Here is a 144179-nt window from a genome sequence, read left to right as displayed (position 1 = left end):
TCCTTGTGTAAATCATGTCCATTTCTTCCCATGTCTCTGCCTAAGTATAAATAGACCTAAGGAACTCAGATGGGTGCCTGACTACCCTGTATTAGTTGTAAGTATTATATAGTTCTTCATTAAGAATTTTCAAGGAGAAATTTTCTCAATTGCTTCTTGAGAACACTCAAGAAAGAGTTCTTGTACACAGTATGAGAGGTGGGTCATTTTTAAACATCTGTTTCTTGACACAAACATCAGAAACAGCCAAGGAAGGCAGACAAGGAAGGGAAAGATGAACTTGCAGTGGGAAAGGAATGCTTCAGTAAAGCTGTTGATGATTTAATTGCACATTCTGCTCAAATATAAGATTTTCATTCTGGAGAGCCATATTACTTAATTACAAGTTTCTATTGTACTGTGTAACAATTCATAATCCTTAAGATATGCAGACCAACAAAGATGTGGAGGAAGTGATTAAGTAAAGGTACTTTGAAAGAGAAAACTTGTTCTGTGTCATTTTGACTGTGGAAACTCCTTTTACACCACACTTTGGGAAGCTGAGGGAGCACAGCAATGACATGTGAAAGATACTTGTTTCCTTTGTGTATATCTAAACAAGTACTTGTGTAAAGAACAGGAAAGAGTGATGCATGTTCTTCTGCAACTCTATTGATGTATGGGCTTTAAACAAATTTTCGTTGATGTATGGGCTTTAAACATTTTTTTTATGTGTCATTAAACAATTAGTCAAATAAATGGTATGTGGAGCTAATGACTCATGTAAACATTGAATTTAGGAAGGGAATGAGTTAGTGCTAAAACAAACCAACTTCTAAAGTCTCTAGCACTTATAAAAAATCCTCCAAGAAGTAGCAGAAGGTATCTGAAGCAATAAGGTGTCTGATGTCTAGAAGAGGAAAATTAAACCACATTGAATATGTGAGCAGAAATGGTTTTAGATCCTTTGATGCTGTTCATTCCAAAGTGAACAGAAATAACAGTGAGGAAAAACTTTGTGTTCTGAGCACTTTCTTGCACAGATTTGTTCTGAGCAGGGTTATGTGGCGTGGCTGTGTGAACCAAAACTTCTGCCAAGTGACTGTTCAATGAAAAATGAGAGACAAAGGGAACCAAACTAGCAAAGTTGACTGAAATGCAAGGTGTGCTTTGCTCAAGTGCAACTAACATAGGAAACAAGACTACTGAATAAGTAATAATACTTGGCACTTAGTACTTTATGTCCTCAAAGCACATAACTGACATCAGCAGAGTAAATCTTACAATTGCGTTGTGAAATATGAGACAAAGATAATAACAGACAAAGCAAAAGTCAAACTGAGATACTCTGTTTCTGGCTTTCAGTCTCATGGTCAATCCAAAAGTCAAGGGTCTCCCCTCAGTAGCATATGAGTTGTATTATGTGTTGGTTTAATTATAAGTCTACAACTCCAGCTGTAATTTGGTACTAAGTCAGGCAGTTATTAGAGCCCAGAGCATTTGTAATTGAAAGGCAAGCCAAGGAAAGAGGCTTGGTAACACATAAACAAAATTTCACTTTGTGTCTTGTTTTGCTTGTCTGAAATACAACTGTGTTGAGTTTGTGCTCTGTCTGTAAAGGGTATCCTCTACCTGTCAAACATCAATCAGAAATCAGGGATGATGTGTGTCTGTCTTCTCCTAGAAGCAGCTCCTTCCTGTGGGTGTGATCTGTCTCTGAAAGCTCTCCAGGGTGACACATGATGCTCAGCTCTGGTCTGGAGGTCCAGTATGGGGCTGGGGGCAAGTCAGGGTGTCCTTACTCTTAGGGGTGTGTGGGAAGTGTAATTAGCACTGACTGACTGGTGGCTGAGGCTTTCATGGCCACTGTGTTCAATGTAGAGGTGGTTGCAGTTGGCTGCTTAAGGGGCTTCTCAGGATAGTGATTATTTAATCACTGAAAGGTTAGTGCAAAGAACGAGCTCAAAACACACTCTGGAAAACCAAGATGCAGTATGGACAGTCTGCCTCAAAGTTTTGAATGATATCGTGGACTAACAAAGTTTTGGAATTTAAGTGTACGATCAAAAGATGAGGTATCTTTCAATGCAGTCAGCCTAAAAGTGGTTGGAACAGAAAGAAGTGACTTCATTTGTTCTGGTACAGAATAGGGAGAAATAAAAAGAGCCAGCAGTATGAAAATGCAGATAACAGCATGCTCAGTGAGGCACTACAAGGATGCTCCCTTAAATGAGGTAATTGCCTACAAGCTTAACAGTGATACTGCAGCTAATCACTGTAAATAATGTAGGTGTGATAGATAAGCTTGGAGTTGAAAAGTTCCAACAATGCAATCACAATATCCTCGGGTTTGAATTGCTGATGAGAGGCCATACAAAGACTAGTAGCAAAAAAAAAAAAAAAAGAGAATGTGAAATGACTTAAAAATCTGTCTGGAACTCAGTAATATGTGTGTAGGGAATCAGAAGTGAAGGAATGGAAAGTGGTTGAGACAGGCTAGGGCAGGCTCTCATGAAAAGTCTTTCCAGTTGAGTCAACAGAACTCTGCATGGATAAGTAGAGACAAAGATGTTGGGGGAAAAATAAAGATACAAAGAGTCTGTGAAGTAAGAGCAGAGTTAGAGTGCATACAGTGAAGCCTCATTTGTTTGCAGTTTGTTAAAAAGCCAGACGTGCATGCAATGGCACATTTTGTTATGCATTTATTTATGTGCTTACTGAAGTGTGAGCCTGCCTACACAGCCATATCTGAGGGGACATCTTCATTTGGGGCCATTCATATTTGTCAGAGCAAGATGCCTGGCAGCTCTGATAATTTTGTGCAAGGTCTGTTCTACTAATGGTATACTCCTGTAATCAGAAAATAAGAATATAGACTCTCCAATGAAGTCAGAGAAGAAATACCAGTATAAAACTGTGTAAAACTTGTCAAGTCTGTACCTGTTTCTTTCTCCCTCTACCATCTCCACTTACAAATAGAAGCAGTGCTATTTCCATGCACTTCTCACCAGAAGAACACCAAGTCAGGAAACCAGAAGATGGATTTGAGTTGCAGGGGCCGGGAGTGTGGCAGCTCCTTAGAAATCCCAGGCTTGTCCTTCTCTTGTGGTGTTTTGCACCACTTAATTAGTGGTTTGTCTGAAGTTTCTTCTGTCTTCACTCAGAGCCAGGATTAAAAAACATGAAGGAAATGGATTTTCTCATGTTTGGGCTTGGTTGTTTATTAAAGCTTATGTAAAGTACAGAGAGTTCAGCAACACTTCCAGCCACCAGCTAGAAGTGAGCAAAATGGAGAGAGATCCAGCTGCTACAAGGTCTCTTAAAGCTAAACAGTCCAATAGAGAATTAACACCTCTATTTTTTATCCTTTAAACCCAATAACCAAATTCCTGTGACCTGCAGCACTAACTGTCCAACCAGAAACTGCCTGAAACCATGCAGAAAAAGGAAGATGAGCACCCAAAGACACACCACCCAAAATTCTCCATCTAGTCCCATACCTATTACTGTATTATAAACACCTCAAATTCCAAGCCCTTCACCATGTGAAAGCACACACTTCTATTTAACTACACACCCATGACTTTAAGTCCATCACTCAAATTTGGAAGCCTTCTCCAAGGCCTGAGGTCAAAAGCAATGTTTCCCTGTGCCAGAAAGCACAGAAAGCTCAAAACCCCAGCTTTCTGGGATGCAGCATTTTCTCTGAGAAGAAGGGTTTGGAGGCTGATTTCTGCTTTTGACCTTTAAGAAAGGGTCTGTTCTTTCTGCCTCACCCTTTGGAGCTGGTTGTGAGATAGCAGGGTGCAGGGACTGGGCAGGTACTGGCAGAGCAGCACACTGCTGAGAGGGGTCAGCCTTCTATCAGCAAATTATCCTCAGTGCCAGAGCAGCACTTCACTCTTGCTGATACTCAACATCTTTTCCAAAACATGTTAATTAAGGAATATCTAAATGGTATACTTTCAATTTATAACAACTGGTGCAGAGAGGTGAGAAAGCACCCCTGTTGGGTTAATTTTCCCCATGAATGAAACCTTGTTTCCATGTTAAATAACTTGTTAGAATTTGAGTTAAAACTTCTGAAGTTTCATATCACCTCAGACTCAGAAATTGTTGCACAGTGAATAGTTCCAGTCAAACATGCCAGCAAAGTAACAGGGATTCCTGGCAAAACACTTTGCATCTGTGAAACTCTGGTATTGAAGGTAATGGTTTGAGAGAATGCAATTTTAAAACATGGAAATATTATGTAAAATCAGTAGATGTTTTGGGTACTATTTATTTCTCTGATATTTCAGGTTGGCTTTTTTTTTATTCTGTCAGCAGCAGGTGTTAAATTCTACTAAACCAGTGAAAAATAGAAATAAATATTTAATTTACTGTACCTATCAATTATATGAAATTGGCATATGAAATATTAATGTATCTTTTAAGAGATTGAAAGTAAGAACACTAGTTAGAAAATACAGTTCCTTAACAGAAACTTAATATAGATGTGGAAATAAACTAAATTTGATTTTAGGGTTGTAGGTCTTGGATTTTTTGGGGGGTTTTTTTTTGGGTTTTTTTTTTGTTTGTTTGTTTTTGGTTTTTTTGGGTTGCTTTTTAAGGTATCAATTTAAGGTGTTTTTTAAGGTATTAAGGTATAAGGCCTTTCTGTGTTCCTCTTGTTACAACTCAGATTGTGTTGGGGAGATCTTGGAAAGAATGGAAGACATTCACTTCTTTGATACTATACTTTGGAATTTCGTCCTCTGGGAAATGTTCCTGATTTGTTTTTTGGTTTTTTGGGGTTTTTTTGCAACTGCTTTTCAAAAATTGTAGTTTTAAAATCTAGCATCTCTCAGATAAGACAATTTAAGATTTCTGCCTGTACTTCATAGTTACTAAAGACAATAGCTTTCCCAGGGGTGTCATAGTATGGAATAGGGAATTTTTCAAAGACTAAATTGACAGCAAAGGCCATGGTCTTCATGGCAATTCAACAGGGATCTGACATCTGATTGTCTTTTGCACCTTTGATGTTTCTTTCCTGCTATGACTTGGGCTATAAAGTGATTTCCCTGCAGTGTGCAGCTATGGCTGATTTCTAAAGTTGAGTTCTCCCTAAATCTAAGATGCAGAAAAGATTCCTCCTTGGTGATACCAGGAGCTCTTCTTGAGTATGACATCTTCTTTCCATCCCCTTTGCAGTCCTGCTGCCAGTCCAGTGTCCAATTTGCCAGCCTATCCCAAACAGGAGTGAAATATTGTATTTTTTCACAAAGATCTGTTAGTTCATCTCTAATGGACCAGGAAGGAGACAAGGGATGATGTTCCATATTCCATGCATCCCACTGAACTTAAATTATGGAGTACAAAGTTGTGAGTCATACATCTTCTAAAGCTTCCTTCCCACTAGTCCTGGAAAAGGAACCTGTGGAGAACTCAAAGGAAGCACAAAGCCTTACTCACAAATGGATGTGGAAGCAGCTTGGTGGAGTGTGTTGGAGAGGGATGCTGTGTTTCTTGGCAATCCTGGTCCCCAGGGAGAGGTGGCATTTTTCAGCTGGTTCTCTGCTACCTGACAGCAAATAATAAAAGGCAAGAAGAGAGCATGTGAGTAATAAAATGGTACTTTTAGAGAAAGCACAGAAACAGAGTTCATGTGGGACATGATTTGTTGCTATTCACTTGATCCAAAAGTTCTGACAGCTGAAGAGCAGATGGACAGGAACTAGAAAAATTCCTTGGATTCTGTAGGATTCTGGCTGTTACAAAAATTATTTTCATTGTCTGTCTCTACAGAATTTTATAGCAGAACATCTACCTGGACTCCTGATCTGTGCAGAGAGACAGACATGGCAGGAAAACTTTGCCACGAATACAGTAATTTCACAATTATAAGCCACACCATTTTGACTAAGATTTTGGTCCGAACCCAAAGTGTGGCTTATACTCAGTGCGGCTTATAATAGTGAAATTACTGTACTTTGTAGGGACCACTTAGTCCTTCCAGAAATGTCAGGCTACATAATCCAAGGGATATTTTAATTCTGTAATTCTCATAGTTCAATGAATAAAAAGTGATTCATCTGTTCTACTTCTGTAATGTGGTCTATGAAACATTGTCTGGAAATCCAGAAACACTGTTATGAAACTGTTATGTCCTGAAACACAGCAGTTTCATCATTGGTTGTCTTTTCTAGGATGACTCCTCTCATAGGAAATTGAGTGGCTGATGGTAATCCTGATCCCACTTTGTGCTTTCTGTTGACAGCTAACTAACTAGGTTTGTGTTGTAATCGGGCACTGTGTTTGCAACTGCTCTGGATCTCTGCAAATCCAGCTTCTCAGCAGCTTGCTTGGTCACCAGTTGCAGTTTCAAGGCAGAATCCTCCAGGACTCTGGGTGGACCCTGTGCCATTGCCAGTGCCTGGGTTAGAATTATTGCTCAGCCTTAAACTAAGTGTCTCCAGAGAGCACTGCAGAAATGCTTGTTTTTTCCCTCGGAGTAAAACAAAAATATCCTAGTAAAATAAGCAGAGATACTTCATGCCCTTGAACAACTTCTTGGTGAGTCCATTTGCAGACAATTGTTTGTATTACGGAATAAGAACTGAAGCTGGGAAACTCAAGAAGAAAGTAATGTATTTTTCTTCTAAAATGTTGAAGAGATTGAGTGAAAAAAAAAAGTTAGTGAGAGGTAAAGAGAAGCTTTTAGGTTTGAAATGTTCTTGTGCCATTTTTACTGTCTTAAGAACAAATTTTTGGAGTGAAATACAGGAACAGGCAGAGCACTTTGTCATCTAAGGATAAAAGTGCTGCAAATGAGGACAAATAATTATTAATCAGTAACACCACTGTATTTTGTTGATCCTTCCTGTTTAATGAGTGTATTGTTTGTGGAAGACAGAAGCAGGAGAGACCTGAGATTATTTGAGGGGAATTTTTATGTGGTGGAAGGCAAAGGAAAGATAAGAATGGAATCAGTTAAAGTCAGAAGGAGGCAGCTAATGTGGCTTTTGAGGTATCAGTGATGCATTTTGGATTATTCATGGCAGTGACTCCTGTATGGCTTGTGAGTTTTCTATGTTTTCATTTGCTAAATTAGGTGGGACATCACATGAAGAGTAAAGTAGTCAGTGAAATGTAGAAAGATTGAGATCATCACGATCATGCAAAGCTTTTAGATGCCTTTCCACAAAATGTGGTTAGCTACAGCACTGATTTTTCTGTTAATTTACTGGTGAATAATTTAAAAAGACCTGTTTACTTTTTAATAAAAAGGAAAGATATGAATTGGCTGAGTGTTCCTAATGTTACTTACAGCTGCCATTGAGCAGATGTTAGGGATTCTTAGTGGTAGGCTAGACTAAAATAAGTTTTATGAATAAACAAACAATTTCTTTTTACTACCAACTCTTTCTGGCTGATTCTCTCCCAAATTCACTGTGAATGGCTTTTTAAAGTCTTCTCATAAATAATTACCTTTCTTGTGGCACTTTTTCCCAGGCACTTGGATTTTAATTATAGTGATGAACTGTTTTAATAAGTTGTTAAATAATTTTATCTTTTTAGGAGTGAATCCATTTTCTATTTCACTTTGACTTCATTGGTTGCTGGGACTTTAATCCTTTTAATTCTTGCTAATTCACTTTATAAATTCAGGCAGGAGAAGTAAACAGCATGCAGCACTATCACTTTCTTTTGAACTCTGTGCACGTACACCCACCTCAGCTTGCTGGTTATCAATGGTCTCCTGTTACTAGCAACCATTTTGTTTCACTCAGTCATTTGGATCACAGTAAGTATGAAAAGATAGGTAATTAAATGGAGACAATGTGGTTTTGCTTTGGGCTAATGTCTGGGGGCCTTAAAGCCCTCCACAGGAGTGAATACAGTGCTTAGTTCATAGATAAGGGAGATGTAACACTGCTGTACTTCACCCCAGAGCAGCATCTTCCAGTGTAAATACTTATCAGACACCTTTGGGTGCGATTTGATGCTGAGAAATGCTGAACACGGAGTTCCTCCTCCCTTTTTTTGCAGTTGGTGCCAAAAGGAGAGGTGCAGTCAGGGTGGTTGTGTTTCCATCCCTGCCTCTGCAGCTTGGCACTGACAGCTCAGCAGAACACAGAGGATGTTCTGCCTGACCACCTCTGCTTCTCAACATCTGAGTGGAGAAGTCACTGATACCAGGGGGAGGCTCTGAAATATTGCTGCAAATTTACATACAGTTTTGTTGGGGGGTTTATTTGTTGTTTTTTTTTTTTTTTTGGCAAATTTTACAAATGTTTTTTGGTTCCTTTTCCTGTAAGAGAGATGTAAAATGCCTCAATGAATATTAATACATGTAATAATTTGCCATTAAATACTTATGAGGAGATATATATATATATATATATATATACACATCTAGCACAAAGAGAGTTTGATATTCAATTTCTTTGAGTCACAGAATTTCAGTGAAAAGAGCAGAATGCCAAAGTTCAAAATGATAATATATATTTAGTGTAAGTTTTTAAAAATGTAAAGCTTATATATAAAATGCAGATTTGAAGACTGGAATATCACATTTGTTTTTCCAGTTGGCTGGTGAAATCACCATTTCTCTATTGGTTTCAATATATATATTTTTTTTAACCAAAACCAATGCAATTTAATCAGATTGTTGGTTCTTTTGGTTTGGATGCTCACCATAATTGCAGTTTATGTAAGATCAGCACACAAGCTGTTGACAAAGGGAGGTGGAGAAACAATCCCAATGCCTATTAAATACCCTTTTGTGAGTTGTTCCCTGTTTGTGTTAATGCTTACTGGTCCTTTTTATTTCCTTCATTCAAGTAGTGCTCAATAGATGTTATGCCAGAAAAGTCTGACTGAATTTATCAGCATCACACCTTCATAAAGCATCCCTTTGAAATAAAATTGTTAGTTTTGCCATGTAAGCATTGTTAATAATGCAATGGGAGGAAAAAAGGATTTCTTAAAAAACCAGCAGAGAGGTGCCCCCTGCTTGGAGTGTGGCTGCACAGTCAGGGGTTTTGGTTGTTTTTTTCATTGAAGCTAGGTTTTTTGGTATTCAGGCTGCCTGAAGAGTTGGAGACATTGCACAACAACCCCATTGGCAGTAATGAAAATGTCTGTGTGCACCTGGAGGTTCTCACCTACACTGCGGCCTACACACGCGGGCCTTCACAGTTCTGCCCATGCCAAATTATCAAGGTGGAGAAAGAAAAAGAAACACTCTGAGGGGCAAAATGGAAAGTAGGAGCTTTAAGTAACATTGATGCCCTTTAAAAACAAGCATTGGGACGCCTTACGTGTATAGGTAAAGCCATCCAGGGTGTTACCTTTTGGATATTTGTTGTATCAGGAGAATCCAGGGAGCCCATGATAAAATCACTGTGTTTGCAACTTGTTGGTGTTGAAGATGTTCAAATGTCATAAAAATAAAAATGTAATAAAAAGTGCCTCACATTTTCCTGAAAGTGCCTCATATTTTCCTGGTAATCCATGATCACCGTAGTGGAATATTCATCCCTCTACGCAGGCCCTCAGGAAATCTGTTCTACCTGATTTGTAAAAGCCAGGTAGAAACAAGCAGATCCCAGATGAGTCTGGTGAGATCTGGCACCTTATATTCATTTTGGTTTTCAGGCAGAGCTGGAAGCCAAAACATTGCCCTTGTCAATTGTTCAAGGAGAATACCTTTGATGGAAAATCCTGCCCTGGTGCTGAGCCCTTCACTGCCTTGGGCTGCAGGGCACAGTGTGGGCGAGGGGCTCTGCTGCTGTTTGTCCTCTGCACGACAAGGAGCCTGGGTGCTGCACTGCTTCTGCCTGTGGCATTAAGACATGGGCTTTCAAATCTCAAAAATCAATCCTGCCTTTCTCTGGGTTAGCATAGGAACAGAATCTTAAACTGCTTTTAACATCAAGGGTTGAAAAACACTTGGAGTGACATTGAAGTGTCATGATTTTGGCTGTATTATGGATGGTGGGGTTTTAAAAATCTTTAAAATTCATAGCACCTTCTTGATAAAGTAGACTGATTTTCTACTTGCTTGATTCAGTGTGGAGTATTTCCAAATTGATTTTAAACAGCTATTTCTTCAATTTGAGTAATTTTGTTACAAGCTAATAACAATACCTAAGTGTACCTGAGCTTTAATGTTAGCATATTTGTTTCAAAGTTGTTATCAGCGTTAAAAAACACAAAGCCAAGTGTGGTTGCTAAAACATGGAATGCAATATGCCGTGTAGTGCTGTGATTCTAAGCCATCATGCATATTTATTATTTTCTTCCAAATTTCAGTGCTATTACTGGTAGATATATCAGGGTTTTAGCCTCAGTCTGTAATATGTCATGTATAGCACAACATTTTGAGAGGCTGGAATGTATTGATCCAAAACCAAGAATGCCAAGAGGGAAAAAGCCTGACCTAGACCAATGCTGTTTTAATTATATCAAGGTTTAAGCTAGTTTATCATTGTTTAGGTTAATTTAAGTGTGAACAAGGAAGTGATGCAATGAATTTCAGTGTTTATAAGGGAAGCTTAAAGGGGAAGATTTTCAAATCAAGTCCAGTTCTCCCACAGCATTTTGGTTTTTCATCTGTCCTAGCCAGAGCATGTGGCTCAGCTCTGAGAGTGCTTGCATTCAGTCTGAAAGGAGAGGCCAATCTTTATGTTTCTTCATCCCTAATTGCTGGAGGGGGCCACAGATTTGGGAATCTGGAGCCAGAGCTGTGCCACCAGCTCCTGCCCTGGGTGCTGCACTCTGAGGCTGAGCCTGTGCAAATGTCTCCTGTATTTTGAATCTTGCTCAAAATCAGGAGTGTGGCAAAAAATAACTCACAGAATGACTTGTAGAGGAAATCAGCCCTGCAAGTGGGTAAGCTGAAAGAAAGGTCTGGTTTGTCCCAGTGATAGTAAGGTTAGGAATAGGTGTTGGTTTACCTTGATTTATTTCTTCTTTCTGCCTTTGGCTGTCATGTGTCATTAGGCAAACTGCTGCAGCAGTTCCAGTAGTGCCATCTGCAAAAAGAAATAAGGTTAATGTAGGTCATATTCCATAACACCCTTGAGTGCAGTGTGTGGTACACCCTTTTAAAGAGGGAAAATGGGATCCTGGTAAAGAAACATGAGTTTTAACAATACAGGAATTCCTTAAACTTCCTTGTTTTCCCATAACAAGTGTGGCTCCAAGCCAGGTGCCACCAGTGACTGGGATTCCAGCTGTTTTCTTTGGACTCAGAGCACATGTCAATTATTTATCTCCTCCTTCTCCATGTCACACAGGGATTGGATTGGAAGGAACGCTCTGAAAACAGCAAGTGCTTATGCTATGTAGCCAAGCAGCAGAAGGTGGTGTGGTTCTTCCTGCTGAACCTTCTAAAGAAACTTTTAAAATGAACACACAAGAAACTAATGCTAATTAAGTAATAGTATTCTGTGGCAGACACTGCAACGGTGCATTAGCAAGCTATGCATATTGCAGCGTGCTGAATTCTTTCAGACATCATTGACAGGGAATTCTGCCTAAGTATGGACTTGATAATTTGTCCCTTTGTGTGCATGTGTGAGTGTTCCTGAGGACATGGTTTGCAGAACCCCTGTTACTGGAGGTGCTGTTCAGGCAAGGGAGCATCCATTCAGAATGTTGAAAACCAAGCTGGGGTGACAGGATGGGTTTTCAGAAGGTTGCCCTACTTGTAAACAGACTTGATGGAATTTTTTCCCCCCCGCTCTGTGCAGGCACTTTTTTTGAAAAGAGTTGCAAAAAACGGGTAGTTCTCGAGAGACCACGTTATAAACCAGCATTTTTCAATTGTAGCTGAGACACAGGCATGTGAAAACATGCACGCACACCTCCCCAAGTGCTCTGGCAGTGTAGCCTCGCGTCATGGAGCTAAAGCTGCCTGGTGAGCTACTGCTAAAGTGAGTTGTCACAGCTTTGTGTTCTCTTCTCTTGGCTGGCAAAGTTCAGCTAACGGGAAATGTATTTTATCTCACTGCTGGAGCAGGATAAGGATGTGTAAGCAGCACAATTAAGAATGAGGGCATGTAAGTGGGACAATTAAGGATGACTCAACTGACAAGAATTAGCTGCTCCATTAGCCTTTTATATCTTGCCCTGCCTCTTATTTTCAGAGGGTTGTTAACCTGGTCACCCCTAGTAAGGCTAATTGTGTGTGAATCCAAAGACCCTTAGTGTGGGTGCTCATAAAATAGAAAGATGACTTGCTAATGGTACTTCATGCACATTTGATATGGTACTATTTTGTCATTGCTGCCTTGTCAGCGGAAACGGCAGGTGGACTTGCAGTTTCTCTGAGCAGAATGCCACTTTTTGCCACCAGTCCTGGAAGTCTTGGAAGGATGTGCATTCTCCCTGTGTCACTGCATATTGTTATATCTCAGCTGCAGCTATAAAGATCTATTTGTGCTCACTGCAAATACTTACAAAGTAGCACGGCATAATTCTCCCTCTGCAAGCATCTCTCTCTAAACTATTGCTTAAAACTGCCAGCCACATCTTTGTTCTTTATTAAGAGTAAGGCAGCAACACAGAGTCTGTAGGTATCAGGAGATAATCATTCCCCAAGGGCATTTGAAACACTTCACAACCAAAAGGTTGTGATTACTACACGATTGCTGTACTGCTTATTATTCCTTATTGCTTAATTATGGAATCTGAGTGTGTTTCCTGGATGCTGTCATCTGAATGAGATTCTTCGCTTCTCATGCTCTGCTTCAATGTTACATGGACTGGAAATCTCTGTAGATGTACAGAGCAGGCCAGTTCTGGAAGCTCTTCTGACTTCTTGGGAGAGAAGAGCATTCATAAATGAGGCTGTGAATCTAGAAAAGAAAATATATAATGGACTTCCTCTGGAGCAAATGGCTTGTTTGTGTTGAGCCCACAACTTTGGTGTTATTGTACCATATTCTGACCAGCTGAGCTCATCCCATCTCCCTGGTTCACTGAGTCTCACATGACTTGCCTCCTTGAAAAGAAATGTACTCTTGTGGCTTCACATTGGAAAATAAAAGTAGAAAGTGTGGTCTTTTCTAGGCTCATTGGAATTACTGATTTTGTAAAATCGTGGATTTAATGCTTCATTGAGTCATGTAATCTAATCTAAGGAAGGGGAAAGCCATTCAGTGTGTATTTTAGCCTTAGCCTTGACTTTTGGAGTGTATTCATTCACAGGAAGATGACAAGGTGGGTGATGAAACTCAGGTTTCTAAATCATCACCTTAATTTCCAGGTGAAACTCCTTCTGAACTTAATTCCTTCAACTTGTTCTTGGAAACTTGAATAAGAAATAGACTGGGTGAAACTCCCTTTTTATCACAAGGTCGGCATAAAATTTGCTTAATGAGGTGCCTTTTATGGCAGCACTTGATTTTAAATCCCCCTTTTCATTGCTGAAATCCAAACATTAGTAGCACCTTCCATCGTGGCTCTCTGTGCTAGTGTGGATCCTCTGTGTTCTGCAAGAGGCTGCCTGCAGTCCTTGCTAGCAAGCTCTTGTGTCATAAAAAAGAATTTGTTCGGGAAATAAAAATATATTGTTTTCATTGTTAGAGGATGCTACTAAATTGGCTGTATGTTTGTCTAATAATCACATTTAAAGCTTATTATTCTCATAATAGCCTTAAGATATTATTTAAAAATAAATATATAAATGCACAACTTTTGTACTAATACTAGTTTTTAATCTCTTCTTGTTTCTATGAAGTCTGAATGAGATTTTCAAAATTGAATAATAATTTGATCCGTTAATCTTTTGAAGCTAGTAATTTTATTTTCCCCTCTTTGCAGTCTCTGAGGCTCACAAATGAATAGAGCTTCATTACTGGAGTCTGCATTTAATAACCATTATCCATTATCTTGTAATTAAGACTCCCTGTAACGAATCATGAGGACAATGCAAAAATACATAGTACATTTCTTTAATGAACTGGAAAATGTTCATCTTGTTCTATTTAGTAATGAGTTGCTGAATAGTCATTAAATCCACTGGAGAATAGAACTAGATGGATTTTGAAGACTATCTTGAGTTTGTGGTTAATCTATTAGAATTAAAATTTCATCTTCTATTTTTATCAACAGCTGATTAGAAGTCATTCTGTTTGACCAAATTGATTAGAAGACCATATACAAGGGCAGCTGTTGTTTAATGAAAGTTTTTAATGAAACTGTACCATAGAGACTTGTAATTATAAGACTTATAAAAGCTTTGACTTACCTTATAGCAGAAAAAATGAGAAGTATTGCACTGAAGGACTTTAAGTGCTACATTTCGAAAGGGAAATTAAAAATATAATTTGGTGATGTCGAAGTTTCATTTCCACTGCTCCTTGTTTTAATGTGACTATCAGATGTCCGTGGTGTCTCTCTGGAAGGGAGCAACTCTGAAATGTGCAACTCAATTGTCTCTCCTGTGTGCTCTGTTCTTTGCAAAGCCCTATCAACTATTAATTGCCTCTTTTACACATTGCACTTTCCTGTGGAATTAGAATCTGTCTTGCAAATAGCAGTTTCTCCATAGAATGGAAGTTGTCACAGGAGGGTGCAATTGAATCACCACTGGGCTGACATGGTGCCTAGCCAGGAAGCCCACAGAGCAAACCCCAGAGTTCATGGTTTGTGTTTGGTTTGGTTGTGTTTAAAAGCCACAGGAACACGGCTGGCTTTGTGGTGCCTTGCCCTCAGGCTGAGCCAGCTGTGTGCCCATCAGCTGTGCCATCAGGAGGGCACTCTCTGGAGTGTGCTGCAGCTCACAGAATGCAGTGAAGGCAGCTCCTTGCTTGGAACCAAGGCTGAAACTTCCCTTCCCTACTCTAGGGGATGTTGTAGAGGCATCATCATTCACATTAGAGACAAAATGGACCCCAAGCCAAATTTGAAGTGGAAGCAGATGCAGTTCCAATTGACTTAAGTGGATGATGCACTACTACATGATGTTTGAATTATCCCTCTTCTTCTCCCAATTACTTTGATAATTAATGATCCCACAGTACACCTTTTCTAAGAAGTGGTTCCTACGGGTGAAGTGCGTCCTAATGAAATTAAAGAAGTTTTGTCATTGTGTTCTGTCAATGCTGGATCATGCAATGCAAGGCATATTATTTTTTGCTAGTTTCCTACCTTTTTGTTACACTGTGCTTCGGGATTTTTTTTTCAAGCAAGAATACACAAGAATGTCACACAAGTATTAAGACAGGCAGTGGAGAATATTATTCACTAATGAGAAAACAGGAAAAAATAAGCCAAGGTCAACTCTTGTTCTTTAAAGAACACAGATGTTTTGACCTTGTTACTGCATTAAATTAGATAGTGGATTTAAGTATAGTAACTTGCAATGTTACAATTGCAAAACACATAAAAGGGGACTTTTCCCTTGGTTTACAGAATTACACAACTGGTTTAGTAAACACATATGAGGTATCTTTCCCTTCACCTATAAACAACTGCAGGAGATACAATAGCAGACTGTCAGATGTGAGACCAAGTAGATGTGCAGTTAAATTAAAAAAACCTGATGAATATAATTTCTATTCTCAAAGATCCTTGTGGAAATACTAAAACATTGGTTTATGTACACCACAGGGACATATGTGCAAAGGAATGCTTCAGAATTGCTGTGAAGCAGGAGGGCATCTTTGAGGCTGTGAACCTGTGTGTGCAGAGGGACTCTTGTTCTAAAACTGCTATAAAACATTTTACTTCCTTTCAGGTTCTGATTTTATAAAGACATCCACAGGAAAGGAGGTGGAAAATGCGACCTTTCCCGTTGGCATAGTCATGATGCGAGCCATCAAGGAGTACTACTGGCAAACTGGCTACAAGGTAGTTCTCATTCCCTTTCTAAAAATTAACCAATTTTTAGAAGGCTCATTCAGAAAGAAATAAGAATGTAATAGGACTGATTTGCTAATATTCCTTTTTTTTGTACTTTTATATTTTCTCCCTTGAAGAACTGTTACTTCATTCTGTAAAAACTCATGCAATCAAAGTGTTCCCTGCATCTGGATTTGAATTTTGTTTCACCATTTAAGTGGCCATGTCCATTAATAACAGGGCTGATAGTGGCTGAAATGCTCCCATAGACCTCAGCAGAGCTATATAAATGTTGAGCTATGGAGTCTGCCCAGTCTACACTGCATTTCCTGACTGTCCTGGCAACCCAAGGGATATATTTTGCTCTTTCCTCCCTTGCCAGGGAGGCTTTCCAGGGGGACAAGGAGGCAGATCCTGTTGGTATTCTGTTGCCTGGGATGGAAGGAAGGAGAGAAGGGACAGGGGTTGGAAGAACATCATGTCCTGGTACTTATTGTTTATCGATCAGGTCACTGTCAGGTGAGGTCAATGGAGAAAAGGAGAATGTACAGCAAAGCCAGTGATGAACTGTCTGTACATTCATCCTTTTGCTGGAACACTGAGAAAGGAGGAGATTCCCAGCAGGGCTTAAGCCACCTCTCAGTTCCTTTTTCCATGGGCAGGTGGGGGCTGCCAGTGTGTTCAGCAGTGGGCTTTGTGCAGCACCAGGGCAGCAAGCCAAATCTCTAGCTAAGAGCCTGTCTCCATTTCTGGCCACTCTTCCCTCCTCTCCAGCTCCTCCTTCTGTCCCTTCTGCAGGCACACTGCCAGGTAAAGTGTCAGGACACGGGCTGAGCAGTGGGATGGGGCTGAGATGGCTTCTGGGGCTGTGGCACCAGCTTAGAGGTGTGTCCATCCTCTCTCTGCAACCACCTGGATGAAGCCAGCATGGATCCCTGGGCTGTCCCCACTCCTCCTTTCCCCTCGTGCCTGCCTCTCTGCCACCCAATAATTTGAGCAGCTCCAATAGCCCAATAGTCCACCATCAGTGCCCCAGTGTGAGGCAGATCCCTGGGGCCAGCAGCTCCCCTGGGCACCAGAGCTGTGTGCCACAAGCTGCATTAGCACAGCTTTGTCCCCATAATTGGATATAAATGTTGAATTCACCTTTTTCTCTCAAAGGAGGCATTCATGGCATGAAATGTGTTATTAAGAATAAGTGCTCGTGTCTGTGTGCATGTATGTGTCAGTGAATTAGATGTAAACTGACTTTATGTACTTTTATTAACCGAAGACAATATTATCAGTGACAAGAAATTTCTAAATGCTTTCTCTAACAAACTAATTTTGCTGCTGTAGGGATGCTTTCTAGCAAGGAGTTGCCTGGGAAAAACAGGTTAATACAGAAATTAAACTTCTTCAAGGAAAGGAACAAGTTGCAGAGTAACATCTATTGACTGATAAGCTGTGGTGGGGATATGAAAAGTGTGCAATATAATGGGAAATAATCTTTTCCTGTCATTATTGAAGGACATAAATTGGTTTTTCTGTTGGGAAAACCCCCAATCCAGAAAAACTTATTACTTTTAATAATGTAAGGTGAAGAGAAAATTCTTGAGGAGATGAACTTATTAAGCAAAATAATGAAATGCTGTGAAACAGCAGGAAAGTGGTAGCTGGACTTTGTACTGCTCTTGAATTAAATTCCAACCCCCCTTCCTTTTTACGTTTTTATGGCAGTCAGATGTGCTGTTTGGAAAGCTGGTAAATGAAGGAGAGGACAGGCTTGTCTTTGTCAGCTTTTCTTGCAAAGAAAAGAGATTTCAGAATCTGCCAAAAGGGGAAGGAATTCTGAATGATGGTTTTAATACTCTTATTAACTCTTGTTTTTTCCACAGATTATCTCAAAGAGACGTAGTATTTCTAGTAAGAAATCGAAATTCAAATTTCATTAGAATTTCTTTTCCTGAGGGAAAACACATTCCAACTGTTTTTGTTTATTATCTAGAAGATGATTTTCCAGTTGCTGGGCTTTAAATTCTTTTTGGGAATCTAATGTTAACAGATGTATTCATACACTCACACATCTATTTGTCCATCCACAAAAACACAGTCTTCGTGGTTTGGATTTATCAAGCTTTTCCTGCTTTTGTTCCTTTTAATCTTATTGGAAATATGCCATTATCACAATGCTCCAGCATGAGAGAAGGATTTATTCTGTGTTTGTTGGTCCTGAAATCACTATATAAAAAAGATTACCAAACACATTTAAAAACAGATACTTTCTGATTCCACTATTATATCCATAAGGCACAAAGAAATCCTCACTGCAGTGAGGTTTTGGGAGCTTACATACAAAACCAAAATAATTCTTGCAGGATGTAAAGGTTAATGGCAGAAGGAAACATAGGAAGAATCACTGTGTGCTACATGTTGTTCAGAGTTACTTTTTTTTTTTTACAGGAAGAATTTTTCCTGATTCTCCTTGATTTTAAAGAGTTTGGGTAGCTGCTACAGGCCAACATTTTGGCATTTTTGATGAGGGATTTGATAGCTGAGTTTCACAAGCTCTGTCTCAGAACGAGATGTGTTTAAATGGCACATAACCAAAGGACTGGCATTAGGGGTGTATGCCAAGTACACAGCAGGTCCATCACGGGATTCAAGACATGCTTTACCTCAAAGATGAGTTTTCCTTGGTGTTTGTGCCTTTGCAGACGTGGCAGTTCACCTTCACATATGATGTACCTCTCAGAAATTTTACAGTTCCTGTGAAGCACCTTTCAATTTTTGATAGAGACATAATTTAATTCCCTTTTGGAAAATTTTAGTGAAAATTAAACCTCTGAGAGGTTTGAATGTACAGCCAAATCATGTGTAACTGTGCTGCACAGGCTTTTTATAAAACACTCACTGCTGTCCATCAGTCAGCCACCTCATATGCAGCATCTTCAGTGTTATGTTATTGTTGTGTATTTGCTGTTCTGTGTCTGGATTTGGGTTGGCAGTAGGTGATGATGGCATGGGCCCTATGCAGATATCCCAGTCCTGCCTAAATCCCTTGCACTCCCATTAGACCTCAAGCCCAGCTCCTGAGAGCACAGGGGTCAGAAGTATTGCTCCCTCAGGATGAAAATATTGTCTTTGGCAGTGAGGCTGAGGCTTGATAGCTCCCAAAGCTAGTCCAGACCTTGTCCTGTTAGCAGCCATGTCCTTACCAGACATAGCTGTTACATCAAAGGCACTCTGAGACTGCAGCTGTACGAACACTGATTGCTCTTCTAGGCTTGCTGATGGATCAAAATGCGTATAGCACATATTCTTTATTTTTTTCTCTCTCTCTCTAAAGGTTGGATTTAAGCCTGCAGGGGGCATTAGGACAGCCAAAGAAGCTATTACTTGGCTTATGCTGGTGAAGGAGGAGCTGGGAGTGGAGTGGCTGACACCAGAGCTCTTCCGCCTGGGTGCCAGCAGTTTGCTGGGAGACATCGAGCAGCAGGTTGGTTGTTGGCAGCTTGCACCTTGTGGAGAGCAAAAGTAATCTTTCTAAATGTGCTGGCTTACTGCTTCTGCAGAAATGGAACATCCATCTAATTCATTGTTAATGACAGGTTCACTTCCAGCTTAGTATTTCTTTAAGTTGGAGCTGTTGTTACTGACATCTGGGACTCTGATGCTGGGGCAGCTGGCCATGGCCTAGGCCAGGTTTGCAGTGTAAAATTGTACAAAATTTGGGCAAAAAGGGCTCAGTTTGTGTGTGTACAGAGTCTTTTCAAATGGATGGCAGTGCTCTCCCCTTCAATCCCAGCTGTGACCGAGCCTTACAGACCCTTTGTGTCACTGTGCCACAATTCCTCACAGTGTATTTCCATCCTGTGGAGAAAATCACATCTCATCCTGCATATGGGTGCTGCTGACAGAGAATCTTTTAAATGTTAGTTGTTTCCTAAACCCAAAGGATGCAGAGTAATTTGGAACAGTGCAGTGTCATAGGAACTACCAAAACATGAAGGCTTCTGGTCTTGACCTCCATGTTCATTAAGGCCAGGAGAGGAGGTGATATTACCTTTAAGCAAGAAAAATATCTGAGAGTCGTTATCCTGTTGCTGTTGCTGGGAAAATGAGGTATAGGGAATTTGGGGGAGGACAAAAGCACCAGTCCTTTCCCTTTCCTCACCTTTCTTGGAAATTGAAGTACTGACATGTTTTAAGAAATGTTTTAAGAACGGCTGAGAGATGTCAGGTTAATATTCATGACTGCTGAAAACCCCTGGCTCACTCCTGCAATGAGAATGATATTGTCTTGCTCCCTCTGCCTCACTCTTGACCTAAAATTATGTCCCTGGTTCTGACAGAGCAGCATGAGCTTTCTCTTTGCCACTGCATCACTGCTGGGTGTTAGAACACAGCCAGTGATTGTGTTGCGCCATTTGTTCTGATTTCTTAAGGGTTTTGTCTTTTATCTGCCAGGGATTGCACAAATGCCCCAGCCACTACCAAAGCTCTTGCTGTTCTATGTTGTCTAAAAACATGGAAGATAAAATGTCCCTGTCATTATATTCAATAGACAAACATACTGAAATAGTCAAAACCAGATGACAGAGGAAAGCATTGACTTTTACCTGCCTATTTTGAATAGTCTTTGTTTTTTCCTTTTGCTTTCCAAACACAACAGCAAGAGCCCTTAATTCATATCCTACAAACAAATATATTAAGAGATATTACATCATATTTTATGCACACACACAAACAAATATCCTCATCTGGCATGCCTTTAATTTGTTACTCCCTTGACACTTGCAGCTTTACAGTCATATATAATTCCACCATAAATTTTCTTTTTTTCTTGCAGATTTTCTATCATGTGACTGGCACTTATGCACTTCAGCATGAACTGGCAATGGCTTAGACACAAAACCAACTCAGGATTACTTTTACAAAAGAGATCTTTAAGCAAACAGCATTCAGAAGTCCTCTGACAACCAAGTGCAAATGATAGAATTAAAAGCCTAATTCTCCCTTCTTCATAGTTTATGGTATTTAAAAATATGCTCAAGTCTGCTGGTTGTACTTGATCCAAGAGAAGAAAAAAGTGGCATTTCCAAAATAGTCAAATAGTTAATACATACAGATTTGCAAAGTTAATCTTGCAAAGTTCCTCAGGCCAGCCTGAAAAGCTTATTAATGGCAACACTGAAAAACTATGAAAAAGATTTAGGTGGCCTGGTAACACTTCGCAATCACAGAATATGAAATATCTATGGAATGTTTCAGATTGCTAATTAAGAGCTACAAATCTTGGAATAGATTTCCATCCACCTCAGACAAAATTTTCTGGCACAGGTGTGTTGCACTATTAATTGTTCTGTTGATTCAGTTTCAAGCTTTGTGATGGGAAAGAAGAATGAAACTTGGCTATTACTTCTCTTTTATAAAATGTCTTCTTTTATAAAATGTAGCAAAAAAAAAAAAAAAGCAACCAGACCTCTTTTTTATTTTTTGCATTTTCTCCCCCAAACTTGGGCACAGACATCCATATTTAGACCCTTGAATAAAAGTGGCTTGATTTCTAGAACAGCTGAGTATCCACAGTTGCTCCTGAAGTTAATGGGAGCTCTGGGTGATCAGAACAACTGAAAATCAAGCAGTCTCTATATAGGTGCCTAACTATGCATTCAGGGGCCTATTTTTAGGCATTTCACTCTTAAATTTTTAGTCTAACTTGCTTAGAAGCTCCAATTCCTGTCTCCTGTCATTTTAAAACACATTGATGCAAATCTTTCCATTTTAATGTAGGGGGGGGTTTGACTGTCAGTTTGCAGGCGTCACTGCTAGGCTGGCTGAACTTCAACTTTGCCATTCCAAAAGAAATACTTTAATTTAAAAGATGATCTGAATTGTGTCCTATACGGGGTTTCATGCTTAAATGTAAAAAAATGTGCTTTTTTCAGAGCACATAAAGAGCAATACCCAAATCACCATCACCTTCTGAATATCAGACTGGAGCTAGTAGATTCATTATATCAGAACTGCATTCTGCTCACTAACCAGAGTTGTACTAAAAACTTAATTATCTTATCACCATGACTAGTCTCACTGACTTAAGTAGGTCTCATCATGGAAGTAAGAGGAGGAGGAGGATTTTGTTGTAAATCAAACTACAAGGTGCACTTATTACAAAGAGATTTATTGTAAAGATAATAATTTTGTTATTTATCTGGCTATACCACCTGAATCACTAGAGTGCTACAAAACACCCTGGACAGATAGGAAAGCTGATTAGGGGAAAAAAAAAAACCAAACAAGAAAAACAACATATACAGAAAGCAAAATCCTGTACGAAGTGCTCAAGATTAAAAATGGGCCTTAATTTCTCAGGAAATGGTTCATCCAAGGCTTTCAGTCTTTTTCTGCTTTAGGTCCCAGCACAGAAGGTGAGCCTGAGCTGTTACTCTGTTTTCACTTTTTTTTTCCTGAAAATGGTCCATTTTTACCATGACTTTTCCTTCTGGTTTCGTTACCAGTTCCATCAAGGAAAAATCCAAGTGCCTGTGTGCATATGGAGGGGGAAATTCTGCTGCTGAGCTTTCAGAAATACAGAAATACAGAGAAGTCACCTCCCATCAGGTTTTTGCCAGTCTGACCCTCTGCTATGCCCTCCCAGTCTGGAATTTGCTGCTGTTTAGCTTAAGCTCTGTAAATGTTATTAAATGTTATAAATGTCCATACTTTCATAGCAGGAAGTAAACCTCTTGCAAACCACACTTTGTTGTTGGTTTTCTTTCAGACAATTAGGGTGATGATAGAAACTATTTTTCTGGAGGAGCTTTACAGTAATTTCGCGATTATAAGCCGCACTGAGTATAAGCCGCACTTCTGGGTTCCAGCAACTTTTTGTTTTTTTGTCCATATATAAGCCGCACCTGATTATAAGCCCTACATTACAATACAGAGTGTGATAAAAGGTATCTATTCTATCACCATCTGTTGAGGGTGGGGACAATGATCCTTATCTCAATGGCAGATAATCTGCTAATGGGCCATCCATTGAAACCAGGTTGGGCATTGTTCTTTATCTTTTCACAACCCATCCTTCCTCCAGGGAGTCATTGTCTGCTAATAGCCCATTGAGTCCCACTGTGGGACTGATAAAATTACTGCATCCCATTGGAAGTTGCTCCAGCCAGGGGGAAGAGCCCAACATTTCTTACCAAGATAAAAACAGAGGCTTTGGGACACTAAGGTACCCCTTTCTCCACTGGACTCCAGAGGAAAACCGGATTTCTCCACATCACCACTGGACCTCCGGAGGGAAACTGCATCTTCTACAGGAGCACTGCTCCAACTGAATCACATCTGTCACTGCAGGAGGATGCAGCCACCATTTAATGGGACTGCTGCCAACACCCTGCCTGACGGGTGTCAGGTTGTACTCTGACTCAGTCAGGGTTTGGGGTTTGTTCTTTGTAGTACTGTATTTCTATTTTGATTTCCCTAGAAAAGAACTGTTATTCCTAATTTCCATATTTTTGCCTGAAAGCCTCTTGATTTCCAAATTATAATAATTTGGAGAGAGGGGGTTTACATTCTCCATTTCAAAGAGAAGTTCCTGCCTTTCTTAGCAGACACCTGTCCTCCAAACTAAAACAGCAACTTTTCGTTCTTTGTCCATATATAAGCCGCACCTGATTATAAGCCGCACTTCGGGTTCAGACCAAAATTTTAGTCAAAATGGTGCGGCTTATAATCATGAAATTACTGTAGTTTCTAGGTAGAGGACTCTGTGTAGTTCCTTAAAATTAATGGAGGTCCAACTTTGCCACCTCAGTGTGTAAGATGAGTCCCTGAGAACAACCTCTCTGTCTCCATGGAAACCGTGTTGATGAAAGAAGTTGCCAGGAGGAATTCTGTCAACAGTTTTGATGTGCACATGGGCTGCTGGTGGTGACTTCAGGGATGACAGGCTCTGTTTGCAGAGAGAGAGGTTCCTGAAGAGCTGAGGATAGCCACTTCCCTTCTCCATGAACCTTAAAAGCACACCTATGTGAAATATTGTGCAACTCCAAGCCAATCATTGTTTTCAGAGAAGCTGGATTCTAAAATAGTTTATGCATTTTTTTCTGTTGGAACCTTTATATTTTTGTAAAAAAAAAAAAAAAGAAAAAAGTAACAGAGAGCCTGTAAACACATCCAAATAAAGATCATTCTGGTTTGGGGGTTGTTCTTTTTTGAGGAATGAGCAGAAGGCTCAGTGCTGCAGAGCAAAAGTTGTCTCTGTTTGACTCCAGGGTGACCTGAACTCCTGGAAAGTTTGGGGGAGGGGGCAGCGCTCCATTGCTGCACAGACTTTGGGAAAAGTTCAGATTAGGTTCTGTGCTTCAGGCCATTAGAAAAGGAGCAGGCAATTATGCACTCATGTCTAAATATATCTAAGAGCGTAACATATGTTTTGTGCAAGTCAGTCTTGTATACTAATTTATTATTTTTATAACACTTATTCATTTAGGATTTTTAAATAGCTTCATTTTGTAGACCACATTACTTTGCAAAGAAAAGAATAAATTCAAGAAAAAAGTAAAGTAGAAGCTGCAAATCTCGAATATTCTGCATCAGCTTATTTACTAGAAGAGGGAATTGGGTAAGAGGATAGGCTTTTTTCCTGATTTGTAGGAAACAAAGATATTAAATAGTAATTATATGTGAAGTGCACATATCAGCTGGGGCAAGTAATACTTTGATATCTTTATTTCATCAGTCATATAAGTTCATTCTTTCATTTCCTTTGTGAAGCAGGGAACATACATTATATACCACAGCACATGCCACAGAGACAGAAAAAACTGATCTACTTTTAATTTAATTTTGCTCAGTCGGAACTTTGGCTCCCTGCCTCTCTTGGGGAGAAAAAAACCCCACACAACAACAGCAAGTTTTATCCAAGTCTTGGTGAGCTTTTGCTGAAATCACAGCTGATGATATGTATTGTATGGGGTAGGAGTAAAAGGAGGGAACTGCTTTTGTTAGGTGCTACCTGCCCAGGAAAGAAAGAAAATTGTCCTGGTCAGTCCTTATGTAACAAGGCAACCAGAGAGAAGAGAATTCTTATTATGTAAAGACACCATTGGTAAAATTACTGATTGCCTGTTACTATTAAAGTCACTGAAAGTCAGAGCCATGCTGAATTAAGAGGTGCTAAGACTTAGAAAGAATCACCAAGAATGTTTACAGTCCATGCACTCCTTAAAATCAGCAGTAAGTGGATGATGGGTGCAGAAAAATACAGCAAAGCTTTCTTGAGGCATAAAAGTTTCAGATCTCTGAGATCACAGGGAGTGTTTGAAAACACTGAATTGAGGAAGCATAAATTTAAAATTGCTTCTTTAGCTGAGATGAAAACAAAGGGGTTTTTAAACAATGTTAACAAACTGAGGAAGCCATACTGGAAATGACTACACTTGTTTTACCAAGTCTTGCTTTCTGTATGGAAGGAGTAGAGGAATCACAGGGTCACAGAGTGGGTGAGGTTGGAAGGGACCAGAGCTGCTCCAGCCTCCCTGTTCCAGCAGCGCACAGCATAGGATTGTGTCCAGAGGGTTCTGGAATATCCCCAGTGAGGGAGACTCCACAGCTCTAGGCAATCTGTTCAATGCTTGGTCACTGCACAGGAAAATGTTCATGTAGAACTTCCAGAGCATCAGTTTCTGCCTCTTGCCTCTTGTCCTCTTGCTGACACCACCAAGCAGAGCCTGGTCCATCCTCTGGCACTCTCCCTTCAGATATAAATAGACAGTGATGTCTCCTCTCTCCTGAGGTTGAATTCCTAAGCCTTTGCAGGCTTAGCTGGAGGAAATGAGCATCACCTCTACACACCACAGCAAACAGACTCCAAGATGGATGATGGTGTGCCCAGAAAGATTTTCCATATTTTTCCATTTCAGTAATAGCATGAGCTCTGATTTTATTCAAAGTCTTAAAGGAGTTCACTTCTTTACTAGGTAACAAGCAAAGTAGCCAGCCAGTTCCCTCCCTATGCCTGGGCCAAGGTAATCCCATGGGTTAGGGGTCCCTGCCACTGCCACTGTCACAACCTGGGTGAGCATCACCACTGAGCCTGACAGCTGCAGCAGCCAGCTTGAGAGGCTGCCCTGGGGCTAGAAAGTATGGAAAGAATGGAAAACTCCAGTGATTGCTGGTCCATCAAGAACTCTTCTTTTTTCCACCCTAAAGCTCAGAACTGAGCAGCCAGCTCCTTAGGAGAAGGTGAAGAGTGACTATGCTCCATGATTTAATTTAATTACACTTAAGATGATTAGGGATGTTATCTTCATTTCCAGGGGAAATGAAACATTCAGCCAGCACCATGTCAGAAGGCTGGCTGATGGCTGGCGTGTCTCAGTGCTGGTTGCTGCATTCTGCAAGGTCTGGCACTTTATTCAAAGCACAGGCACCACAGCTGACCGAGAGTGGGGTTTCTTGGTGGAACTTTTAAAAAAGTTCTGCTCTGAAACAGAGCAGAGAGTGGCTCTTGAGGCTCTGAACAGGAAGAGCTTTGTGTTCTAGTTAGCACATATCTGTCCAATTCAAAAAAAGCCCCATGGATGCCTCCACCCCGTGTGATAGCAGCTGTAACGAGGCCTCTGGGACAGCAATGATGGGAAGATGTAGATAAAGGAAAAACAGAGGGGCATGAAGAAAAGTTGTGAGAAGTAAGAGAGATCACTGCCACCGCTGTTATTGCTTCACTGAAGTGTAATCTTTTGTGATCTCTTTGGAACGGGAGGTAAATAATAAAACACAAGGGAGGGAAAAAATTAAAATAAATGCAATGTGTGAATGCATGTTAAAACAGATGTCAGATTAAAAATAACTGAAAAAGAAATTCTACTGTAGGGGGAAAAACTGCTTTTTCCTTCAACATTTTATATTCCACCTTCATTAGGCGAAAAGTGAAAGAGCTGTAAAGGAAAAGGGGAACTTTTGTTGTTTCCCTCTGAATGTTAAGAAAAGCCTAATGCAGGCACAGAGGGGAGGCTCTGTGCTTCATGGTGCTGGAGCAATTTTCAGGCTGAAGCCCAGAAGCTGCAAGGATGTTAAGTAGATGCTGTGTGTGCTGAGCCCTGGGACTTGGAGCTTTAAATCTGCAGTGCTGCACATCCAGGTGGTTTCATCCTCTCCATCCTCCCTCCCTTAGTCCCTTCAGGGTTGACAAGTCCTCTAATGTTGTAAAGAAATAAACTCTACAATCTGGTAGGATCACATCATCCAGTAATGCCCCTCTAACTATAGATCCAGGCACCAGGGATTGACTTGTAGTTTCTTCAGCACTTTTAAATGGGTTATTTCAGTGTTTGATGACAGCAGAGTGGGGAACATCTACACAGATAGATATTTTTTCCCCACATGGCAGCCCAGACCGCACCCATCCTTGGAGATAGGAAATACTCACAAAATGCCTGTGCCAGTCTATAAATCAGTGTCATCCTGGGTCTCTTGTGCTAAATGTGCTTCAGAACGGCCTCTAAAAACTCATGATATGAAAAGTGACCTGCCCTGCACCTGTTTAAAGCTCAAGGAGCTTTAAATAAATTCCTGAAGACATACTGAGGCTGGACAGGGAGCCACTACATTTCTTGGAGTACTGGCATGGGTTGCTTGGCTGGTTCAGGTCAGCTAATGAAATGGGAATAATCTTTACATGGTTTCCTTCTTTATTTCTGAGTGCAGAATGCAGGTTTAAATGAAAAAGGCACAGCTCTGTGACTAATGCCTCAGCTTACAGGAAGAGTCAGAAATGACAGATATCTTTGGCTGCTGTTGCAGTGTGGATGTCCAACATATTCAAACAACCTGATGGGATCCAGTGAAAGTATATTCCTACAGTGATTGAGAAAAATATCCTTACTTCTCTCTGTCATTACCCTGAGTAAATTCCCACAGCTCCTATTTCTTTAAGACACTTAAGATGAAGAGGTGAGGAGGAGGCAGCTGAGGCAGAAGACAAAGGTATTCCCAGCAGACTGAAGGCAAAGCTGTTTCATCATTTCTGAAACATCTCTTAAGCTTGCCCTGACAATGCCAAGTAAGATACCAATGCAAGACCCCTGTGAAGAGCTGCTGATGAGCAGGAGGATCTTGGCATTGGATTTGCCAGAGAGAAGGAGTAGATGTGGCCCAAAGCAACTCCACAGGGCCAGTCAGGGTGAAAGAACTGCTTCGATGTGTTCTGCCAGATTGCAGGCAAACCAGGCAGAGCATTTTCAGAGAGGATGGACAAGTGTTCATGGCCACTCACTGCACCACCTCTGCCCACAGACTGTCCTTGCAGACATAGCAGATGTGTCCCCAGTGGCAATGCAATGACCTCCCCATCAAAGTTGTGCAGGCTGAGGTTTCCAGGAGGTCTCACCTGTATTCTTCCCTTTGATCCAATTTCATTCACTTCCCACCCTTGTTTCTCTAAAAAACAATCCACTTGACCTTCTGCTGTGAATAAACAAACAAATGCATAAATAAAAGTCACTTCAACTGCAGAGAAGTATCTATCCACTCCTCATTGAGTATGTGCTCCCTGAGCTGCCTCCTCCAGTGGAAATTTCTTTGTTTAGTGTTAATTCCATTTAATTTTGCTGATCGTGGCTGCCATTGTCTCCATTAGAGGGCCTCAGAGCAGTGTGTTACAGTGTTTTAGGATGGGATTTAAACCTCTATATGTACTTTGGGCCTAATTTCCTGCTGTATAGCTCTGCTGAACTCAATGGGGTGTAAAACTGGTGCAACACACAGAGAGAGCAGAAAAAAGTGCTGTGCCTAAGAATACATCAGTGCTTTGGGTTTTGCTGACGAGATTAAGATGCTAAGAGAGAATTTTAAATATACGTGTGACAGGTGAGGCAGATGAGTAAGTTAATTGCTGCTTGTGTGTTTGAACATAGTGTAATTGGTCAATAGGGTATGTTTCCAGGGAACAGGAGTGAAGTGCATGAGCAAAGCACAAATAGAGCTTTAAATCCTTCCTCAGAAATTACACTTATTCCAGGCAGAAACTGGAGTCTCAAACACTTACAAGAGTCATAAATGTTTTGTTCTCCATTATGCTCCAGTTGTGGCACTGGTGAGCTAATTGCTTGGACTGAAATTTTCCAGGTGGGTATCTTCCTTAACTGAACTTTCTACAAAAAGAGTGTCAGAAGATAAAGCTGAATAAAAATGAGGAGCGGGCTGGAAGTTTTTAGCCCACACCTAGAAACTGGGGCGGTTGAGATCTACGAAATTCCAGTGTTTTGAAGCATGAACCTGTGGCAAGGGGGAGAATGGTCCTGCTGCTCAGAACCTGCCTTTGTGGTGTGACCTGGAACAGAGCTTAAACAGATGAAAAGGAATAAAATAGGTATTTATTGAAAGGTTACACTTTGGGCAGTGCAAGAGTCAAATCAGTTGAACCCATTGGGGTCAATTATCCAACCACAGCCACAGGCTACGAAGTCTCAGCCCCTGCCTTGCCCCCTTTCCCTCAGTGTTGTTTCTGCTTTTTGGATACTGGGTGTCCTTGATTCTCTAGCTAGAAAGGAACTGTTTTGTCCAACCACCCTGTGAAGAGAACTTACTAACACCTGATATGAAGTTTCAGAGTTACACACTAAGCAGCAGAGATTCTGAAATGTATAAAAGCTAAAACCCAAGGCATCAGTGTCAGTGTGGCACATGGTGCCAGCCAGAGTGTAATTCCATCAGCAGGCAGGAGCTAGGTTGGAGAGGGAGAAAGGCACTGGCCTTAAAGGAATGAAGGAAACAGAGAGTGCCTGAGGGAACAGGCAGAGTGGAAGGAAAGGCATTGAAGGGGGAAATAACTCAGAAGCCCAAATGCAGAACAAGAGTGAGGTGATCTAAAAAGAGTGGAAGGGAACCTACCAGAAACATGGATCCTCCTCTGGAGAGGAGTAATGCTTGGATCAAAAGAAAATGGTTCACAATCAATCTCCCACTAGTTTAGTTTTGGGAATGCTGGGAAACATACAGATTGTCACTGACAGTGGCATTTACAAAGGTTGAAAGATGATCGCATGGGCAACTTAGTCCTTTATAACTTTGAAATCCTTTGCCTCCAGACCTCAGTGTTTAGTCCTTGTCTCTTGTCAAGTGCTGTAAATTTAATTTGAGCAATTAACTCACTGAGGCAGGGATTGGTTGTTTGGTCCAGTTCGCACACAGCCCTTGCTGGGAAGTGTTGTGGTTCTTGGCTGGTGCCTTTGCACATCATGGATTTAAAAGTGGAGATGGAGGTAAATGTGAATTCCAGCAGCAGGGAAGAATGATTTGATACAAAGTGCTGGGTTTATATCAGAGGCACCAGGCAAAAATAACCAAGGGGGAGTTTAGGATGAGTACCAACAATTCTTTCAGTAAGTCATTATCTAAGATTGTGTGCAGCCCACTGGGGAGGCAGCAAGAGCTGGGACCCAACGCAACCCAAGAGGGCCACATTCAGAAAGCACAAACCTGCTCAGGGAGGCAGATAGATGGGTTTTGTGGGTCCACTCCGTCTTTAACTTCTCAGATCCTGTGCAGCCTTCCCCAAAAGAGTGCCACAAAGTTCCTCACAAAGGAGTGCCAAAAGACAGAATACATATTCATGGCCATTTCTGAAGCTGCAAACTATGAAAAGAAATCAAGTTGTTCTCATCTGTGGACTGAAATTGAGAGTACACTCTAATCCAAAAGGATCCCAGCTCACAGAGTGCTGTATGAAAATCTTATAAAGCACTGCAACACTCCATAAATAATTTTCAAACAAGGAACTTTTTGTTTCAGTGATGGCAATACTAAAAAGGGAGAATGGCAAATAGCCGTCAAGAAGGATCTGAAACTGTGCTGGTGTTAACTTTAATCACTGCAAGAGTTACACCCAGCATTATCAGTCATTCATTAGGAGCTGCAGATGATCATTGCAGAGGTTTAGATTAACAGGGACTGGAGCTGGTGCTGTGCCAGTGGGGTGCCACGTGATGGGCAGCCCATGGAATAAACATTCTGGCACATCAGAGCACTATAAATCCTCCAAATGAAAGAAATTAAAAAGCCAGGAGCAATTTTGAAAATGATTTGTGATTGAAGGTGCACTTAGGAATGCTTTTATTGTCACAGGAACATCTCCTTTCACATCCTTAAGGTGACAGAGCCACTCTGCTTCCCTCTGGATTTCTTGGGCTGCGCTGGGGAGCACCATGGAGGTGTGCTGGGGGTTGGGGGGCACAGGAGTACTTTAGCAGCATCCCCTGAGCTGTGAGGGCTGGCTCTGCACAGCCTGAGGGTGAGAGAACTGCAAATCCATTCTGACATTTTAAGTATGAGAAAAGACACCAGTTGTGGGGTTTTTCCCCCCCGTTTTTACATCTATACCATAACCACGTTCCTAAGTGCACATATAAACATTTTATAACATGGATTTGGAATAACACTTGAAAAATAAACTTAAGAATAGTTCCTAAGCAGAAGGTATTCTTATCAAAATAGCAGTCTGTTGCAAGTCAGCCCTTTGCTCCATACGTAAAAGATGCAGCACTATCTGTTAGTGTTCTGCTGGTGTAAATATTGCTGAATGTTTCACTAAAATACAATTCTAGTGCTGATATAGATATGTTTTCTTAAACAAAAAGTGCTTTCACTACAAAGTGAAAGGCGAAACACTGGTTTGCAGGCAGAGTGCTCTCTTGCTTACTCAAGGAAGAGCAGTGGCATGGGAATGAAAGCTGGGATATCTGGTACATTCAAGATTTAGGCATGCCATCCTGCCCCAAGCCAGTGATACCCTGGGCCATGGACACCAACCTCCCTGCAGCTTTCCTGCCTGCCTGGCTTCTGCTCTAGGCTTTCCCTGCTTGGCCTCCAGCTTTTGTTCTTCTGGGCTGGCACAGAGGTGTCCCAGCAGAGTGCTGTGCACAGGGACCCAGTGTTAGAATACATTTGGATTAGCAGCCCCACGTGGTCATTACTGTCCCCAGATGGATCAAAACTTCAAGAAAAGTCAGTGTGGGTGATGGTTTCAGGTAAAGGTTTGCACATCTCCCAGTGCTGCCTGCCTTCTTTAGTGATTGTGGATACCTGTATCGACCTATTAACATTTCCTCCACGTGTTCTCACAGCTGACTCCTTAGAAAGGGTTAATTTTGGATCTATCTCCTCATCTTTTTGATGTTCCCGTCCTGGGGCAGTGCAGCAAAACAACTTCTATAACTTGGTTGGAGGTCGGCTCTTCAAAGCCCAGCACTCAGGAGCTGCCTTATAAAACTCTGCATGTGTTTGCTGAGCGTGACTCTTCCTGTGCTGGGCATTAAAGTCCTGAAGCGTCTCTCACCCTTCTGGGGATGCCCCTCACATCCCCAGCCCAGTGAGGCAAGGAGAGCCCCCTCCCTGTAGACTGACAGTCCAGGGAACCTAAATTGCCTGTGCAGCTTTGTGGGGTCCCTCTTCACCCTCATGCAGGGTGAATGTGGTGGGAGCCTTTTGGGGATGGCATGTAGAAGGCTCTTTTTGAATTTACAAGCATTTATTTATGTTTTCAAAGCATCTTGTATTGTGGTTATCTGTTGTTGTGCTGATGTTGACCCTAGATTTATAGTTCACTGATTGCCAGTTAATTACATACTGTTAATAAATCAATAACTTGCTTTGATCCTGATTTGCTCTAAAACATACAAATTGAGCAGCTTTTCCCTGCAACAACACAAATCTTTCTCTGTCCATTTCTGAGAAAAAATGAATGATGTTGTAAAGCAGCTTCTCTCTGCCATCCACCAAATTCAGGTATCTCTTTGCACCTATCAGACCTCATCCACCACGGTGAGCAAAAGGGGCAGAAGAGGAACAAGAGGAGCTGGATACTAAGGGGGAAGAATTTCCATTCCATGGAAATGAAGGGTACAGCTCAGTGTTTCCCAGGGCAGCAGCAACTCAGGGTGGGGGAAAAGACCAGCTAGTTCTTGGAAACAGGGAGAATTGTACAAATGGTGCCAAGGGAAACTGGAGGGAATGCAGTTACCTCAAACCCAGTGAGCACAAAGAGGGCTTTAAGTCATTCAGATTGCTCTGTGAAAAGCCTGAGCTGGGACACTGCACACTCGTTGCTTCCCTGGCTCTGTACAGACCAGGGGTTTGCTCTGTGCATCCAGGCCAGTATTGATCTCTGTTCCCACTGACAAGGCTCCTATGACGTTAACACATCCCTATTTAAGGATAAATAACCTGGGATAAGTGTTCCTCCCTTCTTGGTAATTTGGATTTGATTTAGAAATGCTAAGCCATGATTTTAACAAGGCAGATGCTGCCAGAAATGCAAGGTGCAAGAAAAAAAGTGTTTCAATCCTTGTGTTGCATTTAAAGCTCCAATATGACTAGATGCAGTGAAGGACACTTCAGCATGGATCAGCTCCACAGGACGCTCTCCATCCTAGGTGGAAGAGCATGTCTGAGCCCTGGCCTGGGAGCCAGAGGGGCTGTGATCACACAGCCTCAGTTTGTATTTCAGCACTGGGACCTGAACTGGGAAGTGTCTGTGGATTTGCCCCATGAAATCTGCAGCAAACCTGCACCCAAAATGCCCCGTCTCTGGAGTCAAGGGTGCCTTGTGTTCCCTCCCTGCCTCTCCACACTCCAGCAGGGGCAGGGGATGCCATCAGGCACAGTTATTAGTGCACAATGCAAGTGCCATGTGGGATTGTCTGCCAGTGCTCCAGCGCTTTATGTAACACAGATTTAGAGATTTCATTGTAAAGTAATTTTAAACTCTGAACTAATGGGTAGTTTGGCAACAGCTTCTACATATGAAATCATTATTAATTCCTTTAGTACCATAATAACATTGATTTAGGTGAACTCTTATAACATAGAAATTGTATAGTATTTAGCTGTAATTAACGTCCCCTAATTAGGAAGTGTTGCCAAGTAGTTTTCTCTGCTGGCTCTGTTGTACTTAAGTGCAGCTGGATGAAAATTAACCACAAAGGGAACAGCTTGTGTTTTATGCGAAGTTTGCCTTTGACTGATTAAAAAACTATTCCTTAGTACTTTATTTTATTATCAAAGAGGGTGCACTGGATTATCAGTGTTACAAAGAGCCACGAAGTCCACATGCTGTAAACTAGACACACATTTGGGTAGCATTTAAGCCCAGTGACTTATCTGCACATTCAGAAAATGCACAGATTTATTTTGTCTCAATACGACGAGTCACCATAATAAAAGAGAATTGATTTTAATGTGTGTGTCATTAATATAGTCTCTAGAAATTTGAGCAGAATTAGCACAATTTAATGTCCACTCAGAGGAAAGAGTCATGCACTGCAAGCTGAGAGGCATTTGTTGATGTGAAAAATGCTGACATTTTTGGAAATTCAAATTATAAATGAAATACTGCTGTCAGTTTACTGTGCAGCATTGTAGCATATGGTGCTTCTGCTGGTGGGTGTTATTTCAAAGTTTGCAAATCACACTATGAGAGTGTCCCTCTGGTGAGCTTTTGCAACGCTTAGCAACTGTGAATCAAAAGTGACAGTACAGAGGAAGAGGGACTGACTAAAAAAATGAAATTTATCACTCTCTAAGTCAGTAGAACAAAGTACATAATAAGTACACAATAATACATTTTTACAGGGGAAAGGAAAGGAGGCCAGTGTGCCAAAGCTAAAGGAGACCAGTGCCTCCATTCCTGCAGAGTAATGCACAAAGTCTTCTAAATTGTTAAAATAAAAATATGGTTTGTGTCTCCCAGTGTCTCTGACTTGTTATGACAAGAGAATTAAAACAACTGGCAGGTACAACATATAATGATTCGCTTTTAGAATTAGGAGAGTTGCTGTAAGACATAATGCAATCCCCTCAGACAGTCCAGATGTTTCTTTCATCCATCTCTGAAAAAAGTTCCTATGACCACAGAACATTTGCCATTTGAGAAGCACTGTCCATCTGAGGCTGGCAGCACAGATGAAAAAAGCCAGAAAAAAATTAGGTTCTCTAGTAGCCCAGCAGTGTGGATTCCAGCTAGACTGATAATTCACAGTTAAAGTAAATTTAAATAACAGAAATATGAAGGCATCCTTCATCATGATTTTCAAGAATCTGGCACCCAGTGACCCCTTTAATGTGCTTTTCTACTATCAAGGAGTGAACTTAAAGCTTGGACTCACTGTGGTTTGATCTGACCACAGCTGCTCCTTGCAGTTCTGCTCCAGTTATTGACTTTTGGCACCAAGGTGGAACTGTGGCTGTGAGGTACAGACCTCATCAATTTGCCAATCAAGTTGGCTGAAAATAGAAAGTGATGGGGCTGTCAGTAGCACTTCAATCATAAGCAATTCTAAACTAAGCAATTTGGAAATTTAAATAGTTATAATGACCAAGATTCTCTACGTTGGCCCTTAATTACTGCAATGTCAATTCAGCTGAAAATTGCCTTTCCTAGGTAATGATAATTCTTAGAGAAGTCTTTGCTTATACACCCACCCATAGCACTCATTAAGTCAAGCTCCTTCCTTTTGTCTGAAGAGCTGTCAATTTTACGTGACATCACCAATCATCTGCCATCGGAATATTCTCCAGGCTGTCTAGCTGAAGGCAGGTTTGTTCTGTCTCAGCTGCAGTGCTCTGCACGGTAGCCCAGCCTGCTCTTACAATCATTGGGGCACCAGATCAGTGTGATGAGCTGCTCCACTAAACAACAAGTGACTCAAATTGGGTTGTTGGCACCTGGGGTCCATGAAATAGCAGCGTGTTTTACATTTCTCTGTTCCACCATATTTCTTATCTTTCTTTTGCAGCAATCTGCAATTTCCAGTGCATCACTATCACATTACAACTGTGTTCATCTACACTGGTGGACATCACTACTGGTTTTCTTTCAGCAAGCAAAAAACATAAAAAGGAAGCAAACCCATCTCCATCATCCGAATGTGTTATCAATGGTCCAATGTTATTGTAAGTCATATTAGAATCTTTTATTTTATTTTATTTCCCAGAGTAGGCCAGCAGCACCTTGCAGTTCTGGATGCAGAACAGCAGTGCTTCCTTTCCCTCTTCCAGGTAACCAGGAGCAGGCTTTTGCCTCCTGCCTTCATATGAGTAATATGGAATTCCAGGGAAAGCAGGAAAAAGCACAAACAGCTCCAGCACATAGTGCAGCACTTGGGGTGTCCTGTGCAGGGTCAGGAGTTGGACTTGATGATCTGATAGGTCCCTTTCAACTCAGCATATTCTATTCTATTCTATTCTATTCTATTCTATTCTATTCTATTCTATTCTATTCTATTCTATTCTATTCTATTCTATTCTATTCTATTCTATTCTATTCTATTCTATTCTATTCTATTCTATTCTATTCTATTCTATTCTATTCTATTCTATTCTATTCTATTCTATTCCCCATCCCATCCCATCCCATCCCATCCCATCCCATCCCATCCCATCCCATCCCATCCCATCCCATCCCATCCCATCCCATCCCATCCCATCCCATCCTATCCTATCCTATCCTATCCTATCCTATCCTATCCTATCCTATCCTATCCTATCCTATCCTATCCTATCCTATCCTATCCTATCCTATGAAAAGAAGAAATGGACTCTGTTTTTGATTTTAGAAAGGAAGAGGGTTTCTTACACACTGCTTTGTTGACCACTACTCCTCTCACCAGCCATGCCATTCTGCCACATTCTGCAACAGCAGCATAGGGGTTTCAATCAAACTCTTGCAGTCAGAACAGTTTCTTACTAGTTTTGAGGCAATTTGCTCACTTTTTCACCCTGCCCCCAATTCTTGGCTTGCACACAGTGAAATAGGAGGGGCCTTAGGCACTTTCAAAAAAAACCCCCAGCCCTCAATAAATCCCCTTAAGGGCCCATTTTAATTCTGCTTATGCTCTTGATGTGCAAGTTCTTACCCTGCTATTCCCCTAGAAGCAGTTTATTTCTGTCTGCCAGCCCTGCCAAAGTGACAAAATCCCCTTTCCCACCCACCATGTAATTGCTCTGTTGATGCCCTTCCCACACACGCCTTTAGAAAGCAAGCTCTGGCTCTATTTGCACTGCTGAAGTGAATAGCATCTCTTTCCTCCCTCCCTCCCTCCATGTGGCTTTCAAGCAGTCACACTGTCATTAGTTATTTCTATTCTGGAGCAGCACCCCATCTGAGAAGGGAGCATGTTCCAAGGGAAGGAATGCCAAGGCCTGATCTGCCAGCTCTCATGTGCCCACAGCTCCTGGAGTTGAGGAATCTGGAGGTGGTCAGAAAGGCAGAGGCAAGCATTACAAATAGGGGACATTCAGAGAAAGGGAGTAAAATAAGAAAATCAAAGGTTGCATTTTTGAATTGCTTTTTTCTTACTGCAAAGGCTATGGGATAAAGTAGCTCTCTCTGTTCTGTGCTTGCACAGTGCCATGTTGTTAATTTTAGATTATGACAAGAAAACCATCCAGTGGAATTAGGCTATTTTAACTTTTCCACTGCATCTCACTCTCAGTCTTCTTCATGTAAACTTCTATTGTTTGCAGGAAACAAATGAAGTTCTAGAATCAGTCTACAGTTATGGGTTTTTAAAATTTCCTTTGGGTTTATTTATCCATTTACTCTAAAGGTACACCAGAGATTAATTTCCCCACCTCATTCCAGCTGCCTGGTGTATGATTACAGAAGACCACACCACCATTACTAACTAAATAATCAGAAATAATTTTTTCAGCTTGCCTAAGGAAACTGACCCCAAACTCTTGTTAAAACTTCAAAATTTACTGAAGCATGGTTACATGGAAATGAGAAATAGAGTTTCAGAACCACTTACCTCTAAGGCAAACAATGCTCAATAAATTTATTTCTTAATAAAATTTTAAAATATAATAATATGGCCTGAGATAGAACAAATTTTTGCTTTAGAGATGCTAAGTTTTTTCACATAGTTTTGCTTCTTTGAGGTTTGGCAATCTAAGATTGATAAATAACCATAGTTATATTGTTAATAAATAGGAGAGCACAGCTGTAACATATTGTGCAGACAGCATCCCTTTATATTCAGCTTTCCTATTTTGCAATGTGACAACTCTCTTTGTGGGGAAAAAGTCCCCAACAATAGTCTAAATCACACATTTGCTCTTCCTCTGAGCACTGGTGGTTGTCAAAACCTGTTGCACTCTAGCAGGGGAGCCTTTTAGACATATTCCAGGGCTGGCTTCATGCAGACAAAATGCATTAAAGGCCACTCAAATGCCACGTCTGAAGAATCACAGAAACCTCCTCATGCCCACACATCCCAAGCCGTGTGCTGTGGTCAGCTCTCCTCTTTCTCTGCCAGGCCCAGCAAACACTTGTATTACTTCCTTAGAATGTGTTTAGGATATGAAAGAGGGTGTTACCAAAATAATGCATATAACAAAGTTAGGGAAAAATGGGTAGAATCTCATATTAGTGAGAGCATAATGGACTAACCTGTCCCTCTCTGGGTATCCAGACTTTGCTCTGGATAAAGTGCTGCTTTATCACTTCCCTCTGCTCTAGTTACTTTCTCTTAAAGCAGACTACTTTTATTTGAACTTCTGTTAATTTAGAATTTTTGAAGCAGCCCAAATGTATCTGTGAAGGAGCTGTATTGATCCCCATTCTCTCCCCAGGCTAACTCATCTAAATGTGTTCTGGGGGAGAACATTATCATGCAACTCATAATGCTCATCTGATGGTGCTGCCATGCTAGACACTGGCTGTGCACTTTTAGGTTTGGCTTCCAGTCCTTCACTCTGCTTTTTTATCCCCAAAAGGACCTTCTGTCTCCAGTTCAGGTATTATCATATCTTCATAACTGCACCTGATTACAACATTTTATAATCAGCTCTAAATTTTTCCATTTAAACCACAGCATCATGGATTTGTTATTGGCAGCCTGCAAATAACAGCTTTTGTCATAAAGCCCTGCATTAAAATTTTATCTTTATGGAAATATTTATATTTGGGTTTGCATAAACAGAAACCAGTTCTGCTGTGAGTACAAATCAGTGCTCCTGCTGTGCAAACTGAGGGGATGAAAAACGTGAGTGAAGATGAGACTCTGCAGTGTGCTCCCCAATGATCTGCAGAATGCCCCCAAACCTTCTTATTTATTCCTAGACAGTAATTCCAAAGCTAAAATAAAACCATGTTCCTCAGAGTGGTTTCCCATTGGTTCAAAGGTGATATTTCCATCAGCAGTGATTTATTTTTCTCAGCAGTCCCACTGATGCAGCCCTTCTGAGAAACTTGGAGAGGAAAACTGGGCTCACCCTCACTTTCCACCACCACCCATGGGGTTCTGCATTGCTACAGCACTTCAAGAGACTCAGCACATATAGACATGTCTTTTTTCACTCTGAGAGGACTCCTACCTGCATGTCCTTCCTTCAGCACCAAGGGACAGCCCAGGAAGGACACGATGTTCCTGCTGGTGGGGAGTGTTGTGTGCCAAAACAGCTGTGAGTGGAGATGGGAGCTCTTCTGAAAATTCTGTGTGAGTGGAGCTGGGAAGAGGGGAAAGAGGGTGCATGAGCAAGAAACACACAAACCATGCAAGAGTATTTGGTTCCAGTGCGTGCTCCTAGGGAGTGATCTTTTTTACATTGCATGGATTTTACACAGATAAAACTCAGAAAGAGCTGGGACCTGCACTCAGCATTTTTTAAGCAAAATGCCATAAGCACACAACTGGCTATGGTCTCCCTCCCTCTCACCCACTAAATCTCTCCTGTGCCATGGTACAGCTGCCCAAAGGGACGCTGGAAAATGCAGCTCCATCCTGGCCCACACCTTTAGAGGAGAGGGGAGGAAACAGCCCAGGGCTCCTCCTCTCTAGCCAAATGTCTTAACACCATGCCACTCACAGGACCTGAAAACCCCTAGCTTAAAAAAGAACTTAAAGGAAAGCAAAGAGTTCCATCATATTTTACACAAATTGGTGGTCAGCATTCCCAAAATGTTTAGCTTCATCTAGGGCAAGCAAATGTGTTGTCTGGAGATCTTGATCAGGCTTAGGAGTAAAGATAGGCAAAGAGCTGGTAGCAAACTGATGTCTGTGCATTAAAACCAATCATGAGGTTTTTGGGAAACACACAAAGGGAAAGCTGCCCATAAGAGATTATGAGTCACAAACTGGGGTCCAAATAAATGGTGCTTATTAGGACTGCAGTTTAGGATATACTTGACATTTAATGGAAGTAACACTCAGGCATCCCAGTTTTTTTCCTGGCTCCCCCTTTGGAGGCTGACACACATCCTGAGAGGTCCTGGAACCTTGTTCAGCTGACAAGGCCACCAAGTTTTGATTCCCTCCCGTGTGGAGTAGCCGTATGTGGAATGAAAAACAAGCACACATTTCTCAGGCAGAGGCATTTTAACTTTTGGCTGTGTGACACAGGATGAGAGACGCGCCCAACCTCCCAACTTCTCGCCCGAACTCACGCTTCCTTCGTGGTTGACATTTCTCCTTCTGCCAAGTCAAATCAAGCCCCTCTCTCGCTCACAGCCATCCTGAAAACTGCATTTACAACCAGCCCCAGGCTCCCCAGCCCGTGCCAGCTCTTTGCACGTGTCAGAGTGTTTGGTGGGGAGGGGAAGGGCCTTGTGAAGCACACCTGCTTCGCCTTGCCTTGCTGGGCAAGATCCTATTCTCATTTACGAGCCAGGCACAGGGCTTGGGAAGGCACAGGAATTATTCTAACACTACCTAAAAGAGCAAAATGCATCCCCCTCTACTCATGCAAAATGTAACTCCTTCCTTTTGCCTTTAGGATATGCTAGTGCTGGCTCCAAACTTGCTCTGTTGTGATTTAAATCAGAGTTCTGCAGGGTAAAATTTGGCTCATGATGCCCTGTACTAATTTAGGATGAAAAGAGGGCCCTCCCTCATGAAATATTTCAGGTATAATCAGGAAATTGTGGTTACAGATGCAATCCAGGAGCGTTTTGGGTTGGTAACCAAGGCAACACTTCTTGCTTCAAGACACACTTTTCTGTTGATAATCTATTGTAATGCCAGTAATTGCAGCTGACAAGGCTCTGTTTGTTGTGAGAGATAATTAGCACTTGAAATAAAGTAACAGATTTAAATAAATTGGGGGGAACTGAGTGGTGTGACCTGATCTCTCTAGAAACAAACAAGAGCTTTGGGGGCCTACACACTGTGTGATGTTAGTGGTGGCCTCCACGGAGACTGAACAATACCAACGTTTATTAGCAGTTGTTTAATTGGGAATTGCAGTTGCTTTCATGATGAAAACAATTTTTCTCTTTCTCATCCAGGTTGTATTTACATTATAAAACACATTTAAAAAAACCACAAACACCTCTACCTACCTTACCAAATGAAACTATTGATGTTTTCCCATGCTTGCTATTTTGCCTAGAATTTGATTTAAAGCCAGTGCTTTCAAATACGTGGTTTCTTTGACAGTTGCAGAGTTTAAAGACCCCATGGTGATTGTGCCCAAGGGTGTGGAGGGAGCATTGTTCATTCACCATGTCCCACGTGTGCCCCTAGGGTCACCCTCAGTTTGCTGCCATTTTTTTCCAAACCAGTGTTCATGGCTTGGATTGTTGACATAGCCCCTGTTGTTTTCTTGGTGCTGCATCCAGAGCTGGCCAGGAAAACCAGGGCTGCTGCCTGATGTCAGTGGGATCCTGTGTCCTGCAGAGGATGTGTTTGGTGGGGGTGAAAGCCACAGCAATTCCCTTAGGCTGCACTAGGAAAGCCACCCTAGATACTATATTTTTCTCTCTGTTATTGTGAGACACAGCTACTTTGGCTCAGTGGATAACAAGAAGAGGAATACAGTGCTAATAAACTTTTCTGCCATGAGGAATGGAAGTGTTTTACATAAACTTGTAGCTGTTGAAATGATGATGCTTCTGTGATGGAGTGACACGACTTGTGCCTGCATGCAGCCAAAACTAACCCGGTTATGTGATCCCCTTTTCCACAGTGCCTGAGCATCATTTCCACAGATAAAGAGAAAATGAGATTTCCTAACAATATGAAATCACGTTGTTTACAAGACAGGAATGAAGGCTCAGACTGCACAGCCTTATCCAGGCTCCCAGGCAGACACAAGGCGGGTTTACTGTGAGGGTGGTGAGGCTCTGGCACAGGTTGCCCAGATAAACTGTGGATGTTCCATCCCTGGAAGTGTCCCAGGCCAGGCTGAATGGGGCTTTTGAGCAACCTGATCTATTGAAAGGTGTCCATGCCATGGCAGGGGGGTTGGAACTGGCCAAACTTTAAGGTCCTTCCCAAACCAAACCATTCCAGAATTCTATGCTCAGTGAACTGAGCCCACATCCCACAAGGTCAGCTGAACCTGGAGGCCACATTTGTCTTCTGAAAGCCAGGCTAGTTTTGGGCTGGAATGATTAATCTCCTTGACAGGATCTCACCAAATCTGTGAAATCTTCTGGCCAGGACATGATATCATATGTAGTGTCAAAACAGAGGCTGTCATACAAATGAATTTATCTCAGGGCTGACCAGAAGGCAAAATCAGTCCCCTCTTGAGATTCAGTCATGAAAGGTATTAAATGCCTAACTCTGGCTAGTAATATAATTTCTTTCTCTAATACTTGATGAAGAAGACAGCATCTCTGTTATCCTCAAGACTGCATTATTCCTTCAGCAAACATTAATCAACAATTCACATCAGAATTGCACATCTATTGTACATTACTATTCACAGCCCACGTCAGCAGGATAGTGATATCCTCAGGGGCCTAAAACTGCATTATTACTTTCTTTCTAAAAGTGAGCTATGTGGTTAAAGATACCTGAACTGAATTTCCTGCCATTTGTTAACTTCAGCAGAGGTCCTTCACACTAAAGCCCAAGGGATTTCATGCTTCCAGGGTGGTCAGGCTCTCCCACAGCAGCTCCCCCACTCCCTGTTTTCCACAGAGGTTCTCCAGAAGCAATCAGAGAAAGGTGCTGTGGTAAAACTACAAGCTCAGCCCGTGAATTGCAATCAGGAATTGAGTTGCACCAGGCAATGATTCTGCTTTCTAAATGCTCTGAAACATGCAAAAAATGTTGCATTTAGAAGTTATTTAAAAACCCACAAGAAATAATGAATGCAGTAGTTCCCCAGGAATTCAAAATTGCTTACAATTTGTAATGTGTGCAGGACCTTACCACAAATCCCATCCCAGCCCCGGTTCTAAGTAGCTCATAAAAATGGACTGTTTATTTTCTAAAACGATCTGCATAAAAAAGATTAAGCTTATTTATTGTAAAAATTAACATCTTGCTGGAGCAGTAATGACTATATCATGGAGGAATGCTCTTCCCCTGGATGCCTCCCTCAGCAGTGCTGTGAAGGAGACCTGCATTTATGGTCTCCTGGAATAAAGTTAATGCTCATAAGACTCTGCTCTTGTACACCCACAGCTAAATCCTGGGCTCTAGCAGATGGTGTGTGTGTGTTTCCTAATGCAGTGCCTTGTATGTGTGTAGTTGTCATAATTAAATAATAACTCCCAACACCAGCTCGTGTAACAGGAGAGCCAGGGCCATATTTCCCCTCGGAGGGAAGCCATCAAACCCAGCCTGTGGGTGGATGGAAAGGGAAGGAAATAAGGAAATAATACCCACAGCACCCCATCCCCTCTGCTCAGGGAGGAAACAAGCTCTGCTGTATATGGCCAGCCTGTTTTTAAAGGTAAATATAAATCTCTCTGCCCCCAAACTGGCAGAAAATAGGGTGCCAACACTTCTGAGGTTAAGCAATCTATTATTGTGGGAGAGGAGTCTGACCTTATATATTTGGGGTTTTCCCTGCTTTTCATGGTTGTCCTCTTGATGGCAGAATTGTGGCCATCTGCAGGAGAAATGCCTGTGAGATGAGGCAATTCACAGTTCTTGTCTTCTTAAGATAAATGCAACGGCTGCTTGTTATATTCCTTTATGGATGGAAGACAGAATGATGGGTCTCTGCAGATATTCTTTCTTTCCTTGGCTTAGGGAGAGAATTAAGTTGTTGATTACGCCCAGCAAGAAACATCACTGGATGTGTGGAGGACAAATGTGACTTATTTTAAGGGCACGAATTTAGCAATTCCACTATTATCCTTCACTTTGCTGTAAAAAAAAAAATCCTTTTGCTAGGGATACTATAAATGACTTGAACAGATGAAAGCCTTTCTTTCAGACTAAGAATTAGAATGTGAAATCCAGAAAAGCATCTTTCAAATTTGAGTGTGCAAGTTAAACAGGAAGAAGTTGGAGCTATTTACCTCTTTTATGTGGAAAAAGTACAAGAATGCTTTGGCTCCTGTTTCCTGTGGCCAGGCAGTGCTGTCCCCAGATCAGCCTCCAGCTTCTCCTGCCCCAGCAAGCCACATTTCCAATTAAATAGGCTATTCCTTGGAAGTGTAGGGGCAATTGACAGCACCTCCCTGCACCTTCCTCTTCTGTAAGCTGAGGCAGTAATAGTTGATGTTTCATTCTCTTCTTTCAGCTTCAGTGAACTAAAACTTAAAAACAGGAGTTAGTTCTAAACTTTGCAAAGGGCCTCCACTCCTTAACAAACAAATCACTCCTCCTCTAGCTTCAGGATGCTAATATCTTTTTTATTTGGCTTGAAAAATGGAAGACATAATTTTCTAGAACACATGGATAACTAACTCGGTATTTTATTTCATGCTATGATCATTTTGCTTTACATATGTGAGAAAGAAAGAAAAATTCCACCTTTAAATTTCACATTGTGTCCTCTAATTAAAAGGCAAGGTGAACTATTGCCACAGGAAGCTCATAAAGACAACAAACTGACTTTTTTTTTTTCCCAAAGTTTACATTACTATAAATATTCATGCCATATTCCCTTCACAGTGTAACTGCTAGAGAACACACTATAATCTGTTTAAGAAGAACATGAATCAAACTGATAAAAATAATTGGTTGGATTTTTCTTTTAATTTTTTTTTAATGTTTTAAATAAAGCTGTCAAAGGTTTCTGTGGTAATGAAGAGCTTTGTTGTTATGACAACTGCCTATTCCTTTTCCTTTGAAGAAGTCTGCAATTTGATAGGTAAAAGCATGAGGAATAATTAAAAAAAAAAAGTAAGTGAAGAAAAACATCTGTTAGGACAAATCTCCACCCAAAATCTTAGCAATCATGTCATTAGTGAAGTGACAATCTTCAGGTGGAGTGTCCTCACATCAGCAAGCACAGGGGTGCTCAGCAGCTGCTGAGGGTTTGGGTAACCCCATGTCGAAAGCTCCTCTCTTTGTCAGGGGCACACATGTTATTCATGTGACTCTTCCTCTCCAAAGTCTATTGTTACCAAAAAAAGAGCCTTTTCAGAAGTTAATTCTGCTGCTTCTAATAATTTATTCTGCTGATCCGTTTCAAAAGCAGCCTTCATTTGAAACATGGTCCCCGAGTTTTCAGCAAACAGCAGAACTAGAACCTCCTGCAACACATCCCCCTGTGCCTACACTGGTGGCATTTACGAGGGCAGGAGGCAGGGCTCCCTTTGGGAAGGAAGGAGGATGGTCAGGAGAGCCCTCTGGAGAAGATGGAGTGCTCAGAGCAGTGGCCATGGCCAGAGTGGGGTCTCATGGCTGTGCTGACCCTTGTGACAGCGGCTGGGGCTGTGCCACTGCAGGGAGTGTGAGCAGGCAGCCACACTCACACAGGGGTGTGACACTCACACAGGGCTGGGGACACTCACACAGGGGTGGTGACACACACACACGTAGTAGTCCCTGAGACACATCCACAAAATTGTTCCTGCTGCCTGGGATTTCTGTGAGATGCTAGGGGAAAGCACACTATCAGAACTCCTGAAAACTTGGGAGAGTTTCCCCTAAAGTGATTTCTTCCCCCCTCATTGACATCTCCTGGGCTGTCCTTCCCAGGAGACACGTGACTGTGAGATTTTAGTCATTTCTTATCTATGATAATTAGTCTGCTCCACTGCAAACTGTGAGACTTAACTCCATGCATGCAATGTGGCAGAAGGGATACAAATGCACGCTCCTGGATCTGTAGTGCTAATAAACCAAGAGTTTGGCAATAAGTTATAATGATACACGCTGCTTGGAGGCTGGATTGGGAGTGCCAACATTCCTGCTGTGCTTCTGACTTCATGAGAAATAGGACACTTTGCAGTAATTTCAGTTTCTTTGCATGCCAGCTCACATTGCCAGGCACACCATGGTCTCATTTTGCTGTTCTTTGCGGCACACTCTGCTCTCCATTTCTCCATCCTCCTGGAAATAATCCAGGGCTTTTAAGCAGCAAAAATTTAACCACTGTCTTGCCTGCCACTGACATTGAAGAACATGCATCTTTCACAAAGTCCCTTCTGTATTCCTCATTTATTCAGCCAAGATACCCCTTCTGAAAATGAAAATTTCAACATCCCTGTCAGGAAAGGCTCTTGATCAATGCCCTTTTCTATGCAGAGAGATTTCAGACATTCAAGAGAAGACAACCACACTAAGTAATGACAGGATTTGGAAATAAAAGCATTATTTCAGATGGTACAACTGTAGACTTTCCTGAAGGTGCTGCAGGAGTCTGTGTTAGCTTAAAAAAACCCAAGAAAATCCCCCTGAATTTTCTTCTTTAGGCCACAAATGGCTGGAATTCCCACGTTAAGGATGCCTGAATTGCCAGGCTGGACACTAGGTGGTGCTAGGACAGTGGTTTGTCAGGAAATTAAGCAGGAAAATTCTGTGTGGAAGAGCACAGTAGGTTGCAAATGGTAGGTTGCCAATAAAGCATTTGCTCTGGTACAGCTAATCCATTACTATGTGTCTGTTAGGCTAACCCACCTGACTGGGCACTATTAGCTGGCAGCAGGAACACCTAGCGCTGCCTTTGCCAACCTTGCTTCCTGTGCATCTGCAAGCTGTCAAAGGCACGGTGCTCCTTTCACAAATCTGTCATTCTTGCCCTCCTTCTCCCATCTCCTCATGGGAGGAAAGCAGCCTGGCTGCCTCTGGAATGAAGAGAGAAAGGTGCTCAAGACGTTTTCCTGGGCTCTGAGAGGGAGGCAAGAGAGCTGGATTACTATGTGGCCACCTCCTCAATTCCTGCTCATCCCATTCCCTTTTGGGTGGCTATGCAGCTGGATGTGTCTGTGACCTGATTTGGTTTTAAAACAACAATTTCCCACCATTTTCCAGAGTTTTGGGTGTTTGGTTTTTTGTCGTTGTTGGTTTTTTTTTTTTTTTCCTTTTCATCTGGGCTGGGTTCCCCACCCGATCTAGCACAGGGTCATCCCCATTTACTGCAACTGGCCAGTAATGTGTAGCCAAAGCCACCTTGGCAATGAAGGCACCAGAAACCACAGAATCATAGAACAGTTTGGGCTGGAAAGGATCCTTCAAAGGCACATCTTGTTGATCAGGCAGCTCAGAGGCACATCTGACCTGACCTGGAATGTTTCCAGGGCTGTTTGCTGGGCGTGGGCAGGACTCAGCTCTGCTCTCTGCAGCAAGGCTCAGTGTCCCACAGGCTCCCACTCCCCTGGAGCCCTGATTCCTTCACAGACATGGCACACACCCTCCTGCACCTGCATGGGGGGGTTTGGTGCCCCAGAGCAGCTGCCAGACCCCACAGACTGTGACAGCGTGCGAGGACCCTGACCAAGTCATATTGAGGAGTGCTGTGAGTGAATCTGGTGACAGGAGGAATAAATAGCACTTAGAAACCAATTAGTGGGGAAGGTTTGCTTCCTCTGATCTGGTTTTGACACCCAACTAAATTGTTTCTCTTCACTTACATGGGTGACAGACCTCTCATCACACATCTGCTCACCCCTCTTCCCCTGCCTCCAGGCAAACTTCACCCCCTTATTTACAGACAGCAAGTTCCATTAATTCCCTGGCGTCAGTCATGTGCAAACTGGACATAACTTGGCTGTATAATAAATACAGTCAGAGACAAAGAAGAGTTTGAAAGAATAAATTATGTAGTCATAAGGGATTGGTGGAAGAATTAAGGGACCAAATTGTTGTTCATGTTTAAAGTTACTTCCAAACTACAACAATTATGTTGTCTCTGCTTCAGCCGAAATCCTTTCACCCAAAACACTGTAAAAGTAAATGGGTCCCTGCATTTGGTGCCTTCTATTGTCAGAGAATCTATCTGGAAAATCAGGACCAGTTTAATGCAAATTTAAAAAACCCACAAACCCAAAACACCATCAAAAAAACAAAGCAAGCTTTAAAGAATAAAATGCAATTTCAGAATAATGAAAAACACCCAGTAAATAAACATCCTTGTGAGAAGTGCAGTAAACCTAGAGTTGATACCTGGCTTAAGGTACCAATACAAGGCCTATTCTTCCCATTAACAAGAAATGCATTACAATGTATGATACACAAAGCAAGGAGCTGGTTATCTTTTTTTTTTTTTTTTTTTTAAATTACAAAGAGCACCACTTCATGGCAACCAGAAAGGTTTGGGTAAGAATGCTCCCATTTCTGTGTTTGTCTGCAATGAAATCTCTAGTCTGGAGCAAGCAAGCAAAGATTTGAAAGCACATTTCTAGGTAAGTATACAGGGGTTGTAAACCCAAGATTGCTCTGGACACACTTTTGAGTCCAAGATTTTCCTCAAAACATTTTCTAAGTAGCCTATAGATGTCTTGGGGCAGAGCAAGACCTGAAATCTCAGAATCACAGAATAATCCTGTCACCTAGGAAAGGCAAACAAGAAATTTAGCACTGCTGACCTTTTGGAGCTTGTGTTATGCACAGCATGACACCCATGCCATCCTCATCCATCAGGTACCTGTGGAAAGACAAACATCCTTCAGCAGATGGGGCAGGTTCTGGGATTTGGCATCGGGCTGAGCCCATCCTGTCCCAGTTAATCAGTAACTGAGTGTGGGCTGGGCATTTACAATGGCTCTGTGAGCAGCTTTCCATATATTTCTTGCCTTTCCCTACTCCACTCTTGCTCTGTATTCAGGGATCTTTCAAGACAATAGTTTACAAACATTAAAAGCGAATTAAAAGAAACCAACAAACAACAGTGACGCTGTGGCTATTTTATTATCCAAATAAGCAGTCCCTGATGACCATCTTGTTAATGCACACTTATAAAATTTATCAGCCCTGCTTGGTAGATGTAAAATTAACACAGAGATTTGTGGGTTCTGGCAGTTGCTTCTTGCTCAGCAACGCTCATGCATCTTGTCACAAACAAAATGTAGATTTTTTTTTTTTTCCTATTTTGTAAATATACAAATATTTCTAGCTTGGCAAAGTGATTAAAGACAGAGAATATCCATCTTCAACTATCCAAAGGTATAAAAATGAGAAAGGGAAAATATTAGCAATAATTCACAAGGGGATGGGTCAGAAGACCCAGATATGATTATGATTTTTAACCTTTGGGGGAAAAAAAAGTGTCTAGCTTGAAAAGTACTGGTCACCTGTGAGTTCAGGAACATGCAGTAAAGACCCTGTCCTCTTCTGGGAGGGAACCAGGGTGCTCCAGGTGCACTCACACCCTGCTGCTCAGCCACACAGATTCCAAGGGCTTCCCAAAGTGCTGCAGAAGCACTGATGCCTTCCTGCTGCTCTCCAGAAAAATGTGCTGTGGGACCTACCAAGCCACCATATCACTTTTTAATTTCTTTTTTCTCTTCTGCCAGAGTTGGGATTAAAAACTCAAGAGATGGTATTTCATGTTTGGACTCAGATGTTTATTAATTCTTATCTATATTAAAATAAGTGCTACAGCACTTCTAGCTAACAAACTAAAAATGGTGAAATGATGATTTGTCTCTCTCATTACAAGGTTTTTTAAACCTAAACTGTCCAATTAAGAACTAACACCTAAATTATTTTTACTTTTGACCCAATAACCAACACCTGTGACTCACAGTGTGGCATTTTTTATTTAATTACAAAGGTATCACCTAGACCCATGAAGAAGAAGGTGAAGAAAGAAACCTCCACTCTAAACCCTCCATTTTGCCCTCCATATATTGCTATATTTGAAAACCTCAAATTGTAAAATTTTCACCATGTGACATTACACACTTCTATTCAAACTACACACCAGTGATTCTAGCTCTATCATTCAATTTTGGAAGCCTTCTCCAAGGCCTCAGGTCAAAGGTAGTGTTCTTTTGGGGGTCAGTGCTTGTCAGCACAGAAAGTTCCAAACTCCCATTTTCTAGGTGCCTGATGGAGAAGAGCAGCCCTCAGGTACCAGAGGGAACAGAACACACACCCAGGAGGAGGCTGGTGCTTCTGGCTGGGTGAAATTGCTGCTGTGAGGAGAGAATTGCTGTATAATCCCTCAGATTAGTCCGAGAGAGAGAGGACAAAGATGATGACACAAAATATTAGTAATATTTGAAGACATTTTGGTAACAATCAGTGAAATCAATGCAAGTGCAGCTGATGAACATCAGCGTGGAGATGCTGAGCAAAACTTCAGGATGTGGATCCTGAGGCCCCAAATGAGTCACTGAAAATGGATTTCCTGCTGACACCCAGCCTGCTGCGTGCATTTACTGCAAGGCATGTGCTTGCAGCAGGTGACTCTGGCCTTGGCAGGGAGCGAAAAGTGTCCCTGAACAACTCCTTGGAGAGCCTCTCCTAAATGTCTGCAATTCCTGCTTGTTCTCTGCCTCCCCTTTCAGTGAGAGAGCACAACTGTGCTGTCATTCCAGGGGATATTTATTAGACAACAGACAGCAAATCACTTTCATTACAGCAACCAAAGGCAAAGCCTCGAATGATGCAAAGATCTTTCAAGTTAACTTCCAGAGGAAGAGAAAGCGAGTGTGGATTCAGTTTTGTTCTTGGCATCCTGTCATCCCAAGCATCCAAAGGGCTTCAAGCTTGCTGCAGTCGGACTGTTGAGGACCCCCACAGGTTAACACGAAGCCAGGAAACAGCAAGGCAGCAGAAACAGCTGCTTAAAGGATCTTTTCATTTCTCCAGTGACAGACCCACTATGCTAATTGAAACAATGCCTGTGTCTGCTCCTGCCTTTTCCAACCACCAAAGATTCATTTTTCCATGCAGGCACAACAAAAATAAAGTTCTCTTCAGAAAGGGTGGCAGTGACCTCATTCAGACACATTCATTTTCATGAAAGGTAAATATGGCAGACAAAGCAGGGATGTGAGAGATTTGTTCCTGGGAAGTGGGGAAGGGGGGAAAGAAAAATCATCACAGAGTTTGTCTTTCCACCAGGCTGATTTCCTTTAGCAGCCTGAATAAGCAATTGGCCACTAGCCAGCTGTGGTGAATTTGTCCCATGTTTGCAAGATCAGGCAGTGAGCAAAGCTGTTTTCAGTTAATAAATATTTGATTTACAAGGTACAGTAAGTAATAAAATGGGAAAGGAGTTTAGCTGCTGGGAGATTTGTTTAGCACTTTAGTGGGGATAACTAACAACCAGCTTTGGTTGTTTTTTTCTCTTTCACATGGCCAATAGGCAACCAACTTTATCAGTCTTGATGCATTACAGCTGGTAGTGAGCAGAACTAACACACTGAGCAAAACAAGTGGACTGGGACATACACCATGCCTTGACAGAAAAACAGCTGAAGGGAACACTCTTAGATTCTCCTTTCTTCTTCTCTGCAAGTAACCTGTGATAAATATTGCATTTCTCAGTATCATTGGGAAAAATCAAAACTGTTTGATCCTTTCCATATGATATAGGTAGCTATATATGAGAGGGAGAAGGATATAAAGTAGCAGGTACAGAACAGCCAGCAGCATTTTATCAAAGGAGAAAAGACCCCAGAAGACACCAATCAGCCGACTACACAGTCCTGGGTATTTTGGATAGAGCTGGAAAACAAAGTGGGCACACACACAGAAAATAAGGAGAAGAAAAACATATGAACGGGCTGTGTTTAAAAAAGAACCCCAAAGCAGCTATGATAGAAGAGGTGGAGAGGTAGGGGAGTTTTTTTGTTTGTTAGTTTGGATTTTTTTGTTTGGGTTTTTTTTGTTTTGTTTTTGTTTTGTTGTGTATTTTAATTTCTTTCTAGAGTACTGAACCTCTAGGTGGGGATGTGGTGATGTGGGCAGGGCAGGGAGCATGGGGAGGCCTAAGGGGCAGTGCTGAGCTCTGCGTGCTGGAGCAGCAGACACTTCTGCTCTGTCTGGTGCAGAGCATCCCTCTCTCCCTCTCTCCTGTGTGACAGTGGGCACATCACCGAGTCTGTCAGATCTGCAGTTCCCCCTGGAGAAGCACTGGGAAGACACTGCCTCTCCTTCCCACTGCTCAGGCACGTCAGGGTGTTTCGTGCAGGCTCTGAAAGGGAATTTTGAGTTGAGTTGCAGTAACTGGAGATGTGCAGAATGTTATTGTCAGAGTTGTGGCTGTTCATTGCAGATCAAGGATTACAGCTGAAGAGTAACAGGCTCAGAGCAGCAGAAAGGGTGTCCACACAGCCTTACTAGAAATACCATCAGCTGCTGGTTTCTAGGATGCTCTCAGGAGCTTCTTCCCAGTAACTACCAGTTACCAAAACGAAGCAAAAAATTTCTCTGTCAAGCAAAAAATTCCTGAGAATTCTAACTTCTCAGTCTGCACTGTTTTCTCCTGCTTTGCATTCGACCCCAGAGATATTCCAGGCGTTTGCCTAGCAAGAACACAAAGCCTGGACAGCCTGCAGGGGAGGGACAAGCCACAGGCTCTGGAAAATCAGCCCTTTTGCCATTCCCTGCCACACTGAGAGGTCTCAGCACGTGGAGAGAACAGCAAAAGGCATCCCTGGATATTCCCAGTGGTGCCCTGGCAGGGGCTGAACAGCCCAGCTGAGTGACCCAGGGCCCCTTGCAGCCACAGAGCAAAGTCCGTGCTCACTTTTCTGCCAGCACAGAAAATCTGCCTTTAAATTCAGTCCCACGCTTCAGGAAAACTTCATGCCAGGAGTTTCATCAAAGCATATGCTTCTGCAAAAGAGCTTTAATGAATCAATGTTTCCTGACAAAAAACAGCTTTTGCCAGAAATCCCGTCCAGCTCCCCTATTCAGTTATCTATCTCTAAAGACCACAGTCCTCCATCTGCAAAACAAGGATAAGAATTTTACCTTATTTTTATGAAGCACATTAGGATCTAGGGGTGAGCGGGCTCACAAAATAAAGAGCTATTAAAAACTGCTGCTTTCACAAATGGATCTCAGAGCTGCCTGGCTCTAATATTGGACAATGGTATTCAAATGGGCCAGACAAAGCAGCAATTCTGGCATGAACAAACCCACATTACATTATTTTAAGATATGCAGTCATTCCCCAGCAATTGGAGTCCAAGGGTGATGCCAAGTGCTTTGGGGAAAGGAGAGAGCAGGCAGAGGCTGTATTTCTTTCATATGTGCTTTACTTTTTAATAGCTGTTGGGATACCTGTTAAACTAAACTGCAGTAGCTGTTTATTGTAATAACAGCAACATTATAAAACTGATCAGCTCCATTTTCAGAAGCATGCTGTGCCTCTGTTTGTTTTTCTGTTGAGGAGGGACATGTCCCAGAGGATCTCCCTTTGGGAACCCCTGTCTCTGCATGAAATGAGTAAAAGGATTTATGTAGACACTGCCAGCTTTTTTCCCTCCTCAGATAGAAAATGGCTTTATCTAGTCAGGTAATGTCACAGTAAAGTGGTACAGTAGAAATTTCATCACTGAATGGTCTAAAAGAGACAGATCACCCAATCTATATTTCCACAGGCAAACAACACGCTGAGCTCAAATGGCAACAGGCAGCAAAGAGAGAGGGGGAAAAGCCCCAGACAACCACAAAACCAAACATCTGATGGCAAAATACAGATTTTAAGCCAAATATTTTCATGGGGGATCAATTACAGCATTATTAAAGTTGGATAAATAGGAATGAGGGAATGCAACGTGCCAATCAGATTTAGAGTCTATTAGGCTTGCTTTTGGTGAGTTTTCCCAAGCAATTTTGATTCATCATCTGTTAAACCATGCAGGGTTTGAGTTCAGAGGACAGGGCTGACAAGCCCCAGCTAACAGCACTCAGTAGGATGCTAACACCTCTGCAGCACACCTGCACCCATCCCACCTTTCCTCTCCACGTATATATCCCATGTATTTGTGCACGCAGAGATTATTATGGGGATTATTAATAGCTAACTTTTTAATAGAAAGGGACACAGAGACAAGTGGGGCTTTTTGCTACACTCCTTGCTTTAAGCACATTTTTCCTGAGTCTGAGCCTGGTGGTAGGTACAAAGCTCCCTGCCCTGGCAATGTCCAGCAGTGTCACCAATGGTCACCCCTTGCATCTAAGCTGAAACACCTCTCTCATCTCTGGAATAAATAAAACACTGTCACTTCGATGTCTTTGTGTTTTTGAGTACCTGAATGCAAAACCTTAAAAAAACAACCTACAGCCACTTTAAGTACATAATGCTTTTGTCACATCAGTGTCCTGAAGCCCCACTCATGATTTCAGCATAACAAGGTTTCTCAGCCTAAGAACAGTAGATGAAGTTTTAGAGAAAAGAACACCATGTACACTGCAGTTGGTTTGAGCCACTTTTGCTCTCTCAAGAAAAGACCAATTAGTGCTTCAGAAAATAAGTTCTTTCCAAAAAATCCAGGCTTTTCTTGCAGCTCATATCAGTAACTCTGTACCACATCATCAGTGCCAAAGAGGAATGGGAATGCAGGAACTGGGGATGGGATTTAGTAAAGGAAGGGAAAGAAGGTGTGTCACCACCTACAGAGATTTTTACTTGTTTTCAGAGGTGTGAGTGTTTACAAGCTCCCTGCCCTTGAAAGTAAAAGCAGATATAAAATAAAACTATGTAAGTCACAACTGTCTCAACTGATTTTGGCAGGTCTTGTTGCTGATGGTATTTTTGCATCTCAACATTCATGAATAAATTCCTTCATCTTAAACCTTATCAACATATAAGTTCATGAAAGAAACCCACATGACTTCTTTTATTTTTAGGAGACCAAATAAAATATTTATATCCCTCTGTGTCCCAAATATCAATTACTTCCTTCACCAAAAAAAGTGTACATGCAATGTGATTAAAAATTTACCCTACTACAAAACAATGTACAATTAACTCATACATTTCCAGCTTTCTTGACAGACAAGTACTGCACACATCCACATCCATCCTGTTTAAACCACACACGCCATCAATTCAGCCTTTCAAATCTGACAGGTGAGTAAAAAATACAGCTATTATCAGACAATGCATCCACATGATCTCCTGACAGCTACAAGCACACAGAGCAGCTACCACTAGAAGAAGTCAGCACCCGCTGAAGTGTGTTGGATACCAGCCTGATTTTATTAGATTACAAGATTCCTAAAGTACTTTAGCTTCAGAATTCATCTGAGAGGAATTTAGACAAACAGAGATTCTGAAATGTCCATCTATTTTCTTCTTTCTTATGACAGCATCCCTCTTCCAAAAAAGAACATCCAGCAAAACCCCTTAAAAATTCCTAGTAGAGCTTTCCATTTTTTTCTCTTCTTCTGGAAGAAAGAATGTGAAATTCAATAGCACCATTTGCTTTCATCACTGCAGTTTACATGCGAGAGATGAGGAAATTAAAATTTTACTTAGAAATGGTTTTTAAATGCCTCTGCAATAATCTTACAATAACAGCCATGAAAATCATTGGTATTAAAAAAAATTGCATTAAAAATACCAAGTTAAAAAACCCAATCCAATCAACAAACCTAACCAGGAAATCAATGCTCACAGAGCAGAAGCAGCACTGAAAGGATGTGTTGTCTTTTTGGTCTTTTTTTTTTTTTTTTCAAATTCTGTATCATCCTTAAAATGTTTCTTTTTAGAAAGTGTCCTCAATCTCTCTAAAAATTAACTTTAGTGTTATTTTAATATTCAGACCTTAGGAATCAAGAAAGGCAGAATCAATAATGAAATAATTGCTGAAATGCCATTTGTGAAGACCAGGTCCTGCAGCAAAATACAACAGCTACCAAAATTTTGATTTTCAGACCAGAAAGCTAAGGGGTTATTTCAATTATTTTTAAAAATTAATTTTCTGTGCTACAATCAAGTGTCAACTGGTCACACTTAAATCAGCATAAAACAGTGTAGATCTTTTAGTGTGGAAAAGCTTTTCTTTGTAGCAATAGGAAAGGGACCCTGCTGCATTCACAGGAGATAAATGGAAAGAGCTACGCATTTTTGTCTTCAACAAGTGCTTCAACTTCCTAAAAGTAAAGATTTTGTTGGTTTTGGGTTTTTTTCCCAGATACTTAGTGATATCACCTCACTAAGGAAAGCCCCCATACTGCTTGTCACTTCTACTGCCCCCTAAGGTGTAATTTTTGCAGTTAATGAGGGCTCAGGCCAACATTAGAGGAACCATGGGGTTATCAGAGGAAAGGAGAAAAAAAAAGGGAAAAGGAGGAAAAAGTTTTTGAGAAACTCCCCAAGTCCGTCTGATCTGCATCCCTACAACCACCCACACTAACAGGGTGCTATGGATTTAGTTCCTCACTTGTGGCTCTGCTGTGGCCATCATTTCCAAGGTGAGGAATTGCCTGACCTGTTAGATACTCCCCCACAATGGAGAAAAGAAGCATTAGCAAGCAGATCAAGGCTCACAGTAGAATGACTCTACAGATAAAACTGAGCTGCTGAAGTAAGGCATAAGTAAAACTTCTCAAGTTCTCATGGGAGGTTGATTACATTCCTGTATTCAGTTTTGGAAGATGGCTAGGCTGTCTCCACTTCCCTATTTCTGGCTCCCTACAGCCTCTGCTAATATAAAATAGAAGGACTGCCCATCTGGATGGGTTCTTCTGACAAGCAATAACAACATATGACTCGATGATTTCCAGCAGGAGCATGGAAGAATGCACAGTGGAGAAATGTATCTTTGAATTCAGCATTTTGGAACTTTTTTCCATTCTCATTCTATGAAAAATTCATTTGTGCTATTAAAAACTGTTATGGCGGAAACCCAAAAACCCAAGCCAATTTCATAATGGAAGGCAATTAAGTTGATTGCTGAATGATAAACACCACATCTTTCTTCAATGGGGCACTGTTTTTGAGTAAGCAAACTGCTTTTCTGTTCATGATTTTAAGAGAATGCATCACAAATCTCTCTCTCAAAAGTTCAATGGGAAGCAAACATTGATTAGAGTGTTCTTCAAAATCTCAGCCAATTAAAAAGCTTATATACCAATACAGGAGACAGAAAAAAACCCTCAGTTACTCTCATGCAGAAGTATTGGAAACAGAAAAAGTACCTCTATGAATCCTGACCTATATTTTTGCTTTCCAGGTGTCTGTTCATATTTAGAACATCTTCCTCTGGAATCTGTAGGTTGATTTAAGACTGGAATGAGGGAGTTACTACAAAAGAAATAATTCTTGCTTTGCATATACCTAAATGGCAAAGTTCATTTCTTAAGCAGGACCATAAATGTGCAGTGGAAGCTTATTGATTTATTCCCTTGGTCCAGCCTATGTGAACTGTATAGGTTAAGATACTTTATTCTGAAAACCAAACCAACACCCACCAAGAATTGACTCTACCAACCTAAGAGTTAGTACAGAATGCAGATAAATTTAGTGCTAGGTAAACCTGAAAAGAAAAAGACAAGATTAAATCTGCAGTAGAGATCAGTTTTGAAAATAAGGTCAGGTAAGAGTTGGAGGCAATAGATATCATTTGCAGATTCCTAGACTTGAGCATTTTTCTGCTGCAGTAAAATCATCAATGACAAAGTGACAGACCTTACTTTAGTTTGATCATAAGAATCTAAATTTAGGTCCTATCTTCTGTAAACCATATACATGACAGATAAAATGTAGGAAACATAAAAACCCAAACTCTATAACAATAATAAACAATACCTTATAGCAATGTTAGGACTTTATATGGCTGAAAAATTCCACAGATCACATCACACTATGGAAAAGACCTCTTGGGCCATCAAGTCCAACCTTTAGGCACACCCTGATGCTCACAAATGACCAAGTCAAACCAGGCAGCAGAATGAAACCAGGTATTAAACCTTGAACAAGGGTCCAGAGCAGTCATGATTCCTGTGATCTAAAACAGCATTCACCAACAGCTGGGAGGAAACTCAAATCACATGGAGTGATGTTATCAAATGGCATCAACTGGAGAAAAGTTTTAGTTGTTTGGGATACGTGATATTTCTCTCCTGTTTCTCAGAATTCTGGTTTTATTGTTTCATAAGGCACTGACAGGTTCCTGAGGTTAGATACTCTCCATCTGTTAGATCTGAACGATACACAGAGAAGCCAACCCTACACATAATCTGAATCTTTGGACACACTGAGGAACTAAAAACAAGGCAAATATTCTTAGCAAGCTGCTCCTCCCTTCAGCTCTCTTCTGTATAGGTGAGGCGAAGTGTTGACTAAAAATAGTGCACTATTTCTAAAAAAAAGCATTTTACAGTTTCATTAGGAAGACCCAAGGTTTTGATGCTTTGCAGTGTCAAGAGACGGGAGAAGCTCATTGAATTATGTATTTAAAAATAGACCAAATATGAAATATTTTGTGGAGCCATAAATGTGGCTGGGACATGGAAAACAGTAAACAGTGCAAGCTACAGCAACCACTCTCAAAAAAACTAGTGTGCAGAAATACCAAATGATTAAGCACAGCAGATTGCAAGGAAGGTATTCCAAGTCAGGAGCCCCAAAGCCTGCATGAGGACCGGATCATTTTTAAAGCAATCTGAAAATGTTTTTGTGGGAAATGCTGGCTTATCCTGTGCTGGCAAATGGGGTCTGAGTGCTCGAGACGTTGTTTCACCAGAGCAGGATTTTCATGGGGTGCTGGTGACTCCTCCAGATCACACCCCCTAAAGTGCACCCCCAAGGGGAATTTTGACTGGAAGGTCCTGCCAGAGCCACGGAAGTGATCCTAGACCTTCCCCTCTCATTGCAGCCATCAGCTGGCTGCAGTGAATTTAAGAACAGAATCTTCAGCAGCTCAACTCAATCTTTGAGATCTCTCTTTCCAAAGACCTGCTTCTATTGCACTTACTTCAACCAACTGCAATCCTCTGCAAGCTGCAGCTCTCTCATTAGGTTTCTATTTGGGCAAAGACTGGACTTCAGTAATTTGTGAAGCTCTTAAATGACATACAGTTAGATAATTAAAAAGAAAAAAGAGTGTGGCAGCCTGACATGACTCAGCAGTCAAATATTTTCATTCAGAGCCATTTAGCATTAAAATTCAGTCTCAGGTGCCATTAGTTATTTGTGAGGGAAAGAATCTCAATTAAGTATCCTTGATTTGTTCAGAATTCATGTTACAATGAGGTTTTTATTTCCTTTTAATTGTAAGCAAACAGTTTTATTAGTGCTCAAAGCAGACAAAACAGTAGTATTACAGTTATTCATTCACCATTATTACTAAAAAGTAACAAGAAGCAGCAACTGAAGCCCCTCAACCTCAATCTCTTCCTCCACCCCTCAAGATATCCTTTCTAATCCTATAAAAGCATCTGTCTTTGATTTCAAGGGGAGTACCTGCTGTGCAGGATGCAATGCCAATCCAATTTGTGTGCAACAAAACCAAATGGGTTGAAATGAACTCTGCATTTTAAAGATGTTTTTGTTTAATCATTACCGTCACTCCTCTCTAATGAATACATTAATCAAGCCAAACTTCAAGCGCGAGCGGAAAGGCTCATCTCGGAAAACAAAAAAAAAACAGAAAAAAGCCCCCAACCTTCACCATATCCGCTGCCACTGTCAAACACTGCTGCACTTCCCTTTGGCAGGACTTGAAATGCATATTCCTGAGGGGTGTTGGGAGGCATTAAGTGGGAGCAGCAGAAGGAAGTGGAGGAGGAAGCAGGTGAGCTTCCACTCCGCTCCTGAGCTGATTAATGTCCTGCTGCACAGGATGCACAGCCAGGAGCTTTCCTGACACCCCCTCAAATGTCCACAATCCCACCTCATTTTGAGGAGATAATAACAGCTTCCACTGCAGTGTCAGCAACATGGGAAGGCCACATATATAATCTTTATTCAGACCTTTGAAATGCATTTCTTTCACAACTCTGTGTATCAGTTGCAACAATTCAGATTTCCACCAGACAGTAAAAGGCACAGGTCTTTGGCCTAAAGACAAAGTGGTTTTTAAAAATTAGGTTTTGTAAACTCTCACTTCTGACAAATTGAGTCACACCCATCATTCAACTTATGATGTTCATCCTAGTTTTGAAGTAGGTATTGAAGATGAATTTGGGTGGGAAAATACCAACAGGGGAAACGAGAAAAGGAGGTAACATCACAGCTTTTCCAGGATGGTATTCCCACCATCTCCATCAGCCAGGAAAAATTTAGTACTTGTTGAAATTTAATCATTATGATACACTGGAAAAAGTCAGTTATTTCACAAAGTGGAGATAATTCAATATAATTTGCTTGAATGTCAAATGCATTTTGGGTTTTATTTTTTTTCCTTTTATACGAGTTTGTTGAAATCATGATCCACAGAGGTAAAATTTTAAATCCATTACTTCTTTCTTGTTTCATTTGTGCATCATATTTTATCCTAATGACAGAAGCATTTTGGCTGGTCACTGCCACCATGGTGCCACATGCAAACCTGGGGAAAAGAATTGCTGTACCAAAGTTGCCGAGTTCCTTCAAAAGGCTTTGTTCCAGAGCTAGAGCTTTTCCAGGAGGAATTATCACACTGCACTCCATTAAAGGATCATAAAACTTTTAAAGGTATTTCATGGTTAGGCCAGTGACCTTTACCAGAATTTCTCCTGTGGCTTCCACAAATTTTATCTCAATGGGGAAATGGTAAACAGCAGAGGAACAATCATATTGTTTTAATTAATTTGAAATTTGACAACAAAATAAAGGTAGTCTTTCCACTGTTGGTTGGACTAAGAGAAACTTGTAATATCACACAATATTATAATAAATCAATTTTTAAACAAGTTAAGATTTTTATGTGCTTTCTTAATCCCTGGAGGATTCATACTCTTTTTAAATATTTCAGAAAAAAATGAGGGAGCAGATCTGACCACACTTATGCTGAGCAAAAAGACATTTTGCTGTTCTGATGCTAAGATCAGCTTGTGCCATTTTTGGAATTACTAAGAGAGCAAAGGACAGTTGGATCCTCTGCATTACTAGAGAACAAATATATATATACATTCAATTAATTTAAATCGATTTAACTTAATGTAACAAATAAAATATATATATATATATACATACATATAGTACAAATTTAGCAGGACAGGATAAGAAGCATCTCCCATCCTCTGATGGAAAGGTCTGGAATTCACAGTTATGCTATATTGTGACAACCACAGAACAGGTCTATTTTTATTTGTATATTTTAAAATCTATCTTGTTCAGAATCATTCCAGGAAAAAAAAAAAAAAAAACCTCAGTTGGGAAAATGGGAGGCTCAGCTTCCACGATGAGCAGGGACTGAATCTGATCACTGCCAAGTTCAGAAAAGGGAAGGAGACAGCTCCTCTCAGCCTCATTACAGACGCCAGATGAACCAAGGTGCAGATGCATTATGCATGAGGTAATTTGAAAAAGTTGTATAAAAAGTTAAAGTTGTGATTATTTGTCATCACTTTAAAAAAAAATAATTCCCTGTCACCACTAGCAATAACATTTATTTACCAGTTATTCCAGTGTTATGCATTCAAAAGAATAGCTCATATTTTCTTTACTCTCTCTTCCAAATCCTCAATTTGAAAAGCAATTAAAAGATATCCCCAGATATTTGTCTGCGAGAGACTCAACTTCCTGATTTCTGCTGCTGATAGATACAGAGCAGCATCACATAAGGGGAAGAAAAAGACGAGAGAAAACAAGTCATCCCAACCTTCTGTCAGACACTTTACAGCATAATGAGCTATGATGAAAAACAAGTCAAACGCTGGGAAAACAAGAAAGCTCGGAAATTTGTTCTCCCTGACGGGTTGGGGAGTAATTAATTATAACCCCTGCGACCACTGGATGTCCCCACTGTACCTGCAATGAGGCACAAATTCCCTGGCAGCTCCAAAACCAGGACACCTGAGCATGCAAGGAGACGGGCACTGAGGATTCCTACAGAAACCAAATTGCTCATGCAGAGGCACACGTGGAGCAAAGCAGAGAGCAGGGAGGGGAGCAGCAGGTCACACACACACACACAGAAACACTCCCTGAATGCAGCTTCCACCAGGCTCACTCAGTGTCTACCTAGTGGTTAATAATGCAACACCCAGGGAGGCTGGGTGACAGATCCTCAGAGGGAGCCAGGAGAGCACAGCTGCTTCTGAGGAGATGTGAAGGAAGCCTGGATTAGAGCATTGTGTGCCATGGGGCAGGCAATAAAGACCCTTGTGCCCCAGCAGGTGAAAGAAAAGGTGAGCAGGAGCAGGGATGCCAGCACAAGGCCGCTGAGAGCTGCCTGTCAAAAGCAGCCAAAAGAGCTGAAAAAACAAGGAGAACATCTGTAACACCGTGGGCTGCTCTTCATATCAAAGCTTTGAGGGCACTGGTGGATGAAAGCTGGAGAAGGCAAAGGCAAACAAAAACAAACTCCAAGATACCCAAAAGGAAACTGCTTGCACACATCCTTCTTTGGAGGTCAGGTCACTAAAGGTTTAAGTTCATGTGAAGATAGAGAAGCCAAGGTGTCAGCATCAACTCATTTTTATTATTTTCAAATGTGACAAAAAGCTAGATTTAATTCTTCTATCAAAGAAGACCCAAGTGCCTTGCTTACTAGGATAAAAAAGGAAATATCTCATCCTGTTTTTAAGGTATTTCCTACAAATAGATTCTAAAGATAACTTCAAATCTACCATGTGTCTATTCTGTGAACTTAGAAAACTCAAGCTCTAATAACTGATGACTTATTTCACTCTCGTAATGAGAGGTTACACCACAAAAAGCACCAGATCTGTCCCCAACTCCTGTCATTAGTACAGCTCCCTGACATTAGATGTTGAGCTACAAAGCTATGGGAAGGGCAGGGCTGGCTCAGAGAAAACACGATTTGAAGAGTGTGCACTCTGTAAAGGTGATGTGCAAGTTTATTCTCCCTCCTCCACCCCAAATCCCCTTCCTACCACTCACAGAAACCTGTTCAGGGAAGTGTCTGTCTCACAGCTGGTTTCACCTTGGACTTCAAAAAGCAAGGCATAAAAACCCCATAAGCAAAGATGCCAACAGAAAGATACTAAAATCAAATGTAAGCTGAAAACAAGTGCCTGAAATGAACATTAAACTATATCATGCCAAGCTGGCAATGAGGATTTTGTTTAGATGTTGTTTGTATTCTGATTTGTTACAAAAGCTATTGGGACAGCAGAAACACAGAAGTAAAGGTACCTCCTTCAGTCTGGGTTCCTCAAAGGGACTTTTGTTTTATCCTTTATTCCAACCCCCCCCCGCCCCTACTGTGTAAAAGGATGACTGGTCTGACACACGGTGGATATTCTTTTGTTCAGATTTCAGATGTTCACAAAACAGAGCTGCACTGAAAAGGCAAGGGCTTTTAGGGGGAGAGAGCCCTGAGGGAGGGAAGTACATGAATATATTTGAATAATAAACTAATTTGAGGATTTAATGGTTTGCAATTAAATTAATTAGGCACTCTGACTTACTGGACAATGTCTTCAAGCTTATTTTACTCATTTTGAAGTGATGCATATGTTCAGATGTGCCAGAAAACCTTGATAGCTTTTGTTCCCTCCCCTTGATCTCATCTGTACTTTCAGATCAGTGACTGACCATAATACAGATAATTTGTATGAGGAATAAAATGGATAAAAAGATTTGCTGAGATTTCACAGTAACAATAATAAAAAAAATATTGTTACCTGTTAGGCTGACTTCTGGTAGTCACCACTAGCTTTTGTGTACATCTCAGACTTCCAAAAAGTGGAGTTACTATTGTGGCTCTTCATCAAAAGATCTGAGATTGCTTAAAAATGTCAGGGATGCTTTATGACAGTTTCTCAGATTCTGAGCAGTTCTGATTACTTTCCCAGGTTTGAAAGGAAGGCTGTGCACTCTCATTTTCAGGCTGACTGTTGGAAAGCTGGCTCTCTGGTATGTCCTCCACTCTCAAAACATTACATCTCCACTTGACTCCAAGCTGAAGTCAAGTAAGAAGGCCTGGCACTCTTCAGTGCTCAGGTTTTTTTGCATCTTAATCAGGTGCTACAATTGCATTAGGCGTTATTATGGCTGACTTGTAAATAATAGTAGCAGAAATAATTTCAATCAACAGTTAAAATCCCTTGAGCAAAATATTTTGGACACCAAAGTTCAAGATCCCATCCAGTCTCTTGGGCCTACAGCCCAGAGAAGGAAGAGTTTATTTACACTGTAAGCAAAACAGGGATTACTGAGGCATCGCTAAGGATCCTCTCCAGTGCCTCCACGAGAAAGGTTTCACCCATGCAAGCCAATGACAACTGAATGGAAAAGTCTTAAAAGATGTCCACAGAAGTAAAATAAAGACAAGACTTTGACCACGTTTAGTCATGCCTTTATTATGTGGCATTTTTTCCCTTATCAGTCATTAATTTAGCAGGGAAAAATTTGGTGTGGAGTTGCTGAATTGGTCTGTGATTAATGTTTTAGCTAATCATCTGTGATATAAAATTTGTATCTGAAATGGCTGTGTAGTCCAGCCTCAAACACCCACACTGCCTTCCCAGAGCCCTGAGAAACCAGAACAAGGATGCACAGTAAATCCTGTCTTGCACTAAGGAGTCTCACAAATTCAGTTTTGATTTTTATAAACAGATTGCTTCTTGAGTTGTTATTATTAGTGTGAGCTGGACAGCTTGAATTAGAGAATAATTTATTCCCTGTGCATTTCTAATTACAGAAAAGAGGTTCACTCACTGACACACTTGTCCGTCTTGTTCTTTCCTGTCTTTCAGGCATGGCTGATTGCAGCTAAATAGACAAACCAGCACAAACTGCACGAGAAACACAACTCTGTCAAAAAAGGACTGAAGTGTTACCATTAATTATTCTGGACCATGTGCTCATTTACAACAGATCTAACACGAGAAATATTCTCAGAGGTGTCAAACAGCCTCAGTTCCATAGGTGCATGGGGGTAGCACTGACTCAATGTTTGACTGACTGGTAGGATGTGACCTGCCAGAGACCCCTGAAGCTTGGGGATTTCATGTGCAATTTGTGTTTCAGCATTCAATAGATAATTTAAATTGGGCCACTCTCTCTGAGCATTTCTGAAGGATCTACATGCCTGAGCCTGTGTCAGAACAAGTTTTTGAAAAAACCATCCCAACAACCCCCCCGAAAAGCAAACAAACAAACAAACCCACCCCAAAACACATAGAAACATCTGTGCAAGTGATTGTTTGGAACTAACTGCATCTTAAAAAGGCTTGAATAAAGTGAAAATGCCATTTACTAGAGAATGTAGAAAGGTAGATGTAACAATCACTGCGTGCATAGAAAGAGAGCTTGAAAAGGCTAACTGGGGGAAAAAAACAAACCCCAAATTACCCTGCTTTAGTTAACCCTTGCTACAGCAAAAGTTGTTGGTTTAAATAATTGAGCAGAGAATAGTGCATTCCAGCCATTAATCAGATGAACAAACTTTGCAAAGGTAAGACTCAATTGACTGGTAATTCACACTTAACTTTCAGGAGAAGCAGCACTGGATTTACTAAGTTACACCCTTCAGCTATTTAAGCCAGAAAAACAAAAACAGCCTTTTCTGGTATTTTTTAAAAAATACTATAATAATAAATAGATACTTTAGGTGTACCCTTACTGCCACTGTATTTAATCTTTTTAACACCTGTGCAATCTAACAGACAAGGCCTTCCTCCACTCTCACATATTCTCATAAACATGAATTTCCTATCCCACGGAGCAGCAATCAAAAGCTTCAAGGACTAAAGTAACACCATTTTCAAGTGGCTAATAATCACCTCCCTCCCCTCGTCATACACTTTGCTGTTCTCTGTTCTTGAAACTGTTTTCTTATTTTTGCAAGGCCTGCATAATTTCTGTACTTGTACAAAGTCACAGACATTCCTAGTTTTTTTTTACAGAATGTGTAAGGCTGCATAATATTTTTGCTGTTCAGGTTTTACATAGCATTCTTACCTTTAAAGTTAAGTTTACAAACAGCTTAAGTTTAAAGAACGTTTCCATTAAATGACAGCTCTTTATAACCAGTCACAAAGCTTGCTGAGGGGGTTATCATCTGTCAGCATGATATTAAAATCTCTCAGGTTTTCGTTCTGAGTACTTTAAAAGAGAACAATTTCGAGACAACAGCAAAACTCTGTGAACTAAGGTGATGATAGTCAGAATTGCATGCAATGCTGGATTTGCAGAATCCTCTTGCAACCTTTGGCTTACTACTCAGCATTAGTTTTGAATTAAGGATTTTGTTATCAAAGATTGCTCCATCCTGCCAGCTAAACAGGCAGAATCTTCATATGGTAGCCACTGGCCATGCAAAAAATGGATCTGAGATAACTCACTGTGCCTTTTTATTAAGTGCTACTGTGACAACTATCCCCAACCTCATGGCAATCTTGCTTCTGAAGTTCACACAACATGACAATAAAAGCATTCGGGATCTGCTTTCAAAAGATGCTTTTTACCAGGCTACAAAGCAGGTAGGACAAACATCCACTGCTTTAAGGTTTGTTTTTCTGTTGATGTCCCCACTGACTCCTCCTCAGTGATTGCGTTTTTCGGATTGTTTGCTAAGTTTTTCAGCTTTCAAAATATTGCTTCTGATCTGAAGGAAAAAGAATAGATATATTTGAATAATAAAAGGGGAATCCAGAATAATATGCATTCATAATAATAATAACAATAAATAAGCTGCATTCAGCTCCAAGCAGTCAGCACACTCTGCTGGGTATTCAAGATCCAGTTCCAAAACCTCGGCTCAAAGCCAAGCTGTGACAGTGCAACCACTTGAACAGGAGTTTCCCCTGTTAACAGGAAAGAAGCCCAGCTCTCAAAAACATAGAGCTAATATCTGCAATAGTTTCTTGGGCATTTGAGTGAGTTAGATAGGAATGAGAATATTTTGGCTCTACATAAAATTGTGGGGATGGTAAGGTTGCAGGCTACTCCCCAGTCAATTGTAAATGTACTTATTCCAATTCCTTCATATAAACTGGGGAGAACAAACAAAAATTTAGCCTCAAAATTTAAAAAAAGCAAACAAAATCAAAGTAGGAAAAGATGCTAATCATACAGCATACAGTATTTTAAAAAGAGTTTCTGCCAATTTTACTTTTGAAATAAAAAAAAATCTATAGACTGTATTTACAACTTGGTAGTCAAAGGATGCAATGTCCAGCACTGTCTAGATATGAAATATCTCCAAAACTCTGAAAAAAAAGTGTCAGAACATTTTCTTTCACTCTTATTACCACTGAGCATTAGAACTGATAAAATTTAAAGAGTCATCACCAATACTAGCAGATTTCATAGGATTTAGATGCCTCTGATTCATAGAAATCTACATTTAAAGTTACAGACAGAGATTGAAACTAGAATAATTTAAAGCACTACATCACCAGAATGACTTCTATGGCAAGACTTTCTAGAGTCGAGGTAGACAGACAGGAAAAAGTAATTTTTATTCTATTCAGAACAGAGAAATCATGAGGAGACCTGTGAATTTCCTTTTCTTTTCAGATAAAAAAAAAAAGCAGACTTTCAAAATATCCTCTGGAAGGCAACTGCATTTGCCCTTGCCAAGACAAATCTAACACAAGTTATAGAAAACAGACACCAGGCTTAAGTTAAAAGCTTTAGTTCTGCTCTGCAGTTCTACTTTATAATGCCCCAAGGAAGGGATTCTCCCACCTCACCTTTCCAACTCACAGTTCCCTCAGGAACCGAACAAGACTGATTTTCATGTCTAGTGGATCGTGCACCTCGTTCCTTTCCTCCATCCCTGGCAGAAAACAAGGGACTCTAGAAAACGCAGAAATTTCAAGATGCTTAAAGAATTTTCAAGTAGTGTCCATTGAAAGAAGGGCAAAGAAACCCAACATAGAACAAGACAGTTCAGTTTAGTGCTGTAAAATTGCCTCCAAGGTATTTTGATCAGACATTCTGAGAGCTCTTTACAGATCAAAAAAAAAAAATTACATTATTCTTTCTTGCATACTTAGGGAAACTGATTGAAACAAATTAAGGAACTTGCACAAGGATATTCAAAGCCTGTATAATTGTCTAATCTGGGTTCTACCTTCTGACTACCACTGCTGAGCCTTAACAACTCCCTCTTTCCTCCACAAAGCTGCAGGCTTCAGCAAACAAAGCATTCTTTATAGCTAATTGGTATTACACAGAAACTCAACTGCTCTTATTTACACAACTACAGATTTATGTCAAGCAAAGCCAATTATGCCTAATGTTTAAACTATTGCAGGTGCTCAGTGACATTGTGCTAGGCAGTAGAAGTGAAATTGCTCTTTTAATGCATCTTGTTCCAACTGGGAGCATGTGTTTTATCATCAGTGCAAACTTAACAGATGGAGATCTTAATCCTCTTCATCGAGTTTTCCTCAGCCTCCACCCCCCCAGAATGGTGTCCCATGCATTTAGACTTCACTGAGGTGGTTGATGAACTGTCTGGGACAGAACTTGTCTTTTTCTTTTTAATTATTATTATTTGTGTGTGTGTGTGTATGCATGAATACAGTATAAAACACACACTAAACCATTTAAAAGACACCTCCAAACTATCAGCAGTAATCAGAAATACATCTGGCTATTCAAGGCTAGTAATGACCTCTGATGAACACAGCAGCTTCTCACTTATAACCAGAGCTGCACAAAAGCAATTCCTTCTCAAGTCAAGTCTGAACCTAGAGTCCTTTATACTAATTTCACTCTGTGCTGGGAGAACAGTTAGAAAATTCAGGCAGTAATCAAACAGAAAACTGAACTGGGATGTTTCCGGCGACTCTGCTGTCATCGAGGAGGCAACCTTTTCCACAATGTGTTTCAAAACTATAAACCTTTATGGTGAGGATTTAATTATTTAATTGATTTACTTTGTGCAAAGCAATGCAGAATGGCAACAGGTGACCTCAAAGACAAGCAACCAGGTCTGAGTGCTTTGTTATCTCCCATGAAAACTGCTACAAATCAACAAAAGTTTGAACAAAAGAAGGCTCTCCTGGCATTTTCCAACTGTTTATTGCATCATTTTATATGCACACACACTTCCTTATTTTTTCTGTCCTCTAATTTTTTTAATGTAAAAAGTCACTAAATTTTTAAGAAGGGAAAAGAAGCTTCCTTCAACATAAAGACCAGACCTTTAGAGTCTTTCATACCAGTTTCACTGTGTGCTGGCACTAGATTTATATAATTTAGGGAGTGCCCTGTATGCACAAAGGATCCCATCAGCTTGGAATGGAGTCCTAGAGGCTGCAGTTCAAGAAAATTTCCTGTCTGTTGGTTTTAAGTGCTAAATTGCTCTGTCACAACAGTGAGGGTGATTGATAGATTTTTGCATGTAGATTCCTCTCCTCCACCAACTGAACTATGTCCAAATTCAGCAACCAGTGCCCCTTTTTCTTCTGCCATTAATCTGAAAGGCCAAACTATTAAATCTGATACAAAAAGCATTCCTCCTGTCCATGTGAAGAAGGCAGGGAGTTTTCAATATTCAACTCTTCATCTCAAAACCCATTCTGAGGAAGTCCTACCCAGGGAGTAACTAATCCTCTTTTTCTTGCATAATTATCTTCATCAGACAATTCAACCAAAATGGCTGCATTCTTTTACTTGCTCTCATCTATTCTCACACATCAATTTCTGAGGAGCAAAAAAAAGTATTCTTGGGAAGTTTGAGGCCAATCAGCCTGAGAATGCAGCAGATGAAACATTTTACTTTAAAAATAGAATTACAGTAATTTCACGACTATAAGGCGCACCCTTTAGAATAAAATTTTGGCTCGAACCCAGAAGTGTGCCTTATAGTCCGGCGTGCCTTATATATGGACAAAGTTCAGAAATTTGCCAACCCGGAAGTGCGAGTCGTGCAGGAAGCCAGCAGGGCCACGGCTGCCGGGTGCAGGGGGGCCTGCAGAGTCGCTCCTGCTGGGTACGGGCGAGCCCGGGGTCCCACAGCACCGCTCCTGCCGGGTACAGGCAAGCCCGGGGGCCCGCGGCACTGCGGCTGCCGGGTGGAGGCGGGGCCTCAGCCAGCAATCACGTGGGGGGAGCTGGCGGCGGATCCTCACTACAAAAAAAAAAAAAGTGTGCCTTATGGTCCAGTGCACCTTATATATCGGCTAAAGTTCAGAAATTTGCCAAGAGCCGGAAGTGCGCCTTATATTCCAGTGCACCTTATAGTCATGAAATTACTGTAAGTTTTTTATCCTGTTGTTCTTGACATAAATGGTTCCAAAGCACTGTTACTTTCACAGTGAAAAAAAAAAATATATATATCCTTAGTTAATAAAAACATCTACGGCCCAATCATATTCATCTGACCAAAATTTAAATTTTATCCTTCTATTACATGGTTCTTTTGTGCATAACTCTCAAATGCAATCACATAGCTCCTGTCAGCAGACTCCAGCCAGCATTTTTTGTAGTTTTTCTGTGCAAGGACGAAGGTCAAGTGTTCAAGAATATCTCAGAGAAGAAACTGGTATTTTTCATGGTTTAAACCTGGATCTATTGCAGTACAAATATGACTTTGAAAATAATACCTTACAAGCAAATAACTGTTAGGTCTCATGGATAAATTTACCCAAATATGTGGAAACTAGCCTGTCTCACCCTTCCATGCCCTCAGAGAACAGATCCTTTAGCCTTTTGCTGTCTATTCTCTCACAGCCTCCTCCAGCCCAGCTTCTGTAGTCACTTTTGGAGAAATCAGTCCCTGGCTGGGCAGAGGTGTATTCACTACATTTTTCTCCCACTCCCAGAACACCCAATCTAAAGTTATGGCATTAAGTGTGGTTAATTGTGCAGAAGAGATTGCCTTTACCAGCTCTTCCAGAGTTTCAGTTCACAAACTGTGGCACTTGAGTGAATTGAATTCTTTTAGTGTAGCTTCTCCTGTGGCAGAGCAACGCTCCTCTCTAGCAAGCATTCTGACTTAGTTATCCCTTCTGTTAGAAACATGTTGATATCAAAGTGCTCCTTTTGGTTTTTTGGGTTCAGTACCTTTCCTTATCACATGCAGACCCCACTTCTCTCATCACTCTTCTTAGTTATGACTTTTAAAAAGAAACTTTAAGGGTTAGCTTATCATCTCTCACAATAACAGAATCAGCCAGGTTTGGGAGTGTTTAACACTGTGCAGAAGTTTAAACTGGAAAACATTTTACTAATAATTATTTATCTCCATCCCCAAATCTTCTTTTCCTAATTCCCTTTACCCCCCTTCAGCTGGGCTGCAATTAGTGATTTTGATGCTAATAAATTCCAGTTGCCCATTCTCCTACTAGCAATTTTCTTTATATCATCCTTTAGGAATGGCACATTACACAGTGCTGCTGCCAAGTGAGACTGGATGCCTCAGGCATCAATGTTCCATGGCACACCTGATGGACTGAGGACTGGTATCTTGTTTGTAGTGCATTTTTGGTAGATCTCAAAGCCATTTGCCAAGGAGAGGTTGATAAGCTTGTGTCCATTTCACTGACAGGCAAATAAAGACTCCCACCATTGCAAATATCAACCAGCCAACACCAGATTTCAAAATCACTTGTAAATTATACTGGCACAAAGTAATTAGCTAAACAAATGTCTGCATGTTTATTAATTGTTGACTACTCCTAAATACAAACATATGTGGATACCTATTTTCATATAAAGATTAAAATCCTCTCCAACTATGGCAAGCAGTGAGCTCTCCTTGGGCTCAGTGTCAGTTATGACAGTGCAGCCTCCTTCAAGGCCAAATCCGATGAAGAATGCTGTTTTGTTAACTCATAAACAACATTATTATTCACCAGATAATTCATAAATACCGGGACATAGTTCCACTTAAGTGTGCTGGGTAATTTATCATTAGAGAGCTGGTGGATAACAAAATCAAAATTTAGTCAAATGACAGTGAAATTTTATCAGGTTTTCTCCACAGGAGACAAAATGGGAGAACTTTCCAGGACAGCATTATAATGCTTGATGGCTGTTTCATGCTTCAGAAGTTTTTCTCCAGGAAAACTTCCTCTGAACTCATCGGTGCAATTCTCATGCAGATTGTTGTATCTGGGGGAGATGATACAGAAGGAAAATAACAAAATAATCATCCTGTAAGGTGTTAGCTTCACCCATTGCTTATACACAATACTTAAGTTCCAGTGCCTTGAGAATCCTGGACTTCAAGGCAGCCAAAAAAAATAGGAAAATGCAAATATTTATTGCTCGCATCATCTCTGCTCACCAAGGTTCCTGAAGCATTTCCACAGAACTGCCTCATAATGCCCAAGAGCCACTTTCAAGTTTCAGAGTGACCCCTCACATTTGTGGTGGCACAGCTGCTTCCCTCCCTCTGCTTGACTGCAAGGACTACTTAAAGTGCTGACAACAGAAAATTAACTGGGATTAAACATCCCAGAGTTGTGAGTTACATCACTTTGTTCCAGATTTTTTTCACTTCACCACCTTTTTGCCATGCAATCTCCCTCCACACATGATCTATCACTACCAATTCTTTATTACATGCTAGTCCACAGATTTTTCAAGAATTTCTACCTGCACCTACAAATGGAGCATCAAGTTCTCATTTTCTCATACGTACCTGTGTGCAATGCTCCAGAACCCCAGGGTGTTCACCATCATTAAGGAAGCCAAGAAGAAGAAGAATCTCTCCAATTTACCTTCATGCAGCAAGTGTGGGAACCAGCTGCCTGGTAAAGCAGACATTTGAGGCAGAATTAGTTTGCCTTGCAGCACGAGACGTGGCTCACGTGGAAGACAAGAAGACAACTTGGTGTGAGACACAATCCCTGCAGCTGTTGATACACATTCCATCCTCACAGCATCCCTGGGGGTTTTGGGTCTACTTTGGCTTTGCAGACTGGTAGTACAGATGTAAAGAAACTAAAGAACATCCCTAATAAATCTGAAGTGTACTGGAAAACCTAATCCTGCACAGCTACTGCTGTAATGACTGGACAATCTTCCATTTGTATTATGCTGTGCACACAGCTAAACAAGTCAACTGTGAACATTTTAGGTAGAGCTAGAATTAAGGTGGGCTGTAGAAATCTTTACTGTATCTCTCATGCTTTTAATAGTCTTTTCTTGGTCTCTATAATAAAGAATTTAAAATATTTTAAAAATTCAAAATACAAAAAGCATTCACTCAGTGCCTTGGTGTTTCATTAGCAAGATAGCTCCTGACATTTTCCTTTACAGCTGCCTTTAGCCATGAGCCTATAAGGTGTCCTTTCATTGTTTATTGACACAAATCAGACCTTTTTCAACCAAGGCTTTTGGCAATAATGTCTGGGCCATTTTGGCACTCCATTCAGCAGGGGACACGCACACAGTGACCTCCCTGCCTGTGCATTCCTGTGCACTTCAGTTTGTGGCTGCATTGCTTTCGGCGTGGATCACTGCAAACAAGCTCAGGTGGCAACTAACTGTAGAAATCAAAATGGTTAAAAACAAATCCAGTCCCAGTTAGTCTGCAGCTGAATACTTGTACCTGAAGTGCCATCATCAACTACAGCAAAACCATCAAACCAAGGAGAACAAAAGTTCCAGTAGAAGCTGAAGTTACAGAACATCAGAAACCTATACAGTACTGTAATGACCAAGTACCTGACTGGGAATTAATAAGAAATGCAGAGTGTGAAACAGCTGGTGGTGAGAATGTGATGTTCACACTCCCCGCAGCTCAGGGGGCTCACATCAGAGCAGTTCCCATTAACAGCTGCAACACATCAAACATGACCATATTTTTCTGTTGTTCAGTTCCCTCTAAAAAGAATTCAGTCGTTTCCACACTCCAAGATCATCTGTGATGCAAATCAGAGATTATTAGGAGATATAGATCAAAAGCATCCTCCTGATCTGGACTACACCAGCATCAGTGTGCCCAAAGTCACCTTTCTCTGCTGCATCCAAGTCTAGTATCAAATCCTGCCCATCTAAATTGTGTGCCTACTCCCCCCTTGAATGAGTTCGTGGGGAAAGAAGGAACATCAGCCTTCTTACCATGACTGTATTATAAAAACCTGATGGCCTTAACAGATCTTTTGGCCACCAATGCCACTTGTACACATTGATTGCCATTCTTAGATTGTTAATATTTCTCTAATTAGAGGCAGAGAGCAGTTCCACAGCACAGGAGAGACACCAGTCAAAGGATTACACTCTGCCAAATACATTCATATATTTCCATTTTTCTCTTCCCTCCACATCTTAGAGTTATAAAGACATTTCTTTACAGAGCTCTTGCCTTTAGCTCTCCTGGGACTGACAGAGAACAACTGCCATCAGTTTTCCTAAGCTCCTCCACAGTTCTCTCCATGCCACGTTACCTTTTTTGCTTGTCACAGAGCAGCACCACCACACCCCTGCCTGCTCCCTTTCTCTTGCAGTGTTATCTCAGAGCCAGTTTTAAAAACCTATCATCTTACACTGTAAGTTGACTGAGCTCCTAGATGCTGTAACTTCATTTTAGTAGCTTATAAACTTTTACTGTCATCATTCACAATCAGGTAGTTTTTCATTTTGCACCCCCCAGGGTCCAATAGAAGGCACAGACAGAGCCTGTGGATGTGATGAAAGAGAAATCATGCATGGGGGTCTGCAGTGCAGCTTGTCAAAGCAGAGCTCACACTGTCTGCTGGGTTATTCACCTTGGATAGGCTAACTACAGGAGCAGCAGGAGCTTCCTAATGGAATGGCATTTACAGTGGAACCAGGACAGAAAACATATACTTAAAAAGCTAATAAAAACAATTTTGCAGCTTCCGAGTTTGAAAGCCTCCATTTGCATCATTTCTCTGTCTCATCACTGATAAGGGCACCAGATAAAAGCACTGTAACTGTGGCTGGTTGGTTCCACGGGTAGGATGGCAGTCTGGCAAGCAGATGTGGATCCTATCCCCACTTCACCACAGGCTTCCCTCAATGGTCTGGGTCAAAAATCCTTGCTCCATCTCCTCCCTTCTTTTAGGAGTTGACTGTATTTTAACAGTGAGGCTAGGATAACAACAGAGAGCCTCCGGAAAATCCAAATGAGCAACAGCACATGCAAGGACAAAAAATCAAATAGGATATGGTGAGGCTCCAGCTGCCACAGAGCACTTTTTTCTTCTCTAGTTTCCTGCTCTGTCCAAAGCAAGAGGTAGAATCAAGGTTTTCTTTTCCTCTCAGACAGGGACAAGGCTGGTTAGGGGTAGGCTTTCCTCTACAGAGGAATAAGGATGCCAACAGTCCTAAGGATATCCAGACTACAATCCTTCAAGTGCATATTTTCATCAGTAGATGCAGCAAAAGCTAATATAATAATTTCCTACTTCCAGCCAAAAAAAAATTACTTCTCACTCTCTTTTCCTTCATTACTTTTCCTTTTAAATTTTTTCTCCCCCATGAAACAGGGGATGAACTTGGACTACATTTACAGTAATTACACAATTATAAGCCGCACCATTTTGACTAAAATTTTGGTCCGAACCCAAAGTGCGGCTTATAATCAGGTGCGGCTTATATATGGACAAAGAACGAAAAGTTGCTGTTTTAGTTTGGAGGATAGGTGTCTGCTGAGAAAGGCAGGAGTTTCTCTTTGAAATGGAGAATGCAAACCCCCTCTCTCCAAATTATTATAATTTTGAAATCAAGGGGCTTTCAGGCAAAAATATGGGAATTAGGAATAACAGTACTTTTCTAGGGAAATTAAAATAGAAATACAGTACTACAAAGAAACAAACTCCAAACCCTGACACAGTCAGAGTACAACCTGACACCGTCAGGCAGGGTGTTGGTAGCAGTCCCATTAAATGGTGATTGCAGTCCCCTTGCAGTGACAGATGTGGCTCAGTTGGAGCAGTGCTCCTGCAGAAGGTGCAGTTTCCCTCTGGAGGTCCAGTGGTGATGTGGAGAAATCCAGTTTTCCTCTGGAGTCCAGTGGAGAAAGGGGCTACCTTATTGTCTCAAAACCTCTGTTTTTATCTTGGTAAGAAATGTTGGGCTCTTCCCCCTGGCTGGAGCAACTTTCAATGGGATGCAGTAATTTTATCAGTCACGCAGTGGGACTCAATGGCCATGAGCAGACAATGACTGGCTGGAGGAAGGATGGGGTGTGAAAAGATAAAGAACAATGCCTTGCCTGGTTTCAATGGATGGCCCATTAGCAAATTATCTGCCATTGAGATAAGGATCACTGTCCCCACCCTCAACAGATGGTGATAGAACAGATACCTTTTATCACACTCTGTATTGTAACATGCGGCTTATAATCAGGTGCGGCTTATGTATGGACAAAAACCAAAAAGTTGCTGAAACCCAGAAGTGCGGCTTATAATCAGTGCGGCTTATAATCGTGAAATTACTGTACTTTTACTTACACTCACTCTACAGAGAATCCTCTCCTCTGCTTGCAGGAAGCCTCAAGAGAAGAATCATCAGTGCTAAAACTTCACCCATGTGTTTCAGGTACCAAAATTCCCTTTAGATGCTCTCAACCTGACCCCACTGACACCTCCCACGAGCTCTCTGCAGACACCAGCACCCTTCATTGACTGCCTTTGGGGCTCACTCTCAGGATATCTCAGCTATGAACATCAGGGACTCCCTGTGCCAGTCTTTTGGTTTTGCTGGAATTGGGCACCCCAGGAGCTGTTGTGATTGAAGAGTCCAGCACTTGGCCATCCTTGCCTCAGCATGCAACATGCTAACAATTCACTTTTCCCCAAAAGATACTGCCTTTGGGCTCTGTGCATCCTTTACTTTTCTGTGGAGATTGCCAACAGAAGTGGCAATTACAAGGTTGGTTTGTCACACAGATAATTGCTCACTGGGAATTAACTTTCTGCAACGAGCTCCTGATTTCCATTTTTATTCCAACAATAGAAATACTTAGCAGCATGAATCACCACAAAGAAACAGAAGTTTCCTTGAGGTGCATAGTTTTAAATACTTTCTCTGCTGTTAGAGGTGAACTGGTTATGTATTTTATGGCAAATTTAGAACAAGTTAACGAACAAAGCCTAGGCAGAATCTGTTCCTCCAGTCTGCTCTACAACCATAGAAATAAAGCCTGGTAAACTTTCACTGACACTTTGGAGTCCTGTCAATTTTGCAATGAAATCACCCAGTTCAAGAAGAAGGAATAATTTACAACACCAAGAGGAAGCAACTGATCTTACTAAAGCAGGCAGAGGTGGAAATGAAAGAGAGATTGGGACATGGACAAAAACTTCCCTGGGCTGTTTCTGGTGGGTGTCTGACAGCAAGGAGCTGCTGGCAATACCAGTCATTGAAGAAACTTGAAAAGGGCCAGCCTTCGACAAAAGTTAATGCACACAACATATCTGCTGCTGTGGTGGCACCCTCAGAGACCTCAAGGGAAACCTGCACAGGGAGGCATGCAGGATTTTCTGCTGAATAACACTATCCTATTATATTATGGGGAAAACCTTGGAGAAACAAACAAGACAGTCATATGCCTGAAGTTACTCTATCCCACACCATTCTTGTGTTTCTGCTGCTATCCTATAGCCTATGCTGTGATTATAGAAAATATTAATTCATATTTCAAAAAGGTTTGCATTGCCTTCCTTCATTTCATCAACATAGTGGACATAAATTTAGTGTTTAATCATATCCAAATTAAAGCTTCACTCTGCATCTAATCCCTATTAGCTAAATAGGTACCAGTGGCCACCACCATCTGGACTGCAAGAAATATCCTTTAGCTTTATCATCTTTGGTATTTGGAACCACACAAAACTAAAATGATAAAAAGAACCAAAAAAAAAAAAAACACAACCAAAAAAACAAACTAAAACAAAATCCCCAAAAACCCAAACTCAAACCACAACCCCCTCCCAGTGATTCTCTAAATACAAGCACGAAAACTGTGTCTGGGACAGTTTCCTTCCTCTGACCTTTTTTAAATTTTTCTTTCTTTCTTACATATTTATATTAATATTTTTAGAGAAATATATTCTGAAATGATTGGCATAAGAGGACAGGTTTTGTCTTGCATCTTCTTCCGTTAAAATGTTAGGAGAGGTAAGAGATCCAAAAGAAAGCAGTTTCCCAGCTTGTACTGAAAATATCACTGTCACCCATCATCTGTTTGCACTCGTCAGATTTCTTAAAAAAAGTCTTATTTTATCATATTCACACCATCCTCCATAGATGCGTTAAAAATGATTAATGCAGATTTGACTGTGACTGATATCTGATCAACTTTGCCAATAAAAACCCAAATAAAATTCTAAACTAGTAGCATAAAATAGGATATAAAAATGTTTGAATTTTGTCAACACCCTCTGTGCTTCAACACTTCAAAACACACAGTGGAGGATCTACTTCGCTGCAGGAACATGGAAAACATGGTCTCAGTGCTCAGAGATGGAAGAACCAGAAATAGTCTTGGCTCAGGTTTTAGTGAAACAAGAATCATGGGACAAGACAAAAGCATTCATAGCCCAAGCTTCACTCACTAAGCCTTGTTAAATCTCACAGAACCAATTCATCAACACTATCCTCTCCTCCAGACAAAAGAGAAAGAACTTGCTCTTGCAATAGAAATGAGTAAATTAGTTGAGCCTTTTTTTAGGAAGGAAAACAAAAAAACCCCAACAAACAATAGTTCTGGTTGGTTTGCTTTGCTCCCAATTTCATAAATTGTCCAGATAAGGAATATTTACAAATCTCTTTAAACAGATCTGAAAAAAAAGCCCACCAAACCAAATGTGAGTTAAAAAGCTGAATTTGGTTCACTGGAATGTAATTTGACTTGAGAGGCCACAAATGTGTTCTCTACAACAGCCCTTCCTAGGGGGTTCATTAGGCAACCACTGGGTTACATTAAATTTTAAAAAAATATTCTTTTGCTGATTATCATGAGCACCAAAGTCCACTGTAAGAAGCACAACTGGAAGAACTACATGTGGAACAAAAAAACCCCACAAGTGTGTAGAACACTTCCTACTGAACTAGGAAAACAGCAAAAGTGAGCCTAAAATGCATTTTTTGTTTTGCTATTGTTTATCCCCACTTACAAAAGTGTGATCCTCAGCCTACTCTGACTTAGCAGTCAGCAGGACAACAGGCTGGGATGAGCAGAGGAGCATTGCAGGTCTATCACCATCATTTGCAAGCTGTGAATTGAGTGAATTATGGCAGTTTGGAATTATTAATCTGATTCAAGCCAGGAACACTGGGAAAGAGACACTCAATTATTTTTAAAAATAAAAAGAGAGCCCAGTAATATATTGTTTACATATTAACAGGGCAAGTCATCTCTAACACTCTTCTAACTACAGCAACAGAGCAATCACTAAACATATTCCACTTTATTTTCCCTAAAGTTTCTCAAGTTTTGCAGAGTTTTCCTGCTTAGCAGCAGTCATTTCCATTACAGCACCTTAATCTGAATACAGACTGCCACTGACTCCCTTGGAAATTTCAGAGTGGCTTTTGCTCAGGATAATGGTGCAGTCAATTCCACCTACACGAACAGCAGGTCTGGCAAAGCTAAACAAAGACATGACTTACAGCCTTGGAAAAAGAAAAAAGAAAAGCTGAGAAGTTTGCCACCCAGCTTTCTAAGAGTGAGGAATATTTTAGCCAGGAAACTTTTCCGTTTGCCCAAGAATCTGGAGCAAAAGGGTAACTGTAGCTTGTGGAGAATTTAGAGAGTTCAGCCTTCTTGGTCTCAGCCAGGATAAAAACTCACAATCTCTGTTAAAACAGAATTTCTGGCAAGAAAGGAACATTTGCTTTTTTGAATCAAATGATTTCATACAGACTCACGGAAAAAGGATTCATCATCTTGATAAAAATACAGACAAAAATATACTGAATTGGAAATCAAATGCAAAAATTGTTTTCCTCTATCACAGGGCAGAAACAATCTATAAAGAAATAATTAAACAATAGTGATGCAACATAGGCAAAATATTTTGGTGCTGACCTTATGCTTAATTATTTTGCAATTACTCAATTATTTCCAAAGTCAAATTGCAGTAAAATATGGCAGTTTTACTAAATATTTCCATCTCAAAAATTAATAGCTTCCATACTTAGGGGGGGAAAGGAAAAAAAAACCACACCAACACAGCCTTAAACTGTTTGTTTCATTCACCCCATATTACACTGAACTCCCAATAATGAAAGGTAACCTTTTCCACTGGGGGATATTCAAGGAGCTCAGTTCTCCCAATGGATGGCTTGATGCTTATTAGTTCTTTGCCTGATTCATTTGGGTAAACATTCCTGTTTTTTACTCATCTCCAGGTGCTATTTTATACCTTGTAATAAAATCCCAATTGAATTTTTAATTTAAAAGCAGGTCTGCATGTCAAACCATCATTTGTTTGTTCAGATCTTAGGAGTAGGAATCAAAATTTTTTGTCACACTTTCAAAAGACCCACTGCTGCTTGTTTTTGAATTATGTGAGTCTTTACATAGGAAAGACAAGAACTCCAAATTTAAACCCTGAACAGTCACAAAACCCTACAGCTGTGGCAATTGCAGTTGCATTAAGCCAGCAGTTGTGGTCCCTCAAGAACAGTTCTCTGCAAGCGTTCCACCAGAGCTTTGGAAATATTCCTTTAGCAAGTGAGGCCATTTAAAATTTGTAAACAAAGGGATCCCTGTCCCTCAGTCCAAGAACTCAAGTGCTTTACTTGTTAAATTCACATGTGAAACAAGTCTTTTCTGTATTGAACAAAGATTCACCAGCAAAGGAAGAATGACTTGAAGAAGTTCCTGCCTTATCTTAAAAGTCAGTAACTCGGGAACAAGTCCAGTTCAGAGCTTCCACTGAATACACCTCAACAGGCTGAACCTGCTGTAACTGCTTTGGAACCAGGGAGTTTTCTGGGAATTGCAGCATTCATCTGCAAAAGGGCAAACCACAGTGTGACAGCGTCACAGAATTGGCTTTTCTAACAGCTGGGCAAAGTCAGAGGGAACCAGCGGGTCCAGGAGAGAGCTCTCCAGACAGCTTTGAAACCTTCCACCCAACCTCCTGCTCCCTATGGCTCTGGGGGACACAGGGAGTGATATTTTGTTTTTTTAAAGCACACATCTTGCTCTCGAGGCCAGAGTCTTCCATGTAAGAGTCAATAACATGAATGTACTTCTTCATGAAAACAAAAAGGTGCTTCCTAGCCAATTTATTTTCAGTCTTCCAGAACAGAAGAACAGAGATTGGACAGGAGGACTTCCTGCAAGATGCCATCCTCTAATTACTCTGACTATCAAAACTAAGATGACTCATTAAAATTGGATGAGTACAGCTGGAAGGCTATTTTCTATCTTAATTCCATCTTAATTGTGAGAGCAAATCAATAAAACTTGGCATCCCTTTTAATTCTGCTGCCTGATTCTCCAAATCAATAATATTAGAAAACTGCTCAGGAACACCCATTATGAGCACACTCTTACCTTGAGTGCCAGCGTGGGCTGTCTGAACAAAGAGAGCTCCCATAAAGCAGCCAGCTCCATTAAAGAGAGCTAAAAAATGCATGGAAATCCCTCTCATTCTTTCAGGCACAAGCCAGAAGCAAAGTAAGGAACCTTAGGAAGGAAGCAGACATAGTTACAAGTTAAAAAAGAAAAAAAAAAGAAAAAAAGAAAGTTAAATGATGGTAGAACATAGATACACTAAAAAATTCAAATCATCTTTATTAATGAATTTCCATATTTTATACAGAGAATGTACTTGCTGCAGAAGAGCAATCGCATGTATCCTGTAAGATATTAATATGTAGCCTATAACAAAGCATTATCCAAACTGCTTAAACAAATGTCTGTAATAAACTATTCACATGCAGTTGCCCATATTGCACAAGTACAGCAAGATCTTCCACTCTTCCACCCAGTCATTTGCTTGCCCCTTTCAACATTGCAGGCAGGAGCAAGACAGGCAAACACCACCACAGCCAGTAAACACAAAGACAATGGATGTGATATTTAACTGCAGAACAGCAGGAGCTTCTATCTCAGAGTCAGCACAGCCACTAGTGAATACTTGCAAAATCTAGAGCTCTGCCTGAATTTGGACAGTTAGCTTGCTTTACCTTTAGGCGGGACAATGCTCCTGCTCCCCAGAGTGCAACTCCCAGGCTCACTGGCTCTTTTTTAAGACCTTATTTTTCACTTTCTTGCCAGAAGGTTGAACCAGAAGCAGCAACAGCTTTGGTGGAGAGGGGAAGCTGTAGCATGCTGCTGTAGCATGGATGACTATAAATAACCCCACCAGCTGTAATTTGGCTGTAACAGCAAGACTTTATGAGAGCTGTTCTTTTCATGCAGTTTTCACTGATCATCAAAAATGTCTGTTTCCTAATTTCACTCCTTGAGTTGTTCTCCACACTTTTACTCCCAACCCCAGAGTCTCCCCACCTGCTTAATAAGTTGAATTAGAATGACCTCCAGCTTGAAAAACTTGCCAGCAGAAGATCCTGTTTGGATGCTGGGCTGCCTGAAGCACCTCTGAACACAAATGAAACTTTGCAATCACTGTCTTTTACCATTTTTAATTTGGATGTCCAAATGAGAGCTTTGAAAACATATGAAAGAAAAAAATACCACAGACAGTGTTTTACTCATTCACAATAGGAACCAGAAGCCTGAGGGCAAGAGAAAGCAGGAGAGCCTGGGACACCATCTGGAGATGCAACAGTCTGAAGCATTGTACAGCTAACTTGAGACACTAAATTACTTCAAAGTTCCTGGTTGTTCCTCCCTTCTAAAAGCAGGGGTGCAAAACATGCATCTTGGTCAAATTCAGCCTGGGTAATTGCATCCCACTTACTTAAATTACCCCTGCTGTTTCAATAGCCTGATCCAATCCTCCGTTTCCCCACGGTGCTGCTGGGACTATTAAACAGCTGCTGCAATTTCCCCTGGAGACTATTGCATTTTATCAGTGGGCAAAGCCATCCCCAATATATCCTCTAGCTAACAGAGGTGGAGTTTCCTGGTTTAAACCAGGCTAGGGTTACAAATTCAGCCTGTCAAAGGCTAGGGAGAACCTTATAGCACTGGGAAGGAGAGCAATACCATTGTTTTAGTTTATTTTAAAGACTTAGTAGCAGATATTATTCTAAGAGATGCTCATGCCACCTGAAGCAGATGATTATTCATAACTCTTATCAACAAGATAATGAAATATCTTGTATAAACACAGCTCAAAGTATCAGGGACCAAGTTATACAATAGCTTGGGTTGGAAGGGACTTAAAAGGCCATCCAGTTCCAACTCCACTGCTATGGGCATGGACACCTTCCACTAAACAAGAGAGCTGAGAGCCCAGCCTGGCCTTTAATACTGCCAGGGATGGGAGAGTCTCTGGCTAACCTATGCCAGAAACTCACACTCACAGAAAATAATTTCCTCCTGATATCTAATCTAAACCTACTCTCAGTCTGTTCACCTGTGTCCTGTCACTACATGCCCTTGTAAATAATCTCTATCTCTCTTGTAGGCTCTAGTCAAGTACTGAAATGACACAATTTGGTCACATGGAAACCTTCGCTTTTCCAAGCTGAACAACCTCAATAAAAGGGATCCTAATGAAGATAAAGAGGTAAGTGTGCCAAATCTAACTTCTCTAACCAAGCTCTTCAGAAATGAGTTATCTCCTTTCTCCCCTCAGCTTAAAAGAGTGAGCATTTCCCTCTTCAGCTTGGATCATGTACTTGCAGGTCCAGTAAATTATTATAATTGAATTTGACCTTCTGCATACAAAAGGCAGTAAAATGTCAGGAAAGGTGAGACAGTTCTGTAAGTGTCTGTGCTGTCACTAACATCCATGGATTCACGGAATGGTTCTGAACAGCAATTCAGCTCAAACTGAAGCAGAAAGCCAGAGCTCAACTCAGAAGTCTGAATGCAGAGCCTGATGGCTGCTGGAGATGGTTCAGTAGCCCTCAGCCACCTGCACTGGGCTGTGCTACAGGGCAAGACCTGGGGAAATGCCAGGCTCTAGTCCAGCAGCAGCGGGAAGACTGCAGAGAGCACTCCTGCCCTGCCAGGACACTCCAGACACCAAGCTGTGCCACCAATGGAGGCCATCCTCCCCATCAGCTCTACAGCATTACTTGATTTTAGGCACCTCCCTTCAGCTGTTTGTCCGCAAGTCTCATGCTCAGACTTAGCCCCATTTTAGCTGGGTTTTTAAGTCACACCTCTCACTGCAGCTCTAAGCACGAGGCTTCATCTCTACTTAAATGGGGAAGGACAGCTTTTCTTCCTAAGGAATCCTAACCACAATCCTTTAAAAAAGACCTTAAAAAATAAAAAAAAGGAAGAAAACCCCTAAGAAGGAGTTTTATTTCTTTTCTAAAGGCTAATGCAATCTTGCAGTCATTGGACTCCAGTTGTGTCCCAGTGTCCTAGATTAAAAGGCCTTATTCTACCAGCTTTTGCATGAGAAGACTGTAAGCAAGTCACCTCCTAACCTTTTTTTTGTTAAGCTAAACAGAGAAGGTCACAGTTTTCAGTTACACTTAGCCTGTAACCTAGAAACCAAATTACCTGCCTAGAAACCTGTCTCAGTTAAGTACTTGAGAGCTATCAGATGAAGAGGCATTATGAAAGTGCTAAGTATTTAAAACTAGGAAAATTACCTTTTCAGTGACAGACTGTGACCCACAGCTCTCAGTAGTCTCAGAGTATAAGAATGAAGCTGAGACACTGCCGTTATTTCCCACTCTTAAATAAAAACCTGAACATTTCTGGGGTTGTACTGGAACACACACTGGAACACAAGAGACACTCAACCCATAGAATTAAATGCTTGCAGAGATCAACCAGTCAATTACTTTACCTGTGTCTCTAAGTGAATGCTGCTAAGATTATTTTTATAATACTAACATTTTTTTAAAAAAAGCTCTGCAAGATAAAACACTCTAAGCACCCTGCATGCTCCTCAGAAGAAAATAAGCCTCAAATATCAGAGTAGACACAGAAAAGCAAATTATGGAAAGCAGGAAAGGTTCAGACTCACAATCAGGAGTATGACTACATAATGTGTGGATGGCAGGCACAAGCTGAGCTTTGAAAAGCAAGTGGGTTTGTCTCTGGCTCTGTGTCACAAGCTAAGATGTGATATCTGTGGAGGCATGTTCCCATGACTCCCAATGGGAGCACTGACAGAAACCTCACAGCTGCCTACACCATTCTCTGGGTTAACCTGTCACTGTCACCTGCCCACATGTGCTCTGTGAAAAACATGTAATAATTCTAGTAGCTGGGCCCAAAAATCAGAGATGTTCAATTGCTTCACCTTGCCCTGGCCTTTAAGGTAGTCAGAGCACAACCACGGCTGAGTTCTCATGGGTGTTTTGGTTCCATCTTAACAAAATCATCACAGGAGCATTCAGGTCAGAAGGGGTTTCAGGAGCTGCTCCAGTCCCTGTCCCTGCCTGAAGCAGGTTCAGCTCCAAGACCAAACAGGTGATTGTGCCTGCCAGGACCTGGCTGCACTGTGCTCCCTTCCAGTTAGTCTGAAACATCACTGCTCATCCTGACTTACAGCCAGCCAGACAAATTATGCTTCTCTGAAGCAGGTAAAGCACAGATCTGCTCATTAAGTACATGGAAGAGAGCCAGGGAAAAAATACCAGATCACAGTAATTATTTTTAGGAAGCTGATACAGTTCTGAGCACCAGGACACCCTTGCTATAGCCTATTTGATTATACTTACAGGAGGGAGTTACCAAGGCTTCAGCCACTCCAAGCAGGATGTACTGAGGAGCCAGGTGGAAGCAGGGCATGGAGGACACCAGGAGAACCTCTTTGGAGAGGGTCTGCTCCACCTGAGGGAAGTGCTTTCTGTGGATTTCAGAGAAGCCAGCCACCATCACAGAGAGTGCAGCACACAAGTGACCTACAACTGGGCAAACAGCACAGAGAGTTTTCACCAAGGACACATTACAGAGCCATCATGGGCTTAGAGTGAAGCAAACTCCTAAAAAATGCAAAAGGCGTTTCCTACCCCCACCCCAAATCATTTTTTTTCTGAATACCTAAACATGAATGGAGCGCTTGCTATGTATATATGGCAAAAGGACACCAGTTCAGCATGGAGACAGAGCTCAGAATAAATGAGAGAAGAAAAACTCCTCTGAAGACCAAAGTCACAAAGAAGAACTTTAAATTTTTTTGAAGATAGGAGGAGGAGGAGGAAAAGAAGGAACAAATGTCCTTCCAGATAATACAAGAGAAAGGGTAGGAACAAAACTACCAGGCAGGAAAACTACCAGGAAATTCTTGCAAAACTTGGATGTATTTTAACTACCCCACACTTCACACCCATTGCATATAAGATAACAATATATTAGCTTACATTTCTTTATGTTGGCAGTATGAAATGGTTGTATCCTCTCAGAAAAGAAAAACACAAAGAAATCAAAGTTTGTAAGCAAGTCTCAAAACAGGAATTATCTATACCTCTCATGGTTTGAGTTCCCATTGATTTTGACTGAAATTCTGATTTACCAGCATTTCTAAGCCATCGTGTAAGGAGAATTTGGTTGCTTTTGACAGTTTTAGCTCAACTTCTTGGACTATACTTTCAAGCCTTCATGACTGGTAATTGCTACACTTATTAGATTGGACATCAACAGTCAAAAGCTTTTGTTTCATATTGTATTTATAACATATATACACTTTGTCTTTTTTAGTATCAGGACAGCAGAGATGAAACACTCATACAGCTAAGTGGCCTTAGCATTGCTGTATTTTTGTAGGCCTCTGTTTCCTCTCTCACACTTTTCTTCTACCACAGTTTTCCTGAATGTTCACAGCTTTAAATATCCAACCCCCCTGCCTAACCTGAGCCTTGAAAGCTGTTTTGCTGTTTAGGCTCCTCTAGTGCTTAATGGGAGTATCAATGAATTATTGCTTGAAAATTGATGACAGGAGGGAATTCAGCAGTGTTTTCTGGCCAATGCACCTTATCACAGTCAGGTATAAAGCCCTCAAGGAGCTTCTTGGAGCCATCCAGAGCCAGAGTGCTCCTACTGAAAAATTATGTTGGTACTAAAGAAACCTCCAGCAGTTCAGTATTCCTAACAGTGCAACAAACTTGAAGCATTTTCCTTTGCTAAAAGCCAATACATTTCTTGAAAAGTAACCTGTGAGTGCTCAAAAATTTCAACTTTTTTTTTCTCTCAAGACTTTATGTGGCAGAAGAAAAAAAAGAACCTTAGAGATACAGTTTTCATCCTTACTTTTCTCCCTTTAGTCCTCTTCAAAATGAGGGGCTTGGAATGACTGGCTGAGGCTTTGGTTTTACAGGAGAACAAGCTGGTTTAATAATATTTAGGGGTGATTCTGGGACAAGGTTCTTTATATTATATGGAGACTAAGGTCGTATTAGACCTTTACAAATAAACCAGAGAGAAACACATTCTAGTTTTTTTTTTTTTTGTAGACCCTTAATAGAGAACAATCAGATATTTCAGTTGTCTGTGTGGTTCATACTTGAAAATTGCCATTTTTAACATGCTGAAAAATTCCAGAAAACTATTTAAATTCCTTCTTCTTACAAGAGTAGAATTAAAATATAGTTACAGGCTGGCTTAACACCAACTTCCTATTTATACTTCCAATTTTGTTGCTGAAAATAATTGAGAACCTAATTAACTGTTGGCAAAAATATTGGCACTTAGAGGTCTACCATACTTGCAGGTGCAGTCATATACTTAGATATGTAAAGCCATTGCCTGTACTCACAGGTATTTTTATGCCTCAGGTAGTTTATCACCCCTAACAGGAGGCTATTTTGATAAATGAACCTATTAAGAATAAACCACTGCATATATTCTAGTGCTGTTTAACATAACAGGATAGAACATTAATACTAACTTGAAATTTCCATGGTTTAAAGTGAAATGATTATCTGAATGTGCTTTTTGTGTTTTTATGCAGATGTTATTTTAAAAACTAGGCTAATTGCAACCTGCTGTGTTATATGCTTCTGGTTTGTATAAAACTTAATAACACTCTTAATTAGGCTAATTTAGTCAGATTAATACCTCTGTGTGTGTCAGTACTCGCTGTGCTGCCTGCCATGGGGCACTGAATTAATAGCAGCACACTGAGAAAATAGCGGTTTATAAATATTTTCATCTGAGGTTTGCAAGGCAAACTGGAAGATAAAAAATGAGGGAAGTTTAATGAGAGTATCTATGAAAGGGAATAGTTGTAACTGAATACAGAATGGAAGCAGTTTTACTGGTGGCACAACATGGAACTGGCATGTGAGGAGCATTGCAGAGGATCCCTCCAGATCCTAGAACCTAAGAGGTTTGGGGGAAATTAAAAAACCAAACAAAACACATCGGAGTCAAGAGAAGGTAGCCCAACTCTAATTCAAGTTATTGTTGCTTCTAGGCTACAAGCTTTTTCTGGAGTTAGTGTCCATCTACAACAGGCAAAAACCTCATTTTACCACTTCTGTGAGGTAACACTTCAACTTTGGAGAAGCCTTTTTGCTGTGACTGAGGGTACAACAAGGATTTTAATAATGAAAATACTAAGCACTTGAACAATTACCTCATATCAGACATTCTAATGGAAACCTTCATGCTGGGGAGGAAGGCTGTACCTCTCCAAGTAACCTTCTACCTGTGAAATATTCAGCCTATTCAATGAGAACAGCAGCCGTTGACACACACCTTTTTTATGCATACTTTTCTGCACTTTTTCTTTTCCTCATCCATTCTAAAAAAAAAGCTATTGCACATACAGAATTACCCTAGATACTTTTATTTCATTTATGATGCAACTGCAGAGTCTGGACGAAATGGTTCTAGTGGTAATATGATTTCCCTCTTATGAATTGCAGTCCTAACAATAATGCACTTAGAGCATAAAAATCACAGAAAAACAAAGCCTGTATTACCGAGTTATCCGATTCCAAACTCGTCATTTTGAGCAACACATTTCTCCAGTATCAGAGAGCAACTAACTGAAGGGACTTTTAATTTCTAAAAAATACTTTGATTGGAAATTAACTTTGCAAAGCTAATGGATAAAGAAACACATAGAGGATAACAAAGTCAAAGTAGTTCTCAGGCATAAATAGTAAATACTGCTGCTCTCCAATACCAATTTCATATAACGACCCCCAGTTATTTCTAAGTGTGCCTCAAAATTTTTATCAGTCAGAGGAGTCTGTCCTACACAAAACCTATACCTTTTTCTTACTACCTAGTAAGTGTTTTCAGGATTGGCTTTCTTATTCAGTAATTCCTTTGAAACATATTTACTTCTGAGCATCATGCTAAAACAAGTCAATCTTAACATTTATACTCATCTATAATTGTCTAGGATCATCCATCACACTGCAGTTTCTCATTCAAAAACAGAAAAGACATTAAAGCTGTATAAACACATGTATTTTTTACATACCAATGTAAATTGTTGGAGAATGTCCAGTGTCCTTGGAGCTAAAGAGCCAGGAGTTAATGCACTCCAAAATAGGAACAAGAATCAGTAGTGGTACGATGCTTATCACGTTCATTGCTGCAACTGGTAAGAAAAATCCACTGAAGTGCAAGTTGGAATTCATGGTTTGGAGATAATATCCTGAAGGAATCTGTATTGAAGGATAAAACCACAGTTCATGGATAAGATTTTTACTATATTTGGAAACCTCTCCAAGTTTTTCCTTCTGAAGAAGTCACAACCAACTACCTGCTGGCAGAAAAAGGAATGAGCATTCATGAACAAAGCCTTTCAGACAGTGACAATATTGTTCTCTGTCAGATCATAACATTTCCCTTTTATAAGATTTTTCTCCTAAATTTAACAAATTAGGCAACAGTCTAAAGGTTCATTTGATCATCCCTAATTAGAGCCATCAGCCAATACACTAAATTCCACCCAAAACTTCAGTCACTTGACCCAGTGTTTAACAGAACAGAATCTTTAAACAGCAAAATGCAGAGTGATTTGATTTTAGAACTGCAAGGTACATAGAGATTTTGGACTTATGATTGTATGCTCAAGGTAAGAGCACTTTCAAATCTACAGGGAATGAAGATTTGGGTACAGCCTTAGAACCAGCTGAATGCAACTCACAGTCAGAGCACTTACAGAGGACTTCCTTTGACCTGGGGGAACTGAAAACCAAAGACAAAAAGCAGCAGATGAGGAACCTCCCAGTGGCAGCCCAACAGGGTACACAATTAAGTAGATTTGTAAGACTCCCTCACTACAAAAGCAAATAATTCCTCCTGCTTGTGTGAGGCTATACAAAAGAGCGCCTGAGTTTATAATAAAGTGTCAAATCAAAATCCTGATGGCTACTACCAATGGAGTTACAGATTTTTCAGTGGTTTTTTTTTTTTGCTTGTTTGTCTGGGATTTTGAGGAAGTTTGATTAACTAATTTCATGTGGAGCAGGGAGCCATAATCCACACTATTTTTCAGACTGGAAAACTCCAGCTGGAGCAATTCACAGACCACAGTCATGACAGAACTCAACCTAGGACTGGAATTTTTACCCTGTATCTGTTTTTACTGAGTTCTGGATTCCTGCATCATCCTGCACACTCTTCAGTATGATCAGTGATTTCAAACCCAGTAGAATATTGCTGTTTTTTAGTTGGCTGAATATTAAGGTATATTTGTTAGCTCATTTCGTGTAGGGCTTCTCATCAATGGTTATAGTCAGCCCTATCCACTCATAGTCTGTTCAGTGCTCAAAAAGTACTCCAATGATACTCTTAAAAATATTTTTCACCTACAGTCCACCTCCAAAAGGAAATGTAAATTGTAAAAGGGAGCATAAATAGCAACAGAACTATGTATGCTTAGAACTGAGTAAAATTTTGTTGGTTGCCTTCTTCCAATGCTTATTTCAAGTAAGCATTAATTTCTTAATTGGAATTTAAAAAAATCATGAACATGAATCACAGGCAGTCAAAGTTGTTAACTTAATATGAAGGAAACACTATTAATCTTTACAAAAACAGATACTGATCTATCTCTGAGTTTGCAAAAGAGCATTAAACTTATTGGAAATTCTGCCAATGGATTATTTCATTTCAGCAGTGGAAAGACATCTATATTTTCTAGATAAATACTTTATAATAAACTAGATAAATCATAATATCTGTTTAATGCATAACCTTGGTCATGTATGTGTGTCTGTTGGGTTTTGAATTTTTTTTGTTTGCTTGGGATTTTTTGTGCTTTGTGAGGAAGGGAGAGGAGAAAGAATGAGGCAGATGGATTGGAACAGAGAAAGGTGGCATGAAGAAGTGTCAATGAAGCAGTATATGCCACAATATTTGTAAGAATTTCCTTAAGCAGCATTTTAACACCAATGACTAAAAATTAATTTCTGAGCTGGCTCATAAAATTGTGCTTCCAGTTGCCAAAGGGCAACTTAGCTACCTACAACTCCTGCTCAGCCAGGATCATCCAGATAGAAAGGAATCTGAGGGAATCCTGTCAGCTCCAGGGGCTCCTTGACACATCCGCATTTATATCACTCAGAGGAGCTGTGAAAGGACTGCTGCTTCCCACAAATGAAAACCCACCCACTTCCACTGTAGGTACAACAGCCACACAAACCTGTCAAAACTGTAGGATAAACATGCAACCAAAACAGCAAAGACTTTCTGCCTCTCCCCAAAAGTGAGGGAACACTTAAGAAACTGGAAAATTACATTTTTCTAGAGGATCTAGCCTGAGTCTCAGTGCTGGAAACTGTGACATGGCATCATGAGGAGAACAGGACTGCCACACAAAATGGTTCAGCCAGTAAAAAGGTCCCAAGAAAGGAGGAGCAAACACTTATATAAGCTTCTTAATGAGTCCTGACCAAGTCAATTTTCCTTACTTGAGGAGATTAGAGGTTACAGCAAAGCATATTCTTAGGTAATTAAAGCAACTTTGCAAGGCCGCACAGTTGGCAAAGCAACTTTAAGAAAAAATACACCTAGAGAGAATATTAAGCACTTGTGTCTTGGGGGTGACTTCATGATGCCTGTATCCCCAAATGGTCTGTTGGTGTTGAATATTGAATTCTGTAGATTTAAGATTTCCTGGAGTGAAGGGGGAGAGAAGAGGTGCAGAGTCGCTATCAGGGCCTGTCCTTGCTCCCCCGCACACTTTCACAGACAATGCTGTCTGCAGTGGATGATGGGACAGAACCGCTCTTTGCTTTTTACGTTTTTTTTCTGGCTAGCTGAGGCAAAAAGGGGTCTCCTGGACTGTTTTTTTCCCTTTTCCTTGGAGCTGTATGAGGCTGCTCTGGACTGCACACCCAGAGGAGCACGGGGAGCTCCCGCCTGTGGCCCGCAGGCCCGGCCTAGGCCGCAGCCTGGCCCAGCGCTGAGGGCTGAGAACAGCCTGAGCAGGCCGGGCTGCCCTCAGCACAGGACTCTGCTGAACTTGCCGTCTCTGTGGAGCACTCAGAGGTTTTGCTGTTTGGTACTGTTCAGTTTTGTGCTGGAAGTGCTTGCTCAGTTAAATAAACAGGTTTTTTCCGCTCCTCTCTGATGAAGTATTTTTTCCCCAGACTAGTTGAGAGCCCCATTTAGAGGTTTCCTCCCAAATTTGCCCTAAACCAGGACAGCATGTCAGAGGCTATTTCAAGATTTCTGCATAAAAACTCACACACCCACCTGCATAACACACATCCTGTAGAGGATCTGGAAGGTGAACAAGGGAAAGAGTCTGGCCAGTGACTTTGTGCCTTCCACCTGAGTCTCAGTGTACTGGCCCCCGTGGTTCTCCTTGGCCAGGTCCAGCCAGCTGCTCGTGGCCATGCTGAAATAGCGAGATCGCACACAGCATGTCCTCAGAGCACTGAGAATCACCCCAAAACTCGTCAGCAGGGAGCTGTCTGCAATCAACAGAGACGTTAGACACCAGTATGTCTTTACCTGCTGTCAACATAAACAAGCTACTTTGGGAGGGAAAGTATAAGCTGATATGGCCACCTTTATAGGGAGGGGAAATGTCATTACTCTGGAATTCTTGATTCATAACCCAATTATTACAAAAGCGACCCTGTGCAACAGCCACAGAGAAGAGTGTCTTTTATTACCAGTTACTCAACACACCACAAAGTGTTTCTCTGGTTGACCAAGTAAAGTATTCATGTCCTTTGTTTTTTCTTTCCATTTATTGGATGTCTGTTCAATGCCTGCTGAAGTCCAGTAGCAAGGGAGGGGCAGTAGCAAAGTAAGAAGGAAAAGGAGTTGAAAAACCCCTTAAGAGCATTTTCATGGATGAATTTAAAAGCAAGAATGTTCCAAGTAGTATGCAGGACAAAAGAGGAGTTTCCAGTCTAGTACTTGTCATATTAAAACTTATTGACTGGTTACTGGTTCAGGAATTGCTAACTTGGTTCTCAAATGAAATAAAAGTAGAATAAGCACAAAACTGCTCGCTTCAGGTTTGGGAATGCAGGTTCATTTACCTCTGGCCAATTTCCATCCATGCAAATAGGGGTCATAGCACTTTTATGCTTTTATGAGTGTTGGAGCATCTATAAATAAATACTTTCCAAAACCCCAAGTGAATTAAGATTGTAGGATGAAAATGTCTCCCTACTGCCTCTGATGGGGAAATAATTTTCTAGAAATATCAATTGACACCTACTGGAAGCACTTGCCTAAAGTACTAAGTAAGGGCAATTTATAAGATAACTAATATTTAAAACTCCCTAGCTGCGGGGTATTAACCTGCAGAATGTTGCCACTATGGATTAAAATCTCAAATAGCATATCAAAACCTGGAAACAGAGTTGGTAGAGTTTTTATTGTTCTGTAGGACTGTACTAGGCAACTATTCTCACCATTCATTTTAAGTGATGTTTATGTTTCAGACCTGGATTATTTTAAGAATAAATCTGAAGAAAAGAAAAAGTGCAGAATTCCAGAACTGACTGGCAAACAAATGGGACCTGGGCCTCTTCTCAAAGCAGTGTTTGTTTCAGAAATAAATAAAAGACAAAAGGAAATTTAAAAAGGTATTAGCTCAAAACATTAGCAGAGCTTGTAATGGAATGTTTTAAATCAGAGAAATATTATTTTGCTGTGCCCTACACTAGAGATTGGGCATATAGAAAAAGGGAATAAGGAGCAGTAATGTGGTTGGAAAACTAAAACCCAAGGATCTGCAACCAAGCAGGGCAGAGTTATGGAAGGACTAGTTCAGATATGCCAGATTTCTGTTTTGAAAGTCATCTCTAAAGATATTTCCTAAGAGAGAGTTACCTCATACCTGTTTTGGGTTTGTAAATCATTTCACCCCGCACCATGTGAACTGTGATCATAGCCATAAGCCCAGACACAAATGGGATGAGAAAGCCAAGGTTCCTGGCCACGGACTGCTGGATGTAAGAAATGCTGACAAAGACCACTGCTGAATTCAAGTTAACCAGCCAGTGAAACCTGGAACACAGAGACAAGAGAGAGAAAAGTGGAGAGGCTGAATAAAATAAAAGCCTTTACAGAAGATTAAAACATCCAATTAAAGGCATGGTTAAGTGTAGTAATCATGGACAGCATCACTACCATGCACACATTAGCACAGCAATTAAAACAGATTTTCACTCAAATGTCTCAGCTCCAAGAGGTATATGATTAAAGTGAGTGTACTAAGGCAGTAGAGCTGAACAAATTATCATTCTAGTACTGCAAATATTCTTGTGGGTGACATTAATTAAATACCTCAACATTTACCATTTGCACATTTAATATCTGGTAACAAGCTTTGAGTATGAAATATCATGAAATCATATGCTACAAGCTTGAGAGAAATGTCTTAATGCCACCACCCTTTGGTTAAGAAATATTAAATGTTAAAAAATGTAAGAAATAATAAAATTTGCTTTATCAGTTATTAGATGCAAGGCTCAGCTTGAATTTTTGTTGCCTTCTCAAATATCTTGACAAGGAGGTTCCCCAACACAATTTTCTCTGTAATTGGCAGTAGAGGTGCTTCCCAAGTAAGCACTGAGCCCCTCCTAATCACAGGAGACATACAAAAGTTAAATCACACACTCCTGGGAGCAGGTATCTTACCTCTAGTGACCTCCTGCTGCAGTTCGTAACCCTGAAAACAGCACAGTTATTGAACAGTACTGCCCCAATGTGCCAAAGATTAAAGTTAGCAAGCGACTGCAAGAAGAGATTCCTTTGCCTTTGCTGGAGCCATGGCAAAATGGTTTCATTTAAAGGTGAAATGCACAATTATAAAGCTTAATGCATATTACAGGAAGAAGCAAAACTTGTTTTCTTGTTCAGTGCCACTTTGGCATCATGCATGCTGTTTGAACGTAAGTATTTGGACTAAGGAATCTAGAAATACCTTCTCAGTGACAAAAGATTTGGAATTATGCTACTCGATAATGATACACTTGCAGGGATTTTGTACATAAAAATATTGACCCATTCAACTAAAGCTTTTACATATATATATAATTACATGTCTCATTTAGCTAGAACTTGTGTAAAAGTTCTGAACTAATTCTTAACTGACAACTTTAAAGTGAGAAGCTTCAGTTACTGTTTTCCAAACTTTCTAAAGAAGTGTGCCTGAGTTACCTGAAGTCCTGGCATTCTTCATGAGTGCTTGACTGGAAATAGGAGCATCCCAGGAAAACCCTGGAGTACAGGAGAGCACTTTCATTTTTCCCTGCTGCATAGCCATGTACATTAGGACTGAAACATGACGTTGCTGTCCTCTTACAAAAACGAGAAGACAAAAAACCCCCAAACGATGTGTTTAGCAATCCCTACAGCCAAAACAAGAAAGATGAACTAACCCCAACACAAACACCAAAAGTCTGGTATGTGCACTGACAGATCAGTGTTCCTGCCTTTATTACATAAAAGGTCTCAGAGCTCACATCAGGCCATGGCAGATCAGTCAGATACATCAAACTGAATATCCTGTCCAGCTTTGCAGGGAAGAGCTTCTTCCTGAAGCTTCAGCACTCTGAGGCCTCTCCACAATGAGAACCAAAAGCCAGCTTGAGAGGTTCATTTTAAGAATGCAGTCCAGACACAAACTTAAATGCTGCAAGCCCACAAAAACCAAATACTCTTCTTGAAACCTTTTACAGAAATGCATTGGTGGTGAAAACTTCAAAGAAGTAACACGCAGGTGATTCTTACTGAAAAGCATTGTTTATGTTTATACATCTTAGTAGGAGGAAGTCAGTTTTTCAGAGTGCCTATGGAGTTCTCTGCAAAAACAAAGTGAGGGAAAAAATCCCAAAGCAGGAGAAAAAGTTTTCAAAAAGCCAAAGTAAAGTGTATTGAGGAAAATGGCAGAAATGGATCTGCAACATGTGGAAACAAAACAGAGTGAGGGTGGAGAACACCACTGGTCCTATGCTCTCTGCAGGTTTTTACAAGTCTGTAAGACAGGATACAGCTCTGCTCATTCTCACTGTAACCTTTGCTCTCATCCTATGCCCCCACAGACAGAATCCATTTGTCCTGCTGCAAACTAGTACCAGTCCATAACCTTAACCCTGGAAATGCAGAAGGCCCTAGGAAAATGTAATCCAACAGAACCCAAGCTTCTTCTTCACTTAGAATTGCTATATTCTATTGATTTATAAGGTCAGTGTCATAGTAGGTACTGCAGATTAGAACCAAGCCCTAAGATGTGCCAAGCAATCTTCTTGAAAGATTGAATTAGAAAACAAATAATGACCAGGACTTTTAACCCAACCTTTAATTCAGTAATTCTGATTGTTTAAACAGAACTTGGCTAAGATCAGACTCAAACTCATCAAGAGTATGCCATCTCATTTTAAAATTCAATCCCACAACAAACGCCCACCAAGAGAGAACAGGCTACCAAGAAAAAGTGATTATATTCTGAGGGGTTTAATGAGATGAAAAACTATTAGAACCAGCCCCCCATTTTTCTAAACTCTGAGACTGCATTCCAACAGACCCTCCTTGGGTACCAGCATAAAAACTTACTCTTTTGAATTGCATATGTGCCTTTCTTGCTATTTCCAAAGTTCCAAGAACGGACCCATTTGGATTCCCCCAAGGAACTTTTTATTCGTATTATATCTCCTTTGTAATCAACACTGAAAAATGTCACTTTGATTAAACACAATTCTGAATGGCTAAGACCACAGTACAATAAACTCTCCAGAGCTACCTTTCAGAACAACTGATTGCTCTCCAGTCTTAATCCCCCAGAGTCTTATTTAATCAAAATGATGTTGCTAATTAAGGATTAAAACTCAGAATAGAGTAAAAAGGAAGGATTTTTTTTCTCTTCTCTCCTATGCGCAGGTCAAGGAGGCAGAATCTGCTCTAAGGAACTGAACAGTCTCATCCACCTTTGGTAAAGCTACTTTATTCACTGAAGTTTGGATTTAATTTAAAACTCCTTGATATTAACATAATTGGAGGAAAAAAGAATAGCCAGGAAAGCCATCCCCAAAGGAGGAGAGTTCTGATTCACCAAGATCTTCATTGATTCTTCAGCCTTGCATTGTTAACATGCAAATGTGCTCAGTTATTATTTTAATAACCATACATGCAAAAGAGAAAAAAGGGGGAAGTTTAGGACTTTCTTTCACCCTGCCTTGAAGCAGGAATAAGGAGAATCCCACTGCAACTTCCTCACTGCAGGGTTTAACCAGAAAACACAGCACTCTCTATAGGGCTACAGAGCTAAATAATCAACAATTACCTCCCTGGTAATGCATGGAGGAATAAATAGCTAAAACCAAAAAAAAATCCAAACCCCGATTAGAGCAATTTTTTCCTAAAGAATGAAAAATAATTTGACCAAGATACAAATGCTAATTGTTTTATCAGATGCCAGAAGTTTGCAGCAGCAAAGCTGAAATTATACAGCAGATCCCTACAGAGTTTAGTCTGAGACCACTCACAATCCTGACTCCCAGCAAACCAGCAGCCTGTCACTGCAAAACATTCACCCTGATGCAAACCCCAATATATAACTGAATTTCGCCACTGTTAGGGCACAACAGCAAAATATCCTAAAGGCATAGTCATGTTAAAAGCAGAAAATCAAGCAGACTATGTTGTTCCAAAAGCAACAAGGTTAGCAAGGTTTGAGTATTTGGGCTAATTCTTTAATCCTGAAAACTCTGACTGAACGCCTCTGCAGGAGGTCAAAATAGATTATCATCTACTAGCAAAAGGAAAAAGTCAGGGAAAATTTTAGTTCTTGCAAAATCTCCAAGTTTTGCCATTAAAAACAAAACATGAAACCCACCATGCACAGAACCTGTGAATTTCAGCTGTGCATTTCAAGGCAATATCATTCCCAATAGATATTTAGCCAACATTAAATAACCAACCGGTTGAAAAATGAAAGCAGCTCCTTTGGTGCACAGCCCTCGAGGCTGTAGGCACTCAGTGGACACACAATAGCTCTTATTCCTCCTATTCCCAGGCTGGCTGTGAGGAGTGCAAAGTAGAACAAGATTTTCTGCTCCTTTTTGGGCAGGGTGAGAAGGATGTGTCGTCTGTCGATGTAAACGTCTTCAAAGGGGAAGGACACCACAGGTAACAGTGCTGTGCCTGCAATGGAGACCAAATTGTCATTGGACAGGAAATAGAATCAGATAAATAAGGCTTACATTTTTTAGAGCAGGTATGTTGAAAAGACAGATGGAATATCAAAGATAGACAAGAGAAAAGTGCAAAGAGGGAGAGGCATAATTTTGTAGAGAAACAGAAACTTTTTGGATGTTGCTATGTAAAGTAAGGCAATATCATGATGGATCTCCAAGAAACCAAACTTCCTCTGAAATGCTTGTAAGGATTCAGGTATTCTATCAACTGAACCACCAATTAACCAGAAAATCCCCCACAAAACATCCTACAGTGTAGTGCAGCTTTCTCTGTATCTTCTAAAAATCTCAGAATTGGAATAGGAATCATAATTTAAGAAATAGATTTTAGTGGGAAAAATTCTTTTTTTTCTGTAGCAACTTCATAGAAAATATTTACAGAAAATTTAGCTATAGAAGCACTGCCAGGAATTGCATTTGCCACTTCTAGTCTGCAAAGCAAGTCTCTCAGATTTTTCAAGTTCTAATGGACACTAAGTTTAAAACACATTCATATATCAGCAGCACCAGTATTAGCCACTCCTATGACTGTGTATCAAACTTCAATACACCAGGAATGTTTAATGATTTATGCCCAAAGGAAGAAATGTTCTAGTTAAAACAATACCCAAATGCATCAAATTGTGTTTGTGTCTCCAATCTCCTGCTTTAGGAAATGCAGTGAAAGGACAAGTGGCAGCAGGAGATTTAAACCAGAATACCAGGGAACAAACAGTAGAATACAACAGCAACCATTTTTCCAGACTGCTTGAATAATGGTTTTGCAATCAGCTCAAGAATATTTCAGGAATTACTCTGATTTTTTAACTTGCTTTGTTGCATGTCTAAATAAAAATGTGGCTGGCTATTGTAGAAATCAGACTTGCTCAACAACTGGTTGAAGCAAGAAGCATTTCTAGCAACTTGGTTTAATTTGACAGAGCAACCAGCAGATTGTGCTGGGAGATGCCCTGCTGTGGGAGGTCAAAATATGAAATGGGAGATGCCCCACCTGCTACAGAACAGGTGCATTTTGTTTGAGCAGTGCTTTTTTTTGGTAAAAAGTGATCAAAATAATACCCAAGGAAGATTCAGAACATGCCAATAGCAGGCAGGCCCTCGGTGCAGGTATAAGGACACTTAAGGCAAAATTTGTTTATACTCATGTGTTCAAAATACTTTTGCTCTTGTCCAAATAAAAAAGTCTAGTACCTTTACATATAGTCTTACTTCTAACACCAGGTAAGCAGTTTAGAAATCCTCTCTTTAGCTGCAGCCTTGCATTTGTGCCAAATACTAACAACCATAGGGACCAATTTTAAGACTCGAGCATCCATGCTGCCAGCAGCTGACCCAGGAGCCAAGTTTGAGCACAAGACGCACACACCAATGTGGTTTTGTCTTCTTGAAATCACTCAGAAAACAAAGGTGAAAACACTGCAGTGCATTTTGCAGAGGAGGAGCTGAGAAATGAGGAAGGCTGGGGAAAGCAGATGCCCACGCACAACATTTCTGCAAGAGAATTAGGAAAAAGCGAAGCAGCCAGCAGGCTGTGACCCACCTAGGAAGTGCAGGAACATGCAGATGCACACCAGCCTGGTCCTGCCCACGAGGTGCTCAGCCAGCCAGCCCAGCAGCACTGGTGTCAGCGTGGAGGTGCCCACGAAGCACATGTTAACCATGGCAGCCTGGTAGCTGCGGTAGCCCAGCTTGGCCGTGCAGAACAGGATCATGTTGCAGACGATGCCGAAGAAGGTGAAGCGCTCGCACAGCTCCACCAGTAGCACGCACACAGCCTCGTGCAGCTTCTTCTCAGCTCGGGGCAGTGTTCCAGCATGGTAGCTTCTCCCAGGGAGGGGTTGGTGCTCCTTGTCAGCCATGTGGTTCAAATATCCCTTCTCCTGTGTATCTCTTCTGTCTGCAGCAGGCATGCTTGTCTTTTTTTTTTTTTTTTTTTTTTGAGTAGATCAGCTTGAGTTACAGGTATGTTTCTGTGTTCCTCCACTGTCATTTGCAGCCTGGTAAGACTCTCCCTTTGAATTCCACACTCTGCTACTACAATTTCTTAGGCCACCTGTCACTTTTGAGATATTACATATAGGATCAAAGAGTATTCAAAAAACCAAACCCAGACCAATCAAAGAATTACATAAACATTTCAGCTTCTGAATTTAGCAACACTAGGAAGTTAAGTAGTTTATTTAATTAGTTCATTTGGGGGTGAATGAGATTTTCCCCAGAATTGTATTACCTATTAAATTATGTGAATCCAATACTGTATGCTAAACTCAATCTGTATGTTAAAGATAAAGGTTTAAACACACATGAAAGCTAACATTTTCAACAGAATTCAAATAACAGATTGAGAAAATAATTTGGTTAAAATAATCCAATACTTTAATTAGGAAACAAGTGAAAAAACAGTAAAGTAGATAAAGATGGGGGAATGTTTTTTAAGGTTAACATTATCTAATGATTGTGCTATTTCTTTCAATTTCTGGCTGAAATTCAGATAAAGGAAATTATAAAAATAAATAATGCTACTAGGTTTAAATTAGAAAGACAAATTTCAAAATAAAATAAGTTGAATTTTTTATCAAAAGAAAAAAGAGCAACCTAGAAGCAGCCTAGCCCACAGCTGTTTCTTAAGGCAGAGTCTACCCTGTAGCTACAATACACCAGAAGGGGCAGGGACACAGGCAGTGCTCTTTCACAACAAAAGTTATGAAAAAAATAAAGCCTTGAAAGGGACTTAGGAAGACCCAAGCTCACAGTGTTTCATAATCTTCCTGCTACTTCATCCACAGCAAAGTCTACTGATTTCCCAGGTCAGCCTCTCCATTTTGTGGGGCTCATTAAGATCCCTAACACGTGTTCAAAATGTTCCCACCTACCAATAAAAGCACCTCACATCTATCTTGCGCAAATGTAAATGCACGTACACGTTACAGGGAAGGGGAAAACCAGGTCCAATTCTCTAAACAGAGCTCTGTGTGTTTCTGACAGCATTTTTTGAGACATTGGTTGTGCTGCTTGCTTCCATCTGTCCTTTTAACTACTCAAATTTGGCCTCTTCAGATCTATTTAGACTATGAGAACTACTACATCACAAAACAGAAGCACAATGGTATATAACCTGTATGGATAAAGATTGCAAGATTATCTAAAAAAATAAAAGGAACCGTGACTGAAACAAAAAACAACTATGAAGCTGAAATCAAAATAGTAATAGGTTGCTTCCTAAAAATAAATATATTTTTTAAATCTATTACAAGTCAAAAGCAAAAACTCAGCAAAAACTTCATAGTTTTCAGAGACATTCAGCTAGGGATGAAAACACCTGTGACTTATGCCAAGAACTACTTCTGGCTTCTGATCCATGATAGCTAAAATGATTCTCCTTTGAGCAAACCAACCAGAGAAATCAAAATATAGCTCAGCTTAGTTTCTTCATCAAAGCCCAAAGAAGCCAATCTCAAATCAGAACAGGACAGGTATTTTACCTCAAAGGTGCACACATCTTCTGTTGCACAAAGCTACTTTCATCTAACTGTTCATAATGAATTTTTCCTTTTTCTTTTTTAAGCAAATAAAGCTGTACTTAAACATCAGATAGAAAACACAAGAAAACAAATAAACTCTTGTTCTAGGAGACATTTGAATATAAAATGCTCAGTTTTCCTCTAGAGTGCCAAATTTACCTGTCCTCATGTGTGCTGGCAGCTCACAGTGAATCACACCATGGGAGCCAGCAGAGAGAGCAGGGATGGCTCTTAGTCCTCATATGGTTTCTCTCACCCAAATTTGGGGTTACAAGCTGGGAAAAGGGATTGGTTGATTGAGCCTTATAAATATCCTAGAAAGCCGGAAGTGGGTGGGTTTCATGATTACTTCTGAATTGCCTTTGCATGTGATCAATAAGGGTGTGGTGACAGGCACAGATCAATCAGTTCTTGCTTGACATGTTCTGTGCTAGGAAAATGTACAATTCCATGTAACAATAGGATGGTTATTGATTTACTTTTCTAATCACTTTGCAGCAATTATAGGTGGTCAGTCTATTTACTTGGCATGTTTCCTAGTGAATTCTAGTTTAATCACCTGGCATTCAATTGGTTTATTCTTACACAAGGTAATAGAACTGCATAAAGCCTGAAAAACCTCTTTTATTTGCATTAACATATGTAGAACTTTATACATGCTGAAGCTCCTAGAAACTGGACACACAAAATAACTGCTATTTCAAAATGCAGCCCTTCTGGCAGTACTTCTGTCTGCCAGTAAGGACTTTACATGTTTTTTAACAAATCTTCTTTAAAGATCTGAAAATGTGGCAGTCACCTCTTGAAGAGAGGTTTATAAAAATACTTGTTGTCACATGGCACTAGAGGTCTGGGTGTTAATAAAAGAGTTGCTATTTGGCACCCTACCACCCCAGGTTAAAGGTAACTTCTTCTCATGCTAGAATTTGCACAGGAACATTAGGCAAGTGAATTAAGCTGGTCAGGTTGGAACTGAAATTTTCTACTAATTTTCTCTGACAAGGGATAAATGTCAATGTTTTTATTGTAGAGGTGAACACTGAAATTGAAGAGGCAGAAAATCAGTGTCCAGTACAACAGTTCCTCTAGCTAAATGTAATAGTGGCTTTAAACCTCTGTGTTGTAGAAAGGTCAGTCTCTAATTTTTTTAGTAAATTTAATTCAGCTTTACTCTTACTCTTTTAAAGAGCATGTGAGAGGTGTTACCCATCCTCATAGCAGTGGCTGTGGTCCCTGCTAAATATCCAGGGTGGAAACATGATTGATATGGACAAGGCTGACAGTGCAACACAAGGATTTTGACACTTGTAAATAAAAAATTACATGGATCAAATCTTTCTAGTTAGTATCAGGATTCCCATAAACTTGCATGGTTCAAGAAGCTGGCTGACACAGAACTGACACAAAGCAAGAATTCCACAGCTTTTACCATGGTAACTAAAGCAGTACAGGATGTGAGCACACTGAGTGAGTCCAGTGAAGGGCCACGAAGATGCTGAGGGGACTGGAGCATCCCTCACATGACCAGAGGCTAAGAGAGCTGGCACTGCCCAGCTGGAGAAAAGAAGGCTCAGGGGGTTCTTATTGATGTATAAAAATACCTGAACAAACTCTCCTCAGTGGTGCCCAGTGACAGGACAAGAGGCACAAAATGAAACCAAAGGAACTCAATTTAGGAGTCATTAAAAACTTGTGAGGTTGGCAAATACTGAAAGAGGTTTCTCAGAGATGATGAAGCAGAATCTTCATTCCTGAAGATATTAAAAACCTGACTGGAAACAGTGCTGAGCAAGCTGCTGCAGGTGACTCTGCTCTGAGCAGGTGGGATAGAGTAGAAAATTGCCAGAGGTTCCTTCCAACCTCAACCATTCTGTGATGCTGAGCAGCAACACAAAATACTTTGGCAAAGTAGACTCAAAGCAAGATGATAGAAGAAAAAAGTATCTTGCCCAGCTGCTGGGCATGACCTCTCTGAGTGAGAAATTTACTTCACACTCTACGAGTGCTAATTTATTTTGATAATTTTTTTTCAGGGAGATGGCTTTAAAATTGCTGATCCTCAAACCTTTACTATAAATGAGAATTATTTTGGCATGATTACCCTGTTCCTTCACAGCGCACATTTTATTTTGGGAATTTTGTTCAAACGCACATAATTATCTATGCTAAGCAGTTTATCATATGTTCTAAGGCTTTTGTCTTTATTGCACCTAGCTGACGGTCTTATAATTCAGGAGTAATTGAATCGCAATTATTTTTCATGATGCATAGTGTGGTTTTATATCATGTTGTTGGCAGATATTCTTTATGGTGTCATTTGGTCTAATGGGAAAATTAGAAATAGCTCTATCATATAGAAAGATGGCTTTTTTGTGTCATGTTATAGTTTGTAGATGGCACCCAGAATATTTTCTTTTGACACATAGATTTTTAGGTAGAGGCTGAAATGAGATTCTAAAGCAGAGTTCACAGTTGAGACAATATTATCTGCACATCCAAGATGATTCCAACTATTCTCCCATAGTGACAGTTCATTTATATTCAAGTCCATTTAGTAGACTGTGGTTAGTGTTCTAAAATACATATATAAGTAGTGTGTGGTAGTGGAGTTTCTGCTCTAAATTCATCTCTGATCCAACAGAACTGGTTTCAGAGAAGCCAGGAAAAGGTGTCAGCATCTTTTATCCTTTTTAGGAGCAAATCTTCATCAGAGCAGGGAATTGAGAGCAGGTCTCCCATCTCAGTGATGTCCAACCACTGCAGTGCACTGGTGATCTTTTAATCTCTCCTGATGGAGCTTAAATTGTGCCAAGCTTTGCAAACTGTAGGGGAGCTGATTTATAACCTAGAGATTAGGGCTGCTCTCCTGGAATTTGGGAAGAGGCAAATGCAAGGTTCCATGTCAATGAATAGTTAATTATGTCTACAGAAGAGAAATTCTTCAACAGACAGGAGAGAGAAAGCCCTGTCTGAGAAAAGTACAGTTTTGGCCCAAGAATGGTGGAAAATGAGCCAGCCAAGCATCCTTTACAAAGGGAAAATTATTACCTCAAAATTTTTGGTTTTATCCACAAAATAATACCTTGACTCTCACAAATTTGCATAGGATGTATCAGTGGTCATATGAAACCTAGATTGCCTGCCCACATAAAATTCTCATACACAGATGATCACATAAAAGCTGATAGCAAGAAATTGCAGACAGTCATCTTGAAAACTTTCTAAAATTTCCCTTATCTGTTCATACACATTTGTGACTTGCAAACTAGCACAGAAAGAAGTGTAACACAATTTTATTTGTTCATCTGCAAAGTTGTATGACCACAAGCTGAGAACTGTGTGAGTCACTACAGACCCTTGGCTTGATTGAGGGAGAAAACGGCAGAATTTAAAATGTTTCTCTTGTAATGGCCAATATTTTATCATTAAAACTGATTTTTAATTGAGTTTTTGGTCTTCATGACAAGTGTCAGCAGGGTCAGCAGGGAGGTGATCCTTCCAGAGGTGATTAAGGGAGGGATCCTTCCAGATACTGTCAAACCTGGCTGATTCAGACCAGAACAGATGACAGAAAACTCACACAACCCTGTTCACTGATGGAATGGTGGGATGCTTTCAGCTGCAGAGGTTCATGAAGGAGGGGGAGGTTTCCCATGCCTCCAACAGTGAAAACAGCACATCACATAATTTTATAGATGGCTGGACCTCTGGGCCTCTGCTATTTGATGATGTGAATACACCTTTTCCTAACTGCATTTGGCTCTTTAAAGACACCACTGAATTTCCCAAAGCACACTTACCCCCGCTTAGATTGCAGTCCATGAGATCTGAATTCCTATTTGGAAATGCTGTTTTCAATTTCCACTAAAAATCACACTACAGCCATCAGTTGCTCTTCCACCTGCTATTCAGTGCTCACATAGAATATTTTTCATGTTTGATACCAGACAGATGTCTACAACATCTGCCCAGGCAGTTTTGAAAGCATGGAAGCAATTTTAGAGAAATAGAACTAGAATATTTTTTACCTTTATTTATATTTGATACATCTTTAAGATTCAGAGTTATTGGTTTTTAAACATTGGACTTTAAATTTCAGTTTAAGTGCTGGTGTGTGAATGTCAGGACAGAAATACAATTGTTTACGTGGAATACAGTGAGTTTAAAAATAATCCTCCTCCATTTTGAGACATTCAATATACTACATTTTGAAAAAATCATTTTTTTTTAGAGAGGTGCACCTGAATGTGTGATTCCAAAACAATATAATCAGACCAAATAGCTTTATCAAAGATAAAAGCTTTATTCAAAGCTTTTAGTGAAAATGCATCACAAATGCTCGCACTTAGAAATTCTCTTTCTAAGGTCGTGTTTACAGACTCTGCCACAATAAAAGAACAAAAATATCTTTGATGATTTAGCAAAGAAAAGGGTGGTACTGAAAAGGAGATGAGAAAGAATGGGATGCAAGACACTATTGAAAAATAATTGATACTGTTACAGGAATAAAGCCTAAACTCAAAAAGAAAGAAAAGGAATAATAGAGAAATAAATTTGGTGTTAGGTGCTCGCATTTTACAGTTACATACATAAGTGTTTGCACATCAGTAGTTTTGTCACATTCATAATGCACATTGACCTAAACCTACATTTGAGTTTCTCAGCTTTTCTCCTTATTGCTTTCTCCTTGACAGACTTTTTGAAGATCTTAGATATGAAATCTCTTAGCAAGAAGAACATCAGGTAATTATATTTGTGGCAGAAGAGATGAAGGGGGAGGAATGCAAACCAAGTTTTAGCTATCACACTAGGATCTCACAGGAAAAGAAAAACACAAGGACACCCAAATTTCCTCCACCAGCTCCCCTGGCTGAGCTGGAATGGTGAAGCCCCCGTGCCAAGTGATGCACAAAGAGAGCCCAGGCTGCAGTGTTTAACAGTGACACAGCCAAAATGTTTGCCTTTTATCCATGTGTATGTAACAGGGGGAATCAATTTCAGAGAGGATCTCAAGTTTTAACAGAAAAAGAGTTTGGCAAGTGTTTCAAGAGATGAGGAAGACACCTTTCTTTTCACAGTTTCAAGTTTCCATTCCATGGAAGATGTGCAATGAGTTGATGTCTCTCAGATTACCACACTGCACTACCTGAAAATAAACCCTGAATTCAGATCAGTTCTTACAGTTACTTATGGATGACAGAGCACACAAATTGGTCTGGCTCCTTCCAAGAGAAAAGAATCATGCTTCCTGCTAAAAAAAAAAAAATGGCAGAGAGATGTTTAATGTGATTGCAACTAACTGTTAAAATCCAGGCAGCTGTCAGAAGAAAAAAAATAGCAGAGCTATATTGTCCACTGCAGAGATGTTACATTTATAAGATAATCTCCAGCACAGCGCTTGTAGCTCATGTTTGCTCACATACTTCAGAGGAATGTTTTCTAATCATCCAGAGAAGTTTACAGTGTTGTGTTGAGTTAACACCAGTGGAAATCAGGCCAACAAGCAGGAGATCCATCAGGAACAGCTGTATAGCACCTGTGTGTGCTGTGCGAGTGGCTGCTGCTTCCAGTTTGGTGAAGAAGTCACAATACATCTTTTTTTACAGTGAAGGATTTGGGCAGTCACACAAGCATACTTTCATGGAGTTGTAAAATCCTGATGGAGCTGTAAAATCCTGAGGAGATCTAAGCTTAAATTTGAAGTTTTAAAATTCTTCCTTGGTCCATAATGTGTTTCCCCTCTGGATTTTGCAGTTGGGATGGGCAGAGTTTGCCCTTCTCTGCTAGGCAAAATGGAATACACCAACAAAGAGTAGGTAGGACTTCAAGTCTTTGCCACTGAATAAGGGAAAGAATTAAATTTCAAAATATGTGCATGAAAATAACCATTAATATATTTGCTGTGATATGCAGTAATGTGTTTAAAATGCATCTTATCAGTGCACCAACTGTTTTGCAAGTAATTTGTGAATTTTCAGTGTGAATGTGTATCCAGAAGCTCAACCTGATAATCTTGAAGAGCGTCAATTTTCACAGGATGTCTCTAATCAGTCACTTCTGAAAACATTGGCTGCTGCTAATTAAGTCTGGCATGTTTCTGTCAGATAGGCAAGGAATGTTATTTGCCATGCTAGAGATGGGTCAGTTATGGTACACAGAAACTGCGGCTCCCTTGCAAATTAACGGTGGGGCCAAATATAGAAACGAAGAATCCTAAATAAGATCAGAGGAAAAACTAAGATCCTAAATAATGACTCTACTTACATAAGGATGAATCAAAGCCACTACAAATTTTACATGGGAGAAGGAAAAAAAAAGACGCCTTTTCAAAATATTCAACAGTGTGACAATCAGTTTATGTGTGGTGCACACCATTTCAAGCCTTTCTGTCACGATACAGAACAATTTGTTGATATTTGTCTTGCTGGGAGAATACCCACAGAAATTTTCCAGGCAGATATTCTTTAAATCGGTCTGCCTTGCAAAAAGGCAATTAATTTAAAATCAGACATTAAAATGAACTTTACCCACCTGCGATCCTTTTTGGAAACCCTTCGAAAGAATACTTTTTCTCTGCTTATTTGAAATCAGAAAACAAATGCTATATTCCAAGTGTTGCAAGATATTTGGCCATTTTTTACCAAGGCCCAGACTTCAGTTCTCAGGAGTGATTTTGTGACATGATGACAATGTGACTGCTGATAGAAAACATAAAATGGTCTTAATTCTGCAAAGAGCTGGATGCTAAGAGATCCTTCTGTGCTCTGTGGTAAGGCTGCTGATGCTACTGCCACAAACCTTGTGTTTTCCTATCTTGGTGAAATGTTTTTGCCACTCTTGTCATTGTTAATGGTTTTTAATGCAGACTATAATGTGCTACCATTATCCCTGGCCACAGGAAAATTTAGTTTGTACCTGAAGCTGCTCACAGTCCTTCTGATTTAGACTTTATCTACACTCAGGACCCCTCCCAGCATAACATTTTAGTGGCCTCTTTTTATATTTTTTCTTTTAGATGTAACTGTAACATCAATAAAAAGCTTCAGTGTGCAGCACAGTACAAAATCACCCTGCTCCCCTTGCTGTACAGGGACAAGTACATGACAGGATGATGTTTTACAGGGCTGTAACCACAGCCAATGGGTTGTAGAACTTTAATTACAGCGGTATATTTAAAGTGGCACAATTTTGGAGAGCAGACAAAGCCTTATTTACCACTTGAGGTATAACAGCTGCATAAAAAATTATACTCCATAGATAAATCGCCCCACGATGGTGGCAAAATACTGCATTTAGCATCTCTCTGTGCCAGTAGGAGCCTCAGCAAAGCTTCAGACACCTGCTAATGGAAAATAGAGAGGCTGCTTATTTTTATTACCTTAAAAGTTTTTGTGATGTTAAGCTTTGGGTGTATCAGAAATTACTGAATTTATTACACATTTGGGAATTTGAACTTTGCTGAAAACGAATGAAATAACTCCTAGTGATTTCCTGATTTTTTTAACAAGCTGTGATACTGAATTTTTATATTCCCTATCACAACTCTGTGCTGACCATGTAATGGAGACAATTAATGAGGGGAAGAAAACTGAAGTGCATTGTCCCCACTCAGTGAATTTTTTACCACAGAGAGACAAAATATTTGTCACCTGACTACTTCTCCTTGAGTGTCAGGTAGGTCCCTCATGCAGTCAGATTTAAAAGTAAATACAAATTTCCCAATGGTATGATAATGTCTATCATCTGGGAGCAGCCAGAGTATGAAAAGATCTCTTAATTTTCCTGACTTTTTTCTTCTTTTTCAAAAATTCAAAGGGGATTTTGGGTTTTCCTGGATATTCTTTTATTTTATTTTTTTTAATCTATTATTTGTCTCAGCAGTTAGTTACCTAAACAGATAAAGCTTAAGAAAATACCGCCCAAGAATGATTTTGGTTTTTTGAAAGCAGTTTAGTTTTGTTTTCCCCAACAGAAAAGTGAGCTGAAAGCACATGACACATTGGAAAGCACAGCTATACTTCCTCTTTTTTAAACTCCTTGTGTTTTCAGGCTATTTAGTACCTTTTTGTAAGTGTACAGCTTGCACTTACACAGAAAGAGAAATAAAGGAATTAAAATATTTCTTCTAGTTAAGGAAGTTCAGCATGGCAGGACTCCAGAGCAAGCCAGTGCATGGCAGTGGCACCTATTCCTGCTGGCTATGCTGTGCAACTCACACCGACCTTACCAAACCAGCAGAAGGAATTGTTTTTTATTTCTGATACACTCAAAATTGCTTCTTCCAGCTCTTAATCGTTCCACTGATGTCCCACTGAAAAGCTGCAGGTTTCCACTGAGCAGTTTGCCACATGCCTGTTGTCCCCTTCCCCACCTGGCTGGGGATGGCTGGCCACTGAGGAAAAGTCCAAGAGGGAAATTCTGAATTTCCACCACCTCATTCCCAACTGGGCAGTGTGCCCCAAAGCTGGCACTACAAAGGAGCTTCCTGTTAATACAAGGTTTCAGAGTGAGGTATGTCTTCAGGAAGTAAGGCTAATAAACAGAATTTAAGCATTTGTAGAACTTTCTTAAAGTTTGGTTCACTTTCAATTTTTACTGAGCACTGATAGCAAGGATGCAGCACAACTCTAGCCTTGAGACAGGAAGGTACTAACTAGAAAGTGAAAAGGTATCAGCCTCAGCAAGCCTGCAGACACTATGGTTCACTGCCTAAATTGCATTCATGCAGCTCTCATCATAAGAAATATGCTGGGTAAGTTCAGGGGCAGGTTAACCTGCCATTGATGTATAAACTTTCTAATTAGTTGTTGTTTTTGTTTTGCATGTAAAAGTCTCTAGAAGAGGGTTTAATTTTATATTTAAAGCAGTTCAGAAGTAATGTAGATAACAATTAGAGCTGTCAAATACTCAATTATTGATGCCTTTTTTAAACTTTTGTTTTCTTTTTCTAACACAATGGGAAGAAGTAAGTTCTGCAATAAATTGTCATTTGGTGTTTTTAAATGCTGGTCAGGACAAGCCTCCTCCAGTAGTTTACATTGCTGTAGTCCATCCAGCCTTCTGCTGTTGGCCAGAGCTGCCAACCAAGGGTTATTTACTGAGTGCCAACTGTGACAGGACATTTTGCAATGCTGAAGGAGCAAAGGGCACAGCACAACTTGCTGTGAGAAAAATGCCTCGTCTTAATCGGGAAGCTTGTGAAGGGAAAAAAAACTCAGCCACCAAAAAAACAATTGGTATTGAGGACCTTCTGCCTGATGAAGACTAAAAAATATATTTTAAACCTCATTAGAAAAATAAAGTTTGCCTATTTCTCCTGTTTCATGCACTGTGTGGGAAAGGAACACATATGCTGTCACATTCCTATTTTATGGGCTCTTTTTTCCCCCCAAACCTTCATACCTCAGATTTGAACTTTAAACTTGTGACAGTGTTATGTTCATTAGAACAAAAATCACTTGCTATTTCCATTGCAAAGCTCCCCCCCAGAGGTTATCTTAGCTGTTTTATAAATCATATCAGGAGGAAAGCTGGCATAAAGGTTGACAGCTCACTCTAGATAATCACTTCCCCTTAAGTGACTTTAAGCAGAAAGGAGCATGTAGCTTGCCAGTTCAGTTTTTAGTGGTCAAGCATCCACATCTAACCACCACCAACATACTGACTAAATTAGCTTGTAAGTATTTTACTGAAATGCAGGAGGATCACAGTCCTGCTCAGGAGGAAGAATCTCAAACATTCATCAGCTATCAAGCCGTATTTTCTCTGTCCTTCCAGGGCAGAGCTCATTACCCAGAACAACGTGAACTCCAAAGCCCTTTGGCACAGGGTCCTTGAAGGGAGCCTGGGGTTCAGATTACTGTTAATTTATCAGCTTCCTCTCAAGCTGGACTGATTAGACTAATGGTTTATAGGGGATATGATTTCAACATTACAATCCTGCATCGTGGAGGCAGACAAGTGAAGCAAGTTAGATCTTGCAGTAAACAGAACCTACAGCGCAAGGCAACAACCCAGTAAGTATAATCTTGAAGGGCATAAACACACACCAAAAGAATCCTGGGTTTAGGAGAAAAGGTCAGCTTATGTATTATAATTTTTCTGCATAAACCAACAAAACTCACAACTAAATCCTAATCCTCTCTCAGTCTCGAAATGGTGCCACATCTTTCCAGGATGAGTCAGAAGAGAAAAAAAAGCAAGAAAACTCTCCCTTTAGCACCTCATCTCCCTATGACCTGATTACAGGCATTTTGCAATCAACAGGGACCTCCCACTGTTTCTATTGGATTTAGGAGAAAGAGAAGACCTTTCTCTTGGGAGAGAAAGAGTTAAATATAGCAGGTAAAATGTGGAGGAAGCAGGTGGAAAGTCTTTCTCGGAATGTGCTTGTGATAGAAGAAAATATCAAGGAAGGAATAATTCGAGAATATTAGCCTGAAACATAAGTATGATTCTACTGCTAATCACTCCATCTATCCCTGAAACTGCTGTCTTTTACTTAAATGAGGGTGATAAGACTGTCCTTTATAAAAAGGGCAATCTTGAAAATAAATATCAGTAACAAAGATATAGGGAGTTATTTTCTCACCGTCTCATAACACAGAATCAGAAAACAAATACATCTCAATGCCATTAGGAAGAATAAAATCCAACCCTGAGAAAACTGTACTTTTTTTACTCAGCTTATAATTGGACTTAGCCATTAATTTCTCATGGAAGCCAAGAACTTGACAAGGTACAAAAAGGAACTGGATAAATATGCAGACTATGAAAATTATCTATAGAATTATTAATTTTGAGGAACAAAATTAATAATTCTATAGATAATTTGGAAAATATATTAAATTTCATGCTTCATATATTTGGCAACTATAAACTGAGCAGCTTAAACTGACAAAGAATTAATTTGTCAGAATTAATTAACAAAGGTTAATTTGGTCTCTTCAACTAAATAGTTAACTCTAGTGTTGTGGAAATAAAGGAACTTCTGAAAGTAGAACAAAATTTGAATCTTTGGCAATAACTAGCATGAAGAAACTTCCAGTTAAGAGATGTTACACAAATCATTACACATTGTACACATTGCAGTTCTTACTGGCTGTCAGTCTGCCCTGTACTTTTATTAAGTTGATCTTAGCTTGTACAACACCCCCAGGAACCAGATGAACCCTATATCTAGTACACCCTGGTAATTTCAGGACTCAGCAGCCTCTTTAAAGATGTATATATAAGTATTATTCAGTTGTTTACACACACAAATCTTAAAAAGGTGAAGGAATACAAGGCACCACTCAGCAAAGCAGGTCAGAGTTGAGGGTGTGGTTGCAGGTAGGTGGGAGAACACTGAACATCTTTCATTACCAGATTCCTGCAGCATGGTACTGGTCTTCATTTTTCAGACCTGTCAGGTTCCCTCAGGTCCACATGAAGGAGATGTTGTAAAACACAGAGATTCCTAGTCTGGTGCAAAACCACTGAGTAATGATTGCCTGGCTTTTTGACATGGGGAGTTGTGATGAGCCACAGCAGAGCTGGCTGAGCACTGGTTGTTTTAGCAGGTATTGTGCCTTGCTCTGACCTGTCACTGGGTTCAATGCCCAGGAACAGAACTGGGAGGCAACCACAAAGTCAATATTTTGTTTTCTCTAAAGGAAGAAAAGAAGTGAGGAAACTCAGAACCAAACACTCTGCATTGTGTCTTCCACCTATCTTCATGCTTACTAGATGCAAATATTTGGGAATGAAACATGGGAACTATTAAAGGAGAGGCAATGATTGAGAGAAGAAGTTTGATTTCTTGTGAAACTCCCTTTAGAAGAAAAGTAGCTAGAACTAGTTTAATGTTTCATACAGTCATTAACTTCTTTAAAGAGAATCTGCTGGAACAAAGATGCAGCTATTCCAGAGCCTGGCTGAGCATTGTCATTGCATTTAAAACCAAAGTGTGCTTTTAACTTTGCAGCCTGTGATGAAAGAAAGTTGTTGCATCAGTGGGAGTTCCCAGCAATACTCAGTTTCCCAGAGAAGAACTTGCCTTGGGTAATCTCACAGAAAAAGAAAGTGCAATGTGACGGGGTGCCAAGGGCAGTGACAAGCTCATGGCACAAAGTAAGAATCAACTGGGTCCATTGTCTCCAGGAGCCCAAGTGACAAAAAGCATCTTTCAAGAAGCCAGAATTCTCTTGTCCTGCTGGAAAACCAGTTTTGGCCTGTTTTGCTGCTTATTTTAGCTTTGGTCAGAGATGTGAAAAAGCATGGGGTGGTGCTCACTCTTCCTGTGCACCCTCCTGGCAGTTTTTGTGGCAGGGTTTCATTTCACCATGAACACTCCCCAAGGGACAGACACACCGTTCATGGATGCTGGGAATTGCTTGGGACAAGAAATGCCTTGGAAGCAGCCAATGGTGTGTGTGGAAGCAGCCAATGGTGTGTGTGTGTGTGTATCCATTTAAACAAGAATTAAATATCAGAGCATCAAGAAGGCCATTCCCATTTTGTCTTTGATTTGGACTTTGGAGGTATTCTTATAAAAATGAAATTTCTGCAGCATGCTTTCTGAAAGCATCAAAATGTGCTGTGGGATGAAGATATTGCCTTATTTACTCCAGACTCACCTTAACCTTGCCCCAATTCTACACAGTCCTTTTGTATTTTGTTGTTAGAGATGCTAAGCCATTAGTGTGACTATCCTGTTGTACTAACCGGAAATTAATAAATTAAATGTTTATGAATTTGGCTGCACTTCCTTGCTCCTTGAATGTGGACAGTTCAATACAATTTCTAACCTGCACATGCTTGCAGCCTGGGGGCTGTGAGTCATGTTTGCTTTAAAAGAGACTGTACTCCCAGACTGTCACTCACCTGGTTTATTAGAAACAGAGCACTTCAAGAATTATTCTGCCACCTCCTTGCCTCTAAATTTAGCTGGTGTGCGTGGGTCTTAAGCAATTTAGCTAGTCTGAGAAAAGGTCTCATTCCAAATAATCAATTAAAAATCCATCATTTTAAGAACTATGCAGGCCTCAGGCCAAATGCATCTTGGATGTAATACCTTTGACTGTTTAATTACAGCTGCAGATCTTAACTCAGAATGAAATTTCTCGGCACTACCCAGTAGCAAGTCCCGTTCCAAAGAGTGCACTATTTAAGCAGGCATGATGGACAAAGAGCAGCAGCAGAAAATCATCATTATTCCCTGCTTCACGGATGGGAAACTGAAAGACAGATTCAATGATCTGCCAAGGGTCACATAGGAAAAGGACTAATTCATAAATCCCACTACAAGGTCTTAAACCATGAGATTTCCTCTCATTCTTTAATCAATAATAAAACACCACAGATGTCTAAGAATCTAATATCTGCCAAACTGTTCCAAGGTCTATAGGCATGATACAATTAATTTCCATTAAGAGCAATGTGATGTGAGGGCACTCTGTACTGACCAGAAAAGTAGGCCTTGCAGACTTTGCAGTTTTTAAATACTGTTTTAATAGACAATATAAAAATCAGGGATAGTCTCATTAAAATAAAAATATGGGGAAACGGTTGCCAAACCTTTGACCTGAGTCAAAACCAAAGGAACCGATTTAGGAAGTAAACCAATGTTTTATAAGAAATCAGGTCTAGAAAAAGCAGTCTTTAAGTGAAAATATTGATAATGGATTTTTCCTTTCTGAATAAGGATTGTTTCTCAGTGTTGCTTGTGTTGTTGTTTGACCTTTAGGGTTGTACTCAGCCACATTTTTAACTCCTTCCCCCTGCTACTATCACAAAGGATTACCAAGAGACATTCTCAGAGATTCACCAGCCTGAAGGACTCAAATTTCGGGAAAAACACTGAATATCAAAGAACTTGCAACACGATCACAAGCATCAGCAATGCTGAGTTGCATGAGACAACAGCTGCAGGTTACAGGGAAGAAGTTGAGCACTGTTGGAAAAGTTCACCTCACTCAGCCCCCATAAGGCCAATACAGGGAGCTGCCATAAATACCTCAACTCCTTCCATCCAAATCCCTCTGAAGCTTCTTTCATGTATTCCCACAAATGTTATGGTCATGTCTAAATTTTGTGCAAATGCACATTACTGACATTACTGCAAGTGCACAGTTAAGCATATATATCCATTTTTAGGTCTTGTGACAAGTTTGACTTTTATTGTATGCTTTTGAAGCATGTAGCTAAACTGGAACCTGTCACTACTGCTCCACTTAAAAAAATTAAAAAGTACTCATAATATTTTAATATAGCATGCTACACTTAGAGCATTGATATTGCCAAGAAAAAATAGAGAAATTAAACTTGTTTCTTTACAACTGGTCTTAAACCTCCAACATCCCTAGCATGTAAATCAAACTGACAAAATGTTAACAAAACCTTTGGCTAGCAGATTTTAACCACCATTCTGGAGAAATGTAGAAATTCTGGTTTAACCATTCTTTCTGCAGAAAGACATCACAATACAAGACAGTACAATACAATACAATACAATACAATACAATACTATACTATACTATTTGCCTTCCTTGCACTGTTACACAATGAACTTTGATTCTCTAAGAAATTTGCACAGGGAACCACCCACTGTTCTTTGTTAAAATTATTGCACCAAAGTGCAGAATTAAAAACTTGAGTTCACTGCTTTATCAGAGGTGCCAAATTTACTGGCTGACATGGACTAACTAGCTGGAAACTTTGGCCCATCAGTGTTTATTCTGATAAGTTATCACCAGCTGTTCTAGGGTAAAGTTCTTAGGAAACAGATGCCCTTGCTGCTGCTTTCTGCACTTGTGAGAGCTGAGCTGCAGATAGGCCCTACTCATTCAAAATCTACTCTTCTTCATCAACAGGAAAATTCAGGTTTAAAGGAGGTGCCATTACTTGTGACTGCTGTTATTTTTCAAAACAGTGAGAATGAGTGAAATCCTTGTGTGTCACTTAAGCGGATGCAAGCCATGTCCCAAAAATTAGGAAAAAAAGTTGTTGGGTTCCATAGGATTGTGTCTGTTGCAGTGGAAGAGACAAACCAACTACATTTATTTCTGCAAGAATAGTAGTCAAAAAACTTGAATTCAAGTCAGTATAGCTCATTAAGTAATATTTTAGGTGCTTCTGAACATATTGTAAAAGGTCTTGAAACTTTGTAGGTGGCTTGTTTATTCAATAAAATTTAGTGAAGGAAGGAAACTCGCACTGATCCTCATGGCATTAATGGAAAGTCCACAGATTTTAACAGCACCTTCTATGGAAGGCCAACAGCAGAAAGACTGAATTCAGGTAAATCAGGCCACTCTAATGTGCCCTTGACCTCCCTTATGTAGCATTAATATCAATTTATCTGCCTTGTCAAGGGGAGAGCAGAGGGAATACTGAGAGCTAAGAATGAGTGCTAAGAGTCCCTGAACTGGTTTCAAAAGTAGAGAGGGCACAGTTTCAGGGAGGCTTTTCAGAGGCTAAAAATGAGATGGTGCACCTGAAATTTCAGAATTAAATGACTGAATTAACTTCATGAAAGTTTTAAAGAAAACGTGAATGAAATGTATTGGTGAAAATATACAAAAGCTAAGAATATCAGGCTAGAATTTGCCCTTGGCTTGGAAGGTTATGCAGGGCAGCTAAAAGGGCTCATTTATGCCTCTGACCAGCTCTTTGTTTTGGCTGCTCTGGACTGGGAAGGCAATGAATAGTCTGAGGGTGTCATGCAGTGCAATATTAACAGCTGGAAAAAAAATGGTAAATGGATGGAAAAACTCTACACTTCCAAACCAAGGATAATCACTTAACTCTGTTAAAAGTTAATTCAATATGTTATAAAGTTCAGGGATAAATCCTGCAGTCTTGCCAGGAGGAACAGTCAGTTCCACTGCAAGGAAAAGACAGAATTTGGCTTCCATCCTTCATCTGAAGCTTCATCTTTGAAAGGCTTCTCTGACCTCCTCTTGTAGAGCATTCAGGTCAGTCCTGAGGTAAGAGTCCAGGCTGTGATCTACTTACTCTGGGATAGTTTTGCCAGGACAGTATGGCATGCACTGGGAGGAGGTGGCATGTCAGAGATCTTTGCTTTGATCTTTTCTGAGGATACAGTCAAACACATTTCTCCAGCTCTCTTCAACCTGTAATACCATGAAAGTCCTTGACTCTGCTTCCCAAGAAAGTTATTTTTCTTGTATTAAGACAGTTAATGCTACCATTGGAGACCAACATTGCCTTTTGCAAACAGGCACCCGTGTGGAAATTAGGAAAGGCTGAAAAGCACCAACAGTTCAATCCTAAAATCTTGGTGCAGCGACCAGGGTGGGAAGCCAATCTTCCAAAGAAAGTGGAAAAATCCTGCTGTTCTTAAAGTGGGAAGATGCTCCCTTTTCTTTTATGAGTCCTTTCTCATTGCTGGACAGCTCCTGCACTCATTCTGTACATATGCATATGTTGATGATTCACTAGAGCTGCTGTCAAGGACACATCTTCCCCTCAGCTTCAGTACACCCAAATATATAGTAAATGCCTTCTCCCATAGGAAACTGTCTCATTCCTGCTGGAAGAAGGAAAGGTTACTGCTGTGCCATCCCTCCCATGTGAGGAGGCACAGACTGGGCTTTTCATGGCTCAGAAAAGCAGTTTTGCACCACAAGGAAGCGACCTGCCTCAGATCTGTAACATCTCAATTTGTGAGGACTTCCCTCCAATTCTCAGTTCAACACTCCTTGTCAGACTGCTGCAGATGGGAATATAAAAGGGCTGAATTCAAGGTCTTTCCCTGCTGCATGGTAAAAAGAGGCTCTGTTCCTCCTGCTTGCCTTCACCCCAGGGAAGGCCCTGCAGAAGGGCACAAGGAAGCATTTCAGAGCTCCTGTGTGCAGTGCACACAGGTAAGAAAAACCTGGCCTAAGCGTGAAAAGACAGATTATAGCAAGGAAAAAACAACAACCCAACAAAAACTTGCACAGCTCCCAGAATTATGTTATTGAGGATGCTATTTGTCATCTGCTGTATAACAGAGCACACATTTTGAAACAGGCTGGCAATTCCATTTCATTCACTCTTCTCTTTCCTATTCCACAAGTGTCATTGAAGGTAAGGAGCAAAGTCACCCTCTTCATGAATTTCTCATACTGAAATGCTCTCCTGAGGATTGTTATCCTGCTGCTATGTGATCTAGTCTGGAAGGCTGCATGTACCAAATTAAAGAGGAGTCTATGAATCAAAGCTGAGAGACTTGGTGCTGAGATATTTAATGAGCACAAGAGCACATGAGGCCCAGTCCTGCTCCCACAGAAATGAGCAGCAAGGGTCTGATTCTGATTTTGCTGATCCAGCTATAAATCAAGAGCAACTTCACTGAAGTACACAGGAGTAAAAAGTGAACAAGCAGTCTTTCAGCCACTAAATTCCCAACATATCATACACTGTATTTTGTACAAAACAGTGTCACAGCTTGACTTCCCCTGCATGGCCATCCTGGGACAAAATGGTGAGGATATATTCAAAGTGTGTCTTAAGAAAAAAACAGTTATGATCCAGCAGAGGAGTGGGCTAGCAGAGCCCACTGAGCCCCCACCAACTGCCCAGATGAATTAAAAAGAAACAGGGAGCTTCTTGGAGTCTAAACTAAGCAAGGGTACTTCTCTTCCCCTGCTGTACTTCAGATCCTCCTGAGTCCTGAGCTGGAGGCAGATTTTGATGACCAGATACCTGTTAAGAGATTCAATAAAATTTTATGTGTTTGTGAGCACTCTTTATTCAAGCAATATTGACAGTGCAGCTGAAAATCCCTCTTTATTTTGAGACAAAACAACAGAGAGCATCAAGCTAAGCCACAATGTGTTGCAGCAGCCAAAAGATTTTCACCAGGACCAGTTAGAATTGCAATGGCAAAAGGAAATTAATTACTTGCAGCACAGTCTAACAGAGAAACACTGGTTATATTGGCTTGGAGGGGGAAAAATATAATTGGAATTTTTGTTAAGGCATGGTATTCATCAGAATAGCAAGGCTGAAGCTTTGAGAAAGAAAATTGCCCATATTCACCAGAGGAATGTATGATTTTGTGATGTTCTTCATAAACAGGATTGTACCAAAGAAGATCATCACTACTGAAGAGAATAATTGCACCCCTATCTTATCATCTTTTTATCTTTTTAATGAGAATTGCCTGACAAAGAACCATGCACTGGGTCACAACACTGCCCAGAGAGGATTTGTGTTTGAGTAGTGACTGAGTATGCATTTATAGCCTATTATTACTGGGCATTATAAGGGCCACTAAATGAAAAATGGTCCCTGTCCCAATTAACTTTTAAATCAATTACACAACTCCTTTTTTTCTACAAGCTAAAGCATGGAGTAAGACACAGACTCTCGTCTTGCTGCTGTGGCTTGTTTGTTTTTATTTCCCATCCCAGGGCCTTAGGGAGTGTTTCTGCTAAGTATTTCTGCAGCTGTTCAAAAGCTATCTTACTGCACAATACAGTATCTGAGTAATTGTCTCGGGTGACTGTTAAAGTCTGCTGCTGCCCCATAAAACCATGAGGAGTAATCTTGCACCATGGCAGAAAATATCCAAGAGCCAACCCTGCAGAGTGTCATTTCTGTTAGGAGACAGCAACTGAGTGGAGATTCAGAAAGGCAGAGGGAGCACAGGGAAGGTTCTGGACCTTAAATTGTTTTTTTCCTTGCTGACTAAGCAAAGCTGCTGTTTGTTAAATATTGAATTGTCTGTATTCATCCCTGGCCAACTGAAGTCAATGGAGACATGGAGGAGGACTTTAACCTGTTACACATGGAATGTTTGTCTTCCCCTTTGCCTCTCTTTCTCTCCTTAAAGACTTTTATACACTGCACTAAAGTAAGCACTTTACAGCCTAATGTATGCTAATACAGTTTCATTGTGGTTGGTTGGGCTTTTGGGAATAAAATGAGCTGGTCCCAAATAATTTTGCTGACTCTAAACCTGGCTCTGTACAGAAAGCTGGAGGAGGGGAGATTACCAATAAAAATAGCTGTGCTACCTGGGGAAGCTCTACATACTGCAAAGGTACTGTTAGAGTAAGCCCTATAATTGCAGATAATTGATTTTTCAAAACAGTGACATTTGCCTCACACTGACTACACAGCCTGCCTCAACCCTTATGTAGGAACAACTCACACACAAATGTGACTCCTAGGCAAGCACCCTCTAGGCACTCTGTTCTAACTTTGCAAGATCTACTCACTTTGCATTCACTACACAGCTCCTTTCAATCTGGGAGCTGGACACAGCTGAAAGCAGAAATCTCCTGCCTTCCTTTCCTGCAGGATGAAAACACACACCCCAAATTTGGGGGGCGTATTTCTTCCCCCCACATCCTCTGATGCAGAACTTCCACTGAATCCCGTGTGCAGTCCACCAAATAGTGATACCTGCCTGTTGGAAGGACAACTGATTGCTACTGATCAGTATTTTGCTTACATGGAACATTTAATTTTTTCAGAGAGTTACTCCTCAAAAATAACCATCTGGGCAATAACTTAGCCTATTGACATTCAACTGTGATACAAATCCAGTCAAGTCTAACAGAAACCAAAGGTTCACACTATCCTAGAATGGCACAGAAACCTCATGAGAAAATGAGCTTGCTTCAATCCACAGGGCCCAGCTCTCACTGCCTTACATAAACAGGTACATCATAGGTACATCTACACAAGTAGTACAATGTAGAATCTGGGAGAGCTTCAGAAACTTTACCAATTTATCTATAGACATACAAGGTCTGTCTGTTTACAGGTATTTCCAGTACAGTAATTTCACTACTATAAGGCGCACCCTTTTGACTAAAATTTTCCCCCGAACCCGGAAGTGCGCCTTATAGTCCGGTGCGCCTTATCTGATGGACTAAGTTCGGAAATTTGCAAACCCGGAAGTGAGAGCTGCAAGCCGCGGGGCAAGCCGGCAGGGCCGCGGCTGCTGGGTGGAGGCGGGGACACGGGGCTGCAGCTGCCGGGTGGAGGCGGGGCCGAAGGGCCGGGACTGCTGGGTGCCCATGGGGCCAGGACTGCCGGCTGCCTGCGGGGCCGGGGCTGTTGACTGGAGGCGGGGCCGCGGGACCAGGGCCGCTGGGTGGAGGCGAGGCTGGGGCTGCTGGGTGCCTTCGGGACCGGGGCTTCCGGGTGCCTGCAGGGCCGCGGGACCGGGGCTTCCAGGTGCCTGCGGGACCGGGGCTCCTGGGTGCCTGCCCGACCGGGGCTGCTGGGTGCCTGCGGGGCCGCACACCGGGGCTGCTGGGTGCCTGCCTGACCGGGGCTGCTGGGTGCCCGCGGGGCCACGGGACAGGGGCTGCTGGGTGCCTGCAGAACCGGGGCTTCCGGGTGCCTGCGGGACCGGGGCTTCCAGATGCCTGCGGGGCCACGGGACCGAGGCTGCTGGGTGCCCGCAGGGCCGCGAGACCGAGGCTTCCAGGTGCCCGTGGGACCGGGGCTTCCGGGTGCCCGCGGTGCCACGGGACACGGGCTGCTGGGTGGAGGCAAGGCCAGGGCTTCCAGGTGCCCGCGGGGCTGGGGCCACTGGTTGTTCGCGGGACTGGGGCTGCTGGCTGGAGGCGGCGCTGGGCCTTCTGGATGCCTGCGGGAACGGGGCCACTGGGTGCCCGCGGGGCTGCGGCCGCTGGGTGCCTGCAGGACCCGGGCCGCTGGGTGACTGCGGGGCTGCGAGGCCGGGGTTCCTGGCTGGAGGCGGAGTCGGGGCTGCCGGGTGGAGGCGGGGCCTCGGCCAGCAAACATGCAGGGGAGCTGGGGGCGGAGCCTCGCTGCAAAAAAAAAAGTGCGCCCTATAGTCCGGTGCGCCTTATCTGATCTACAAAGTTGCAAATTTTGCCGACTCCTGGGGGTGCGCCTTATAGTCCGGTGCGCCTTATGGTCGTGAAATTACTGTAACTGTAAAGCTTTTGCTGGTTTGTTTAAAGAGACATCTTGTCTGCAGAGGTAAGTTAGAAACTTCTTGCTAGGTAATTTTTATCATCTCTGTCTTCTCAGTAGCTCACTCAAGCCTTCTGTGTGCAGTTGGAGTGTCACTGTGGCAAGAAATCTTCCAGTCTGGTCTCCAGCTTTATAATTTCCTTGTGTCTCTGGAGCAGAGAAGTAGTAAACCCCACTGGGCTCTTATATAAATGATCAAAACCTCCATGTCTTAAAAATAATTTTGCTCTCTGCACTCCGTCATTTCAATCTGTGAAGTGAAATTTGAAAAGCATTATGCTTTTATAGTGAATACTTTCTCCTTCTGCTACTTCAGTGTTATTTTAAAGGATCAGATTTTGTTCTGTGAGGTCTCTAATAATGTTTAACAAATAACCCTCTCATTGCATTAGTTTAAAAGAAAGTTACTATGGTGGCTGCAAAATCTGTTTTGTGGGCATATATCATCTTTCTTATATCCTCTAATGGTAATAATATCTTGCTTTCCCAACCAAAACAATTGTGCAGCTCAAATAGCATCACAAAAGCTGAGTGAAGCTTTCCCCTTCAGTTTAGCATGTGGCTTTAAACACATCACCTAAGCACACATGCATTACGGCCAGCTGCAAAGGTGGTTCTGTGCTGCAGACTTATCTTCAGAAACAACACGGCTGTTGCAGGATTCTTATGCAGTCAAAAAGGAATCAAGGCCAAAAAAAAAGGTATAGACCTACTAAAAAGGTTTTCCTATATGCCTGCCAATCCCTTCTGAGTTGTTCCTCAAGTGGGACATCAAGCTGGTAGGGCTCAGATTCCTGTGTTCTACTGTTTCTCATGATTGCTCTGCACCTGACTTTTGATCTGAAGATTTCAAAAGCTTTCGATGATAATGATCAGTAATGAGCTTTGTGGGGTCTCTGCACAATGTATAAATGATGTATAATGGGCATATAGCCAGCAGAGGTAACCACTCACTCCTGAGCTTTGTGGAGTTTGGATCTTTTTCTCTCACTGCCTGTTGGTCACTACCCACTGTGGCTGGTCACTTCAATCATTTATTACAGTTTCTGTCTCACAAGTGAGCATCTGGAATTCTGAAAAAAAATGGCAAATTCCAGTACTGAGAACTGCTGTCCTCTAAACATTGGCAAGGACAAAAGATTGGATGGACACTGCTCTTTTGGTGTTAGAAGCTCCACCAAAAGGCAATTTATGCCAGAGAAGCCTTCACTCAACTATACCCAGCAGGAAGCATTCCCAACAGAACAATGATCCTTTCTTGCTGTTTTTCAAGCAGCTCCCCAAAGAAACCAGATAGCAGCTTGAGATCTTATGAGGAAGTGTGTGAATCACAGCAAAATTACCTAGGTGACGACATTTGATATAGTGAGAGTGCTTCCTAACCAGAAGATGCAGGTTTTAATAGAGTAGCACAAAAAATGACTCTCTTCCATCATGCTAAACGTTTTTGTAACACTTTCTTGTGGTATTTAAACAGCATTTCAGATTTTAAGTTAAAATATGAATTGGATCTTAGTGTTCACGTTGTGTTTTACTCTGTAAAGCACTGGTTTATTTCATGAAGCAGGCATAATTTGCCAGTTCTACTTGATGAAAAAACTGATTTATGTTATCAAGGGAGTGGTGAATAAGAGCTTGAGGTGTGGTGAAAATGTACTGTTGCTACCTTCTTTACCACTCTAACTATGGTGAATAAAAGGAGCCAGAGAAGGAGACAGGACAGAACAAGTCTGATCAATACTTGCCTCTCTTTTGCCCTCCCTGCAGTTAAAAGAGAATGACTGCACTTATCTGACCTTCTTGGGGAGTATCCATTCCTTGCTGGAGGTTAAATGAAAAACTCTTTTATTCTTACTTTTATGCTGACCCTAAACTCATGTCCTGATTCTACTGTCTCGGGCTACACTGATAGTTCTTCAAGTCGATGGGAAAATTGTCATGAAAAAGTGTTGCTGACATGAATGAGCTTTGTAAGATCAAGCCTTTCATGATCAGTATAACCCTGGGCTCTGGCTTATATGGCATCCCTGATTTACAAGAGTATTCCCATTAGCATCTGAGGGACAATTCACATGAGTGAGAACTGTGGGAATGGGCCCCTAAGGAACAACTATCACCAAAATTATGTGTCCAACCTCACTCAGATCACAGCAGTTTCCAAACGTTCTACAGGCACTTTATGCTGTAGAGAGGAAAACAGACCTTGGGCACAAGTTCACTTCTGCTTTACAGACTACAGCCCCACTTTGGAGCTCTTCTTACTCTCTGCCCTCAGAGTCTTCCCTCTAAGAACCTGAACCTTTTAAGTGCTTCAGGGTCTGCAAGAAATCTTGGCTTCTCTCATTTCTTTCTTTTTCCCTCCTCTACCTTTCTTTTTTCCCACTATATTTCTGTCTTGCTTTTTATTTTCTTTTTTTTTTTGTAATTTCTCCTTTTATTTTTCGTTTTCTCAATTTTTAAAAAAAATATTTTCATTTAAAAATACCTTTTTAGTTTCTCCTTTTATCTTTTTCCTTCTCATGTCTTTTATCTTCTGTTGCCTTCTCCTTCTGTTTTTAAAAATATTTTCTCTCTTTTCTATTTTTTCCCTACCTTTTTTTTCCCAAAATTCTTTCTCTTTTCTCCTTCTTTCTTCTTTTTCATCTTTTCCTATCCTTCTTCCTTCTTCCTAATATTCTTTCACAGAATTAGGGGTATTCAAAGAGGGTAGAAAAAAAATTAACAAGGTGTTTGCCTCAAAATTCAATGGCTGGGAGTATAGCAGCTTTGCCAGTTTAAGAAGTGCTTTTTAAAATCACATAAATCAATCTGAATTTCCAGAATCTGGAAAACCAAAATGTAAAATCCAAAGGAAAGCATGGAAATAATAGAATTTCTACATGCATTTATGCTTCTTTTTTATATCCTACTTACAATGAATGAAAATCACATTTTTCCTGGCTTTCTGTTGTTCTCAAGTGTAGTTCTGAAAACTTGTTTAAATCAATTACCAGCTTTTCTTCTCAAGTATAATACTGTGTGTTTAAATAGGTTTGCCTGCTTTTTAGACTGACTGCGAGTGAGGATTAGAATGCCAAACAAACAAAAAGGTGGTAATAGAAGATAATTACAGTTTTATTTCAGTTGCACCATGTGATTGTGATATGTGTTAGGTGTGGTTAGAGAACTATGAAGATACAGTTCTTGCCTTGAACTAAGGCAAGAGCTGCAGAAACTCTTCCATGTTTTTTGAAATAAATCCATTCCCTGGGATGGATCCATGCTCCTGCAAGTTTTTTTGTTGACTTCAGCAGAAATATTGTTTGTTGTGTTCTTAGTGAGAGTGGAGGTTGTTGAACTCAACTCCTACCAACATTTCAGAACAGTTCTGATACTACAGTTCTTGCTCAAATGAGTTTTGTTGTGTTTTATAATTTTAATAAGAGTAACACAGGAATTTGACATGACAGGACATGACAGGACATGACATGACATGACATGATGCACAGAAGTAACATCAGTGAACACTGAATATATGCACCTAAGAGTAGAGATTTTCTGTAAGAATGCAGCTTTAAAAACTCTATCCCTTCCTGACTGTGTACACATCTTTAGGATTAGTTTTGAAACCTTTGCTGGGCATCTGAGTACATTTTTCTCTGTATTCCTCAGTCTTGCTTAGCACGAGCTGCTCAGTCACAAGCACTGCTCCTGTTGCTGAGGAGTGCTGAGGGAATAGCATCATTCTCCCTGAAACACCACTGGGAAGCTCAGACACTAGCTTCCCTCTGTCCAGCACTTTGCAGCACACTGGTAGAAATCTGTAGCCAGCTACAGAGTTCCTTAATTTTGTGAAAAACGATGTTCGCACTCCTGGTAAATTTTAAACTGTTTAATAAAAGACAATGAGAGACAAACAATAAAGCAAAAGGTTATATGGCCAGGTGATTGACATTCAGCCAAGAGCACATCCTAACTCAGAAAACACTTCTTTAAATACATTAACACGTTGCATATTCATAGATCTTCATGCATTATTCAAAATCATTCCCCCCCAACCTGTAAAGCAACATTTTTTTATTTCTCCTTGTGGCTCCAGGTACTCCTTGATAAGATGAATAAATTCATTCCCTGGGGTTCTGGTGTCCGATAATCCAAGAATATGAAGAATTTCCTGATTCTCTGAGTTAGTTACATGAACAAAAGCTTTTTATATCATCATGTTAAAATAGTCCAAGAAATATATTTATTTATCACACTACTATTTCTAAGTTTTATTAACAGCAGAACTGAAAGAAACTATATTCATACAGTAAAGTTTTCCAACGTTATACATACAGCATTCATTTTAATATTTGTGAAAAACCAATAATATAATATGTACTTATAACAATTTTCTTTCTCACTTTGCAAAGCATCATTATACATATCTATTGGAACAGTGCTGATGGATTGGTGATACAAGCACGTTTAATTTTCTTGCCCTTTGGCAGAAGTTAAAGCCCACCAGAATAAAGGAGGGGACAAAACACTGCGACTTTTAGGTAAAGCTTTGAGTCCTCTCGGGAATTTGCATGATCGCTGGACTTGGCTGACACTATGACCACAGCCTGTCTGAGCCACAGCCTTTGGTTTCCACTGGGAGGAATGATGAATTTTATACACAAGCTGTGGGTCTGCTGGTATATAAGTCCAGCACTGAGAGGTAGAACAAACAATGGGATAGTGAATTGGTGAATAGAAAAAGATATTTGCCTTTATAAACAAACTGTAGGTTTGCTGATTAATGAAATGGGATATTGAAAGATGAAAGAAGCAATAGGGGAAAACCATGAATTCTATAAGAATTAAAAATTAAGAAGGAGGGTGTACATTAGAAGAGGGGAATCTCAGGTATCAGGTGTTTGGGAAGTCTGTGCCTCTCAAGTACCTCAGCAATGGGGAAAGAGAGAGGGAAATGCGGCCGGGAAATTGAGATGAAAAGGGAGGCTGCATCCTCCAAAGATTGGAGAGATCACTGGGCAATGGCCCATTATGGGGAATGCTCCCTTTATTCGACTAAAGCAAAAAGCACTCCTCTGTCTCCGTTTTGTACATAAACCTCTGGTGCTTGTAGATTAATCTACCTGACACCCCTATCCAAGGCCTTCAGACAGCAGGGCTTTTGCTCGCTCGTCCCCACACGTTCTCCTGTCCCTTCCGGGTTTTCCGCGCTCTGGGCCGCACTCGGGGCTCCGTGAGGGCGGCCCGGGCAGGACCCGCCCCCGCGGCCGGCGGGGCGAGGCGGGGCCGGGCCGGGCCGAGCTGCAGTGTCCGCAGGGGAGCGCCGGGGTTCGGATCGTCGCGGGCACGGCCGAGGTGCGGGCACGGGCAGCGGGGCCCGGCGGCCAAACCCGCCGCGGGTGCGGAGGGCGGTGCGGGAGCGCCGTGTGAGGGGGACTTGAGATGGCGGCGTCTCGCGCGGGCCGGGTCGGGAATCAGGAGCTGGATGGGGAGAGGACTGGGCCGGGGATCAGCAGCTGGATGGGGAGCAGAGCCTGCGGGCAGAGCAGACTTCTGGGGAAGTCGCGTTTGAAAGGCGCACGAAGGAGCGGCCCCGGTGATGCCGTGGCTGCCCGGGACACGGGGGAGGGTCCGGGCCCGGCCGCCGCTCCGAGCGCCCATAGCGGGGTTGCACAGACAAACCATCATTATTGCCATCGTTGTTATTGCTGTTACCCGTGTGTATCAGGCTGTTCGCAACCGGAGTAAGCCTGTCGCTTAAAACCCCGTGCTGCTTGCGTGTTTGGGTTTGTTTTTGCAATTTCTCTCCCGATTTTCTCGGTGCCGTTCCATTTTGCATTCCTGGGCATTGAGGAATCCCGGAGAGGTCGGAGGGCAGCGAGGGAAAATGGATGGATGTGGCTGAGCTCCAAAGCTGCTGCTGAACTGTGTCCCATGGCAATGACTCGGCATCTTTCTTGGATGTGTTTTCAGCAGAGCTTGGGGAAAAATGCTCTGACGCCGTGGATTTGTTTTTGTTGTGTGAAACACTACGTGCTTTTTGTTGTAATACAAAGTTAAAAGTAGCAGGATTGTTAAAATGTTTTAACAAGATTGTTAAAATAAATAGAACCAGTTACTGTCCATTTCTGAGCGAAGTCTTCGCCAAGTCGCTGTTTATCTTGGGAACTGGACTGTAATGAGAGAGGAGGCAGAGTTACATTGAATTATTTTCCCATGGTCCACAGACCCTGTGCTAGGCCCAGCGACCCAAGCACTGTTTTAGAAAGGATAAAAGAGGGAGCAAAATCCCATCCTCAGAGCAGACAGGTCCAGGCAAGGCTAGTTTTGTTTCCACTGAGCAAACAGCTGCTTACCTGCATCCTCCCCACTTCCTCACGAGGATGTGCCTTCAGAGCAAGTTTTCCGTAATGCTCTTTGCTCATCAAGTTCTCCCTGTTTGGCAATAGCTGACTGTGCTGAAAGCAAGATGAGATGTTGTTAAAACCGTAATCAAGCAAATATTAACATTTTTATTACCATTGTTAAAATCATATCACAGAAAGTAAGTTGGCTGTAACAAAAAAGTTCTTTTATTTCGGTCTCTAGTTGTATGGATTCCTAGACACTAAGTGCACAGCTGAAGCACTTGGCACAGCAAAAGCCTGGGTCTGTGCAGGACTAAAATGGAATTTGCACAGGGATGTGCTTTTTTTTTTTGACCTGCATTCACTCCTCGGCACCTCTTAGCTTTCTGGTGCTGATAAAAGGTACTGTCTCCGTAGGATTGTGGGTTTGGTAGGATTGTGGGTTTGGTACGGTCTCATTGGAAAGAGACTTCATTAGTTTAAGCCTCCCATGATAAAAGCAGAAATAGTCCTCTCTTCTTTGTCATTACAACTTAATCTTTGCCCGTGAGTCATGCTAAAAGCAATTGTTAAGAAAAAGGTCTCAGAGGGGAAAAATGCATGTTCAACTCAGTTTGATCACAAGTTACTGCTGGGTAGGAAGGCGCTGGTTAGTTTGAAAGCTGAAGTGCAATTATAATTGTGTCATTCTGCACACAAAAATGGTAGGCAATGCTAATTATCCTCTTTACATTCTGCAGTGTTCATAGCATTGTCACACACTCCTTCTATCCTGGTAACTGCTTAGGGAAATTTGCTAATTCAAATGAATGGGTCTAAAATTGGTCTAACTCCTTGTGTTATTTCAAAAGAATACTAATTTCTGTGACTAAGTGTTATTTCTGCAATTACATTAAATATTTTGGTAGTTTGTACCTTGACAGTTTAATAAGCACTTATAATGGAAGCAAAATATTATAATTTATCATCTTAATGTATTATATTATGCTATTGTGAAAAAAAACCCCAACAACAAAACAAAACCTGGGGAAAATAGTTTGAAAAGGAACTTTCCTTGGTGGTGAAACCACGCTGTCATTACAGTGTTGCTAAAAAACAAGGCTGTTAACACAATGTTGTTGTCAGAACTTTGGATTGCAATGATGTTGGTTTTAACTAATTTTAGTGTTTTTCAGTGGTCGTCAGTGAGAAGGGGAGAAATGGCCAAATTGACCCAGTTAATTGACAATGAAGTCTTCCGGGCTTACACTACTTATGCAGCCATTGTTCTCATAAAAATGATGCTGATGAGTGTGATAACAGCATACTTCAGGATCACAAGGAAGGTAATCATTTGGAAATAGTAGCTGGGAGAACAGACTGACATTTGTATTGAAATACAGAGATGTCACAGCTATGTCTTTTCAGCTTCCAAATACTGCTGCTGTTCACTTGCTTCTTCTGAAGAGATTCTGAGTTTGGTGCTCTGCTGGTCTCAATTGAATGGTGTTTTGAACCTAATTATGAGATAAGACTAAATTATACTTGCATTTGACTTACTCTACTCTTCTAAAGCATTTATGTTATTTTTAAAATAACATAAATTTTTTCCATTGTCTTCTGCAGAAAGCTTATGTTCAGGGCATCCCATTTATAAAGCAACAAAAGTATGATATGGAGCCACATTACATGAATAACCAACTGGTAGGGTCAGAAGAGGGGAATAGATTTTTATTCATCTGTACCCTTTCATGCAATAATTCAAAAGCTTTTTGCATTCCCTGATCATTATAGTGGGTAGGTCACTATCTGAAAGGAAATTACTGTTTTTCTAGAGTGAGAAGCAGGCTGAAAATTGGGTTTCCAACTTTGAAAATATCTGAAGACATTTGAAAATATTTGAAAACCTGTGGCTTGGTGTTTGGGCTAGATAAAAATAGGAAAGTTCCACTGAGGTTCACTAAATAATGTAGAAGCTGTATCTACTTAAAAGTGCTCATGGCAAATGTGTTGTGTTTGCCCTGTTCTTGGTTTTCTCTAGGCATCTTCTCATGGCCTCTGCAGGAAACACTTGGTCCTGGGCTGAAAGAGCCCTGAGTGGGCCTCACATGGCTGTTTTTATAGGATCTGCTTCTGCACACTGTGTGTGCTCCAAGGATTTTGGTGCAGTCCTCTTGTTGAAAAGCTGCTTTTTGTTCCTGCTTGTTGCAGGAGAGCCCAGCAGAACTGCTCTGTGGATCCAGCTGGATGCAGATGACAAGAGGGCCTTCAGTAATTTGGAGTGCTTGGTTTCATTGTGTTAGTAATATCACAAACAGAAAAAACAAGTCATTTTACTTTTCTATATACAGTAATTTCACGAATACAAGCCGCAGCAATTTGACAGAAATTTTGGTGGAAACCCGGAAGTGCGACTAATAGTCGGGGGCGGCTAATATGTGAATAATTTTCTGACATTTACAACCCCAGACGTGCCAGCCAGGGCGCCGAGCCAAGCACCTGCCAGTAAAAGCCGGCATTCCGTGATTGTTACAGTGTTACTGTGTTGCCCTGGCTCCCTGCAGGCAGCACGGGGGGTGGGGAGAGAGGCGGGAGAGCTCTCTTCTTCCCTCCTCTGCCGCAGCCCAGGGGAGGGGGGGGGGGGGGGGGCGTGCCGCCATTGCCATGGTTCGGGGAGGACGGGGGGGAGGGGGCGTGCCGCCATTGCCGCGGCTTGGGGAGGACGGGGGGGGGGGGCGTGCCGCCATTACCGCGGCCTGGGGAGCCGACAGAGGCCCTGCGCCGCCATTGCCGCGGCCCGGGGAGGACGGTGGGGGGCAGTGCCGTCATTGCCGGGCCCGGGGAGGATGGGGGGGGGGGCGCCGCCATTGCCGCGGCTCGGGGAGGAGGGGTGGTGCTCTGCCCCCGCCCTCCGCTGCCGTGGCGGGAGCAGGGGGTGCTCCGTGCCCGGCCAGCGCCATGGCATGAGTGGGGCGCTCTCTCCGTGCCCAGCCGGCGCCGCGGCGGGAGCGGGGCCGGGGCGAGCAAACCCAGAGGCGGCAGCCAGCCCCGAGTGGCAGCGCCGGGCTGGGCCACCTGACCCCGTCAGCAGCCCCGAGCGGGCCGAGCCTGCACAGCCTCAGTTGAGCCAGTAAACCCCCCGCCATGCCGCGGTTCTGTTACTATTTGGCAACTTTGTTGCACGCGGGTCCTCGCTGCGAACGACAGAGCGGCTTATATTCAGGTGCGGCTTATTTATGGACAAAAACCGAAATATTTACCAACACCCAGAGATGCGGCTTATACTCAGTGCGGCTTGTATCCGTGAATTTACTGTAATAGAGAAAAAGTCTTGAAAGAAAAAGCCAGGAAAGAAGTGAAGCAGGAGAATGTAAAATGTTGCTGATGATACTGTTAATGCAGCTCTAGAATTCTGATACTGAGGATATTTCACAAATAGGGATCAAGGCTGCCCTGGAAAGCAGTCATGTAGCTCTCCTAAAATCAAAAGATTTTCTTGACTTCTGTCTTGCATAGCCTGAGCATTCTACAGAATGGATATGTTTACTACATGTGTCAGCAGGGATAAATTAACTGCAGTCTGCACTGCCTGAATTAAATGTTGTTTCAAGTAGTGTCTTGCAGTATTTTGAGGTAATAATGGGTCATATAAGTGTAAAAATTTTTACCTGAGATGAAAGGAAGACACTTCCTTGGTCATAAATGAGAATGGGAATAAGTCTTTTGGATACTATTGCTGTGTAGACTTCTGTGGAAAGAAGGCATCCAAAAGCACTTTCAGATAATTAGTCAGGCATAGTGAAAAAACGACTTGTGATCTTCTACCTCGTAGATGCCTATGTTCTGTCTGCCTTTACTGCAGGCTTGTCCATCTCACAAGGAATTATCTAAATGCATAAATTACATTGCATTAATTTGTCAGCACACAAGCTATATACAGGTTGTGTTCAAGAAAGCAGAAATGCAGCAAACATTATATTGTTCCCTGTGCTTTTAACTTCAGGCACTTGTAAAAAGAGTGGCCTTTAAATCAAGCTACCTTGACTGGAGAAAACATTTTGGGTGCTGATGTGACGTGGTGCTTGTGTTTGAAACAGGCATTTGTCAACCCAGAAGATACAGAATCATTTGGAAAAGGGGAGAATTCTAAGAAATACCTGAGGACTGATCCAAGTGTTGAACGTGTACGCAGGTAATACACAGAAATCTTTAGAAGTTATTTTAAATAACAAAATAACATTAAATCAAGGAGTTAATTTCATCCCATTCTCTGTCCATCCTGTGTGTTTTATGGTGCACTATGTAGCAATCTAATACAATAATTACAGTAATTTCATGATCATAAGGCGCACCATTTTGACTAAAATTTTGGTCTGAACCCAAAGTGCAGCTTATAATCAGGTACGGCTTATATATGGACAAAGAATGAAAAGTTGCTGTTTTAGTTTGGAGGACAGGTGTCTGCTGAGAAAGGCAGGAACTTCTCTTTGAAATGCAGAATGTAAACCCCCTCCCTCCAAATTATTATAATTTTGAAACCAAAGGGCTTTCAGGCAAAGATATGGGAATTAGGAATAACAGTTCTTTTCTAGGGAAATTAAAATAGAAATACAGTACTACAAAGAAACAAACCCCAAACCCTGACAGAGTCAGAGTACAACCTGACACCCCATCAGGCAGGGTGTTGGTAGCAGTCCCATTAAATGGTGGCTGCATCCTCCTGCAGTGACAGATGTGGCTCAGTTGGAGCAGTGCTCCTGTAGAAGGTGCAGTTTCCCTCCGGAGCTCCAGTGGTGATGTGGAGAAATCTGGTTTTCCTCTGGAGTCCAGTGGAGAAAGGGGCTCCCTTAGTGTCCCAAAACCTCTGTTTTTATTTTGGTAAGGAATGTTGGGCTCTTCCCCCTGGCTGGAGCAACTTCCAATGGCATGAAGTAATTTTATCAGTCCCACAGTGGGACTCAATGGCCATTAGCAGAAAATGACTCGCTGGAGGAAGGATTGGTTATGAAAAGATAAAGAACAATTCCCCTCCTGGTTTCAATAGATGGCCCATTAGCAGAATATCTCCTGTGGAGATAAGGATCACTGCCCCCACCCTCAACAGATGGTGATAGAATAGATACCTTTTATACACTCTGTATTGTAACATGCGGCTTATAATCGTGAAATTACTGTATGAACAAACCATTCTACATTCAAATGTTCAGTGTGCATTCTAAATACAAGAAGCCACTGTCTGGTTACAATAGTCTGTCTGCATGGGCAAAGTCATGAGAACATGCTAAAATATGACTATAAGTTGATGTAGCTCATGGCAAAATTCTCTGTTTCCAAAATCATAAATTTTGGGATGCTGTTTGATACACCTGTGCTAACAAGGAAAGCTTTAGTGGGATGCTTTCCGTAAGATTGTTCCTTGATGAAGCTAAGTTTATTTTTATACTAAAAACTTGAATGTCAGTGAACTCCTCTCATTTAAACCTCCATTAGGGAAGATCTTGAAAATATATACCAGTACAGATTTAAGAACACTGCATCTCTGCAAATAATGGCTGTTGTTTCACAATGCGTGTTTCTCTATGCTTCTTATGGATTAAAATCTCAGAAAGAAGAGCCTAATCTTAGTGGGCTGTAAAGATGTTCTGCTCCTGAGTAGTTCAGGGAGTTGTTGCTTAACTTCATGAGTGTTACATAAAAGTGGAAACTTTTGTGATGAGGGGTAATTCCTTTCTCTTTGTAAATTGTAAGAGACCTGCTAAGTTGAGACTAACTTCATGACTCATTTAACTCAAATTGTTGTGGTAGAGAAATGACAACCACCTCAGTCATTTTCACAGAATAGATTTTTAAAACACTTTATTAGCAAATCCTGTTTTGCTGTTTTGGGGAGTTTTTCAGACATCCCCAGACCTAATAAGTCAGCTTGGTTCTAGTTACTGTGTTGGTGTTGCAGCATCCATATTTTCCTCCCAACTGTGATTCTTATTGAAAGTTTTCTGTGTTTTCTTCTGCAAGCTTTATGGCAACAGATGATGCCACATAAATTTAACATGGCTTCTCTTCTGTGAAGTGATTGGAATGTGTGCAGCTTATGGGGGAAAAAAGGTTATTTTTTTCAAGAAAAAAGATTACTTTCTTCAGAGTACTTTTATGGGGAATGACAATAAAAATTCTGGAGGGATATGTTTCCTTGTAATGATAAACAGAATAATGATATTCTAAAAGCAAATGCAAGATAGGGCCATGACCTGATTCCAGTTGGCTCTGAAATTTGACATCATTAGTAAGGCTTAGACATTGGTCCAATCAATAAATTGGGCTGGAAGTATAATTTATCTAAAGAGGTGAAGGGAGCTGGGAAGGTTTAGGAAGAGGTGTGAAAGAAACACTTCAAGATATGGATTTCAGTCTCAACACATTTTTTGTAAATTATATTATGGTTTCAAAATTTGAAACATTTTTTCAGCTATTTTAGTGCTCAAAGTAGAGAAAATGAACGAAAAGTGTAGCTGTCACACCTGTTAGATGTTCAAAAATAATCTTCTTCAAGATGATGGAACTTCATGAAATTCGATGGAATGCTTCCTATGTAGGATATTTTATGTTTTCTTTATGGACACCACAGACTGGATTTATGGGATTAGAATAGACCATCTGAGCCATGACCTGTAGTAGTTTTAGTCACAGTCCTCCAGTAAATTGATGTTAATGGAAAGAGGCTCCAAGGAAACAGCTGCCTCTCTTCTTCCCTGACTTTGCATTCTTGCATGCCCAGGTGCACTCAGGCACCTCATGTAAGTCCTTAATAGTACCACGATCCTGGGGAAAAACTAATGCCTTTCATACAGAAGATCAGAAGCTTAGAAATGTGGGGTGCAGCAGGAGAGACCAGAGTGATGTCAGGTGAATATGCCAAAATTGTTTCAGTCACTGAGTCAAGTGCCCTCTGCAGAGGAAGGCAAGAGTTGTTGAATAGTAGAATGCTCTGAAGATGCTGAAAAATAATGAGGCTTGAAGTGGTTTATTTAACAAATCTAATACTTTAAAATAACTTTGCTGCTCTCCCCAGAGGCCACCTGAATGACTTGGAAAATATTGTCCCATTTGTTGGCATTGGACTGCTGTATGCTCTGAGTGGCCCTGAGCTTTCCACGGCTCTGCTGCACTTCAGGATCTTCACCGGGGCTAGGATCTTTCACACTTTTGCATACTTGATCCCTCTTCCCCAGCCTGGCAGAGGTTTGTCTTGGGCAGTTGGCTACTCAGTGACCTTCTCCATGGCCTACCAAGTCCTGAAGACAGCGTGGCGGCTGTAGCAGCGCTGTAGTTTCTGTGTCCCCTTTGACATTCCACACAAAGTTCCCAGCACTGTACGATGATGTCTTGAGTGAGCCATTGAGTCTTCCGTGGTAGCTGGAATTCTCTTTGTTAACAAAAGCTTTTTGTTCAGAAGTGTTTCTTTTTTTGGAGGAAAAAGAATCCTTCTCCCTCTATTCCCTGTGCAGGGGTGCACTGCCAAATACTAGATTGGATGTTCCCTTTGTGATTTGTCAAGTGCTTGCAATTCTAAACATGAGATGATGCTGTATTGATAGAGTGTTTGATAATTTTCTACAGATGCACTATTTTTGGCTGTAGCTCTGAAGTCTAAATCAATAAAGACAAGATTAAAAAAAAAAGCCTGTTTGTATTTTTGTTTTCGACTCCTCTCACTGCAGCCAACAAATAGCATGTCAGTATGTATCAGGAAGAGATTCCAATCATACAGTTCTTTGAAGAAAGCTTACCTTAATAATAAGATATAACCAGTAATGCTAGTCTTGTTGCAAAAAAGCTCTTTGATGAAAATGTTTGTATAATCTACTTTGGGATTAAAAAACCTAAACCATTGCAGCTCCATTTCTTTCAGTTGAATAGATTAAAAATAAAGTATTTGGGCTAAATTCTGTTTGGAGACACTGGTGAAAATTTGAAGTAAGTATTGTTGTTGGGGTTCCTGCAAATGTACTTTTTGTGACTAGATAAAGTGTAGACCCTTTGTAGAGGATTTACTTTATAAATTCTGGAATAAATTCAGCATAAAATGAGTGACACTTGCAAATGTAGCTATCAAGTAATTCAGATGCACATATATAATTAGTTTGTGTGTCATATTGTCATAAATATGTTTTTGATAGGAAATTTTGCTCTTTGCTTACATCTTTCTATGGTGTGTTAATTTGAAATACATTCTTTAAAGACTTTTCCCTGCCTTCTCTTTGGTTGACTATTCTGGGGTTCTTTTGTAGCTCTGGTTTAAATAAATATCACAAGATTTCAAGTGACCCAGGGAGGTCTTTATATGCTGTGTGCTGGTCATTGAGAAGTTTTAAATGGCAGAAGTGAGAGCACAACACCTTTGGTTTCATTTCCTATCCCAGAAGCTGCCCCCCTTCTAAGGGTTGGCCCAGAGAAGAGGTGGAGAGTTCACACTGCTGCTTCCACCTGACAAAGATTTTGTTTTGCTTTCTGATTGGGGGCAGTATTTTTACTGCAAGAAATAACACTGGAGTGCTTTCCTACCTACCCACAGCTGTGAGGTGGAAGTTGGAGCAGTGTTACGCTAGGCTGCAACTCAGAAGGGTGGCAGGAGGAATGGGGAAGAATTCAAAGAGACTGGTTTAATCTAAAGAAAGGGGATTTTTATTGCAATTTAAGTTGATTGGAAGATGAACATTGGGGAGCTTCAACTCCTGACATGGCAGAGTAAGCACACATCAGCACCTCTGGGTTAGCAGAGGCTCCAAAAGGAAACGGGAATATTTTGTGTTTCTTCTTGCACCTTTCTCCACCACTTCGAGCCTGTGCTGTTTTCCTCCTGTTCCTTGTTCCTCTGCTGGGTTCTGTGGGATCTTGAGAGCAACTACCTTGGATGATACTGTTGTAACAAAAGCCACCAGCGCTTCTGGACTGAGAAGGACCCGTGATGGAGATTGGAGGAGCAAGGCTGCCGCCTGGATCTGTGTCCCAAAGCAGTCATTGACACAGTGAGCCTGCCAGCTCTCATCCTCATCAGTCTGTGGCTACCTTGGCTTCCTTACATCATGATAACAGCATCTAAAGCTCTATTCCCTCAGTACTCTGTAGTTTGCCTCTTCCAGCTGTGTCTGTCCATCCATTTAAAGCAAAGGGAATGTGCAGAGAGGGCTGTGTTTGAAATAAAACTGCAGAGTCCTTGAGCATGGAAAAGTCTCTTTAGACAAGCCTGGTTATCAATGCTAGGCATATGCAGGAACAGCGTTTTCAGCTCCCTTTGCGTCAAGCTTCTGTACAGTAATCTCATTCCTGGGGACTGTCTTTAACTCTGAAACAAAACTGGTTTTAAATCCCTTCCATTTGCTCAGTGGTTTCAAACTCCAGAACATACACTCGCTATATGCTGAGAAGTAGAAAAGAGAAATGGAAACCCTTAGAAATACCTAGAATGATTCAATATTATTCTGTGTTTCTCTTGCATTTATTTTAAACCTATATTTTATTTTCCTTTGCTCCCACAAATACCATCTGTGCATCTGGGCGGGGTACATGCTCAATCTGGAAAATGTGCCTTACCAGATTCTGTCAAATAGCGACTGCCAGCTCCACACAAACTGTGTTGGAGTGGTCTTTGTCACACAGCTCCTGCATTTCTCTGGTCCCTGCCCTGTAGAAGTGCACTGTGCCTGTTGTATAGCTGCACAGTTTGAAAGGTTGGATTATTTCAGGAGAGCTAGCAAACGAGGAGTGTGTTAGTTGAATTTATTACTCAGCTAAATTGAATTTTCACCTTTTAAAACATGCACATGGATTTCAGACTGCTAGTATCAGGTTCTCTTGCAAAATCATCAAACAAAGTAACTGATGAAATGACTGTTACCAGCAGGTGTGCTCCCTTTGTCCTGGTGAAAGTACAGAAAGGGCTGCTCCATGGGAGCCATGTAAAAAGAGGTCAAACCATCATCTTCTTTGCTTCATTTCTGTTCCTTATACCCCCTACTCCCACCACCAGTCTTGGGCAACTGGAGAAACTACTGGGTTTCCTCTCTCTGCTCATTATTCCTGGCACTTTGTGTTCTGCTCCCAGGTACGTTGTGGATCTTTGTTGTGGCTCTAACAGTTGACCATGAAGCACCTCAAAATGCCAGACATAATCTGGTTAGCTAGTTAATCTCTGAGGTAATTTCCTGAGCTGTTTTGTTTTCAGAAGTCTAAACCTGAGCAGTTCCTCAGTTTAGTTTTTGTTTGTGTGGCTAACTGCTTACATGCCTTTGGGAAAAAATTATTTTGTGCTGCTTTTCCTGGCTGCAGACACATGTACTGAAGGCACTCAGTTGTTGGGAGAGATGATGAGAGGTGAAGAGCTCTGAGCTAGGACATGCTGTTTGATCTTGACTTTTGTCCTGTCACAATAAAGAAAGTGTTTAAAACTATAAATGATACATTAAACATTTCCTGGAATTTTCAGAAACAAGTGTGTGTCTGAGCTTCACTGCCTTGGAGGTATTTATTTCAAGAAGCTGGGTCAATGTTTCTGTAAGTGATGGAATTGCTTGTCATCAAAATACAGAAGAAGAAAAGCCTGGGCTCTTAACTCAAATCACTCTGGGCTTTGGAAAAATTCTATTTATCTGAAGACAATTATTGCTTAGCTGTGTCTATTCCTGGTTATTTACAGAAACAAATTCAATCTAGATTTTTCATGGAAAATGCTTGTAATGTATGCCTTTTCTAAGAGAAAAAATAAGAAGCAGAACTTTAAAAATACCATTTAAAAAGTGTTGTCTGTCATTATTCAGGCTAATGGAGCTTTCATTTCAAGGTTGAAGATTAAGAACTTTTCTCTTTTCCAAATGTTGTCCTGCCAACTGAGATGGCACCAAGTGCTCTCTGAAAGGTTGTATTGATGCATTAAAACACCCTCATGATTAAATACCTCTGGCTGTTGGATGCTTAGAAATCTAATACCTCTTTGTGATTCACTTTAAGTGGTATTCAGGCTTCCAAATCTTGATTAGTGCCTCCCACTCATAGACTGTGAAGGCTAAAATAGATCATTAGCTCCTTCAGCCTGACCTCTAGTGGAAAAGATGCCATGGAATGGCTGCCCTTCTGCTGAGGTTGGTGCAGTCACAGCATGACTTCCAGAAAGGTGTGTGATCCTCAGTCTAAGACTTTGGATAACAGGCATTGATTCACTCTTTTCTGTGGCATCGGTTCTCTCTGGTCTATATGTACACTAAACAGAGGCTTTAAACACACCATAGTTTGTTTTTGTTAGCTTTGTTTGGTTTTGTTTTCTTGTTTCTTTAGTTCTTATTACATTATTAGAGTGCAAGGTGGAAGATGAAATATTTGAATCAGGAATTTTCCTTCTGCAAAGCACTCTGCTCCAATTTAGCAGTGACCATATAATCTCCACAACTGAATGCTTTTTACACCTGGTTCTTCGCTGGTAGGCCCTGGTGTGCCTCACCAATAACACCATTATTCTTCTGTTTTTTATTCTCATATGTGGGAGAGCTTGGAGAGAGCTTAAGAAGAGGAGGTCCCAAGGAACCTGTCTTTTTACTACAAAAAAAAAAAAAGTAAAAAAAGAGACAAAAAGAAGACTGTTTTCCCCATGAGTACTGCTTGTCCAGTGAGGGGGAATAAATTTAGAAGGTAGTGTCAGTCCTGTAGAAAAAATGAGGAGAAAAAAGAAAAGTGAGACCTGCAAGGAAGGAAATGATAGCTTAGAACACCATCAAGGAACAAACTTGAAGACTGGTAGGTGAAGTGTGATCAGAGAGGCAGGTGTCGTTCTGCTTTATAAAATCGTTTTACCATCTCTTTGAAAACAAGTTCATTTTTAACAATGTTTTGCTTTGTGTATCCAGTAATTAAATATTGGCAAAGAGGATTATAAATACCCCAAATCAGGATGGAGAAGATGGGCTGTGTAGCTAATTCTGTTCAATCAGTTGCCTTAAGGCACTTGTGGAACACAGAGCATTGCAGTGGGAGATGGCACTTGACATTGTGTGACCATAAAACTACTCCCAAAATGACATCCCACCTGCAACAGGGAAAGGATGATTTATTCCCTTTTTGACTGGAAAGTCTTAGATGGCACTTGCTTTCAAATTTACATAAAACAATTCCTTTTCACTACAATGCTTTCATGGAAAAGAGAAAGGAGCTTCAGGAGGGGGAGTTTGGGAGCTGGACAGAAAGGTGTCAGCTCTGGAGGTTGTCCCACATTTTCTGAAAGAATTTCTGAGCTTCATCTCTAACCCTCACTGTAGGAGCTGTAGGGTTAAGTGCATGTGGAATTGCCACAGAAGTGCTCAAGGTAGGTTTAAAATTCTTAATCTCGCAGTATATAAGAGACCTAAATAATTGCTATACAGGTAGAACTTAATCTGCTTCTTCTTTTGATAGAAAGTGACACTAAAACCTCCTTCCTTAAAGAGCCTGCAGTTATGTTCTAAATGTGCATGACTGCCTCATTTATTTAATACTGGCAACAATACAGTGGAAAGTTGTTTACTATGGGATTTTCACATCAAACCAGGTGTGGTCCATCTTCCAGGCTGCATTTCTCAGTACTCATCATGTGAGAGTTCCTTCTGCACTCTTGAAGGGTTGTTTTCACAAGAATCAGTTTGTTGTGACTACCCTGGTGCTAAAGTTAGTTGGGACCAGGAAGCTCAGGAGCTTTTGTTGGGTCTCCAGCAGTTTGGGGTTTGCTCTTGGTCTCTCCTTGTCTCCAGCTGGGAGAGGGTTCCAGTGCTGCTGCTCTGCCTCCTTAGCTGACGCATGCCTTCTTCCACTAATTTTGCATTTCGTGGTGATTATAATGGCATATTCACTGTTAATACAGGTGCTAAACACTAAATTTTACCATTTGCTCATTTGGTGAGAGTTCAGAAGTTTTGTCAGACTGAAATTCATTTTGATGCTCAGCCCTTGGGTGGAGTTTGATGTACCTACTTTCAAGGTAAGTGAAATTAGTCCTGCAGGTCCTCTTGGTTTTCCTGGGGATTATTTTGCAAGTGAAAGGCAGGGTAGAGTTTCTTTATTTGAATCTGGGGTTCAGTGGCAGTGTTGTTTGATTATGGCACTTTCATTTAGATTCACTTCATTTAGAGGAATCCAACCTTCTCCAAACAAATCAGACTCACAGTTATTCCCACTGTAAGTGGCAATGTGTTAGAAAATAATAAAATAGCTAGATTTTTCCTTTCTGTTACTTTGGACTTCCCTTCAACCTTTTCTCATTCCTGATGAGAAATCAGCAGTTATCTCAGACCCATGGGCATGGCAGTAGTTTTTCCTCCCTCTCCTCATTCTTAATTTTGTGTGTGGTGCCACTAGATGTCCCTCTTTGGCTTTTTTTATTAGATTTCAGGACTCAAACTGAGAAGAATAAAGTAACTGTGCTCTGCATCTCTGGCAGATTAAGTTGTAAAGGGAAAATATTTTGCTAGATTTAAAGAAGACTTTTATAATAGATAATAAGACAAAAGAGTTTCTCTGTACAGTAAACTTGTACTAAAAAAACTTTATGGAAAAAGTGACCTTTGTGAAAACAGAATATGTAACCTGTGGCTGAAACATTAGAATGTTTTGTATTGTTTTTCTTTTTTAAATTAACAAGGCACCAGTTAACTACAACATCTGAATTCTTCTGCCGAGGTTCCTAGAGAACGATGCCATTTTTATTTTAATTGCCTGTTATTGTTTTTGATATGTAAACACATTTTATTATTTGTATTTAGCAGTAAAGTGAACAAGACTGAGGCTGTTCAAAAGCTTGAAGTGAGTAAAGAAGCAGAAATAAAACTCACAAGCTGTGTCTGTCTGCCACAATATACAGAGGAAAGACTCAGCACAAATAGTTTACTTCAAATTACCTTGATAGGTACAAAATTCGACTTGGGAATTGAAAGGTGCAGTAAAAAATGCTGCTTGTATTTGAAAAAAACTGGGATGCCCTATAAAGCAGTGTGTGCACAGCAGATTTACTTGTCACACAAAATGCCAGAGAAGTGGTGGGGGGCATCTTTGAGTGATCCACTTGGCACAGAGGTGGAGTACAGTGTCAGCATAATGAATAGGAGCTTGCTTGGTGCATGGAAAATATTTTAAATTGAGTTTTTATTTAATGGATTTGAACTTTTCATGCCCAATTACCTTTTTGCTGAAAGAGAACAATAATAATAATAATAATAATAAAGTGCAAAGGTTCAGTTTCATTCTAGAAATGGGGAAATGTGTTTGGAGAGCTGTCAAAAGGCACGGTCAGATCTCAGGAGCATGGAACAAGGTAGCTAATGCTCTGGAGTGAATGCCCATCAACTCCTTTTGTGGCTTTATGTGTCCTTGTCAGTGGTGATGTGGCAGAATGGGATGAGTCATGTGCAGGGACAGATGGCAACAAAGAGTTGGATAAGGTCACAGAAGTAATGTCCTTGCAAGGGGGTTTATATTATTTCTTTAATTTATCCACTTAAGTCTTACAGGGGCTTGAATTATGAATTAATGAACCCATCCTCCAAAACAAGCTAACAGGATTCAGGGAAACAATTCCAGAATGTATATAAAAATTCCTTCCCACAGAAACCTTAATACATCCTATAGCAGGAATGTAAGAAGGGCCAAGGAAACAGCAATTCCTGAGAAATTCTGTAGGTATTTTCCTTCTGAAATAACAGCTTGTTCTTGGTGAACTTCCATTGTAGGAATACTGAACTGCAGGTACATCACTGAAGAGGTTACTCCTGAGGTGTTTAAATAAAAGTGTATTTTTGTG

General features: G+C 40.9%; 3 protein-coding genes across 4 annotated transcripts in view; 2 read left to right on the top strand and 1 right to left on the bottom strand.

Annotated features, from left to right (window-relative positions):
• The window catches only part of LOC116995639 (deoxyribose-phosphate aldolase-like), a 27321-nt gene extending 4759 nt beyond the window's left edge, over positions 1 to 22562 (top strand). The window contains 3 exon segments of the mRNA XM_033058495.1: positions 15716 to 15828; positions 19148 to 19297; positions 20651 to 22562. Coding sequence (XP_032914386.1) covers positions 15716 to 15828; positions 19148 to 19297; positions 20651 to 20707 — 320 coding nt within the window. The 3' untranslated portion in view covers positions 20708 to 22562.
• Positions 22563 to 71711: 49149 nt separating this feature from the next.
• On the bottom strand, positions 71712 to 100499 carry LOC116995781 (solute carrier family 15 member 5-like). Its single transcript, XM_033058740.1, has 9 exons — positions 100130 to 100499; positions 98314 to 98536; positions 94230 to 94399; positions 92624 to 92844; positions 89397 to 89583; positions 85684 to 85872; positions 81416 to 81547; positions 72575 to 72683; positions 71712 to 72042 (listed from the first exon to the last, which is right to left on the bottom strand). Exons 1-9 carry the CDS (start codon positions 100497 to 100499, stop codon positions 71898 to 71900), a joined length of 1746 nt encoding a protein of 581 aa, XP_032914631.1. The 3' UTR covers positions 71712 to 71897.
• Positions 100500 to 128291: 27792 nt separating this feature from the next.
• Positions 128292 to 137612, top strand: MGST1 (microsomal glutathione S-transferase 1). Of its 2 annotated transcripts, none has more exons than XM_033058393.1 (4): positions 128292 to 128396; positions 130564 to 130713; positions 133465 to 133559; positions 136437 to 137612. In XM_033058393.1, exons 2-4 carry the CDS (start codon positions 130588 to 130590, stop codon positions 136681 to 136683), a joined length of 468 nt encoding a protein of 155 aa, XP_032914284.1. In that variant the 5' UTR covers positions 128292 to 128396; positions 130564 to 130587; the 3' UTR covers positions 136684 to 137612. The 2 variants fall into 2 exon arrangements, with proteins under 2 accessions (XP_032914284.1, XP_032914285.1); XM_033058394.1 differs by having other exon boundaries at positions 128300 to 128396; positions 130554 to 130713.
• The last annotated feature ends 6567 nt before the right edge of the window (positions 137613 to 144179 follow it).

This window comes from Catharus ustulatus, chromosome 4, assembly GCF_009819885.2.
Source record: "Catharus ustulatus isolate bCatUst1 chromosome 4, bCatUst1.pri.v2, whole genome shotgun sequence".
NCBI classification, from domain to species: domain Eukaryota; kingdom Metazoa; phylum Chordata; class Aves; order Passeriformes; family Turdidae; genus Catharus; species Catharus ustulatus.
This window is presented reverse-complemented; position numbering and strand designations above follow the sequence as displayed.

Bases quoted from the DNA above. Each gene is read 5' to 3' on its own strand.
- LOC116995781 (XM_033058740.1), bottom strand. From the start codon at position 100,499: ATGCCTGCTGCAGACAGAAGAGATACACAGGAGAAGGGATATTTGAAC. The intron at 92,845-94,229 runs GTATGAGGTAAC...TGTTGATTGCAG, and splicing joins GATTTACAAACCCAAAACAG to ACAGCTCCCTGCTGACGAGT. The intron at 85,873-89,396 runs GTATGTAAAAAA...CTGTTTGCCCAG, and splicing joins TTCTCCAACAATTTACATTG to TTGTAGGTCACTTGTGTGCT.
- MGST1 (XM_033058393.1), top strand. From the start codon at position 130,588: ATGGCCAAATTGACCCAGTTAATTGACAATGAAGTCTTCCGGGCTTAC. The intron at 130,714-133,464 runs GTAATCATTTGG...TGTTTGAAACAG, and splicing joins ACTTCAGGATCACAAGGAAG to GCATTTGTCAACCCAGAAGA. The intron at 133,560-136,436 runs GTAATACACAGA...TGCTCTCCCCAG, and splicing joins AGTGTTGAACGTGTACGCAG to AGGCCACCTGAATGACTTGG.